Raw genomic sequence first — 136,885 nt, 5'->3', positions numbered from 1 at the left:
GAATGACAAATGCGTCTATTCAACCTGGACTCCAGCTTGGAATACGAGAATACCTATAAAGAGGGAATGCTCTATCATTTGCTGAGATCACTTTTTCCAAAGTGTGACAGATGTTACGTGGACTGTCTGGGCTCTAATTGGATAGCATTCAATCACTTGCAGAAGAGGTTATTCCTTTTGAGATTAAAAACTAAAGTTTCTTAAGAAAATCAACAACCTTATTTTGGTTTAAAATGCCTGAAACACAGACTAAACTTTTAAATGAACTCTTGGATGAGCAACTCCTTTCCACACCCCCCCCCCATGTAGCGTATTTTTTTTTGTCTTTTGTATTCTCCTTTTCATTGGCACTAGGGTTTCATATATGGTCACTTTTAAGGATGTTTAAAGATGAGTTTCTGGAAAGATATTAAAGTAATATGAAGGGGTCTGACATGGGTATGACAGAATGTTCCCCCAGGGTAGTATTCTGCGTGTTTCAAGGATCCTCAAAAAACAAAAAACACTGCAACCTTAAGCCATCAGTCAATGGGCAAAGGGAACTTTTGAACACAGAATGGACAAGGGGTGAACATGAGTAATTGATGTGATGGGCAAACACCTGGGTCAGTGTGCAGAAATCTCAGAAGTTCCTGTAAAATTAAAACAGAATGCACATGACATTCTTCCAGAATGTTTATTTTCCTTTAAAACCATCTTCAGACACCCTGATAGACCCCTAGCATTCAGAATGAAGAGGTTGTGGCTTGCTCTTGTTGACCTTCCCCGCAGGCATTTTATTAAAACCCCAGGAAGCTCAGTGTGTGCTGTGCAGTTCAGACAGCGGCTGACAAGTGTGTGCAGACCAGATGTGAGCAGCGGTTGGGATGTGAAGGGAGAGGCGTGGTCGATGTATGTCTGTTGGGAAGGAGGTGTAAAAACTGAGTTCAAATGGAAAGTATTTGCTGTGTTCCAGGCTATTTTTTTCACCAGCTCGGTCACTCTCTTTAGCCACAGGAAACTGAGACATTGAGGTTTTGAGACTTCTGAGCTTCTCATGGCAAAGAAAGAACCCATGTAAGCTCAGCTCTGTAGACCTCAAAATGACTGCTGGGCTTTCTTCTGAGCGTTGTACCCTTCCAGTTTTGAGTTATAACTTCCTCATGGAAGTCACTACAGTGAAACAGGACACTGTTTCTCCTGTGACTTAGTACCCAGCAAATTAGCCTTTCCCTCCTCTTCTATCCTCTCATTTCTTTTCCTCTCCTCAGCACTCACAGGGATTTGTATTGTATAATGGAGGATGGGTCCAGAGGATATATGGAAGTAATCAGGACATTATTGGTGCTGACAGCTTTCTTTTTCCTTTTGAGTTTTCATACCAACACCAAACAGGATTCAGGCCACCTGGGCCCAGCCCTTCAGGCTCCTAGGTGTATTCTTGAACATTCCACAGGTTTGTGAAATGTGACCGAGAACAGCAGATGGCAGCATGTGCCCAGAGATGCTCCCACCAGCCTTGACTGCCTCCTGTCATATGCAGAGTGAACAGCAGGGGGTGCTGAGGCTCCACCCCTGCATGGAGAAAGGATCTGGTTCTAAGACTCCCTGTCGGGGAACATCTTCATGCCTGGACATGCTTTACACTTCCATGCAGGTGCATACTGTCCCTCATAAGACTTCCAAGCTGAGACAAAGCTTCTGAGCCACCGAAGTTCAGCCATCAGAGACAGTTGTCAGTTTCTTTTTTTTTTGCCTTCCCTTTTACATTTCAGCCATCACAGGAAGTATCCCACATTAAATACAGATTTCGATGGCAGGATTCATTAGACCTCAAGATCATCCAGGGTAAAAATAAATAAAAAGGACAAGAGTTAGCTGCACTCAATAGAAAAAGATAAAGAGCTAAGACACTGCGCATGCTCCTCTGTGCGTGTGATGGTGAGCGCAGCTCTGCATGTGAGCCCATCACTCTCTCTCAATATGTGGTTTAATCCACTCATTTCATCTGCCCATGCCTTACACTTCACTGACTCTTTGATGTCACTTTCTAATGCGGGTGTTTAGGAGGGAAGTTCAAGCAAGGTCTGGGAGGGCACTTAAGAGTTAACGTACCCAGCTAGTAGCTAGTATGCACCAAGGCTCTGGTTGGATTCCCAGCAACAGAGACGCTGTGGGGGGGGAGGAGACATCCCAAATTTATCTGAGATTCCAAACTCTTTTCTATAGCCCCAGCTTCTCCTCCCACCTAGGAACAGCAAGAGAATATTCATTCACCTGAGAGGAATTTTGCATCACTGATAATTGTCTTTCTTTTTTTTCCCCCCAAATGGAATACCATTGGATTACTTAATACTGCCAGGTGCTGAATAGAAACCTTTCTACTAAAGGCAACTTCGAGTGAAGTGGAATGCAGTGTAGACTTCTGACTTGAATGTCAATTCCCAGGAGCATTGCATAACAGCCCCCCTTTTTTTGGTAGTCACAGAGTTGAATAAATACAATTATATAAATTTTAAGACAAGGATAAATAAAAATCATCCCGCTTGTTGCCTACGATGGTAGTAAGATCAAATGTGTGTTCTCAGGTTGAGGTGAAATGGGACCCAATGCTGGCCCAATGGGGTACTCCAGGCTGCAGAAGCACTGTGAATCAATATGAGCTCCAAGTGGCGTTAATGAAAGAATACAATTCCAAGTCAAGTTTTGGATGCAATCATGTTTCTCTGCTTTGCCTTGGTCAGATTGCACCTGGTGGTGCTGGTTTGTTGTTGTTTATCAACATTTTGCAGGTATATCTTGGAACCTGGAGAATTCTTAGAAAAGAAACTGGATAAACTGTTACTATGCTGACCATCTTAGTGAGACCATTGGCTGATGGCTTACACTGGTTCTATACCATAGGTTAAAGAAGTAGAGGTTAAAGGGAACATTGCACCTGTCTTTGCCTATGCAGGGAGCAGGTTTTGATCCAATGGAAGCTTATTAACAGAGTCAGAGCCTCTGAACCAGACCCATTCGTTACACAGCAGAGTATACCTCATTTCAGAACAAACGTCCATAGCATGATCCCTTCATTGAATATGTGTCCCGGTGGGAGGACTGATAAACTCCCTGACAAGCAGAAATTCTTTCCACATAGTCCACACTACTAGACAGGTTCTATTCTACCTTACTGAGCTAGGGCATGTAACTCAATCAGTGAAAAGGGAAAGAGCAGGGTGCCAAGGAGCCCCCCTAAAAGGAATTACTTCCTTTCCAGGAGAGTAAACTTCCTTACATAAGAAGGTTGTCCAGCTAGAGACCCGAGTAAGTATTAGTACATGAAAATTCCCTTCGTAGAGTTTACTCGAGCACAGAAAAACAAAAAGTAGTCCATGAAATGTTGGTCCCAGAACTGGGAGATAATTCTTACCACCAATGTGATCCGACGATATTATACTAGAACACAGACGTGAACTACCTAGAGGCACCCTAACTGGGAACCGCTTAAATCAGCCAAGTTGGTTTCAGAGCTGCCTGTGACTTGCTACAGCTTAGCTGCCATCACTCAACTCTGCTGCACTGGTCTGTTGAAGCCAGTGCAGGAGTCTTGTCCACTCCAGTAGCCTCTTACACGTTTTGTTTAACAATACCAAGTAGGACTTGGTTGCATGAGGAGGAGGGAACAAAGAGGATTTCCCCATGGGAACAATTCACCGTCCCCAACACAAAAGTTGCTGTGGCTTCCAATACCCCTAAGGAAAATACCTTCACTGTTCAGTGTGGCTGCCATACAAGCGACCCTACTACATCCCTTCAAACCATGAATGTTCAACTGAGCTCAGCCACATGATTCTGCTGCTGCTCTGTCTGTCACTATTGGGGGCCACTCATGGGCTCAACCGAGGGGTGTGATCCAGATGGACTCTGATTTCTGGAAGACAATGATCCTTCTCTACCTGGACTCCTCCTCTGGCAGGATAGAGAGGGCTCTTTACATCATGGTTTCAAGAGTACATTTCAAGAGGGGAACAGGCTGTTTGGAAGCTTCTACTAGTTGCGGAACGCATGGTCACTTGCATTGCACAAGTTCTGTTAATCAAGGCAAGATGAAGACCGGCCCACATGTGGATGATAAGGAAACAAAACCCTACCTTTTGGATGAAGAATTGTGGCCATCTCTTTCAATCTACCACAACTATGCTAGAAGACCATAGAGTCCACTCAAGGCCACTTCAGAGATGTGCACTCTTGAAGAATAATATTAAGGTGAGCCATTGTGTCAGACTAGCAGAATATTCTAGATGGTTCAGAGAAGTCAGAGAAAAGACTGTAGAATAGAGACACAGCAGGGAAGGCGCATTGCCATACCTAGCAAGGTCCCATTCAGCTACCAAGGAGGTGAGCAATAATGAACTGATCTTATCCTGATGGGCTCCGGATCATGAAGGCCTTTATACACCAAGGGATCCAGACAAGGAAGGCTCTTTTGTTGTTGTTTGTGTCTGAAATTTCATGTCAGAGGCCTTCCCATAGGTTGCCTTGAAATTGCTTCATTCCTATGCATTTCGTCAGAACCTTCATGATTGGTATGCACTGGGTCCCTGGTTGTACTATGAGTCCTGCTTCCTATGTAGGTCATATTGTTTCAGTTGTTCGTTTAGAAGCCTGTAAAGACCCTATCAGGACCCCTTCATCATGGACCTGGAAATTAGTGACTCTGAGGACCATTATGAAAGCACTGGGAATTCATAATATGAAAAAAAAGGTCATAGAATTCAGCATGCACGCGCACACATGTATACCCTGCCACAGGATTTTAATAAAAGCTATTTATCTCCTATCAGTAGACAAAGAGGTTTTACTGCCGAATGGCAAAATGGAAGAAGAATTTAAATAGCAGTTGACTGTTGTTTTTTTTTAGGGGGGGGGTTACTGGTCCTGGTGTTTGAACTCAAGACCTGAGCACTGTCCCTGAGCTTCGTGCCCAAGGCTAGTGCTCTACCTCTTTGAGCCACAGCTATACTTCCAGCTTTTTGGTAATTAATTAGAGATAAGGGTTTCATGGACTTCCTTGCCCAGGCTGGCTTTGAACCACGATCCTCAGACCTCAGCCTCCTGAGTAGCTAAGATCGACAGATGGGAATCACTGGCGCCCAGCCAGTGATTTTTGGCACAGCCTAAATGGAGGTCCTTTAGATTGCCCAAGGTTACTTAATGGCCAGGTTATCTAAGCCAGTGGATGGATCATAACAGTTCCTCCGTGGGCAGGAACAAAGCGTGATTTCAGATGTGAAGTGTAAACTCCTTTGAGCAAATCTTTCTGTCATTTTGGAGCTGAGCTGGCAGCCACCTAGCCTTTCTGTTCACAAAATCTTTTGGGAGTCAAGTGGAGGCATGTTCATGGAGCAACAACTAGCGTAACAAGTGTCTGCCATCCCCTAAGGAAATCCATCCCTTTGTGTCTTCACACCAATGCAGCAAGGGTCCGAAGCACAGCTCAGGAATCCCGCCATTCTGAAAAGCGATTTGTTGGGATTTGCAATTTCAGTCAGCCTCTCGATGCTGGTGCCCACTACCCTCAGTTTGTTCTGAGCAGAAGTAGAGACTCTGGGAAGCAGCAGGACCCTCGCCCCCCTTACTGATTGGAGCCCTCTGTGGGTAGAGTAGCATGACACTTTAGAATGACAACCTCTCCTCCCCATGTCTCAGGTTGCCTGTGTTTTGCTAAGATAGGACGGGTCCTCTCCCGGAAAGACTAGACAGGCCTGGGGCTAATTAGGCTACAGATTGAATTCATCACTAGATCTCCCACTAACAAAGACAAATGACCTCATACCTTTAACAAGGCCCTAAAAAATTAGGTGAGTGAATCCAAGGTCCAGCCAGTCAGCAGCTGGCCCCCTGCCAGACTTCTTCACTGTAGGTTTGTTAAAAGATAGAAATAGGCAACTCTGATCAGGGCAGAGGGTTTATGGGATCTTTCCCAGACCCTGATCTCCTTTGGTCCTTGCAGCTTTTGAGAGGGGGCATACCTATTCCCTGCTTCTGTGAACAAGTAAATGGCGACCTGGGAGCTGAAATCATAGCAGGAGAAGACAGCACAGCAGGGCAGACAGCCCTTCGCTCCGGTTCCATCTCTATCCACACGTTTGCCAATGGGTCACTCAGCAGGATTTTTAAAAGATCTCTGCATTTCTGACTCTTCCTGTGAGGATGGAGATGATAGGAAGTGGATTCTGAATCAGGGCTACCCGTGGTCTAACACTGTGGAAAGCCACACATGGAAGGAGCTGGTTTATCTTTGTGGAGCTATGTTTTCTTCGTTACAAAATGTAGGTGGTCATTGCAAGTCCCCTCCTGTGTGGCGGTGGAGCTGATCAGGGTCGAGAGATCCAGGCGTCATGGGAATGAGGAGGACAGTCTTGCTTCTCGTAGCGGGAGTGAGGGCAGGCCATGTCCATGGGCACACAACACATTCAGTCCAGAGACGAAGTTCAGTCCTGCCTCTTCTCACTTGTAATCCGTTACCGTGCAACTCAGGCCAAGGAAGGCAACACAACATGAAATCCATTGTGAGTGTCTGGGCTGGCAGGAGAGACTCGAGCCATTTACAAGACACATGGGGGAGGCCTGAGCTGGTATTTCCACACAGCCAGGATGGCATCTCTCCAGCTTTGATCAGGGAGTCTCAGGAAGAGAGGATGTGTTTCTCATTTCTCGTCTGTGCACAAGTTGTGCTGGCCACATCATGGGGAACAAGGGTATGTAACTGTAGGATCTGAGGCATTGATGGCAGAGCTTACAATATCCCCACACACATCCCTTTCCCTGATGGCTATCTCTGTCCTTTATGGAGGTAGTTGTATCTATAGTACAAAGTGTCCTCTACTACTATTGCATTCATTCAACTACTTTATGTTCTCAGCACTACCATTGACCAGTATCACACAGTTGGGATATGTTCTTATCTGTCTAGTAGATGATAAGTATCCCCTTAGGATTTTAATGAAGACCACAGAAGATAATATATATATGAAAAACTTAGCTATTTTTTTTTTGTTGTTGTTGGTCGTGGGGCTTGAACTCTGGGCCTGAGCGCTGTCCCTGTGCTCTTCAGCTCAAGGCGGGTGCTCTACCACTTGAGCCACTGCGCCACTTCCAGTTTTCTAGTGCTTTATTGGAGATAAGAATCTCACGGACTTTCCTGCCCAGGCTGGCTTTGAACCTTGATCCTCAGATCTCAGCCTCCTGAGTAGCTAGGATTACAGGCGTGAGCCACCAGCGCCCAGCTGAACTTAGCTATTCTTTACTAGTCACTGGTTAGCATTTCTTGCTAAGTCTAGGGATAAGGCGGTAAGAAAGGAATTGCCTGAAGATCTGGCTGTCATTTCTCCTCTCAGACCTTCTTTTCCTTTGTCAGTTTGGGAAAAGAACACCATTTCACAACTGTATTGCAGGCAACACTAGTCTTTGGAATGCAAAGGAGTTCAGTCTGGGAAAGTTCGTGTCTTGCGCTCCTGGAAACATCAATATGCGTTTGTCTAGTAAAGACCATGAGACCTTAAGTATCATGGTCAAGAATCGCTTTGATTTGGATGACTCTCAGGTTTTCTATTTGACCACAGTATCCTTTTCCAACAGCAAAATCTCTTTCCCATGGATTATTCTCTTTAAAAAAAAAGTAAAAAATGATCTCCAGGTAGTTGTACTAAGATATTTCAGTCCAACGAATCAGTTTATAAGTACAGTGCACACTGGTCATGGCCACCCCTTCCACCCTCCTGTCCCTACCCTGTGGACTGTCCTTTAGGACATGTGAGGTAAGGCGAGTCCCAAGAGTTTTTGCAACATAGATATTCTTTTTTTGTTGTTGTTTTTCTTTTTGTTGGTCGTGGGGCTTGAACTCTGGGCCTGGGCACTGTCCCTGAGCTCTTTCACTCAAGGCAAGCATTTGAGTCACAGCACCATTTCCGGTTTTCTGGTGGTTCATTGGAGGTAAGAGTTTCACAGACTTGGCTGTCCAGGCTGGCGTTTGAACCATGATCCTCAGCCTCCTGAATAGCTAGGATGACAGGCAGATGTGAGTCACCAGCGCTCCACTGACATTCTTTTTTTCTCTCTACTCTGTTACTTTATGTAATTTCAGCATGAGGTGCAAGAGAGGGTGGATACTAAACCACGTGGCATAAGTGGCTGATGGGTCTACCATTACTCAGAGCCAGGTGAGCAAAATGCACTCCATCAACACTGTGCAAAGACAATGAGAATGTGCAAAATCAAAGCGTCAGCCTTGCAACATTCTTACAGTGCCACTACCTCCTCCCCCCTCCCCACCTCCCGGCTCCTTGGCCAGCCTTTTCTTTGAAAGAAATTGCATCCTACTTTTCTCACCAGTGTGGAAAGAAAAACACTTGGAACTTTTCATTGCCTTCTGAGTCACTGAGCCAGACAAACAACAGCAATGGGCTGGAAAGCAGAGAGCTTGGATTCTAATTCCGCCTGGGCTGTGAAGTTGACCTTGATTTGGAGCAAGTCCATCCCTACCATCAAACCTGGAATTTCCCCATCCAGAAATGAAGGGACTTGAGCTGGGTAGGTCTGTGTTCTTGCTCAGCGTGAGATGTGGTTTCTTTCTAGATGGATGCTTACCCGAGGCCTGCTATGGTCTGGCAGTCCCACGGTTCGTCGCCGTAGCCTCCTGTAGACGCTGCCTGCTCCTGTGTGGTCTCCTTGAACTAAGAAATGGGAGCAGAGGGTGAGGGGATAATTGGAGTCCATGTGGCTCTAGAAAAAGGGGCTGAAGATCACCACTCATGTGTGAATGCACACACTGATATCACCCTCATCCTTAAAAAAATAAAAAGCTGTTTCAGCTAGTCAGACAGCCTGTATGCAGTAGATCAATGACCTAGATTATAGGCATTTGGATACTTCCTTCCTTTTTGAAGTATTTTATTAAAAGAAACATCATCGACACAAATCCTAATGGAAGGTATGCAAAGGTTTGACTTCAATCCACAAAAGGAATGCAGACCAGACGCGAGCCCGAAAACAGGGCCAGATACCATGGCTGAAGAGGAAGGCACAAGGACCAGCTTCAGTTTTGGAGGCTAAAGTTTTTTTCTTTCCTTTGGAGGCCCTGTCAGGTTCTTAGCATCACTTCAGCATAATTGATAATATGGTGTGTGGGGGGAGGTAAGGAGGAATAGACTAACCGCTGGGAATGTGTACATTGGCTTCTGTTTCTTCCAAAGTGTGCTCAACATCTCTAAGCTACTGAGCACAAAGAATATGTCCTAGAAAACCCCTCCTGTGCTGGTGTTTAGATTGTTTCCTCCTCTCTCCCATAGGGGATCGGTTAATTACAGTCTGCTCAGGCTTCTCTGAATGACCTTGGTGCTGTCCTTGTGAACATGGCCTGAGCAGACTTGCAGAATAGGCTGTGTCTCTCTGTGTGTAACAAGGACTTTCCACATGGTGACTTGGGGCTAGGTGTTCTATGCTACTGTGGGTCTTACTTGGTTTCCTTTTCTTTAAAACAGAGCAAGAAACATCTCTAGCAAGGCTTCTTGATCTGTCTACACTGCCGTTGGTGTTATACTGTTCGCTGTTTAACATCTGAACACTCTTGCTTTTTTCTTTTTTAAAAAAATTAAGAACTATAGTTTTTGAAATCGTGGTTATAAAGGTGATGTTTAGAAAACAATCTTGGTTTTTGACTCCACCTAGTTCTCTGTTGTTCTTGAGACTTGCTTCTGACGCAAACCTCCTGTTAAAAATGTGTTTCTTGAGACAGAGTCTGGCTCTGTAGCCCAGGCTGGGTTTGAACTCATGATCCTGCTACCTTGTTCTCCTGAGTGTGAGGGTGCTTTACAAGGCTGAGTACTAGTTTTTGCCTGGTGCACATGTGCTCTCTCCCAGACTCAAACCATGTGACTTCTCTCCTTGCCATTTCAGGCTAAATGCCCCCGCTCCGTCCTCTGACATTTACATTTCATATATTTACACTCACAAGACCCAGAATGCCTGCCCTTGAGGAAATCCAGGATGACTTCACTCCCCATACGATGGCTTGCTTGGCTCTAGGTGTCTCATAATGATGAATGAATGAAGAAATACAAAAACTTTTATGATCTACTATCAGCCAATACACTTTGGGTATTTTACCTCATTTAACCCCTCCAAATTCTGATCCTATACATATAAATATATATATATATATATACACATATATATTTATATATGTGTGTATATATATATATATATATATATATATATATATATATATATATATATATATATATGGCAGCCATTTGAAAGAAGAAGTTGAATCTTAGAGGCTTTAAGTAACTTTCAGTGTCAGTTGGATCCTTGGAGAGGCACTACCCAGAGGAAGTTGGTGCTAAGGGTCCATTGTGTGTGGGAAGTGGAGCGGAAATGCCCTGGAGAGATAAAAAGAGGAGGAACCAAACTTCAGCAGGGAAATCCTGCAACATGCATTGGGATTTGGCAGGGAAAGTCCATGATGTAGAAAGGATAATGTGTCAGCCAACTCACTAAGGAGCTCAGGAACAAAGGTTACTCATTCGAGATGTATTCCCCCCCCCATAAAAAATTGGGCTGCATGGTAGGCCTCTAGGTACCCTAATGTTCAGGAGCAGAGTTGAGGACTGAAGGCCTTGGAGCTACATGGCCTCAGGTGACTATCTTCATCACATCGAATGAAGATGTCCCAACAAAGCCATGATTTGAAAGTGGGGCAGGGTAACTTTTAAGTCCATTAAAAATAAAATGAAAGTGTATTTCTGAATACCTTGTACTGTGTAACACAGTACAAAGAAAGATCAACTGCATGAACAAGATCAACATAACACCAGCATACACAGGATCTTCAATTTTAGTGTCCTACGAAAAACAAGTCACAAGGTGACCTTCTGTTTCACAATCTTGCTTCATTACCCAGTTTCTGCTCTCTCTTGAAATTGGCTTGGCAGGATCTGCGGGGATCATATCGTACACTAAATGATTAAAAGTTGTTAAAACCCCAGATGATTGAACCTACCGATTAAGCAACTGTGAAGACATCCAAATCACTTAACGGGCACTAATGCTTGCCAAGTGTTGTAACCCCGGCTGGAAAGGCGAAGGATTTACACAAACCCAATTGCTTCTTATGCTTTCTCTATTAGGGCTTGTACCAAGCCAAATCTTGATTAAATATGAGCTCATCTTTATTTTAGACATCCTGGATCTTCAACAGTGAACCCCCATCTCCAGCACTGAAAGGCAGGCCAGAAAAGCAGGCTGGCAGAGGAGTTACCACAGTCTGCACATTTCTGGAATATTCATGGGACTTGACTACAAAAACATCTTCTCAATCCGATGCTGTTTCAGATCTCTCTCTTTTTTTTTTTTTTTTGTAATCTGGTACAAATAACTGGCAGATTGAGGTGAGTTTAGCTTCTCTTAGAATAATTTTTTATAAAGCCAGCTTGAGACATAGCACTAGGCATGAAGTCTCTCTCATTCTATTTCTTTTTCTAAAAAAAGAATTTATTGTAAAGGTGATATACATAGGGGTTACAGTTACGCAAGTCAGCTAATGAGTACTTTTCCTTCTGAATGGTGTCATCCTCTCCCTCATTCCCAGGTTTTCCCTCCAGACTTCCCTCCCCTCCCCAAGTGATATAGTTCATTTCCAACATGGTATCTAGTCAGCCTTTGTTCCATTGTTTCTGTGCTTTCCCTTCCCCTCCCCAAATCAGATAAACACATATACAAGATGAAGGGCACAGAAATTAAAAAAAAAACAGAGGCTCAACTACAGTTAGTGTCTCTGGAGTTAGAGATTAGAAAATTTTATTACGGATATATTGATTAACATGGTGCTCATCTCAAGAGAATGAGCAGATTGGTGACAGGGAACAGACTTTCCTAGTCTATACGGGTCCTAAAAATTCTGCACATGAAGCTACCAGGTCTTAAGTGGGAGTCAGAATTATGTCAGTAGCCTGTTAGCATCAGGAAGTCCTATGACTCTAAATTAGCAAGCTGGTGGCTGGCTTCCCATCACTGAAGCTGCTAAAGCAGAAGCAGAAGTCATCCACCAGTGGGGAATGAGAGCTGTCTAGAAAGGGGAGAGGGTCACCCTTCATCAGACTCTAATAAAGGTGGGTGCAGACAAATCCAGCAGGAAATAAATCGCTACAATCCACACTGAAACCATTTCTGCCAATACCTTGCTTTTGATCACATGCTTCTGTCTATACACTTACAAATTCCTAATTATAATCATGTCACTTAATTGTAAGAAGTGACCTAGTCCCCTTTAATGTTTCTCTGTGGCCTCTCTGAGCTCACCTAGCTGATGGTTCATATCACCATTGCCTGGTTTTCCAGTTGCCATCTTGCTGGAGAGAGGAGGACCAAACTACACTAAGTGAAAACACCAAAAATCCACTGTTCCTATGAACACTTATTTTTGTTAAGTGAATGCATTCCCTGCCCCATCCTGTCCAGATAGATGGTCATCTCTGGCTAATTTCTAGTCATGATTTTTATGGCAGTGAGTTTTGGAAGTCTTTATTTCTACCTTCATCACAGCTTCCTACTTTTATTCAATGATCTTCAAACAATCTGTCTCCAAGTTGGGTATTTTCCGTTATCTGTCTTGAAGTTCATCACTTCTTCTCTTTATCCTATCCATCCTTCTGTTTAGCTTGGGAAAACATTATTTATTGCCAATATCATAGTTTTTCAATTTGGTTCTTTTTTTTCTTTTTCTTTTTTATTGTGGTCGGTCGTGGGGCTTGAACTCTGGGCTTGGACACTGTCCCTGCACTCTTCAGCTCAAGGCGAACGCTCTACCATTTGAGCCACAGCGCCACTTCTGGTTTTCTAGTGGTTTATGGGAGATAAGAGTCTCACGGACTTTCCTGCCCAGGCTGGCTTTGAACCGAGATCCTCAGATCTTAACCTCCTGAGTAGCTAGGATTACAGGCGTGAGCCACCGGCGCCCAGCTTGGTTCTTTTTTTTTTTTATAATCTACATTTCCCTGATAATTTCCTATCTCATCTTTTGAGTATGAAAGGATCATCATTAGTTTCTCCTCTAGCTTTAAACATTTAGGTTCTTCCAACATTTTGGATCGTGTGTGTGTGTGTGTGTGTGTGTGTGTGTGTGTGTGTGTGTGTGTGTGTGTGTGTGTGTGTGTGTGTGTGTGTGTGTGTGTGTGTGTGTGTGTGTGTGTGTGTGTCTAAGCATAACTTGACCATCTTTTCCCATAGAAATATGTCCTTATTTTTTAATGGTTTGTTAAGTAAGTTTAGGTTATGTTCTAGCTGCAATCAGGATTATATTGTCAGGGCTCTGCATTCTATTACATCCTCTGAAAAATAGTTTTTAGTTTAACAGGGCATTCATGACATCAGATTCAAAAATGTGCATTCTGTCTCACCTCCCATGGTTGTTAGTTGAAGTCTCAGGTCAGTACTTCAGGCATTTCCTGTGATGTATTGGACTGAGTCTTTTTCATCTAACATGTGGTGTAGTTGGGGCCAGAGATTTATAGTGAACCATCCCTAGGATTAGGAGATGCTCCTGTCTAGCTATCTCCCTAACGGAGTCTGCTCTCTCTGTGTTAGCCGTTAATGATGTCTGGGGACATCATTCCCATCCGGGAACTCGGGATTCTAGCTCCCATGCCGCGACTGTTCCGTTTCCATGGCACATCCAGGACAAAGCCATCAATAAAGGAAGAAGGGGGAAGAAGAGAAGGAAAAGGAAGGAGGAAAGGAAACAAGTTTGCTTCTTTGTTTCTCTGTGTGGGACTTCCCTCCACAATATCCCTGCTTGTGTTTACTTCCCAGACTCTTTAAGCAGTTGGTATCTATTTATACCACTCTAAATGGATGACCCAGGGCATGATCTAAACATACCTTATTATTCATTTATATTAAAAAAAAATGAGTTCCCCTCCCTAAGTAGATTTGTTTATTTACTTCTTGCCTGAAATAGACCTGTGTTCTAACCCCAGTTAAATCTTTTTTTTTTCTGTGTGATAATAAGGGATCTCACATGTGACTTAAAAAGAAAAAGTGTATCCCAAGTGCCTCAGACACCGTTTGCGTGTCTGGAGCTGAGTAAATGCCAGCCTGCTTTTGTCTGGGACTAGCTCGTGATTATTTGACTCTGGCTGCTTTAAAGGCAATAAAACCGAAGTCTGAATTATCTGGGTTGATAAGATTATCTAGATTGCTGCTCAATCTCCCTGCCACTTTGTACTGGGGGCTTCAGAATACACCTCCACCCTAAAACATAATCTTTTTTTTTTCTCTCTCTCTCAAAAGCAATCCTTCACACAGGGTAACTCTGAAAGCCTCTTTGTGCCAGGAGACAATACCCAGAGTGTGCCTTCCAGAGAGAAGCAGCAAGGAAATCTTGCCTCAAATCCTATTTCATATCTTCCGGACCTGGCAGAAGCGGGGAGGGGGTGGGGGTGCAAACAAAAGATCTATTGAAAGCCCCAGGCTGACCTCCGGCCGAGACCACTACCTGGGTGAATAGGTCTGGAGAGAGAACAAGTCCTTAGCCCCAGCCAAAGGTGGTTTCCCATTTCCTAAGAGAGGCTGGGCCGCAGTTCAGCAGCGAGCTCTGCCAGCAAGATGGTGACACTGGAAAAGAGGTGAAAGCGTGTACCTAGCCAGGAGTTAATTAACTGTCACACGGGAAACAACTCCTTCCCACTCTGGGGAAGGGAGGCAGCTGGCAGCTGGTGTCCAGTCGGGCTGCCGGCTGGGTCCTTTGAGGCCCTCAGACGCACACCTGTGCCAAGAAGCTGGCAGCTGAGCTTCCAACAAGCCAGGGCCTCAGGAACTCGAGGCCATGAATGACGCTGTTTATCAGCTTATTTCCTGGAAAGCTAGAGAACCATACAACCTCCTCCCTGCCCCCTCTTTTTTTTCCCCCAGCTATACCGAACTATAACGGACAGAGGAATTGTATGTAGTTAAGGTATGGGACTACGTATTTTGGTATGTGGTGGCCACACTCAAGATAATGAATATACTTATCTCAGTTACCATTTTCCCCTCTTCTCTCCCCTTTGTAAACCTTCCTTCCTGACTCCTCTTCCCTCTTCCTCTCCCTCCCTTGTGATGAAAATATTTGCAATCTAACCTCTTAGTGAATTCCAGTTTTATCGTATTGTTAACTCTGGTCACCAGGCTGGACTTTAAGTCTTGAGAACTCTTTCTTCTTCTATCTGAAACATGGACCAATATCTTCTCGCTCCCTCCTCCCAGCTATCGCTAGAAAATGGCTATTCTCTTCTCCTTTGTGTCTGAGCATTGTAAATCATCAAGTGTTTCTTTTCCTTGGTTTGGCTTATTCCACTTTAACCCATAATGTCCTGTGGATTCTTTCAAGTTGTTGCTTATGTCAGGATTTAGGGCTAAATAAGATTCCCTAGTGTGTGAGTAGATCATATTTCCATGTCTGTTTACTTTGCAGCAGCCGCTAAGTCTAATTCTGTTTCCTTACTGTTGTAAATACTGCTACCATGACACGTGAGGGCGAATAACTTTTAACAAAGTAGTTTCATTCCATTTGGACGTATACCCAGAAGTAGAGTAGCTGGATCCTATGATGGTTCTATTTTATTTTTTAAATATTTTCAATAGCTATTCAGTACTGTTTTTCTATAGTGTCTTCATTCATTTACATGCCCACTAACAGTATACAAAGGATTCCTTTTCTATGTTTGGCCTTTTTGGTATTAACTATTCTTACAATGGGAAGTATGCTGACCCTTTTGGTTGTAGTGGCTATTTCTGTGGTGATCTAGTAATGTTGGATATCTTTTAATTTATCTGTTGGCCTTTTGTATATCATCTATTGGGAAATACCTATTTGTTCCTTTCCTGGTTTATTAAGTTCTCATCCAATATATGGTTTGAAATTTCCTCCCTTTCAAGAATGCAGTCAAGAATTCATGGTATATACTACAATATTAAGAAAAGTAAGGGAAAGGGTGGGTGGGAGACAGAGTGAGAAGGTTGAAAACGAGTTCTCTTCAACCTTGCATAGTCCAATGCAATTGCTGTTGAATAAATGATTAAATGCCTATTCGTGGGTGGAGAAATTAGGGTCCCAAAGAAATCATGTCAGCTAGGTTTTTGAAGGGAACTTGGGATACAGACTTCAAGTTTGTGTGGATGCAAATGCCTTGATCTCTGTCTATGTGAATTGAGTGTGAGTCTGGTTCATGTGAAAAATCTGACAAGTTAGCGATTTTCTCCCAGACTGTTTGAAGGTTGACATAGTTACAGAGTCTGGATGATTAACATCAGACATTAGCATGGTGTATCATCCTTAACCCTCCCTACCCTGCCCTCTCCTACTGCCAGTCCCAGGGGAGGGGACATTACCATGTCATTACCTTGTTATTCTTGGTTTTCTAAGTAGGCCCTAGAAACATTTTATAAGCAAAGTATTAAAATTTCATCAGATGACTCAAAGCAGAGTTTAAAAAAATGTTTCATAAAATCCACAAGAACACTATCCAAAATTCCACACCCAAGATACCTCCCCTTTTTCTCTTTCAAAGTGTAGGGTATAAAAAAGGGTAATACCAAAGGAGATTTTCCTACACTCTACCCTCTCCAACCACAGTCTGATCAGATATATATTTAACCACTTCCCTCACCGCCCGCCCCCCACCAATGAAGATGGCTATAAACACATTTGTGGCTACTCTTAGCAAATTCACTTGGGAGGCTGAGATAGGAGGATCATGAGTTCTAGGTCAACCTGGGTTACTCAGTGAAACCCTATCTCCAAAAATTAGAAAGGAAAAAGGGAAAGGCAGGCCAAACTCTCCCAGAATGAATGAGAACTCAGAGAAACAAATACAATCCCTCAGGAAATGGGACACGGCCTGCTCTCCAGCCTGCCAGGCAGCAAGTGATCAAAAATGGGTAAATACAGGGGTCATAACAAGACATTTGCTGAAAGAGAACACAATTGAGAAATCAAAGCACACACAGGGTCTCCTGTCGTGTGTGTGTGTGTGTGTGTGTGTGTGTGTGTGTGTGTGTGTGTGTGTGTTCATAAATAAAATAACCTGGGTAGAGCACTGGGTGGCTTACGCCTGTAATCCTAGCTAGATCCAACTTTGGGGAGAAGGGAGGGCTACCAAAGGACAGAGAAGGAGTGGAGGAAGTAGCCGAAAGAGGATCCCCCCCCCATTTTTTTCCCAAGATAAAAGAGACACTCAGTCCCTAATGCATGGACTGAGAAAGTGCAGAAGCGCAGGTGCTCCGTGAGCACCAGTGCGGACACTGGTCTCTCCTGCGCACAAGCTGCAGGAGCCAAGGTTGTCAAAGGGCAAGTGAGCCTGCATCTGTTCCTGTGGGTAGGAACAACCCGTGGGAATGGCCACCTTCAAAGGTGATCTCTGCAGAGGCCCTCCCACCAACGGCCCACTCTTCACACCCTACACCAGCTTTCCTATGCATCACCTACAAGGATGGAGGTGAGGAGGAAGTGGGGGAACATGGCGTCCAGTGCCTCCAGTTCATAGGCATCCCATAATTCTTTTCCATTCCATTCCATTCTTTTCTTTTCCCCAGAGGCCCAGCTCTGGGGAATCTCCAAATGTCAGCAAGCCAAAATAAAGGGAGCGGGGGAGGATGGAGTTATCTGGGAAAAGACAAAGGGGAGTCCCCTTGAGCTTTGGTCTTCAATACAGGGAGAATTGGGGTAAGGAGCCAGAGCTGTGTATGATTATTAAACTGTCCTGGTCTCCAGTGTGGGGTGGTTGACCAGCACCCCAGGGTGGTCAGGGAACCCGGTAGCCATAAGAAAGACATTGCTGTCTGGGGCAGGAGGTGGGAGTGGGGGTGGGGGCAGCTCCAACTCTTTTCTCCTCAGTTTCCAAGGTGACAGCAGAAGGAAAAGACAGATACAGAATGGAGGTAGATGTGACGGCTTTTCTTCCGCTTTTAGTTACCCTTCGGAATTGTGCAGGTTTGGTTTTGGCATTGGTGCTTTATTCAGCAAATGTAGTTTCTGAGGGTCTGTTGCTTTCAAATGCTAAGGAACAACCCTTGAACTTCAATGATTCTATAAAATGGTTTTCAACCTTATTGAATGGCTGAATACGAACCCCAGTGGTGTCCCTCATTAGCTTACGTTATGAAAACGCTAGGGGCATCTTGCAAATGTCTTGGTGATGATAAGGCAGAAATGGGAAAGGTAATTTGTCACCAGGCAGAAACTAACAACTGGACACATTTGGGGAAATGCATTCTGGGTATGTCTATAAATGCCCTTTCCTACACAAAAATGATGAGTTAAACCAAAGTCACATGGCAATTCTATCAGCCTAGGACAGATACATGGATATAATTTGCCCTTCCACGGAGGAAATAGGAACTGGGATTCAAGATTCTCTTGTTGTACATGTGGCTCTTTCTTCAAGATTATATTATAGACAGAAAGTTCCAACTGTATTACAAATTTTGTGATGCTGAATTGAATGGTTTTAATTGTAGGGGAGGGGGCTAGAAACCCCTCAGTAATTCTCATTGAGGAATTCTGTTCTTCCGATAGGAATTTTATAAACCAATCATGACTCCCTTTTTAACATTTAAATGAAAAATCTTCATGTTAATATTTACCAGGCTTACTTTCACGCCAGCTTCGTCTATTTATGCTAGACATGACGGAGTCATAAAAAGTGTGTGCTTTCAACAAGGTTTTCTGGATAGCAAATGGTGTTTTACTCAAATGGATACAGTAAGAAGTGAATAGAAGAAGGCGATGTGTGCTTAAGGTCAACTTAGGGGGATGGTAAATCAGTGAGAAGTTTGCAGAGCAGGAAGACAATACCACTCCATCACTTGGACAGGCACCAGCACCAGGATCCCAGCAATGACAGACCCCAGCTTTAGGTATTCAAGGGAGTAAGCTCTTAGGAGAAAGATATGGCAAGGCAGACAAAACTTGAGGTCCTTATCCCTATTTCTATATTTTATCAGCTAAAACCAGCACGTAACTTCTTGCCTATGATCTTTGGCAATCATGGGTTCTAAATTTCAAAGTCCTTGCCTCCTAATGGACTTGCAGTTAGCAGCTCCGGGGGAAAGGACTATCATCCCAGGGAGAAGCAGTTATTGGAGACTGAAGCATGCAACAAGTATTCTCTGTTGAAAAGTGGGACTTAGTGGGAATTTATTATCTCCAAGTCCCCATTTCCCATCTTACAATTCCCAGCTCTGCCCATAATTCATCATTGCTAAATCCCTTATTGCCCACGTCCATTCACATCTCAAGGACTGTAGAATTCTAAGCTCCGCACATATTATTTCTCTTTCTGACTCCCAAGGTAACCTAGCACAGTGACAGGTTGAATGCCCCCCTGACTCCCAACAATGGGGTCCAGATTTGAGCCTTTATATTACCACAAGTTGACCATTTGCCCAAATATGTAATTTCTCTTTCACAGAGTCGTCCCCTGCAAACTAAGGGAAATGATACCTCCCTGACACTGTGTGGACTCAACATATATAAAGCATTCATGTAAGTCCCTGGTACCCCTTTAATCTTAATGGAGGTGCTTCTAATATTTTATTACTTCCCCCAAAAGATACCCTTACCTGCCATCTGTTCCATTCTTAACCATAATTTATTTTCTGTAGAGCAGTCATTTATATAAAATCAGTATGTACATACACATATGAACTCTGTGTGTGCGTGTGCGTGTATGTAGTCATAGATGCATAGACAATACATTCAGATTTACTCTAGAAAACTTGACAGAAATTGCTGGGACTTTTTTCTTCCCTTCAATCTACCTCTTCTGACCCCCCCTCTCTGTCTCTGTCTCTCTCTCTCTTCACTCTGCTATTGCAAAAAATCTGACCAGAATTCAAGTAGGAAAAGAGAAAGGATGGAAGCTTTATCTTAGATGATTTCCATAAATGTTTCATGTTGGATGGTAGAAAACAATATTGCAAGATGAATTTCAACATGTCATTCATTTCCTCTCAGCACTTGAAAGGTTCAGATTTCATCAGAAGCCAAGAGGAGGAAAAAAATCAATGATTGAATATTTTTCTCTTTCCAATGAAATCCTTGTGGTTCTTGATCAAATACAATTCAATTATCTTGGAAATAACTAGCTTCTCATTAACTTGTTCAAGAACTTAACCAGTTTGAAAGATAAAGAAACAGAATACTTTATTATAAAACTTATAAAATAATTAAATATTACACATATATTTTGACTTTTCTCTATAATCCATGGTTTTAGTCAACATTTTTCCTCAGAATTAATAGCACTTACTTAGAGAAGCAAGTAAGAACACATAATAGGCTATTAATAAATTAATTTTTCCATAAAATAATAAAATGATAATTATATATAAAGACACAAGTTACTTGTCATTCCAGAGGGCAAAGAGGTGGTGATGTGGGACATTAGATTTTATTTTTCTCATGCTATAATGGCCACAAAAGGCCCAGCCAAGTAGGTTAAGAGAAGTTCTACATCAGCCTCTGGGTTTGAAAAACTCATGATTTCAATAAGTAGAGGAACAAAGGAGTTTGCTAAATTTAACAAGCCACTGTCTAGTTGGTCGTGCTGAGTTGGCTAATCCTTATTTGAATTGAGACTTTTTTTAAAGTAGTGAAATTGAGTTACATTCATCAAAGGAGCTGGGGGGGGGATGGTTCTGGAGTAGCACTATATAAATACACCCTTTATAAACCACTTCTCAAAAAATGACAGGAGGACATAGTCTTGTACATTACTTTGGTTCTGGCAAAATAGTGTGTGGTGAGTTTTTCCAATTGAGAACAATTTTAAGCTTGTTAATGTCTATCAACAGCTGGCTGCGGGTGGTGACCCAAAACACTGGAAAACACTCTTAATTCATTGGAAGGTCTTGGCATATTTTGATTTATTCATATTAATGTTGCACACAGACAGTGGGTTTTTCTCTCGACATTTTTTTCTTTTTTTTCCTTGTTCACTAAATCCTAGAGCAAATTTAAACTTGTCAGCTGGTAAGAAAAAGCCACAAGCAGCCTTTAATTTTCCAAGCACTCTGATAATACCCAGGGACCATTAGAAATGATGGCTTTCCTTTCCTTCAAACACAGCTATTTTGCCATTTAGTACCTCCTAGATTTATTTTTTAACAGAGATGAGCAGCAGGCCAATTCCCAGAGACACCCCCCCACACGTGTTCTTCTCCAGTAGGAGTAAAAGTTTTTGGGGGGGGTTGCTATCATGTGGAGGGCATCCGTGTTTGTCTTGTATGAATATTTGCTTTCCAAGTGTGAATTTCAGCTACACAGAGATCCTAAATGGTTCGTGACGTCCTGTTTCAGACTATTTCCTTGGAACACTTTTCAAGTTGTTAAATTTTAGTCTTGGAGACTTTCTGTAAGCAGATTATACTTTACACAAAATAATAAAACAACACACGCACATACACACATGAGCACGTGTGCAGCACTCACACACACACACACACACACACACACACTAAATAAACAATGTGAAACTTGCCAGTCCAGCAGCAAGCATCATTGTGAGCACCATTTGGCTTCTGATAGAACTCCTGGTTTTGGTGTTCATAGTTTTTGTTGTTGTTTTGGTCAAACTGTGAACTCCAAGTAATGGTTCAACAAGGAATCCCATCCCACTTGTGATGGATCCAAGTCTTAAGTCTTTGCCCTGAAGTCTTACAGGACCTGTGGGTCGTGTCTTTGCCATGAAATCACTTGAAGTTCAAGGGTGGGAGACCTGTCCCTCACTTGGTCAAAATGCAAACTTGACTTCTTAGCTCAGTGCGACTCATCGCTTCTTTCATAGAGCAGTGCAAATCCATCCATTATTTCTTTGATTTCTATTTTATAAAGTCAGATTTGTCATCGCCTCCTACTGTCAAGTGCTTCACAGAGTACCATGTGCTTATTGAGATCAAATAAGGAACCTCTCTCTCTCCCCCCCCCTCCCTTCCTCCCTCTCTCCAACTCTGCAGCATCTGGTTTACAGTGCTTTGCTTCCATTGGGAAGGTGGCTGATCTCCCTGGAGACTGACAGGCAGTAAGTGTCTCTGTTCCTAGGCAGGAGAGGAGGCCGTCAACATCAAGGTCAGCTCTTTCTTGTGCAGGACTTGCAGCACTGTTTACCATAAAACTTGTGGTTGCAGACACCATGCTGAGGAACCAGGTGACACCAGCTGAAGAAATCCACGCAGGATGGATCATCTGAAAAGACAAGACACATTGACCACGTGAGCTCCGATGTTCTCGGGACATTTAAGATGGTGGCCTATAGACCAAACACCGACTTAACCTTATGCCTCTGTGGTGTGTGTGTGTGTGTGTGTGTGTGTGTGTGTGTGTGTGTGTGTGTGTGTGTGTGTGTGTGTGTGTGTGTGTGTGTGTGTGTGTGTGTGTGTGTGTGTGTGTGTGTGTGTGTGTTTGGGGGGGGTTGGTTGTGGGGTTTGAACCCTGGGCTTGTGCACTGTTCCTCAGCTCTTCAGCTCAAGGCTAGCACTCTACCACTTGAACCACAGAGCCACTTCTGATTTTCTGGTGGTTTATTGGAAATACCTGGCCAGGCTGGCTTTGAACCATGATCCTTAGATCTCAGAATCTTGAGTAGCTAGGAATTCAGGCGTGAGCCACTGGTGCTCAGCTCTCTGTGGTGGTTTTTACAGAGTCTGGATGAAGATTGAGGTGGGGACAGGATGAACAGTACAGAAAGGGCATGTGACCGTTCACAAATTTAAATAGCAAGAGAATAAAACAGGTGATAGGAAAGGAATCCCATATAGTAGGAGATCAATGTCTGATCAACCATCCATAACCTGGGAACTGACTTGAGTGCCCAAGAGATTGAAGACGAGACTCTCAGCAGCGCATGAAGAGGCCCCTGTTAAACAAAGGCTTTCGGGTGGCTGGAGGTTGAGTCTGCAGGCCCAGGAGCTCTGGTTCTCTTGGACCTATTGGGAATCTGCACGTCCGGTTTGGAGGCTCAATTTCAACACTGTGTGCATGTTTAAATACACACTGTATTCTGCAGATAGGTGAGTTATCACCTGTCCTTTCTAGTTTTGTTAGCTGCAAGTTAAGATGGTTTAAGTCTTCTTAGAAGACCGTCAGATGATTCTAGAAGTCCCATATATGTGAAAATTGGATGTTTAATGTAAACATAAGTGGATGATTGAAGGAGAGCCTAGTAATTTTGTTGTATTCTTTAGGTAGAACGTGGAGGTGTCAGACGCTGGGAGAACAAGAAACTGAGTTGGCGGTCTTCCTGGGTCTCATGAGCTTCTCAGGTGTCCTCTCACGCCTGTCTAGGAGGCACTTTCAGGACTGGCCCCTCTGCTTGGCCCTTCCTAGTAGTGCCCAGAGGGGCGGGGCTGCAATTTCCTCTTAACCCTAGCCTTTGTGCATGAGGGTTTAGAATTTTTTTTTTGGGGGGTGGTGGTGGTAAATACTGGGTTTTGAACTCAGCCTCAAACTTGCGAGGCAAGTGGGTCACACCTTGAGGATTTCTTGCTCTACCTTAGGGTGACAGCCATGAGTCACTATGTCGAACACAGATAATTTAAGTTTAAAGGGGAAAGGTTTTTAAATGGCAATTTCCCATTTCCAAAGTCAGAATTCCTGGCTTTAAGAGTCATGTTGCCCTTGGACCATGCAAATGAACTGACTTTAACCATGACTATCCCAGAGTTTATACCTTATACAGGTACAGGGAGCATGGATCAGAGAGACTCTAACGCCACGGAGTCCATCTGCATGTGCAATCTCCCCTCACCCTTCCCCCCCACCAAATAACTAAGATGACTGGTGGCAGCTGGGGTTCTCTACCTCTCTTCTCAGGAGCTGGACAGAAGTTTGTGTTACAGGCACGGAGTCCCGGAGGCTTCTGGTGGAGCAGACAACTGGAGGAGGGCCGGCCCTGCAGCACACAGTGGACGGATCGGGTCTGCATTCCACCCCCACAGGTTACCGTGCACTGTGGGAGGAAGACAGCGTCAGAAACACGGCGGGATGGTGTTCTTCCTGAGGCCGGCAGCATCAAATGGAAGGACTGCCCACGTCCCTGACATTCTCAGGAAGCCTGCTGGTTAAATGGATTGTCTGGAGTGGACTGTGGCGCTGAGGGTCTGCCCTGGAGCAGGTGATGAGGAAGTCTATGGGGAAATGTGTCTCCCAGTTAGGTGACTCAAAAAGAAGAAAGATTCAAGCCGGATACTCGTGGCTCAGGCTACCAGTATGTAATCCGAGCTACTCAGGAGGCTGAGATCTGAGGATCATGATTCAAAGGCAGCCTGGGCAGGAAAGTCCATGAGACTCTCATCACCACTAAATTACCAAAAAATAAAAAATTAAGATAAAAAGCTGGAAGTGGAGCTGTGGCTCTTGGTAAAGCACTAGCCTTGAGCAAAAGAAGCTCAGGGACAGCACCCAGGCCCTAAGTTCAAGCCCCAGGAGCAGAATAAAAAAGAAGGAGGAGGAGGAGGAATGAGGAGAAGGAGAAGGGAAAAAGGAGGAGAAAGAGGAGAAAGGAGGAAGAAGAGAAAAGAGAAGGAGGAGGAGGAGAATAAACACTAGGGAATAAGGCTATCTCTGCTGTTTTGGAATTATTTAAACAACCAAATTGGTCAGATTGACAATTTTATGTCATGATATATCAAGGTAAAGGACAGCCTATAAATGGATAGTTGTTTTGCTTTTGAAATCCAGTCAATCAATTATTGGTTACATTAGTTACAATAGTTTATTCCGGACAGATGAAGTCTTCATTTTGTTGAACAAACACCACAGAGAACAGAGAAGCCCTCAGAGGACAGAGGGCCTAGAAATGTTCTACAGACGTAAGCATGCCCATCAATCAGCAGCCTTTCTGAATTGGTGACTTTTTGAGCAGAACGTGCTTGCTACGAGATGCTTGCTTTATACAGTACCTCTTTTACCCCCCCCCCCCAAAAAAAGAATTATTCACATGAAAAGCAAAAACAAAAATAGTCATCCACCAGGGGTTATTATCTCAATGCTGTAGACGTGAAAACTTAAGGCTAACAGATCCCACAGCCTGCCTACAGTCACACGGGCAGTACGACTGGCTGAAGAAGTTATTCCTGTTCCTTACGTTTGGAGAATCACCGAGGAGCCAAGAGCAAGGTCTGGCAGACTGCCTCCATCTTTTCCCCCACCTCTCCTCAACGTTAACCTCAATCTGCAGGTGCCTACTTGTTGCCATGGTGATGAATACCAGGCCGCGGCCACGCTGTACACTGGGCAGGCCCGTCGGTTGCAGGCTTCTTCCATGTCCAGGTTTGGTTTCTTCATATGCCGGCATCTCCTCTCTGGGAACACGACCAGTTTCCCCTGCAAGGTCTTCTCGCTGCATTTCAGATCTCTCTTCCTCACACCCAAACCACAGGTGGTGGAACACTGGGAGCGGAGAAAACAGGTGTCAGGAGCACACGGCTCCACGGTACATCTGCCAAACAGGTGTGCTTCAAGATGTCAACCACACACACAGATGACCATTGGCCGCTCCCTTGTAAAGATGGGAGCCAGGCTCCCCTAAAGTCAATACCTACAGCAAATACAGATTTCAAACACAGTAAGTCTGCCTAGGTAGTCCGTTGCCTTTTAAAGAAAATGAATGAGAGAGAGACATGGCCAGGTGCCAACCACCCCCTGGCCCTGTGTGTCTCATTGAGGGCCATGATGGAATAGATCTGTGCTGGCCAGAGAGAAGTTCCTCCTCCTTTGTCCCTCACCTGTTCCCCTATTGTTTCTTGGTAAATTTTTTTTTTCTCAGCATCTCAGTTCCTCAATTGCAGAGACCTGGCTGGTCACTGTGTACACCTGGCCGTCGTGAATTCCAGCCAGCCGTGGATGTGAAGGCCTCTTCCCTCTCTCCTAGCCTCCTGGACACCGGAAGCTACACAGATACCGCTTTAAGAACTCAAAGGGCTTCTCCGCACTCCTGAAACACTCCCGTCTGCATTCCTGCACCACGCACCTTAGGACCTGCCCTGGCCTGCGTCATCCAGTTCCCTGGCTCTTAAAGTGAAAGACTGGCCGGCCCGGCCAGTGCTACTTCTCATTGACAGTGTGCATGCTTCCTCAGTGCTGCCAGAACCCTTTTCTAGCCCCCTCTCCTAATAGCTTGTGATGTAACTCGAGGGTCACGTCCCAGTTTTCTCAGAGCACACAGCCCTGTGCCAGGACCACCTTCTCCCAGCCCCGCTGTGTGTGAGGCTGCTGCAGCTCAAGGCTCAGGCTTGCTGGAGAACCCCTCCTGCCCATGATTCTCCCTGTAATCTGTTTCTGGCCAGCCAGGAACTCTCTTATAAGAGAGTTCTCATCACTCTGCGTGTCTCGTTTGGGGAGGGAAGGAAGCGCAGTGGGTAGGGCCTCGTGTGTGCAGAAGAACGGAGCCCCGTGAGTCTGAAGGGAGACGGGTTAAGCAAAGCCCAGCAGTGTCCCCACAGCGTGTACCTCGCTCCACGAAGAGGCCACCCACTGGAGCCGGTTGTTTTTGGGGCACCGTCCCAGCACGCAGCCCTCCTGCGCCTCGGGCCTGGGGCTGCCGGAGCACAGGCCCTCAGGGAGTGACTCCGCAGAAGAGCCTTTGCACAAGAGCTCACGCCTCCTCACGCCTCGCCCGCAGGTCTTGGAACACTTGAGAAGAGGGAGAGGAAAGGAAAGACAAAGCAAAACATGCAAATTCAGATGAATAGCATCTGGGCCAATGCTGGAGGCCATTATTAAGGAATTGTTTGCAGAATTATTGTTCATCACTTGAGCAAAATTGCCAATAATTGCACCAGGAGACCCGCCTAGAGGACCGGATCCACGGTCAGCCCTCACGGCAGCCTTCTGATGGTTGTAACAAGCTGTGTCACCCTAAGGCTGGTGCACCCTAACTCTCCAGCTGTGCTCATGGGGGCGGGGCAGAGGATTTCTCAGCATAGCATCCATCATAAAGACTGGGAGGCTGAGTGCTGAGTGGCAGGTGGTTCTATGCCTCTTCTAATTACAGGGCAATACGCCTTACCAGGAACTTGTCAGAGATGCTAATTTGCCATTTGGCTCTCCACTTTGTTTCTTTTTTGACCAGGCCCGGCCACGGAAACAACAGTCAAATATCCCTTTTCTGCTTCATTCTTTGCATTTTTATTTTTATTTTTTGGAGAATTCGGGAGCCAGAGCTATGTACCAGTTCCTTGCCCAGCTATACTTCCCTAGACACGCCCTATTCACGTCTGAACCACCGAGAACGATTCTAAAGGATCCCTAGCCCTTGAGGTGCACAAGAACCACAAGAACTGCGGCCAGGCCAACAACTCATTCTCAGGAAGCTGATGCCAACGCTCTGCACGTTACCTGCGACCAGGGCCCCGGGCTCCATTCTGGAGGGCAGGCGTGGCTATTGCAGACTTGGACCTGCGTGGGTGTGCTCACTGGGCAGAGGGAGTGTAGCACCGCCTCCTCCTCCTCCTGGAAAGGCCGCTTCTGCACACATCGGATCTTCCTGCTCTGCTGGCCCCCCGCACATGACTTGCTGCACACGCTCCATTCTCCTGGCATCCAACTTTCAGGGGAAAACAGCAGGGCTTTTCAAATGAAGGCAAGACTTCCGGGTGGTCACTTCTAAAGCAGTTGCTATGGGACGTGAGCCCTCTGATGGAAACGTTGGGTCTATTTTATAACCAGAGAGGGCCATGTGTGCTCACTGTTGTTCTATAGGCCAATGTGGCCCAGATACATGGAAGTGTAGTTCACCACAGTGCAGTTCTAGGACGAACAAACACGTTCCTGCCTCCTCTGGGGGGAGGAGACTCATTTCATTCAGCCAAATGTACTGAGAACCTCACTGTGGGACCAGCATGTCCCTGCACCCCAGGGTTAGAATAATGAATGGGGCCACGTTCTTTCCCCAGACTTGCCAACCAAACAGTGGAGAGTTGGATGCATGGACTATGAAAGACAGTGTTTTTTGACCAGTGCTGCAACTGGGATGAACACATAGTAAACAGGACAATCATGAGGTGAATGGAAGAGGCTGGGTGTGGAGAAGGGGTGGGTGGTTATAGGAGAGTGGAGTCCGTCTGCAGAAAGTCTCACAGACAGCATTTCTAGAAGTAGTTGGGCAGTTCTCAACTGGTTTTCTGGAGAGTCTGACAATTTGCTGATGGAATTAGAGATCTAATCCCAGGTTATTTATTTAAAGATTGCCCTACCAATTTTTTTTCATTACCATCTGAGTCATGGAAGATACTTGAATGCTCATCAATGGAAACCATTAAAGTTATTCAACTACTTTTTTTTCTCTCTGGGTCCTGGGGCTTGAATTCTGGGCCTGGGCGCTGTCCCTGAGCCTCTTTGTGCTCAAGCCTAGTGCTCTACCACTTGAGTCACAGCACCAGTTCTGGCTTTTTCTGGGTGTTTTCTGTGAGATAAAGAGTCTCATGGACTTTTTTGTCCTGGTTGTCCTTGAACTATGATCCTCAGATCTCAGCCACCTGAGTAGCTAGGATCTTAGATGTCAGCCACAGCTTCAGTAACCACTTTTGATTAACTGAAGTTGTATAGTAGGTAAAACACAGCATAAAGAGATACATTAGAAGAGACACGTATGAATCCTAGTAACAATGTCTAAGAATGATTTTTGATTATTTTCTTCTGGTACTGGGGCTTGAACTCTGGGATGTCCCTTAGTTTTTCTACTCAAGCTGATACTCTACCACTTGATAGCTCTACTTCCAGGGTGTGTGTGTGTGTGTGTGTGTGTGTGTGTGTGTGTGTGTGTGTGTGTGTGTGTGTGTGTGTGTGTGTGTGTGTGTGTGTGTGTGTGTGTGTGTGTGTGTGTGTGTGTGTTAATTAGAGATAATATTATCATTTGGGAAAATAAAGCCAAATCAGTAAATGTGTTTAGTCACACCGTTTTAAGTCTGTCACCTCCCTAGTCTTATACTTTTTTTCTTCTATTTCCCCCACATGCCTGATATGTAAAAGTTAAAAACCTTTAATGTAGAGAATTGAGCACATGAGTTCTAGAATTATGTGTGTTCTCTTAAAAAATACATGATCCATACTATTGAACAAAACCCTCAATATCACAGACTAATTCCTTATGGTTTTATAATTATTTTTATCTCATAACAAGATGTAAAGAAGATATACTACAAAATTACTAGCATCAATACTTTTCTATAAAAATGGTACCTTTTGCTGGGTACCAGTGGCTCACACCTGTAATCCTAGCTACTCAGGAGGCTTTGATCTGAGGACTGCAGTTCAAAGCCAGCCCCAGAAGGAAAGTCCATGAGTCTTACTCCAATTAACTACTAAAAAGCCAGAAGTGGAGTTGGGGCTCAAGTGATAGAAATGCCAGCCTTGAGCAAAAAAGCTCAGGGACAGCATCCAGGCCCTGAATTCCATCACCAGGACCAGCACACACACACAAAGAGACAGGGAGTTTTTGACTTTTGTAGGATCATCTCATCTCTTCTTTAAATGAAGACTGTGTAATAAGATCACATTGTCATAAACAAAATACTACTTATTAAGATGATCTGAAACACTCATGGATGCATGGATGTCTAGTTATAGAAATATATTTGGCAGAAGATAAATCACTCAAGTGAATCAAGTTGGCTGGGAAGATACTTCAAGTTAGTATTCAAACAATGGAGTGGCTAAAATCGATCCAAGAACAAACCCACTGAGCTCCCCACAGGGACCATCAGCAGTGGGGCGTCTCCACTCAGCTTTCACCTCTTTTTATTTTGTGTCTTGCTACTGTGTAATTTGCATTTGGGGTTTCATGGTCTGCACAGTATTATGATTTTTAAATTCTTGGACAACTGACATGAAAGTTAAGCATATAACCACATGCAAATTAAACTAATATGAGATTGTGTTATTTCAATAGCTCTTTGGTTCAATTCCAGGAAGAGGAGTCTCTGTTGAGAGTTGGATAAAAGAAGTCTTGACAGTGACTGCACATTACTCTCCACCACCATTACCAGGACATTTGGGTAAAAACACAAAAAGAAAGACATTTCCAGATGACTTACTAGGCCGGGCAGGAGAAAGCATTACATATTTTGGGCTCAGTTGCTGGTTTGGTTCTTCCATTGCAGAATGAGGAATTGACGTGAGTACTTTGATCACGTAGGCAAATGGCCTTCACACTTACGTAACCTAGAAAGATGGCAGGAGTGACAAAGTGAACATTATTAGGTAATTCAATCTTCTTTTCAATTTTTGCTTTGGATTTACCAGTGTTCTGATACTCCACTTGACAGATGGAATCTATATATTTTGTAAAGATACTTCCTTCTGATCCAGCTGCAACTAATTTGAGTACTAGTTATCCCTGAGATAATAGAGTTTATATTTTAATAATACTAATGTATAGATTCTTAGAGTTCAAGTGGATTCTAACAACATAGGGATAACTATAACTTTCTTAAAGAAAACCAAGGCAACCATAGTTTTGTCCATTAGTTTGGGCACCTATAGATGGACCTTAGAGACATAAGAATTTCTTCATCGTCTTTGATTTGTTTCTGATCCTGATTCTCTTAGAATCTTAGATCTCATTTTGCTTTGTGGGATAGGCTAAGTAGGAAGACCCACTACCAATAGGTGGTCTAAGTAACAGGAAACAAAGGGCCAGTCTCCAGTCTATCCATTCATCCATGCATGCATCCACCCATCCATCCACCTATCCACCCACCCATCCATTCACCTATCCATCTGTTGATCCATCCATCTACCTACCCATCCATCTACTCACTCATCCACCCATCCATGTATCCACCCATTCATCCACATATCCATCCACTCACCCACCCATCCATTCATCCACCCACCCACTCATATATCAATCCATCCATTCATCCAGTCTATGTATATGAGCTCGGTATAGAGACATAAAAAGAGAATAAACTCACAGAACTTATATTGTCATAAATAAATGTATTTTATATTGCTTCCCTAAGTTCCAGGTGTGAACCTTGGAGCCTTGGTTGTGGTTGACTTGATCCTTTTAGGATCCCTTTCTTTCTACATAGGAAAATTCTCAAGTAGTATAATATTTGCTTTTTATGGAAATAGGTCTTATGAAGGGCCATCCTTACGTGGCTTTTTAACCTTGTTTTGCTTTGTTTAACCTACAGTATTAAAGAGACCTGGGGTAGAAGAAGAGATAGCCTCCGAAGAGGAACCCGGGCATCACCCACCTCCACCGCAGGAGACAGAGCACTCAGAGAGCACAGTGCTCCAGGCATGATGGGGTTTCTTTGTCGCTGGCGGAGTTCCATTCAGGGCCTTGGGAAGGGCATACTTCCAGGCTATCCCTGGATTTTTGCCTTGCATCAGTATCTGGAAAGTGAGAGATAACCATGAGAGATCATCCCTCAGGTCAGACAGACCCTGGAATCACAGAAATCTCGCTAAACATTTTGAAGATATTTGCATGTCATTTTGACCTTCAAGTCAGTTCACTTATTGCTCCCAAGTTTGTTTTATGGTGACTTAAAGTGTTGCCACATCTTTTAAATCATGTCAAGAAACGTACTCATTGCCTTACTCATGTAACTGTAATCCATCTGTACAGCATCTTTACAATAAAATAAAATTAAAAAAATAATCATCAGAAATAAATCAAAAAAGTGTACCTCCATAGCGTAAAAATTGTGATGTAGAAAAATGCTAAAAACCAAAATCCAATTTGATATTTGCATAGGATCTCAATGCTGGGTATTAATAAAGAAAATGTTTAAATTAACATGGAGGAAATTATTATTTTCAGTTCTCAACTTAGATTTGAGAGCCTTGCATCACACACACACACACACACACACACACACACGTGCGCGCGTGCACAAACCCACACGCATACTCCCGAGCGTGCATACACACACATACAGGCACTGCAACTGGTGAATCCACATGGATCTATTTCGTGGTGTGTACTGAACCACAACTTTTTAAATGTAGCACACAGGTAGCACTCATTACCACTACTGCCCCCTCCAAAAAACAAAACAAAACAAAACCACGGGACACTTATTGAGAGTTACCTCGCATCAACTCCAGAATCAAAATGGGTTTCCAATAGAATTTCCAGAGAAAATTAGTCTAAAAGGAATGCGTGCATTATCAATGGCCTTATCTGATCGCATAAGAAAAAAACATGTAGCTGATTCTTCAAAATACAAGGGTTCTAGAAAACTCCAATATCAAAAGGTCTAATGATTGAGGTAAGATAATCATTTTATTGGACACTTTCCAGTGTCATACACTCTGCTGGCTTTTTCTGTCCTTTTCTCAAAATATTCCTCCAACAACTTTTGAAGCAGCTGACTACTCATTGAAATAAAATGAGAGAGAAGATCATACAAAGAAGGTCATGCCTGTAATCCTAGCTATTCATGAGGCTGAGATCTGAAGATCGTGGTTGGAAGCTAATCTGGGCAGGAAAGTTCTTGAGGCTAAAGTAGAACTGTGGCTTAAGTCACAGAGCATCAGCCTTGAGCAAAAAAGCTAAAAGTGAGATATTGAAACCCATAGTTCAAGCCCCAGCATACACACACACACACACACACACACACACACACAATCATGCTTACATGAAACTTCTAACACCTCTACACTTCTGTTACCTTTTTTTATATGTGTGCAGACATTCTCTTCTAAATTTCCTCTTTTCTTAATTCCTCATTTTATGTACTTTTAAGCTCAATATAAATAACATGAATATAAATAACTTGTCTTCTCCTACCCCATGATTCCTGTGGAAACTCTTTACCACCAGAACTTGGCATCTGTGCTCCAATGAAAGGCTACTGCTGGTTAAAAATAGAGAAGGCCTGGCCATATCTCTGTCTGGGAGATCCCACCTCAATTAGTGTTGGAGAGTGGCAGCTGTCCACAGACCTTCTCCAGGTCAGACTGCGCTTTAGGGTGTCACCAAATGGTTTCCACTTTGCTATTAGTTTAAACATATCCAGAAATATTCTAAGTCTTTAAAACAATTTTTGGTAGGTCTGGGGTCTGCACTCATGGCTCATCCTAGACAGGCAGTCTACCACTAAGACACAACCCAGGCTCACTTTTAAAAATCTTGTAAAATCTATCTTAAAGGATGCTGGTGACTCATGCCTAAAATCCTAGCTACTTAGGAGGCTAGGATCTGAGGATTGTGGTTCAAAGCCAGCCTGGACAGGAAAGTCTGTGAGGGTCTCATGCCCATTAACCACCAAAAAAAGAAAAAAAGCCAGAAGTAGAGCTGTGGATTGAATGGTAGAGAATTAGCCTTGAGTATAAAAGCCCAGGGACAGTGCCCAGGCCCTGAGTACTAGCCCCAGTACTGCCACAAAAATATTTATTTATTTATTTTGTCAATCATGGGGCTTGAACTCAGGACCCAGGCACTGTCCCTGAGCCCTTTGGCTCCAGGCTAGTGCTCTACCACTTTGAGCTACAGTGCCACTTCCAGTTTCCTGGCAGTTAGATGGAGATAAGAGTCTCACAGACTTTCCTTCCCAGGCTGGCTTCTAACCCGATCCTCAGATCTCGGCCTCCTGAGTACCTAGAATTACAGTCATGAGCCACTGGTGCTTCGCTTAAAAATGTTTGTTTGTTTTTGGTATACTTAGGCTGGGTCTGAGCCACATCCACCCTCCTGCCCAGGCTTCTTGTCTGGGATTAGAGGAACCAGACACTGCACGCAGCTTGACTGAGGTGGAGTCAAGCCTCAGCCTGTGATCCTCCTCATTCACTGCCTCCTAAGTAGCTGGGATTATAGGCATGAGCCATCACACCAAGCTTCATCTACCTCTTAACATTCCATGGTACAGACGTCACTTTGCAACAATACATACTTTGCTAACTCCCTGAACAAAAATGTGGATAGGTAGACCTCTATTCTCCCCATATCCTTTACAGCAATCCAAATCCAATCTTACAGGAAAAAAACCATTACAAATGAATAAATGTCATGTTCTCATCAGTTGCCAAAGGTAAACCTTTCCTAAAACTGAAGTCCCAGGTGTCTTTGAAGTCTGAGGGTCTCTCTAGTCTTTGTTTCTCCTACTTCTGTGGCTAAGCCATACAGCCATTCTGGGAATCCTGTAACAAAGCTTGCATGGGTTTTTTAAAAGAAGTTTTATGCTTTCCTCATTTGGCATTGCTGAAGCCTTTCTTTTAATGTCTTCACACGGTCTGAAATAAATACAGATACTTTAGAGTTGCATCCACAATCCAAACAGAATGGTGAGGGCAGTTTTGCACAGAAGAGAGGGGACTCTGACTCGATTTCTCCTGCACTCCGAGCAGCATCTGCAATGCAGTACTTTGGGTTGCTGTCTTCTCAGTTGAATAGAAATGCAGACGGCTTCCAGGGGAAGTAATCAAGCAGGGTACAACGCTGATGTGGGAGAAATGGACTAGAGATGGAGTGAGTGGCGGCAACAGCCCTGGAGGGGACATGAGGCTATGCTGTCAGGACCCGCATCCCACATCTGCCAGATTTAGACAGAGACGATCAAAGGAGACACTTCCTCGTGTCTCTCTGCTTCCCAGCACCATTCCATTCTCACCATGCAAACCCCAGCCTGACTTCCTCTGCCACAGAAGAATAGACTTTTAAGGCAAATGTAGAGGAAATACCAAAGGATGTTAGTTGTTGGCCTTCGAGCTCCACAGGCTCATGTTCTGGTGGCTTCAGGCTGGTGTAGCAGACCTTTGGGTGGGCGCTCACTATATTCTGCTTTCATTTCTCACATCTATTTCAGACCTGACAGTGCACATGGCTGGTGTTTAACTGCACAGCATGGAAAAATATTACTATGAAGACCAAGATGGGTTTAAGAGAAATGTCCATTACTACTAATTAAAAAGAATCAAGATGTCATTCTCCCCAGTCTTCTATTCAAACCAACCATTAGAAAAATGATTGATGCTATCAACAAGAAGAGTCTTAAATAATATTCCAGGGCCAAACCTACCTGTGAGCCTATATCCATAGATTCCTTTTTGCCCCATTCCTCTTCTGTCCCTTCCTATCCCCTCCCTTCCTTTCCTGGATATCCTGACCTGGCCTCTAAGACCACCTCCCTCATCCTGTGCCAAATTCCACCTTCCCTCAGATGCTTGACTACATCACTGCTCTAGTTGTCTCCTCTCTCCTGACCTGACTGAGATTTCTCTATGTAGGGGATCAGATGGTATTAGATCTCTCAAGATTTATCTCAGTTCCACACGGCCCTCCAACTCATGTGCCATTTCTCCATTGCCCTTCACAGCAACCACCGCAGCAGCAACAAATCCGTGGAAAGTTTCTCTGTTCCCCTTTCTCCTCACTCACTTGTGGTCCTCTGCCAGTCAGATGTCCTCCCTGGGAACACCTTCCCCATCACCGAAACAAAAGTGAAACATCCTCAGAAACGCAAAGATCTGACCAGCATGGCATGGAATCTGTACAAGCAATGAGGGGGTTGACTGGTGGTGGTGCCTCACACCTATAACCCCAGCAACTTGGAAGGCAGAGATTGGGAGGATTAATGTTTGAGGTCAGCCCAGGCACACATATCACCACCCCTGAAGATGGGGGAAAAAGTCCTAAGACCCCATCCAATGAACAAACAAACAAAAAGCGAGGTATGGGGGTTCATGCAATCATCTCTTATTACACAGGGGGATCACAGTCCAAGCCAACCTGAGGAATAATCCTGAGACCCTATCTGAAAAAATGACAGGAGCAAAAATGACTAAGGGTATGACACAGAGGTAGACTACCTGCCCATCAAGTGCAAGGTCCTGAATTCATACCCTCATGACCACACACACAAAAAAGCAAAAGTGAAACCAATCTCTTCCCTATTTGTAAGGCAATTAGTAATTTATGTATCCAGCAAGAAGCAAAATGACACTCTTTACTGTAAGTGTTCGCAGAAATATAAAATCTTACATTAGTAAGTCATAAAACCCAGAGCAACTGCACGTGTGTGTTCTATTATGGTTTTATAAGCCAGGGATCTAGAGAGCCTAGTGTTATTTATGTCTTGAACATGCCAGTAGTTCCAGGCAAGGCACAAGTGAATAAAGGCACCCCGACTTTACAAAACCAAATGACTCAAGGCTTGACTCGAATGTCTGCACAGCTATAAATCCACGTGCAACATTGTAAGTAGAATCCTGGAGGCTGAGAGTTCTTGTCCGTATCACACAGCAGTAGGCTGACAAGAAAATTATGGGCTAAAAAGATGAAAGGTGAGTGTATGCTCATTCTAATTACTATAGGTTATAATACCTGTTTTCTACTTCTCCAAAACAAATGAGTGCTCTCTCTGCCCTTGCTTTTACTCTGCATTGAGGAAGATGATAAAGGAGCATAGAACACTAACTAGCATTACCTTGTTTTTTGCTATAGTGTGCTTAACAAACAGTCATTCTTAATAGTGGATAGTGGATGCAGCAAAGGAAATCACTATGGCTCTCTCTTGTTTTGAAGGGGGAAAAAAAAGAAAGAAAAGAGAAAACAAGGAAGACTGAATTCTGGCAAGGAAATCAATTTCTATCTCCAGGAAATGGCCACATGATTTGTGGTCCCCATACAAAATGAAAACTCAAGGTTACTTGTTTAAAGGGGGAAAAATTATTAAGAATTTAGCACAGCACTGAAACAAACATCGACTCTTCTGAGCCCAGGGTCCACGTGAACTCTGGAGGTCCCACGGTCCTGAAACCAGATCTGCCCAAACCACCACCTAGGATTTTCCCACTTAGGTCAGTTTGAAGACCCAACTTGAACATTGTCCAAGTCTAAATGACACTTTGGTGTAACAGAGACTTTGCCCTGTCCTTCGATATGGGTGGAAATGATCACTCCCAATTTGACAGGCTCATGTATATCCAAATAGAAGAAGGAAGATATGGCCATCACCATCCTCTTCCTTGCAGACAACACCTGGGCCTTGGAGAGATGTACAAACAACCACATAGCTAAGACTTCTTTCAACAAAGGAGAATATATCTCGGACAATCCATAATTTCAAAACAATAATACCTATCATTGGCATCTATTTGTGAGTATGAGTGTGAGAGTGTGTGTGTGTGTGTGTGTGTGTGTGTGTATGTGTGCGTGTCAGTACTGGGCTTAAACTTGGGACTTGGGCATGGGACATTAGCTTTTTCTCTCAAGGCTAGTGGTCTACCACTTGCACCCCAGTTCCATTTCCAACTTCTGTCTGGTTAGCTGGAGAGAAGAGTCTCACCAACTTTTCTGCCTGGGCTCGCTTCAAACTGAGATCCTCAAATCTCAGCCTCCTGAGTAGCTAGGATTATAGGCATGAGCCATCCAGCGCCCAACATCACATCCACCTTGAAGCCTTTTCAGTGACCTTGTCAAGAGCCCTCTGTTGCTTTTCTCAGCCCTGGTGGGGAACACTAACACCCCCACATGCCCAGTCATGGCGGGCCACACCTTGATGCCACTTCTGAGCCACCCCATGCAGCCCACTAGGCTGTGGAACCAAGCTGCTCAACGCACAAAGTTGGAAAGCTCGCCAGTGTTTCTGTCTACTTAACTGGATTGAGTCCAGGGAGCTTTCCAGCCAACTGGCACCAGGTCTTTCCTTTACAGCTGGCAAGCAAAGCCCTAAAGTACTTCCAGACCCTCAGAACTCCTTCATGTCCACCTTTAACACACGAGCCACCTGAGTGCAGACACCACACTCGGAAGCCCAGAGCGTTGGGTGGGGGGAGGGCTCACAGAATAAAATTTACAGCTTCTTAAATGGGGAAGCCACAGTGGGAATCTACCACGTGCACTCTGAAGCAGGGGAGAGGCTGTTTCTGCCCGGGGACTCCAAAGTAAAAGCAAAGAACACGTGGAGTGACTGAGGGAAAATCTTTTTTTTTCTTTTACTTCTACTTTTGTTATGGTCAACCTTTTAAATGCTTCCCACTGGCTTTGGTTTATTATTAGTACTGTTGCTGTCATTGTTATTATTGGTTATTTTTTAAAATACATTTTTTATTGTGAAAATAGCATACAGAGGGGTTACAATCACAGGAGCATGGTAATGAGTACATTTCTTATCAAGCACTGTTGCCTCTTCCTTTGTTTTTCCCCTCCCCTCCCTTCCCTCCCATTTCCACAACTACAATCCCTCCTCTCCGCCTCGCCTAAATTGTAGTTTGTTTTTCGACATAGCATCTTGTACATTTCATTGTTGCAATGGGTCAACCTGTATCCCTATTTTATTGGTTATTATTGAAGGTCCTTTTTGACAAACAAAAATTAAAGAAGTTGTCCTCATTTTCTCATGGAAATCTGCTATAGTTTCAAAAGACTGGCTTTCTATTTACTGAACTTGGTTCTTATCTATAATGTATTTGCTTGCTTAAAAAAAGAAGAGCATTCTGGGCCAGGCACAGAGGCCCATATCCTAGTTACTTGGGAGGCAGAGATTGGGGGATTATAGTTAGAGGCCAGCCTCGACATAAAAGTATCCCAGACTCCCTCCTACAGGTGGGAGGCACAATAGCATTATGCTTGCTATCCTGGGTTATGGGGGAGCACAAAGGGGTGGGGGTTGGGCACTGGGGTGGTGGTGATGTCACTGCGTTTAAATGCATGATCGCATTTAAAATTGGTAGTAACATTATGCGAAGGTGCTACTAATATTCAAAAATGCAGAAGAGTCACCCAGTACCCAGGTGACACGGATGGTGAGAGGTGAACTCAGCTCTGTGATATTGACTGACTGTAAATCTGAACACTATGTCTCTCAGTTCACAGTCTCGAATGCTCTAAAATGAGGTCTAGGATTACGATCTAACATGTGAAAAAAACAGGGCAGAAGAGATAGCTCAGCAGTAGAGAACCTGCTTATTAGCAAGTACAAGACCCTGAGTTCAAATCCCAGACTACCAAAGAGGAAAAACAACAGTATTAACTGCTGAAAATATTCTACACTGGGATCAGCAGCACATTCAAATATTTATTTTGTGACATGGGGTCGGAACTGAGAACTCTCCTGTCTTGACCTTATGGGCTAATATCTAACTTAAGCCTCTATGATTCTTAAATCATGTTGGTCCATTTTCCTATACATATTCCTAATGCTTTCTTTCCTTGCTCTTTGAGCAACAGGGATGCAATAGCCTTCTTTGGTGGATCCCTGCTTGCTGAATCTCCAATGGCAACACACGTGCCGTAAGCTTCAGAGGAGCAGGGCCTTGGCAGTTTCCTGGGGCAGTTTCCTCTCCCTTCTCCTTTGCTTCCAAGCTTGATGAACAGTGCTAGCTCCCCTCATGGCTGACGTGAGTGCAAGAGTCCGATGTGCAAGTGATGCTCACAAGGAGATGATGCTCACAAGGAGACAATGCTCACATGGAGACAATGCTTACAAGGAGACGATGATCACATGGAGACAATGCTCACAAGGAGACGATGATCACAAGGAAACAATGCTCACATGGAGACAAATCTCACAAGGAGACGATGCTCACAAGGAGACGATGATCACAAGGAAATGATGATCACAAGGAGACGATGATCACATGGAGACGATGATCACATGGAGACGATGCTCACATGGAGATGATGCTCACATGGAGACGATGCTCACATGGAGAAAATGCTCACATGGAGACAATGCTCACAAGGAGACAATGCTCACAAGGAGACAATGCTCACAAGGAGACGATGCTCACATGGAGATGATGCTCACAAGGAGACAATGCTCACATGGAGACGATGCTCACATGGAGATGATGCTCACAAGGAGACAATGCTCACATGGAGACAATGCTCACATGGAGATGATGCTCACATGGAGACAAATCTCACAAGGAGATGATGATCACAAGGAGACAATGCTCACAAGGAGACGATGATCACAAGGAGGCAATGCTCACAAGGAGACGATGCTCACAAGGAGACAATGCTCACATGGAGACAAATCTCACAAGGAGATGATGATCACAAGGAGACAATGATCACAAGGAGACGATGCTCACATGGAGACGATGCTCACATGGAGACAATGCTCACAAGGAGACAATGCTCACAAGGAGACGATGCTCACAAGGAGACGATGATCACAAGGAGACAATGCTCACAAGGAGACAATGCTCACAAGGAGACAATGCTCACATGAAGACAATGCTTACATGGAGACAATGATCACAAGGAGATGATGCTCACAAGGAGACCAGGAGAGGCAAAAGTTCAAAGGCAAGCTTCCAAGGTGTGGGCTGAGGCACCGAATCTCCCCCGTGGCACTCACTCAACTCCTCTACATTCTTCCGAGTTGAGGGGAAGAGAAATAAATAGTGCTCCCCAAAGCGATCCCAGAAGTATTTGCTCTGAATTCACCAGAGGCCTCTGCTTCAAACAGCACATGGTGACTTCCAGAAAAATGATGTGCCATTGGGCAAAGTGCCGGGGAACCAGCCTCTTCAGGCTGAGTTTGAGGTCATCTGTTCCAAATTAATTCTCCACCTCTTCCTGGCCTTTTGTATTTCATGTCTTTGCTTAGTCCCCTCCCCGACACTCCGATTTTATCTCGAGGAATATCTTCTCCCATTCCAGACCTGTTACCCAGGGGAGGACTCTGCCGGCGGGGCCCAGGGAAGCAGCTGAGCGGGAGGTAATTAATAGTCGCTCATGTCACTCACTCGCTGTCATCTCATTGATCACCATGCCTGGTCCACCTGGCCTGTCCCCCCCACCAACCCCATCATCTCCTCTTGCCAAAAGAGTGCAGGAAGTTGTTTATTATAGTAATTTTCTTTAGATGTCTTTTCCTGTCTTGGAACTAGCCTGGGGTTAATCTATTTCTCACTTACTGTCATGACTAAAGCAACAGTGAGTTTCCAACCGCAAGATTAGCCTACGTGTGCTGTGCCTGAGGGATGGACACTCAAATACCCTCCCTTGCCCCTCAAAGACAAGAAAAAAAACAGAGATACGTATATCCTTAACATAAAAAAGAGTTGTTCATGTGTTTGAAAGACTTTGTTAAGTTAAAAAAAAGCAGTGCTGTAATAATACAGAAGATCATATTTCAATGACAGAAGAGTCGTCTGTGTTATCATGCTCTGTGTATCAGACGGCGCTGAAGTCACCTGGAACTCTCACCACAAATTGCTTTGCTTCTCTTCCAAGTACTACACGGTTTGATAGACTATGACTCACTCTTTGTTGTAGTGTGTGTGTGTGTGTGTGTGTGTGTGTGTGTGTGTATGTGTGACAGAAAGACAGACAAAGAAAACTGAGTACAGAAGAAAGTAAAGGGCTAGGGATGGATGCCAACACTATGCAAGGCCTTGGGTTCAACTGATGGGAGAGAGAGGAGAGGAAAGAAAGAAGGGAAGGAGGGAAGAAAGAGGAAGAACTGAACTAATCACAAAGTAAAGGAATTTGTGTTGTGATGTTTTATTGCCAAGGCTTCCTAAAATTGTATGTGGAATAAGACTTTTCCATGTTGCTTAAACAATGAAGCCAGTGACACCGAATCACCTGTATCCAGAGCTGGAGGTGTAGCCCAAGTAGTAGAGTGCCTACCTAGCCAGTGCAAACCTCAGTCATGAAAAAAACCTGCCTACATCTAGCCAAATGCCGGTGCTTCACACCTACAGGCACAGTCACTTGGGAGATGGAGACCAAGAGGATCATGGTTCAGTGCTAGCACAGGTGAAAATGGAGAACTTGTCTCAACTATTAGCTGGCCACAGTGGTATACCTCTGTCATCCCAATGCACAGGAAGTGTGGATAGATGACAGTGGTCCAAACCTATCCAAGTATATTTATGGGACCCTATAAGAAGAAAAACAGAATCAAAAAGGGCAGAGGACGTAGCTTAAGACGTTGAGTAGTGCCCGCCTGGCAAGTGCAAGGCCCAAATTAAAACTCCAGTATCACCTAAATTACCTACATCTAAATGTTAAAAAAAAAAAGAAAAAGAAAAACATATTCCCAAAGGCCAGCACAAATGTCTGCATCAGATGAAGAAGGCCATGTGCAAATTCCAATTCTGATTCTCCATTTTCACATTTCTACCACTTCACAATTTAATTCTTCTACCACCACCCCCTCCTCATACATAAACAGACTAAATGTAGCTATTTCAGGGGTACAGATGAACACAGATTTAAGCTATTCTTTTAATTCCCCAAACCTAACCAGATAATGCCCCATCCCCTAGACACTATCGAAATATAAGCTCACTTTAACAATCCGTCAGATGACTAATAAGTTCATGAGTTCAATGAGCAATGTTTTAGTCTTTATGCCAGACCCGTGTTGTAGAGAATGCATTGAAATAAATGGAAATTATCTACTTATATAAAACCCATATCTGTTATGATCTCAGAAAACCTATGACTGCCAAAATAGCCTTTCTTTCCTTGGGGGCTGTGCATATGACTACTTATCTCCTTTGGGGGTAATGCAGAAACATTAGTCATTTGAATGTGTATCGTTTTCAAAACAGAAATGTGATTGATGGACTTAAATACGGCCTACACACTTACGGCCGAAGATGATCATACAAATGCTTCATTACCCTTAGGAATCTTTCTGGACCATTGAGGAAATCAACCAGCCAGCACTGTTTAAGTGGACATCCACCTGCTGCAAAATGTGGAAACAGCCAGAGAAAAAAGTTCCAAAGAGAATACTGCCTGTAGTAAGAGTCTGCACTGTAGAACTGGATTGGCTCATGACTTAGTGATAAAAGGGAACGTCTGTTTCCCATTTACTTTCAACTCTGAGCTCCCCACGAAGATGTCGTGTAAAATCTCTGACATATAAAAATAACCAGAAGCAGAAGATACTTTTGTTTGGTGTCAGTCCAGGCACTTATTTCTTGGGGTTAATGGACAAAAGTCAATTACTCCCAAGGTTGTATTACTCTGCCTTGTACTACAAAATTCCAGAAATCAATGGAAAGATCTAGTAAGCCTGCTATCCATGGGAAACAGTTCCCTTTTTTGGATTTCGATGAGTCTTTGGCAACTTCCCAAGTGTAAGTGATTCACACCCTGGGCCCAGGAACCTCCTCAGGAAGCACACAGATCCCTCAAATACCTCTGGGGAAATGAAATCCCACAAGGTTTTCTCCTAGAAAGAAGACCAGACTCGTTAAATGAACAAAGGAATTTTATCATTGGCTTTCATTCACACTATAATTCTACTAATTAATTAGTTTATTTAGTGCTCAATGTACAATGTTCTAGATATCATGCCAGCTGTACAAACCGTGAGGAACTGTGTAGAAACTGTCATTTGATGACACACAGTTTCTGGTGCTCTGACAGTGTTTGGGGACAGGGCTCTAGGACACAGTGGAAGTCACTAATTCACCCTGAAGAAATTTTTTCCAAATGGAGAAGTCAAGGTGAGGGCAATTTAAGCAATTTGTTCAAAGTCACATAGTAAGGATTAACTGGCATCACCAGCTAGCTCTCTGTCTAACCCATTATGACACTAAGGAGAATGGGATCCATGCACCCAAACTCATTCTTTACATTCTTAAAACACCCGAGAGCACAAATTTCTGGTGTCCTGATTTCTATCTATAAAGAGATCACTGGCAATTCCTCTAGCACAAGACTTATATCAAACAGATACCTAGCCAATGTTTAATTTGTTGTCATCAGACACTGATAGCCAATGAAGAGAAGAAAAAAATTACTTTGATCACAGCCTACTATGTACCACAAGTTCATATATGAAGATGGGAATTAGCTGAGATATTAAGAGGAGAAAAATGGAATACATCACGGAATGACCCTGAGGTGTGTTGACACCATAGCCTTGCTCTGGAATTTTACACAATCATAAGAATTTAGGAACATGCAGCAATTTTCAACAGCCAAAAGGGAAAATGCTTTTGTTGAGAGATGATACTTCCAGGGGAAAGAGCTGCATGCTTCATTTTGGTAGGCTCACACACTCTACTCCAGCATCCCACAGGATTATAAAATACATTCAACATTTTTATATTGGAGTGAACATATTTCTGGCTCCCAAAGTATTCATTTTCATTCAGTTCATACTTGTTGTGTAGAGAGGCATATGAACTTTATTTAACTTCCTATAAAGACTTAAACTATGGATCACTTGGAGATTAAGATATACTCTAGTTTTGGAAAAAATGTAATTTATTATTTATTGTAATTTCAAGGTTTTTTTTTTAAGTAACGGTGTACTATCAATTTTGGAAAGATATAAGCATGTGATTAAAACCGACCAGAAATCTGATGTTGTTCTCTTGAAAACAGTAATTTAAATACTAAACTCACATTCTTTAAAAAAAAATAAAATAGGCATAATAGTAGGTTGCTGGATTTGACTATTTTTTAACCTTGGAACACAGCTGTGATTTTCTTTGTGGTACTGGGGCTTGGATTCAGAGCCAGGACTCCAGCCAGTACTTTTGCTTTTAGTTTTTCATCTAGGACCTCATAGTAACTTTGCCCTAGCTAGCCTTGAACCATGATTCTTCCGTTTCTGCCTCTCTGGTAGCTGGGATTTTAGGCATGTTCTACCACCACACACAATGATTTACAACTTTTTTGGGGGGGGGGGCTCCGGTCGTGGGGCCTGAACTCTGGGCCTGGGCGCTGTCTCTCAGCTCTTCAGCTCAAGGCTAGCACTCTACCACTTGAGCCACAGCACCACTTCCAGCTTTTTTCTTTTTGCTTATGTGGTGCTGAGGAATCGAACCCAGGGCCTCATGCATGCAAGGCAAGCGCTCTACCACTAAGCCACCTTCCCAGCCCCGATTTGCAACTTTTGAGTGAACTCTTAACTTCATCCAGAAAGCATGTCCAACGCTGAGCATGGTGGTCCATGTCTCCCACCCCATTCCCAACTGCAAAGGGAAGCTTAAGTAGAAGGATGGACGTCCATCCTTACAGAAAATAAGACTGACTTCACTCTACCAGGATGAAACCATCATTTTGTATTGCTGTAGATACTGCTATAGTTCTGCTCTCCTTATATATAGTTAAAAACCTATTTTTAAAGCAAGCTATGAATGTCCAAATAGCACATTTCTCCTAACCGATTCACTGTTTTTCCTCAAGGAACCGTCTGCATTTACAAAGGGACAGATCGAGGTCCCAGGTCTATTTTAGAGACTCCACCCTGAACCAAGGTCAAGCTTTCATTTCTCAAAACTTGCTGCTAAAAAATTAAGAAATCATTAATTAATTAATTAAACTAGTTTATGCTTGGGTTAAACGGATGATTAAATCCATTCATTCATGTCAGGGCTAAATTATGCAGCTGAACAAGACACATTGTTGCACTTCGCTGAACCAAAGCACAAGGCTATGTTGGTGCAAGGCTGGAATGACACCCTTGTCTGCCAGAACAATGTTTGTTGACCACAAGTCTGGTCAGTGCAGACAACAAGGGGAACTTTCTGGTTTTCACTTCTGCTTTGCATCTGCCTCCTGAGTAGCTAGGACTGTAGGCATGGGCCACCCGTGCCTGGCTGAAAATTGCTTAAAAAAAAATTACACATCTGAACCAAAACACCTTGCAAAAAAAGACAGAGGACATGGCACACTGTAAGCATCCCAGGGGAAAACAGTATGTCCCTCCCTCAGCACCAAGAAGGGCACCAAGAAGGACCAAGAATCTGAGATCGGTTAGTCGATATACCTAAGACAGAAAGGAGACAAAGACCACCCAACGAGCTTCAGGTGTGATTTTGAGATCGGCCTCCTGCTTCCACAGACTTATGCTGGTGTTGATCAAAACAGGTGGACAGGTTCTGTCTACATGAATTCCTACCCGGAAGTGACGTCGCCAGCGTTGACTGTCCTCACGGCTCTTTGTTCCCCTCTCCTGTGCTTATTTCTGTCCTTCCTACAGAATAGCACAGCCGCTCCATGCCCAGAAACACTGTGCTGTCCCTCCTCAGGGGCTGAGTTTCCAGCGTCTTCAGTGTTAGGTAATATCATGGGCAACAAGGGAAGGATTCGAGTGTAAACCTCAATCCTGCCACTTATAGCTGACACCCCTTTAAGGCTCAACGTTTTTTGTCATCTGGAGCATCGAACTTAGGAACATAATCCCTGCACAGAGGGACCTCCTGGTCTCAGCACAGCGCAGTCTCAATCACGATGCTAACAGCGGCTGTGTCACTCATACATTTGCTTGACCAGGGCAGAGAAGAGCAGTGTGACTGGGCTGAATGCAGACTTCCTGGTTCTGGAGGGAGAAGATTTGGACTCTAGGTCTCCTTGGCTTGTTCTTGACTGTATACATTAGGGAAGTCTTTTAACTTTCCTTGTAATTCCCTACTTTTCTGGCCAGACAGTGAGGTAAGTGCTGGGAAGGCCATCAGATTAAAGGCTTGGTCCTTGGCCTAGGTGGCTATTAGGAGATGGTAGATGTGGAGCCCAGTGGGAGGAAAGGAGTCACTGCAGCTATGTTGGGATCCTGGCCCCTCCTTGTCCTTCCTCTTTCCCCGACTTTCACTTCCTAGCTTCCATGAGGTGAGCAGCTCCCTCTACTGTGCGACCCTGCCAGGACCTGCTGCCTCAGCCCTGCCAGAACCTGCTCAACCCTGCCAGGACCTGCTGCCTCAGCCCTGCCAGGGCCTGCTGCCTCGGCCCTGTCAGGACCTGCTCAACCCTGCCAGGACCTGCTGCCTCAGCCCTGCCAGGGCCTGCTGCCTCAGCCCTGCCAGGGCCTGCTGCCTCACCACCGGCCCCAGAGCCCCAGAGTCAACAAACCCGCATCCGAACCTCCAAAACCAAGTTCAACAAAAAATAAAAACTTGCTTCTCTATATAAGTGGCTTGTCTCAGGCTCTGTTTATTTTTGTTCTGGCAGCACCGGGAATTGAACTCAGGAACCTGCACTTCCAGACAAGTGCTCTTCCACATGAACTGCATTCCCCAAGTCCTGGCGCTCTGTTACAGTCATGGAGGAGTGATGGACAGGATGACTTTTCCACTGCTCACTTCACAGGTAAGAAACCAAAGTTCAAAGTGAGTAAGTGCAAGCCTTGCTTTGTACGCTTTTGGGGAACACGGTCATTGTCCCCTCAGAAAACACTGGAGCACATCACTGGCCCATGACTGCAAAGCCATTAAACTCAAGGAAGAGAGAGTTCTGAGGCACAACATGAAGGAGATGCACATCTGATAGCAATCTTACACAGCCATTTGGAGATGTGTGCAGCTGTGTTTATTTCTGACATTATTATCCATTCATGTGTATTTTCCTTTTGTGTCTCTTCTTACCTCTGGGGAACCTATAGCCTATAAAATTATCGTGGTTTTGCAAGACTATCACTCTGCTGATATTCAAGCAAGCATTTCCTCTAGGATATAATTCTGCCTCCTGGGCCAGCTATGACAGGAGTAGTTGGCTCCTCAAATGAGACAGAGACAAACTGGAATAATCGAATAAGCATCCTTTCTTCACACAAGCCGAGCATAATGGAGAAGAATCAATGTGAAAATCAATGTGAGATCAATGCACACTCTTGGAGGCCTTCTGTCCTCTTCCTAAAAACGGAGCTGCCTTCTCCCTGAGGGATGGAAGTGTAGCTCAACTGAGTGAGCAATTGCCTCACAAGTGCAAAGTACTGAGTTAAACCTCCGTAATTATCCAGGCACTAGTGGCTCACACCTATAATCCTAGTAGTAAGGAGACTGAGATCTGAGAATCATAGTTCAAAGCCAGCTCAATCAATAAGGCCTGTGAGACTCTTCTACCCAGTAACCAGCAAAGTGGAGCTGTGGTTCAAGCCCTACAACACCAGCCATGCACACAAAGAAAGCTAAAGGATAAGCACTTCGGCCTTAAGTTTAAGCCTCAGTATTGGCACAAAGAAACCACTGTAATGCCAGAAGAAAGAAAAAAGTTAGCTTAATCAGGAACAAATTGAACTAAAAGGAGTGGAGTCCTCTGAACCAGCTCAAATAGCACACACCAGTAAGAAGGATTGAAAAGTGAGTCAAGCTTACTTCAAACACCAGCGTCTCGTTGGTGGGTCCCGCTGCGTAAAGTCTCTCTGGGCGGGTGGCGGAGCGCTGATATTCAAACGTGGTCCCTGCAAACGGGAACTCCCCGGGCCAGTCAATGCGCCAGCTCCCAGTCAGGTAATACTTTTGACTGAGGCTGCGAACGGCCAGATAACTGGAGGAAACCTGGAGCTCCTGGATTTCAATGCTTTGGGCCCCCGCTGGAATGATGACCACTGGGTAATACTCTGTATGGAAACAGTAATTTTACACTGAACATTGGGGGACAGTGGCTAGGAAGGGATGGAGATGGACGGTGTCCATTTGTACACTTTTGGAATCATTAACTGCCATCCACTCCTATCCTACGAGGCAAAAGTGAGCCATTGTTTCATTTTCTAATTGGTAGAAACACCAGAGAAAGAAAAGGCGGCATTTCCAGTGTCCTAACCACACACGCACCTATGGTCATGGGCTCACGTCTTTTCTAGATCAACAAACACCTCAAATACACACACACACACACACACACACACACACACACACACACACACACAAATGTACATATATGAAAATGGAACTTGGCAACTTGAGGGGCCGGATGCAGTTGGGAAAGATGGGGGAGAATGAAAGGGTAAAATGCACTATACTCATACACTGATGGGCTGAACAGAACCCCACTTTGTTCAAACTCTTAAAGATAATAAATCCGGAGCATTAAAAACAAAGGAAGGAAGGAAGGAAGGAAGGAAGGAAGGAAGGAAGGAAGGAAGGAAGGAAGGAAGGAAGGAAGGAAGGAAGGAAGGAAGGAAGGAAGGAAGGAAGGAGAAACAAAGAGAGAAAGAAAGAGAGAAAGAAAAAGAGAAAGAAAAAAGAGAGAGAGAAAGAGAAAGGGAAGGAGGGAGGGAAGAAAGAAGGAAGGAAGGAAGGAAAAAAAATCTGCTCATTTTACCTAAATACAGCCATTTCTCCAGGTTTAGCATTCTTAAAAGAGGATCTGAGGGTTTAATTTTACTTGAAATGTTTAGGGGACCACGTTCAGATATTCATGTTCCACTGTGTGCCTGGACTCTCTGTATTTCAGAGTAAGATTTTTGTTGACTGGGTGGAGGGGGAGGGGGAGAGTATAAGAGTCTGAAGGGTGCATTTTTTTTTGTCCGTCATGGGGCCTGAACTCTGGGCCCTGGCGATGTCCCTCAGCTCTTCAGTTCAAAGCTAGCACTCTGTACCACTGAGCCACCTTCCCAGCCCTGACGGGTGCATTTAAACTGCAAAGTAGGGAGGAATTCATGCAACATCCTTGGGAGGTACGCAGTGCTTTGAAGAACTTCCTCAAAGACACCCGGCTCCCTTGTTCACAAACAAGAAATGCAAGCTGTCCTCCGCGCAGCAGGCATGCTTGTGTGCCATCTTGGTGTGACTCACACTCATCCAGCCACGTGACAGCGGTATCGCTTACCATTCGCTTTATACTGATTGCGGTACAGGCCCTTGTAAAACTTGCAAGTCGAATTATCACCTTTGCAAACGCCACAGGCATCGGCAACTGCTTTAGAGCCAAGTTCATGATCACATCCCACAGGCTGTAACAGAAAAAAATAAAGTGAGAAAATCAAAGGTAAGAGAAGCCAGTGGCTCTCTCTACCTGCTGACACACAGCTTTCTGTATTCATGGAATTTAAAGAAGGCAGCCAGCTTATGGGTAAAAGCACAGCCTCAAGATTGACTGGCTCCAGGCTTCTTGATGCCTGGCTGCACATGTTACATTCATACATCTAAGGCCTGGACTCCACATCTGTAAAACTGGAATATACAATCGCCTGCCAATGCCAGGTGAGATTCTCAGGCCAGCTTCAGCCTGGGACATAAAAACGTTGGACGATACACACTCAACCCCTAACACCCTGCCTCGAAAAGGACCTCACAAGGAAATTCAAGTGAACGAGAAACGAGTTTCCAAAGAGAAAGAAAAAAACAACTGGGAAAAAGTGTTGTATTTCAAAATATGTTTTTGAGAGTCCTATAATACAGTGAGTATGGCCTTAGTAAAAAAAATGCAAGAAATTAGTCATTATTTATAGTGTGTGTGTGTATGTGTTTGTGTGCGTGCGTGTGTGTGTGTGTGTGTGTGTGTGGTGTGTGTGTGTGTGTGTGTGTGTGTATGTGTGTACTCAGGGCCTTGCATTCTCCTTTGGCTTTTTTTTTTTAAACTCTACTACTTGAACCACACTTGCACTTCTGGATTTTGCTGGTTAACTGGAGATTAGACTTCATCTCCCAGACTTTGCTGCACAGGTTGGTCCTAAATTGTGATTCTCAGATACCAGCCAACTCAGTAGCTAGGAGCCCCTGGCATATGACATGCATTCTTAAATCTTCTATATGGAGTAGGAAATGCCATCATTTCTGCTCTATGCATTGGGAAGCAGAAATTGCACTGCTTGGACAGGAACTGTGTAAAAGGTGACACATTTAGAGATGTCTGTTCAAGTTGAATAATTTGCTCCTTTTCTCCACACCACCCTGGCAGACTCTTTGCACACTCCTGTGGTACACACTTAACCTAAGAATGTGCACACATGACCCTATACCCCAAGGCAAAAAAAAATGTTCTCTTACTTCACAAATCCCATCGATACAGACATCGTTTTTGTGTGAGGAGCAGGGAGTCCCATCTTTCACCTTGCCAGACATTGCAAAAAAGAATTCAAAATTCTCAGCCTTGCAGTAGAGTTTACACCGGTCTTCCTCTAGAAGCAAAGAGATCAAGAGAGGCCATGGGCAAGAGGAAACTGTAAGGACAAAAGCTATCGTGATCATTTGGGGCTGGGAAGGTGGCTCAGTGGTAGAGCACTTGCCTTGCATGCATGAGGCCCTGGGTTCGATTCCTCAGCACCACATAAGCAGAAAAAAAAGCCGGAAGTGGTGCTGTGGCTCAAGTGGTAGAGCGCTAGCCTTGAGCTGAAGAGCTGAGGGATAGAGCCCAGGCCCAGAGTTCAGGCCCCACGACCGGACCCAAAAAAACCCAACAACTATCATGATCAAAGCAACCAAGGTTACACACAATTTTGTACATACATGTGCACACATGGGTGTGCACATAAAGAACATTAAAATATGAATTCCTTCAGGTGTAGTGGCTTAAGCCTATAATCCTAGCTATTTGGGGATTGAGGCCAGACAGGGCATTAAAGTTTTCAAGACTCCATCTCAACCAATAGCTGAGTACAGAGGCACATGTCTGTCATGCCCAGCAACACGGTGAAGCACAGAGAGGAGGATCACAGTTCTGGCTGGTTGTAGCATAAAATAAAACCCTACTTTGAAAATTATCAAAGCAAAGAAGCTTTTAAAGGCATAGTTCAAGGGGTAGAGTAGCTACCTAGCAAGCAGCAGGCGAGGTTCAATTCCCAGTGCCACCAAGAAAATAAAATCTAAAAAAAAACTAATAATAACAAAGAATACCATTTGACAATGCATATAAAGCTGACTGAATGTTAATACAAAAGAATGTTATTTTTCCCAATCCTTAGCAATATTCACTATTTACATGATGGCTGGGTTGTGGGACCTTGTGCCTTCAAGGTTTCATGTGTCATTAACATTACGTAAATATAGGGATGCCATTGTGTTCTACTGACATTTTACTTTCCATGGTACTGAGGTTTGCATTGGGATTACCTATATGCACTTCCACTCCCAGACTGAAACTTTAGATGCTGTAGTCAGGTATGTGGAGTGGTGAAGTTTGAGATACTTCAGGAAAAGAAAAACGTATGAGATCAATAATACTTCTAAAACATATGGGGAAGGCTGGGAAGTTGGCTCAGTGGTAGAGCGCTTACCTTGCATGCATAAGGCCCTGGGTTCGATTCCTCAGCACCATGTAAGCAGAAAAAAGCTGGAAGTGGTGCTGTGGCTCAAGTGGTAGAGCACTAGCCTTGAGCTGAAGGGCTGAGGGACAGTGCCCAGGCCCAGAGTTCAGCCCCCATGACAGACAAAAAAAAAAAAAAAAACAGATGGGGAAAAATCTCTATCAGGCTCAAAAAGAAAGAGCAAATAAAATGACTCCTAAAATCTAAAAACACATTTTTTTTTACCATTAACACCCTGAGAAGTTTCTGGTATCACAGAAAAAGAAGAGGAAAAAATGTATTTATAGAGCTCTTGTTATCAGAAAGAAGTTACAGGGCCAATTTCTCCAATAGAAAGCGTTCTCCTCAGCCAGGAATTCCAGATGACAATTCTCACATGAGACCTTATGTAGGCGACATTGAGCTATATCCCTGACAACAGTTTTATAGCAAATGTGTAAACAGTTTGCAAACAGTTATGCTTCATAAAAATCCCTCCATAGAAGATAGAATAAGTATGAAGGAAATTAAATTGTTATGGTTGAAATATGTAGATGTGCGTGTGGGTGGATTGAACGTCTCTCTGTCAACTACAATTTTTTTTAAATAGCTTTATTGAATACCTCCTAATTTTTGCAAATGAAATTAGGGAGCTGGAAGACACATGCATCCTCTTTTCCATCATTTCCAGGAACTAACAAGTCTTTGCGAAGCTTTGGTTTCCCCCACGCCCCCTCCCCACAGATTCCTAGACAAATTAATAAACTTGCCCATAAGAAACGGGAAGGAAAAAAAAAAGTTTACCACCCTAGGACAGATGATCTGTATCTATGAATAAAGTCTTCCTTTGCTTGTTTACTTTTTCAGAAAGGGTCTTGCTAGGTAGCCCAGGATGACTTCAAACTCACCATCTGCCTGCCTCAACCTTCCAGTGATGGAACTACAGGTATATGCCACTACGCACACACACCTTCCCCTATTCTTAAAATGCAGGAATGTCACAGGCCTTCAAGCCATGATGTGACGGTTCTGATGTGTCAGAAAGAGGGAGAGACCCAAAGTCCATAACTCTGCTCAACTATGTGTAAGTTAGTCCTTAACTGTGTTTGTATGAAGACAAGGTATGTCTTGTAGAAAAGGAAACAAAATCTGCAGGGTTTGGCAAGTATCTAACTCAGGATGACTGTGGGGAATGGATGGCATTGATCTCCCCGGTTCTACACACTGACAGAGGCAGTTACCTTCCACTTTCGTGTAGGGTTTCCACTGGTAGAACCATCCACGGAAAGGTTTGTTGTTGTATTCTGCACACTGCTGGGCTCGAAAATCCAAGCTGTTTTCGTGACAAGGGTTAATGTTGCACAGTTTATAAATACGGTTAGATCCAGGGCAGAACTTGCCACCATACTGAGGCCTAAAAATAAAATTCGTGAACTTTAATGCTAGCCAACAGAAGCCTCTCCTTATCAATCACTTACATTAATAACAAAGAGAGAGAGGGTCAACACTGCATGAATAGAAATGGGTAGCCTAAGATTTGCTTATCTCTTCTTGCTTCCGAGGCAGACATAATGAATCAATCAGGAAATCCCTTTATCTTTTGGCCAAAGCTTCACATGGCTTTCATGGAATACATAATTGATCAACCAAGAAATCTTTTCCTCTTGGCAAAAGCTTCACATTGCTTCTAAATCTTTCTCAACATACCCTTCTGCCATCACTACTGTTGCTCAATCATTGGATTGGCACGTTAAATCAATCTCTGGTGTTTTTAAAATATTAAACACTCTTACATGTCCACAGTGAACCACAGGTACACTTCTGTACCATCTGTTCTACCCTACGATTTGGCATCAACACCCATCCTACATCTCTCTGGTTTTTCTTCCATTTCCTGACATCCCAGCTATCTCTTTCTACCTTTCCTCACACTTGCCATTGTTAAAGGTCAGCTCAGAGAGGAGAAGCCACATTCTCAACCCTAGCTGTGTCAGTCCTGGAGCTAATACTGATGATCGGCTGCCCCTGGTGAGTTTTACTGTCATTGGTTCAAGACTCCAAGGGAAAACACGCCCTACATGACCACGTGTTACCTCTACAAGTGGCCTCCTGCTTCCCTGCCCAGAAGAAGAAATCTCATCAGAACGCCAAGAACTATGAACTCGTGGCAAGCTTCTTCAGATCCGAGCTGGCTGACTCCAAGCTGCCAACACCAGAAAGCCAAGTACAGAACAACAATCACCAAAAGATCCCAGCCATACTGAAAACAACCTCTCACTACTCAAGACAGCCTGCTCTAGTCAGAAAGCAATTGCTTCTTTTCATTCCTGCCTTTGTGTAGCTTTTTCCAACTGTTGAAATGAGGCAACAGGATCAATCTTAGCACCGACACAACCCGTGCCAACATGCATCATGAAAGGAGACTGAGGGGTTAATGCATGTGTGTGATTAAAATTCCTTGTCTATGTAGGAAACACAAGTCTTCTGTAAAACAGCCCTGAGTCATCTTCAGCGTACTTCGAATCCTCTTCTCTGATGACTTCCACAGAAAAGGAATCATGCTGCCAGAAGATTTTTATGCTATTTCAAAATAGGCTGGAGCAACTCCTCCAACACGCATCAGCTATGGTGTGAGATCAAACCCCTGAAGACATCTTAAATGACCATCTGAGAAGCACAGAGCAAACCTAGACCAGGGCTAGTCATCTTTACAAGGCATGTTTAAAACCAACTCCCAGTTTAAGACTTTCTGCTTATGAGTCAAGAAATAACCCCTCATCTGAACTCAACTTCTTTAAGGAAGTGAAATGGGTTCTTTTTTGGAATGAATTCTTCATGGACACAGCCTTCCCCTTATTTTGTGGATTAAGGACAAAGCAGCAAGAAGGAGCTCAGGAAACTGTGAATGAAAGTCATAGGACTGACAGACAGAACAGAGCCCAAACTCAGACCCTGGGACTCTGGAGTTCCTTACTTGCTCAACCACCCTAGATTTAAGTGAGGAAGGCTGCAGGGACTTGCTTGGGAAGAGGAAGAGTCAAGAAGTGGCTCTGTGGCTCAAGTGGTAGAGCGCTAGCCTTGAGCTTAAGAGCTGAGGGACAGGGCCCAGGCCCAGAGTTCAAATCCCATGACCAACACCACCAACAACAAAAAGAGTCAGTAAGCATCATGGCTATGATTCTAGGGGTTGACAGCTCTGGATTTGAAGATTGTCTGTCTTTCCCCAGCTGGAATCTCTCATGTATAAAATCAGGGCAGTCTGGACAACTAGCTTATGCATGGCTGGGGAAGAAGATAGAGCCATAGCTAGGTCATAGCCATTGTTGATAGACAGGAAGTTCTTAATATTTCTGTGTTACATATCCACATTGTGCTGATTAGCATGCTATGTGTGCTTTTTTTGGGGGGGGGAGGTCCAGTCGTGGGGCCTGAACTCTGGGCCAGAGCGCTGTCCCTCAGCTCTTCAGCTCAAGGCTAGTGCTCTACCACTTGAGCCACAGCGCCACTTCTGGCTTTTTTTCTTTTTGCTTATGTGGTGCTGAGGAATCGAACCCAGGGCCTCAGGCATGCAAGGCAAGCGCTCTACCACTGAGCCACCTTCCCAGCCCTGCTATGTGTGCTTTTATGAACTTGCAGAATTTGTTCTCTGCTATGGGATGAAGTCAACTCATCCAAAATAATGACTGACAGTTATTTGAGCTTTGTTGTTGTTTTGCTTGTTTTCTTTCCTTCTTCCCTTCCTTCCCTTCCTTTCTTTTCCTATTTTTTCTTTCCTTCCTTTCCTCTTTCCTTCCTTCCTTTCTTCCTTCCTTCCATCCTTCCTTTTGACAGTACTGGGACTCATGCTTACTAGGGAAATACTCTACAATTTGAGCCATGCTCAGCCCATATTTGGACTTTTCCATCCAGTTTTACAACTCAGATCCATTTTTCCATAGCTTGAAGCATGACTATTAATATGAATTAACATTTAAAACATTCCCAACATATCACTTAGTATAGTAAAATATGATGAAACACAAAAAGTAGAGACGGAAAAGCCTAAGCACATGCCTTCGTCTTTACTTGAGCTCTATGAGGTGTCCACATATTTGCATCTGTATGATTCATCCTGACGACACAGGATTGGTTGGGTCCTGGTCATTAGGACCACGCAGAGAGCTATGGAAAAAATGCATGTATATATGCACACACTTGCACACTGGCTGGAAAATGGGCCACAGATTCAGCTCAATTACTGTTTTGGAGACACAGGATTTCCTTTGAACTCCATTTGATAAGTGGCATTAGACTACTTAGTGAATAACTCTCAAACAGGCATGTGGTTTAGGAAAGTTCTAGAATGCTTTAGTGCATCACTATTGATTTTCTTGAACAGAGTTTATTTTTTAAAAATCCTGTCCTGCCAGGCACTGGTGGCTCATGCCAGCTACTCAGGAGGCTGAGATCTGAGGATCATGTTTCAAAGCCAGCCTGGGCAAGAAAGACCATGAGACTCTTATTTCTAACTACCTACCAAAAAGCTGGAAGTAGAGCCATGACTCAAGTGATAGAGCACCAATTTTTAGGGAAAATGCTCAGGGACAGTGCCCAGGTCTTGAGTTCAAGCTCCAGGACCAGCACACACACACGCACGCACACACACACACACACACACACACACACACACACACACACACACACACACACACAAATGCCCTTGGGGGAATAAAGTAAAGGAAATACATGAATGTCTGTCCCTGGCACTCAAGAAACCAATTATCTCTAAACCGTTTTGAACTCAAAAATTCAATAAGTCAGCCTGGTCCTGGTGAAACACATCTGTAATCAATGCTAGCAGCTGAGTGGGCTGAAATCTAAGGATCTCAGTTTAAAGCCAGTCTGGGTAGAAAAATCCATGAGCCTCTGATCTTCAATTGACCAGCAAAAGGCTGGAAATTAGACTGTGGTCCAAGTGGTAGAGCACCAGCCTTGAGTGGTACAAGCCAAACTGAGAGCATAAGGCCCTGAGTTCAAGCCCTAATACTGAGAACAGCAACAACAAATGGGGAAGGTGAGGAAGAGCACAACCAAGCCCCTGAAATGCCCCTTCCTTTGCACAGAGTGTAGAATGCCTTGACCGGAGCGCACCACCCGCAGCTGACCCAGGCGGATTGGAACCACACTGTGGTTCTTTTTTGTTTTGTTTTGTCTGGGAAGAAACTCAAATTGGTTTGTCAATACTGCAAAGAAGGAGAAAATTTCGCTCTCCATTCGGCACCCTTCATCGAGATCACGTGTTTGAGAGATGCACATTTGGGGCCAATCACATTTCTTAGACCTGCAACAGCTTGGGCATTTATTGGCACATCTGCCCGCAGAGGAGGTCGTGAGTGGATACCTTGGTCATCCTATTCGCTCACAGAGAAACTCTTCTGAGGTGTTTCAGCTCTGCCCACCATGCCCCCTCCGGCACCCAGACATGCTTATATCCACAGTATAAAAAAAAAAAGAAACAAACCTCCGTGACCGCCTCTAATCAAAGGGAAGAAAACCACGTGTGAAACACAAAGTCACAGAGGCCATGAAGGTCTTACTTGGGGTTATTGCAGTGCCTCTCCTGATACTTGACTCCGCCACCACAAGTTCGAGAACATTCTGACCACTTCGACCAGGTGGACCACTGGCCGTGCACCGGTCGGGGCCCCAGCTCCCCAAGCTTCACGCATTCACCTTGCCGGCACCACTGCGGAAAGAACATGGGACATGCTTCCATCAGACCAGCTGGGAAAACACAGGCAGAGGCAAACATCTGCACAGTAAAAGGAGAAATGGGTTGGGTTGGGTGACAGGAAGCCCTCAAAGATCCCCACTGACGCCTGGATAGACAGGAGTCTGTCTTTGCAGGGTCTTAGGAACATAAGGTCCTCCTCATTATTCTCCTGCAAGTACAGGCTGCTGTCTACGGAGGGGTGGATTTTTCCCACCAGCAGTCTGAAGACTGCACACTCTGTGAGCTGGCTAGGTGTGTAAAATTTTCAGTGAAGACGCCAGCCACCAGCCAAGGGATCACACCCACCAACAGAGAAGCCTGCGGTGCCTTAGAAATGACGTTATTTAAGAAATCACTCAGATTCTTCACTCCAGGAAAAGAAAATGGTTCGGAAGAAACTGAAGTATCAATCATCATGAATGATGGTCTTGACATCAAATAAAGAGATACTAATTGTGCTTTTGTCAACTGGTGGCTTAGGGTCTGTAGTGCTAAACTACTCAGGAGGCTGAGAGCTAAGGACTGTGGTTCTAAACCAGCCTGGGCAGGAAAGTCTGTGAGATTATTATCTCTAATTAACCACCTAAAACTGGAAGTGGAGCTGTAGGTCAAGTGGTAGAGACTTGAGTGCAAAAGCTAAAGGAGATCAGGTCCTAGAATCAGTACACATGCACGTTATCAGTACACACACACACACACACACACACACACACACACATACACACACACACACATTATGCATTATGCTTTTGTCTTATGAAATGGAGTAATTTTTAAGTCTGAAAAAAACATTCTCATTCAGTAACACAGATTTCCCTTTTGTTGAGATTAAAGGTCTCTATGTCTGACCCTTTGATGATAATCAACTCCTGTGGTGTCTTTAATGGATTATCTCTGTACATGATATTTATTTGCCCACCATTTGCATGAGGAGGGTGAGATTTATTCTAACTTTCCTGGGTTAGTTCTCCCGTGTAACAGACACCAAGCTTTACTGGTCTTCTCTTCTTGGAGGCTACATTGTCTCCCATAGACCCCAGCTGCCCCCAGTGGTGTTTTTATTGTACGGAAGTTCTGTGTGGCTTCAGAACTGCAGAGTTTCCTAGAACCCTCTGCAATTCAACGCAAAGGGGTGGGTTTGGACCATGCCAGGGTTGTTTTTGTTTTTGGTTTGCTGAGAAGTTAGGAGTTCAATTACAAAATTAAGGAGAGATTGTTTGACTTTTATATCTTCACTCTATCCTGTGACACATTTGGCTTTATGGCTATTTTTTGCATAGTCTTGTTGCTAGTGCACTTCCTCAAGGTTAAGATATTGCTGCCTTTCTTCAAATTCTTGCCAGGTACTGATCCATTCTTCCGTTTTTTAATTTTTCCCCTTCTTGGATTAATCACCAGATTCAGCATTTGCATGAAATCATAAAACATTGTTGATAACTTTGAGGGGAAAAGCAGTCAGTTATTTGAGGATTTTTTTTTTGTCTATCATGAGCATACATCTTCCCCATCAGGATTCACTGGCTCTCTCTACTGGGCTGAGACAAAACAAAAACAAGAGCCAGCAAATAGCCAGTGTTATCACCAGCTACAGCCCAAGAAGTGGCTTCTGTGTCCTTAAAATGGGGGGCAGAATCTCATCTAGCCCAAAAGCATTTTGGAGATAAAGCATTTTATAGATGAGAGCAAGTAGTAAATACTAACTTGCTTAGAGTCACATAGCTACCCAAATAACCACATAAGTAGCTGAGACTGAATTTCACTCAGTAGCCAAAGCTCCTCACTAGGATTCATTCTATCTGCAAGCCTGAGGCAAATTGTTGGCCAACAGATCTTAATTTTTAATATCATTTCCTTGCTTGAAAATGTGTTTATTATTATATAATATTCTACATGTCGGATTAAATATACAATATATACATACTTAACATGTATATTTTGTATGTTTTGGTTCTAATGGTAAAACCAATATATGTGCCTGCTTTGTTGGCACAAAGGGATAGAACCAACCACCATCTATCCATAACTCTTAGGCTACTTCTAATATTCAGTACCATTGAATGGCTATGACTTATACCAATATCTTTTTTATTTTTTGATCCTGGAACTTGAACTCAGGGCCTGGGTGCTGTCCCTAAGCAATTTCACTCAAGGCTAGCACTCTACCACTTTGGACCCCAGCTCCACTTCCAGTTTTCTGGTGGTAAATTGGAGATAAGAGTCCCAAAGACTTTCTTGCAGGGCTAGCTTTGAACCACAATCCTCATATTTCAGCCTTCTAAGTAGTTAGGATTACAGGCGTGAGCTACCAGCACCTGGCTATGCCAACAGTGTTCAATGAGAGTATATACAAACACCTCTTTCCTTGCACATGTATTTTGGGATCAAAGTACATGGTTTTCACCCATTTCTTCTTGTGTGTCTGTGATTTGCCTTTATTTTTGGCCTCTCCCTAAAAATTTCTTCTTTCTCTTATCCAGCTGAGGAACTTCAACTCAAACTTGCAATGTCCACCTTGGCATATCCCCACATTGTAAACTCTAAGTTCATACTCAGTCCCTAGCAGGATTCATTTTTTTATTCATTGGAGCCTGGATAGCAATTAGTGCTTAAGGAAGATGAATCTTAAAAAGAGAGAGTGTTAGCTTCTGCATAGTTTCATCACTGAATTGTGGTTTCCTGGAGTTTGAGTTTTCTTCGTCTCTGTATCTCTACTGTCTCCTGTCCCTCCCTGCAAGGACTCCAAAGACTTACTTCTATACAGATTCATGCTGCTTTCCAATAGCCAACAGTAAAGATCGGCAAACTTTCAACTCAACTCCTCATTGATGGACGCTGTGGTGTGTGTGTGTGTGTGTGTGTGTGTGTGTGTGTGTGTGTGTGTGTGTGTGTGTGTGTGTGTGTGTGTGTGTGAGCACACGCACGCACATGCATGCCAGTATTGGAGCTTGAACTCAAGACCTCATAGTCTTCCTTAGTTTTTCTCTCCCAGGGCTGAAACTCCACCACTTGACCCACACCTCCATTTCTGGAATTTTGCTGCTTAACTGCTGATAAGAGTCCCTTGAATTTGTCTTTCCCCAGACTGGCTTCAAATTGCAATTCTCAGATCTCAGCCCCCTGAGTAGTTAGGAGTACAGGTGTGAGACACCGGTGCCTGGCAATGTTGGTTAACTTTCCAGAGAAGACAGAAAACACATGCAGCCAAGGCATTCCATGCTAAGTCACAACACAAGTCATTTGGATCCTATGCCCTGTCACCTCCCCAGAGACTGAAAAACCAAAACAAGCAAGTATGCAGTTTACCATACTCAAGCCACACACGGTCCCTTCGGCTGCAGGCATAAATTTGGTCTCACACCTGTGGCCCACCCGGTGACACCACAGTGATTTGCAAATGTCCTGAAAGAAAAGCAGACACTCGTAAGGGTGATAACATAAGCAAAAATGAAAACATTTAAAGCTTTTGTATGCAGTTCTATATTCTGGGGTGGATGGAATAAGACAAATTATTTGGGGAGGCAAATGAAGTCAGCAGTAGCAAGGCAATGCACTCTAATGACTGTGGAAGGCTAAAGTTTCTCTAGAAACTACATGCTTAATTACTGAACATGAATTCAGCAGTAGCTGGGCTGTGGCAATTATCAGCAGATACTTGGTTGTGATCTAAGGGATATTGTTTCTAATGATTATTGTAACCAGTGTGTAGCAGAATAGACCAAAACTAAATTAAGGCAATCCTGATTGAAATCCATGTCATGGACATATTATAGAATTCCTTGAATTGCTATTCATGGCTGATTTCTTAGTTTTCATGGTAAAAAAAAGTGATAAAATTAGCATTTCAGGAGTGGTGCTCAAGGATGTTGTGATGCATGTAAATTATACGTAATATCTGTAAATTCACTTGCATAGTTCACACAATTCTCTCCCCACCAAATCACCTATCATGGTCATCATTACTGTCTTCACCTTCACTGCCACTTTTAATCCTTTAGGAAATGTGGTTCTGACAGTAGTCCTGTGAAAGAAGTTTAACTATCATGAGACAGCATCTCCACAAATGGAATCAGCAGTAGCATTGCTTGTCCTTCCATAAGGAGTCACTTTTGTCTGGAAGAGAACCAACTGGTGTGGAAAAAGGAACCATCCAGGTCCAACGGAAGGAATGAGAAGCAGCCATTGAAGCAATTCAACCTTTGCACGGAGAAGCGTTCAGAATTAAATAATATTCCTTCCTACAGCCAGGGGAGAGTCATAACCCATACCATGCGGCCACCATGACTGTAAAACAGACCAAAGAACAGGAGAGCTTAGTCTTCTTTTCTAAATTTTATTCAAAACAGAATGTCAGCACACAGTGCTCAGAGAGGACCAGGAAAAATCAAGCAAAACCAAACCGAACAACAACAACAACAACAAAAAAGCACACAAATTCCAGAGTGAAATAAGACAGACTGGATGAACGTATTATTTCTTCTGTGGTGAGGTACAGAAGTCAAACGTAATTATAGCCAGCTACATGTTTTGGCGACCATGAAAGCCCTCTGAGAAGGCTTCCTTTCAAAGTAAACAGAGAGGGGAGCTTGTCCTTTTTTTTTTTTCCTTTCCTCCAAGCGTATTCAACCAACTTTTCCTTATCTATAATTACTTGGCCTGAAGTCGTCATTTAAGAGAAAAAGAGAAATAACCACAGAGGCCCCTAAAGTCTCATGTTGCCTGGCTATGATTTTTTTCCCCCAACAAGACCATATTTTTAAGGAAAGATGCTTGAAGCTGTCAGTATTTGGTTGTGTCATCGCTGCATGTTCTCTGGTTATATTCACTATATCCTAAGAAGTAAAACTTGACATGTTGGAGGAGTTAACGACTTGCAAAAATCAAACTAGATACCATCCAAACACAATCCTCCTTGCTCTCCCCAGAGACTGTCCCACATTCTTATTTCCCCAATCTTACTTTGTGACACCTCCATCCTTCCTTCCAGCCATTCAGGCTCCAAATCTTGCAGCCATCTTTGATTCCTGTCTTCCTCTCACATTCCATCAGTAAATCTGTCACCTGATCACCCTTACCCTGTTTATTCTCAACACAGTGATCTCCAATATGGCAGCCTGTCATTACATGTGACTTGTTAAATGGGAATTTAGATGACCTAAAACTAAATAAAAATTCACTTTCCCTGTCACCATAGTCATTGTTCATGTTCTTAAAGTAAGTAAATATGCTGGGTGGTATGTAAGTATAGAGAAATATATTAAGTGAAATAAGGTAGATCTATGGGAGAACTTAAGTAGTAAAATGCCTTGGAAAGGCAAAGTCAGAGTTCAAGAAAATAAACACCAAGAAGCGGGTACTGGAAAGGGGTGGGGTGAGGTCAGTGGGAAAGGGGGATGAATAAATGAGGTGGAGAAAATGTAGTCAAGAATTCCATGTAGATCAATCATTCAAAATTAAGAACAGGGAAGGGGTGAGTGGGAAGGGATGGGTGAGAATGTTGAAAGAGGTGATATTGATCAACTGCTTTGTTAAACAGCAACTCCCCTGTACAAGTACTTGAAGACAATAAAAGAAAGAGAAAGAGACAGTCATGTCTACCATATTGGATGGCAGGGAAGAAAAGTTCTACAGACAAATCCTCCCACATCAGGTCAACCAGCTCTTCCTCTGCCTGGACCCATGCAACTCCTCTGCACAACCCCCCCCCCAACAACTTCACTCACAGAAAATGCACCTCCAAGCCATATGTCATCAAGTCCCTTTTATCTCTAATTTGGTCTTATATGAGCTCACTCTGCTCTGCTCTCCCTGGTTATATGCTAATCTGCCAACACTTCCAGTTTGCTCCAAACCAGGGCCTGTCTCTGCTTGTTCTAATTCTCCACCTATCTGAACTCCTAACACTTCTTTGCCTTCACCAGCTCTTTGCCTAAATTCCACCCCTACCTCCATGGCTGCACTAGTAGCAGCTGCCAGGCACTAGGAGCTCACATCTGAAATCCTAAGCCACTCAGAAAGCTGTGACCTGAGGATCCAGGTTTGAAGCCAGCCCTGGCAGACAAATCCAATGAAACAGCAAAAAGCTGGAAATGGAGTACCAGCCCTGACTATAAAAACTGAATCAGGACCATGAGATCCTGAGTTCAAGTCTCAGTACCAGCTCGCGCATGCGTGTGCACACACGCGCGCACACACACACACACACACACACACAAACTTTAACACCTCAACTTCAATACCTAATCAGCCTTCTCATTATTTTATCCTATGCCATTACTAGTGACTTCATTTACAGCTTCAGTTACAATGTTTTCTGCTCCTGGCCTTCATTCCCTTCATCATGGCATGATGCAGGATGGGGGTGAGGGAGGGGGGATGTCCATGGGTTCACTTTATCTCTGATGCATCCCAAGAGCTTAGAATAGAAATGCCTAGTACAATCAATATTTCCTGTAAGCCAAGTGCATGATTAATTCTATAAGGAGAAAACTCATCTACATCAATAATTTTTTGAAGTCTCTGGAATCCTTCAGAAGAGCCTGCAATTTAAGAATTAGAAATGAAACATGTGACCCCCCCCACAAAAAATAAGCATAGATCCTATTTCCCCAGGCTCCCCTTGGTTATTTTCCTGGCTCCTCACAATGACCCCATGGGGAAGACAGAGTATTATCTCCTGTGTACTCATGGGAAAACTGACAATCAAGATAAAGAAACCCTTCCCTGCCTTATGCAGGTGAGCTTTTGCTCAGCCTGGGTTTCAATCCCCTTATGCTTAACCTCACTACCCAAGATTATAAGCTAAGCAATAATTAAGATGTAACCATCAACAAGAATCGTGACTGCTATCATTTTTAAATCAAGTTTACAGGGGGTATAATTTACTACAATAATGGGCACCCATTTGAAGCACATGGTTATAGAAGTTGGGACAAAATATATACACCACTGAAGACACCACCATAATCTTAGACAGAACACTCATCTCACCCCACAAAAAATAACCTTCACAGAGGCAATCACTGTTCTGATGCCTGTAACTAGAAATCAGGGATGCTTTTTCTTAAATTTCATAGAAATGGAATTATACCAAGTGGACTTCCTTTGGTATTCTGCTCAATGTGGGTTTTATTATCTATGTTTTTGTGTATGTCAATAGCTGTTCTTCTCTTATTGATATATAGAGTTTCACAGAATAAATACAATGAAATTTTCTTCACTTTCTCTTTCTGAAGGACATTTTAGTTTGCTTCCTGCTTTTGGTTCTTCTGAATCAAGCAGTAACTAAGAACATTCCTGAACAAGTCTTTTTTGTGGACATAATTTTATTCTGTCAGATTAAGACAGAGGATAAAGGTACATTTAATTTCATATGCTTAAACAAAACATAGGCTGAGTGTGGTAGCACACATCTGTAATCTCAGCTAGTCCAGAGAGTAGGAAGATCGTGGTCTGTGATCAGTCTAGACAAACGTTCAAGTACCTTGTCTGGAAAAACAACAAAGGACTAAGGGTATAGGTCAATTGGTAGAGCACTTGCTCAGAAATGCAATTCCCTATTTTCCAGTGCTTAGCAGTAAGCAGGAGTTCCAGTGGTTTCATTTTTATCATTGATAAGATTTGGTAATGCCACTAGGCAACATATTCTATATATTTCTGACAGATGAGAATGAATAACACTTCCGTGTATTTATTGACTCTCTGCTGTTCATCTTTTGCAATGAGCTGTTTATATATCAGATCCCCTTCTTTCCTTTATTTTTGTGTATGTTTGTCATTAAGGGATTGGCACTGGGCTGATTTTATATTCTCAATGATAACCTAAGAGGTAGGGCTATAATGGTCAAGAATCTACTCTACCAAAACCCCAGGATTACCTCTGCTACCCTCCTACTTACTAGTTGTATAAATGTGAGCAAAACATTTATTTCAGAAAATCTGGAAAGAAACACATATCCCAAAAGTATCAACAACACACACACTCATACACACACACAACATGCTTGAAGAATACAAACTAAATAGATATAGCTATTTTTATACACAAGAATGACTATCTTTCCTCCATTTTCTAAGAGCGGCATTCAAAACGTATCAGCAAGATTTTGCTACAACTTTGCCTCTAAAGCCTATTCAGGTTCTTTCTTCTTTCTTTCTTTCTTTCTTTCTTTCTTTCTTTCTTTCTTTCTTTCTTTCTTTCTTTCTTTCTTTCTTTCTTTCTTTCTCTCTCTTTCTTTCTTTTTCTTGCTTGCTTGCTTGCTTTCTCTATTATCTTTCCCCTGATCTTGGGCAGATTGTTGAACTTCCATTTCCTTACTTCAAGGGGAACAATAATTAATGTCCCCTGTCTGTTCTACAGTAGATAAAATAAGACACTGGAGTCAAACAAATGGAGATCAAGATCTTATCCTTATCACAGATAAAGAAACATTGGAGAATGGTTGTGATCTGTGGCCAAATAGGTCTGGCACGGTCTCCCAGGGTTAACTTTCTCCTTCCTGTGTGTAGGCAGAAGGGTGCTGGCATAGATAGTTCTCCTTCTGAGGTGTTCTACCTAGAGGTCATGGGCAAGAAGTGTGGGGGCTGAATCCAAGTAGCACAAAACCAGCAGATCCAGCTGTGCGCATGCTCAGAGGTACCCTTTATTGGGGAAGTCTCTCTGGATTCTTGAATGAACAGGGATGAATGAAAAGCGCCCCTCCCCCTCCCACTGTGAGCTCCAACCAGCAGTGTAAACTTAGTGACTGGTTGAGGATGAGTAGCAGCTCTTATGTCACATCCCTGCGAAGCCCTGCGTTGGTCAGGCAAGGGATTGGCACACAGACCGTGACAATGCAGCATCACCAGTTCCTGGTTGTGACACCTTAAGGTGAGAGGGAGCCCAGAGAAAGGTGTTTTAAAGGAGGGAGCCCTCATGCATGGCTGACTCACTACCTGGGATGCACAATGATTACTCATTCACAGGAGAGGACACACAGATCACTGTTTATACCCCTGAGCAAGGAAATATCTGAAACCCATATGTGGCCATCAATATCCGGTGAGTGCAAGGGTAAGAAGAAAGTTAATAGAAGATGAAGAACGATATAATACGTTGGTGGATTGCAGTGGAGAGTGTGTGATTAGATGGTAGGAGGTTTCTATTTACTCCCAAAGAGGAAAGACATACACAGTCTATGCTTTTTTAAAACAAATTTTAAATGGTTACTATAAAGGTGATGTACAGAGGAGCTATGGTTCCATAAGTGTTCTACTCTTGTTCAAGGGAAATGATGGGTTCCAGACACTCACTGGAATTGAAACGTCTTCATGGAAGTACCATTCTCTTTGGCTTCAAACTTTCGCAGTGAGCCTCTAAGCCAAGGTGACTGAGCATCTGCTCTAGGACAGTACCTGTGCTGAGTCCCCTGCTCTATGAGAGTACCTGCGCTAGCTACTGAGTCACAGGACCAACTAAAAAGATGTCCCTTGGTCCAGCTGGTCTTTCCCAGTGCAAGAAAACCACCAGCAGGGAAGTACTGTTAACACTCTCTCCATGTCTAGGGCCGTCGGAAAGACAATACAATTTCACCACTGAGCCAGGAGTACTCACTCCAAATGCTACAGGACCCTTGGCCTGATGGTCTTGGTCTTACTTTGACAATGATGGGAATGGAGCCTCAGGAGAAGGTATTAGGAAACATAAGACATGTCCTGGAAGGTATAATACTTCTCTTAGGTCTTTGTTGGTTCTCAAAGGATGACAGTAATAGAACTTGAATCTGGCCCTCTCAGTCTCTCTACCGGATGATGGTCAATGCTCCAACCATTGCCACCTGCTCTCTTGTGACACAACCAAGGAGACTATCATCAAAGGCCAGAACCAGGGCCGTGAACCTCCATGACTACCAGCTACAGAAGCTTTCTTTCTTCACAAGGACCCCAACTCAAGTATTTTGTGGCAGCCACGAAACACTGAATAATACAAATACTTCAGAAGAGAACCAAGATGGCACTTGGTGTACCAAACACATAGAAAATTTGAGGCTGAGAGAGGAAAGATGAGGGATAAAATAGGGGCAGCCTCAGACACACTCTCCCCAGCCCCAACACTGACAAGGTAGCCAGTGTGAATAGCCAGACGGGCGAAAAGACAGCCATGATGCTGTCTGAACAAGAAGAAAGCCTTCTCATTTGTTGAATGGTGCAACTGTACCAAATTAAGCCCTGCAGTACTATGATTATCTTCTTGTTAGCAGTTACCTATGTAGACACTAATTAGCACTGAGGGAGGCTGAGTCATTTGCCAAAGGCCTCTCAGGAGTGGTAGAAAAAGATCCTTAAACCCAGGTCTATATAATTCTAAAGTGTGTGTGTGTGTGTGTGTGTGTGTGTGTGTGTGTGTGTGTGACAATGAAGATTGTCTAGCTCAGTGGTTCTCAACCACTGTTCAAAGTTTCCCATTCCATAGGTGCAGATAGAACCAGCGTATTTGTGTTTCTAGCAAGTTCCCTGTGATACTGACAATGCTGCATCGTTAGCTGGGTAGGGTACTTGGGGAATTTGTTTTGAGTTTGTTTGGTGCTCTAACCCTTCCTTTCTAGGAATCATGGTCTCGGGGAGGGGCAGGAATAAAACAAACTGAGGAATGAAAGACAGGAAGAGGAAGTAGTGACAGGCTGGTGAAGACGTGGAAGAAGTACTTCCTGTGTCACCAAATTGAGCTCAGTACTCTCAGTGCTAAGCTGGACATGCAGGAGGTTCCATCGCTTCAGAAGTCCCCCCCCCCCCAGCCTCACAAGGGCACTGTGCATGATCTTGGAGTAGAGCCTCTGGTGAAAGGTACAAGCAGTAGAATTATGAGCATGCCAAAAGCCAGGCTGTGGGGGAATAATCCACATTCAGGATCCATGCACCAATGCTTCCTTCCTTCTCCACCTCACCTCCTTGCCATCTTAAACACACCTTTCCTTTTTGGTTTTTTGGTTTCTTGAAGACAGTGTCAATAGAGCCCCACACGCTCAGTGCTGTGGGATTGCAGGCATGCACCGTCATGCCCAGCTAAACATCTCTTTCTGAAGCTATCCTCCCCATCCTCCAGATATTCTCCTCTCTGTGCCTTTCATCATTTTAGTCCCCATCTAGTGTGGAATCTTCATTGCCCTGGGCTCCTTTTCTCTACAAAGACCCTCTCCAAGACAGAGATACTATCTTTTCAAAGTATAGTGTGGTTCTTGAAAATGACGTATAACTTCAGCATGGTTATTTATGCCCTGTACACGGACTGACACACAACAGGCACCCCCAAAATGTCTGTACCTTTGTGTGATTCTGCAGGAATGAGGGTCATTTGAGAAACTTCCTTTGCATTTCTAAAGAGAGTAACTCCATTACCAGTGCTTCACTCGCTGCAGAGTAAGCGAATAATAAATACCTGATTGATGACTGAGGACACTAATAAATCTTCTAGAACAAAGTGATGAAGAGGCCATGTTAGGACTCAACTCTCTTCCAGCAAAGTGAATGGCTATTTGCTTCTGCCTAAGAGCCTCAACTTCACAGGCAAGTTAGAGTCAGCCCTGAATCTGTTCATTTTCACATATTACACATTAACATTAGCCAGAGGGAAGCCCATGTGTCACGGAAGGTATGCCAAGAAATGTGACTGGATACACTTTTTCTTTCAGCATTTAACATATATCCCCTTATCATACTTATGATTGACAGATACTATTTCTCAGGATTTGTATTTTGAAAGTGAGTAGAGTAATACAAAAACAATTAGGTAGGAAAAAAAGGCAGAGATACTGCACAATGAATGAAGATTGCTACTAATGACTGAGTATTAGTTCAAGAAAAGCTGGTCTTCAATGGAGAAGCAGCAGCTCCTCATCATTGCAGAATAAACTTTTTTGTTTGGATTCTGTCCTTTAAAATAGTTTTGTGGCCTTGGGAAAACTGAATACTTTCTCTAAGATCCAAGTGAAAAGGGGCAAGAACTTCTCAGGGATTTTTTTAAAAGTTTGAGGTCAAGTCAAACAAATCTTAAATAAATCCCTTACTGCTGGAAATGACGGGTGGAGATGGTGATGGTAATGGTGGTAGAGGATGGTGGTGGTGGTGGTGGTGGTGGTGGTGGTAATTATGATGGCGCTGATATGACCTACGCATGTTTCTATAGTTGATATTGATAACGTGGGAGCTGGTGGTGCGTAATGGTAAAAAAGAGGAATAGGGAGAGACAGAGGAAGAGGAAGAGGAGAAAGAAGAAGTGGTGAAGGAGAGAAAGAGGAGGAAGAAAAAGAGGAGGTAGTAAAGGAGGACGCCAAGTAATAAGACACTGGCAGATAGGAAGTTCAAACCTCCCTAATTGCGTGTCTGGTACCCATAGACTTCATCTGCTAGTAGTAAATCTGGGAAGAATAGTTTATACTTATCACTGGTTTTATATCCTTCATGTTTATTTACCTTCATGTTTATAGACCTGTTCAGGTACCCAGGACTTCTCACTGGATATGGAGAATATGCCAACTTAACAATGGTCCTAATTTTTGGTAATACTGACAATGATAACGATCCTTGACGAAGTGCAGTGAGAGAGCTCTCCTTTCTACAGGGTGAATTCTTGCATTTTCCCATTTTTCTTGTTCATGTCTTGAATGAAAAAGGACTCAACAGAAAAATCATACTCCAGAACACTCAAGATACACCTTGAATTTCTACAAAAATATTGGTTACCAATGACAATTTTAAATAAAAGGCACATGGAGGCATTTAGTGATGAAGTTTCTATAAACGTGAAGACTATAGAATCAGTGATGAGAAGTAAGTAAAAGCTATTCTTCCCAGATTTACTGCTAGCGGATGAAGTCTATGTGTAGACGGGAGGAATTTCCTTCTAAGGGTGCTATTTAACCTGGGTCTGGATAACACATCGACAGTAAAATTGCCACTGAATCATCATGCCAAACAACTGACATTTTAGAGATAACCCAGACTCTCACCTTTGACCTCGGCAAAGCAAATGTTTATCCTTCCTGTAGGTACACAGACAGGCTGTAGAATCTTAATGCAAGCTGGACATCACGAGCAAACATACCTTCGCAAAACCAAGGCTGCATAACTTGGCTTTGGCTCCGAATTGCCACTTGCACTGAGTGTCGGCATCATAAATCTGTCCTGGGAGTTTGTCCGGATATTTATATTGCCCTGTTTGCTTGGGTTCATCCACTAGACATCCAGCCTGAGGTGTGCTAGAGTGGATAACACATCCCTATTAATTACCAGGTCATCTGTGATCTCTCCACTTAAAGTAAACTGCCCCCCTCTGAATACAGTGATACAAAGAAAACTAGAACATAGTTAAAGAAAACAAGTAGAAATTTAAAGTTCTAATACTTATTTATTCCCAAAAGTGAGTCTTATCTGAAAGAATAATATAAGCCACAGTCCCAGGGCACTGGGTGGCCCAGACATTCAAGGGACCTGTCTTGCGATTGGACAGGAGATGGGAACAGTAAACTATGAAATTTCCTTCAACAATCTCCTATGACATTTGACCACTTTTTATTGCATGTCTACTCTGGGGAAAGGATGAAGCACTAAAGCTATACAACAACCCAGACAGAGACAATGAGCACCTTCACTTTAAATCCTGATGTGTTTTGTTTTGTTTTTACAGGTGAGGAGGCACAGGTCAAGGATGTGCTTTGCCTCAAATAAGCGTCACCAACTTTAAGGTACTCAGAAGGCTGAGATCTGAGGATCACAGTTCACAGCCAGCCCAGGCAGGGAAGTCTGTAAGACTCTTATCTCCAATGAACCACCAGAAAACAGGAAGTACAGCTGTGGCTCAAAGTAGCAGTGTGCTAACCTTGAGCAAAGAAGCTCAGGGACAGTGCCCAGGCCCTGAGTTCGAGCCTCATGACCAACTACAACAAAAACTTCATTAAGGTTATTGAAAGAATCTGGAGGAGGGATACACTGATGGGTGAGGTATGTTTATGACATGATGAGATGAAAATCAGTCTTGACAGACTCACTTCTTAGAAAAAAAAAACTTTATCTCCACTTATTTAAATAATTAAACTACGGTATTACTAAGAGGTTAAGTATCAAGGTGGTTACACATAATTTTCGGAGGTCAGATAAATAGAGGGCCTATTGATCATACATCCAAGACTTTCATTTTTGTCAGTGACTTTGATAAGGGTTGTTTCACAGATCAAACGAGAATGTAATACATTTATCACAGCACAGTAATCAAAGTTAGCTGCTGTTACCATTATTGTTGCCCTAAAGCAGTTAACTATAATATATGCATGGTGGAGATTTTTTTCTACATCAAGATGATCTTGATTTATCATATTTATTGAATACATTGCACATGAGTTAGAAAAGAAAAATTTATGCCCTCAAAGCATGAACTTAAAACTAACAAGAATATCTGACTGGTAATGCTTACTATATAGCAAAAGTGTTTTTTTCAATGTTTTTAATCACCCTTTGGGCATCGTTGGGTTAGACATTCTTATACTGAATTGGCCTTGCCCACACATCTAGCTGATCCTGTTAATATTTACAAATAATATGTAGTGGTATAAATGCATCGAGAATATAAATTCCCGAAGAAATGCCACTAATGTCTGCTGAAAGGCACGTGTAGCAACACAGATTACAAATGCTCTATCTACGCGTGTCTGCAAGGATACATCTTCATTCATAATTAAACTTGATGGTCATTGTTTAGTATGAATCAAGTAGTACTTAACTTCTTATACAAGTCTCAGAGTTCTGACTTATCAAAATGACTATCTATAGCTACATCTCCTTTGGATGATTTCTAGACACTGAGCTGGCCTGTCACCATTTCTAAGCAAAATGACCCATCAAGAACGTGTTTTTTATTACTAAAAAAAAACGATATGCACTATTAGAGTATCTTTAATATTCTTAGGACCTATGGATTGATGAGATTAAAATAGGTTCAGTAAATCAATAACCTCAGTGCTCTCTCTCTCTCTCTCTCCCTCTATCCCTCCTTCCCTCCATCCCTCCCCCTTTCTCTCTCTCTCCACCCATAGTAGAAAGGCAATATGTGCAGCAACCTTTGGAAGACAAAGAAGAGAGATGGAGTTATGAAGGCAAATCTTAGGGTCAGCATGAACTTAAATGTGAATCTGCAACTTACCAGCTCTCATGCCTTAAGCAATGCAATTAGTCTAAGACCCAACTTCCTAAGTTTTAGAATGAAGAGAATAATAGCATTGCTGGGGGAATGAAACAGGGCTAAATATATGGAGAGGCTTTGACTCCATAGAAGGCCTTTGATTTTTCAGCAATAACAATAATACCATCTGATCATCATTGCATTCATTCAGGATGTTTTTGTTGTTGTTATTAAATTTTATTATTTTTGTTTTATTGCGAGGTCAAAAGAAACTTTATTCTTTTCTTTTTTTACATCCATTAAACACTATTCCCTGTTACTGCTACCAGATCTGGGCACACACCTGCTCTCATCTGTCTTACCTGAGGAATTTCTTGAGGTACTGGCGGCTACAGGAAGACCACGCAAACACTCCATTGTTTCCAGTCAACGTAGGAGACATGATGTTGCCTTCTGCCTTCCTGCAGGGGTTGCCCTCGCCATCATGAATCATGCCAAAGCTGGGCAGAGGGGAGAGATCACCCTTCTGTGAACCCATTCGCCAAGGGGTAACCAGGGGGCAGGGAAGGGGGAGATGCACTGAGAATCAATAAACCCAGGTGAGAGATAGTTATTAACACTGTAAGAAAGAGACAGACAAAAACGAGTTGCTATCAACTGCTGTTCAATGTGTGATCTTTGCTTTTAAGTCAGAATTGGATACTCTGAATATGTAATAGAAGTCATGTTGAATAAAATATACCTGCATGTGCATATTATATATACACTACATGCACCTGTGTGCACGCACGTGCACACGCCCATGAGTGAGTGGGTGCGCGTGCATGCATGTGTGCACACACACACACACTTCTAAACTGGTATATCCAATGAGTCACTGTGTAAAGTGGTGTGCTTCCTCAAATGCTACAGCTATTACTCAAATAATGCTGGAAAGTTCTATGTGTCATTGTCTCCACACAAAATTACATGCCTACCAAAATGAATATATCTTATTACTCTCAACTTTTCTCATTGCTAACTCTAGTATCATTTCTAACTTTAGTCTCATGAAAGCGAGATTTATGAATACCCATTACAAGAATATTCATGTACATGTCACTGACTAAAAGAATACCCAGGATGTACAACAACAAAAGTTTAACCACATGTAATTGTATTCAGGGGATTTATATGTCTCTGTTATTGATTGTTTCCTTGGTGTAAAGGATGAGCTGAGAGGTAGCTTCACTGAAGTAGTAGGAAGGGAAATAAGTATGGGGAAGACCTGAGAGTTGTTTAAACAACAGGCAGTCCACTTGTGCAGACAAGAAATGCTGTAACACAGAGACACTGACGAGATGGCCTTGACAGAGCCTTTCTTACAGCCAGACATTATTCTAAGAATTTTATCCCATGTATCCCACCTGAATCAATAATAATCTTGAGAGGAATGCTGGTGAATCACTTGGCCAGTTTTCAGATAAGGCTGTGAACCAAGGAGCCACTTACTTGTGCCCTGACTCGTGAGCAATGGTGAAAGCCAGGCCAAGTCCCGTATCTTCATTGATGGTACAACTTCGATACTTACTGCACATTCCGCTGATGGGTGCAAACCCTGTAGAGAGATCGGGTTCAAATGTCAACCGGAGGGGGGAGCACAGATGAAATCCACTCTGTTGTCCTCGAAATTTTCCACACAGTTTTAGTTTAATGGATTTGTTGTTGTTTTGCAGGAAAACACTAATGGTATATGGTTCTCTGCTTGTCCTGGATGACAGACAGACAGACAGACAGACGACAGACAGACAGCTAGCTAGCTATTCCAACTATTCTAACTATTCCAATGCACCATGTTAGCTGAACCATGGTGATACTGTCCTAACACCGGATACATTTTCCAAGAGAAAACACACATCTTGGTCTTTCTCTAGAGCAGAGAATGTGAAATGCTCATTTTTCTCCCAGCTACTACAATGTGATAAGTGTTCCCAAAGTCGCCTCCTTCCAGAAGCAGTTATAAAAGCAGTACAGCCGACTCTGGATTCCATGTCAATCTATATTATAGGGTGTGGATGTCTTTCTTCTCAGTTTTGTGTCTTTACAACCAGTAGAGCAGTACAATGTAGCCATTGAACTTTAAGTACATGCTTATGAATTGACCACACCCATCCCATGTGAAAATCTTCAGGGAAACAGAATATGAAGACCCTTATCCTGGGTGACTGCAGCCTCAGATGCTAGCCAAACACCACGCCCTGCTCTATCTCTATGTCTAGTATGCGTTTGTGTTCCTGTAGAGAGTTACAGATAAGGAAACTGGGGCCCAGAAAGGGAAAATCAATGCATTTCAGGTGGCACAGTCAATAACCCCAACTTCAGGAATCATGCATCGTTCATTTGCCTGCATTAGAACATGCTGCTAAAAGTCTGAGCAGTTTGTGGGTTTCCTGATGATGTTTTTGTCTTTCAAAGTCTTTCCTTATACTTTGGTCTCTGGTTGGCTCTTTCTCAGAAGATCATTTCGAAACATTAACAATGCATTGGTAACCAGATATTACCTTATGCAGCTCAAACTCAGAATAGGAATTTCAAAGTTCACTTTTAAAAGCCCTTCTCACGAAGCAATTCCCAAAGCAGTTGTGCTTATTCAAGACTGTGATTAATAGTGAATTAAAAGAGGCTTGTCTTCCAAGGTATAACATGAGACATTAGAGAGAATTTTTAAAGCATTAAAAAATGTTACATAAAGCCCAATCTACTTTTATCACTAATAAACCATAGGGGATTAGAAAGTACGTTGGAGAAGAAATGATTGGTGAAGGGAAACCACGTAAACTTTCTCAGCTCCTTGTCTTACCTATCCATCTGCACCACGGTTGCTAGTTTCTGCTTTCTGGTTTTGTCAGTGCATTGCAGTAGAATACAACCATGCTCGTTTGTTTATGCATTGCCTGTGGCTGCTTTTGCACGAATGCAATTGATGAGTAATTACCACAGAGTGATGGTCTGCAGAATATAACATACTTACTCTCTGGCTCTTTACAGAGCCCTAAGTAATCACCAATTCATCAAAAAAGGTGGAGGAGAGGCTAAATTCCAGTTATATGCAATGGAATATAGAAAATGCAACACAGGTATAATATAAAAACATATATAGTCATTACTCTCAGTATCCTGTGCAACTTTGGATGAAGTGAGTCCTTCAAAACCAAATACCTTGAGGAAGCCCTGGTACCTAGTGGGACAGCAAAGCACCACGAAAATCAAGCAACTTGTCTCCAGTATCCCAGTTCTATAGTAATGATGCTTATGAAACAACTTGTTTAGTTACACAATGATGCGTCATCTTACACCTCAATGAAAACCGAAGAGATCAGAATACGTAGCTCCCCATTCCACACTGCGCTCACCAGGGTACCATGAGGGTACTCCATAGTCAGACATGGTTGTCATGTACTAGTGTATATAATGTACATTAATGATGTTTCAATCAACAGTGGGTTGCTTGTCCATATGACAGTGATCTCATGAGAGTATAGCATCTAGGAATGTTGCATCCATCTCTGTAATCTTCTCCAAATGTGTCCCTGTTATTAAGTAGGGTGTGACTCTATGTTTTCAATGAGCTTCACAGGCACTATGCATTTAATACAAAATTTCCATACTGTGCTTTTTACCAAGTAGGTGTGCATGAAGGATCTAGTCATACCATACCTAGAGTGTCGCATGGCTCATTCTTCCAGGAGCAGATATCAAAGCCTGTGAGCAGGATGGCATGATCGTGCCTCTTGCCATTCTTTCCCACGAGGGCAGACTGCCATTGACAAAAGCTATTCAGAGACTGGTCTGCATGGTGGTTGATCAACAATCCTCCCTATTGGAAACCCACGCAAATCAGAGTGTAATTTTTGTCAGAGCCATAAACACGAAATGGTAAACGCTCATAATTGTTCAAGCAAATACAATGTTTCAGTAATATGGTTTTACAAATCAATTCTATTTCTACCAGCAATAACCCTCTATCCATTAAAGGTACCTTTCTTCACACCACCAGGTACCACCTTTATAAAATCTTAGAAGATAATAAATGAATGTGTGATGATGTCTTCAACAGAGTATGTAACCAAGGCAGTAGCCACAACTTATTTGCCTCTCCTGAGAGATTTCCAGCCAATGGTTTGGTACATCCTACACTACAATCCATCAACCAACCATCAATACAATGTCCACTGAGTGAATGAAGTCATAAGACTCTAAAAGGCAAGAGAGGGATTACCCTTACAACAATAATTTTTCAAAATGTTTGCTCAGTCAAAATGATTGAGTCGGGGGGAAGGGGAAGGTTTTAAGATAAGATCTTTGATCATCACTGAATTGGGGAGCTGTAGGCTTCAACGGCCTTGTGCAGTGCATATATGGAGAGACGAGAGGCAAAAATGTCACCTAACTGATGCATGTCCTCCCTTTCTAAAAATCCCAGGGATAATTTGATAAGTCATTAACCTTTGGAGCTGTCCACACCTGGGCAATTGGATCATTTTCTCTGTTATCTCTGTCTCCCTGCTTTTTGAATTCTTTATCAGGGTTATAGGTGAAGAGAGAAAGCCCCATCGGGTATAAAAACAGTCCCTCAGACTGGTGATCTCTGTTGTCAAAAAATACAACTTAAACATCAAAGCACTACAAAACAGTGAGGGGCATGCAATTTGACACGTTATTCTATGTTCTGGTTTTGTCATTTGCCCCATGCCAATGTCTTATACCTCTCAGGAACTGATTCAAGGGTGATTAAGCATTCCTTGCATAGTCTCCATAGCACAGAAGAATTACAAGCACATTCTACTGCTTTTTCCCCCCATCTATTGTCAACCTACTCTTCTGCATCTACCAAGGATGGCCTGGTATACCAAGCTTGCAAATTCCAACTACCCCTTTCCTCTATGACCTTGTGAGTCCTACCTAGTATTTATATCTTTCATCTTTTCTTTATATTATGTAGGCATTTCATAGGTGTGGGCCACTGTCTTGGCATGCATGAATGCATATATTAGTATTGCCTATGTTAATGTGAAAACAATGATTTCTGTGGTGCTGTAGGTTAATTTTCTTGGTTTCACAGTCCAACTAGACAGCTCTTGCCTTGAGGAAAGGGATCCACATAATTTCAGATTTTCAACTATCATGACTATTCCATGGCGTGGCTGGAAGACAGCAGAATGAATGGAGAAATAAACAAAAGATTCCCACTCACAGGTTCCTGCTCCAGAAGAATGAGGCTCACCACAACGATGTTGATGTCACTGCCAATAGTCCCATCTTTAAACAAACTGGAAACCTGGTACAAGGAGGAAAATCAAGTCTCAAAGAAATGGAAAAATGTATGGTGAGAATCAACCAGACATTGACAAGTGTGTCGGCTTTAATTTGACAAACCAGGTACAACCTTACGAATCCATTTCTTAGGATTCATTGTCAGCCTCCATAAAACCAGGTGGCTGCATCTCAGAGTCCATCAACCCTGTTGTATGATTTAGAGGGACCAGAAGGCCCCTTCCTTAGGGGGCCCGGAAGGGCTCAAGCCCACCTCGCTTACCATGTTCATGACTGTGAGAATGTACGTGGTCACGTTTCCCTTGCCATGCTTCTCCACCATCTTCTTGTCTGCCACCACGAGGGTTTCCACATTGAGGCCCCTCTGCGACTTTCCAGCTGACCTTCTGGGCCGCCCTGAGCTCCCATATTCATCAAACCTCAGGTAGGTGTCCTCTGAAGGAGGCTTGGGGGCATCTATGAGGACCATAAGAACATTTGGAAGGAATGTCAGTAGAGGGTAACTAGGTGAGCTCAGTAGACCAAAAGAGGTGAAGGAAGAAGGGAAGGAGGAAGACAAGGCAATGTCTACACAAGGGTAGAAAAACGATGCCACCCTCACTTCACTAATAATGCCATCACCAACACCTGCCTTGATGTTTTGTACCTAATAAGCGATTAACAAAGACCTATTTCATAGATGTGTATTCATGCATGGCTGGATGGACCAGGGGATGGGTGGACCAGTGTATGGGTGGAATTATGGCTGAGTTGACTAATGGATGGATGGACTTGTAGGTGGGTGGAAGTGTAGATCAGTGGATCTATGGATGGGTAGATGGTGGGTAGATTTATTTAGTCACTGAAAAATACTCTGAAGAGAAAAAATAGAAAAAAGAAAAAGACAAAAACAGTAAAAGAAAAAAGAAAAAACTGCAATTCTACTTGGTACAGAAGGCAATCAACAAAAATCAGTAGAGGTCTTTGAAGGAGGTAATGCTTATTACCCTAAAATTATGAAAATATACATTACTAGTCAGAGCTGACTTGATAATATTTTATATGTTATTTCATGAATAAAATACAAAACTCTTATGAAATACTACCTGTGCCTTCTATTTTTGTTTCATCAACGTAAACTTAAATGCAACACACAAGAAATGGTCAAAGGGTGGGTGAATGCAGGCAAAATATTCGAAGTGTATAAGGAAAAATGGCCCGAGGTCAGCTGAGGGGATGGGTGAGGTTGGGGGAGATTGCTCAAGATGCATCGTACTCACAGCTCAAATGAAACCCCTTTGTCCAACTAAAGGATCATAAAAAATAATTTTTAAAAGAAGTGGCTAAATAAAGGACTTTTTAAGCTGATATTGACTTCATTATTGGGGGAAACAAGTCAGGTGTGGGATTTCAAAAACGTGTCATAAAGGGTTTAAAACTTAACAGCGTAATTATACTGGCCTTACTCTGATTAGAGACCTACAGGTGTTTGCTGGGACCGGCACAACACCTGGCGTGAGCGAATAGTGATAAGTCTGGTGAGCCCTGGAGAGATAAAGACAATGGCATTTGGAAAACAGAGGACAGTGATGTTGGACTGAAGTCATAAAGGAAGATTGTAATACTACAACAACTAGTGAAAATCAGCCTTCCACAGAAGGAGAACACAGGATCGAACCTCATGTAGTGTTAGATTTAAAACAAAGTCTACTAAAGTTCACCATTCATTAGCCCTATCGTCTTGGGTCTCTGTTGCTTCTTTCTTGAAAAGGACAGGATAACCGTGCATAAGGTAATCCTACACATTAGCTTTGATGTCTCATATTACATACACAGCAGTACCACCATAACACCACAGTATCATGGATTCCAGTATTACTGGGAGATGCTAGCGGGATGGTCCTTAAAGAGGAGCTAACCACCAACAAAAGCCTGTTGAAATGGTAGAACATTTTCTGTATGATAACTCGCAATGAATGTCCTGTCATGCTCGCTCCTCTCATCCCTAAGAGCCCTCATTGGTCCTTCATTCAGTGCAGTATCACTTACCACGTGTGGCTTCAGAGCCGCTGAAATGTGGCTGGTGAACAGATAAATCCAATTCTTTATTTAATATAATTTACATTTGTAATACTTCTCTCAGCAACTGGAAAGCTTGTACCTTTGAGACAACTGGACTATAGAAATCGACTTTTTCAACTTGAAAACTTGTGGAAATCAAAATACAGATAACTTCTCATGAAAACTGATCATCTGAATTGAAATTGAGCCATAAAAATACACTAAAAAGTGGGGTGCTGGTGGCTCCTGCCTGTATTACTAGCTATTCAGGAGGCTGAGATTGGAGGATCAGTTTGAAGCCAGCTGAAGCAGAAAAGTCTCTGTGACTCCCAGAAGTGGCTTGCAGCTCAAGTGGTAGAATGCTAGCCTTGAGCACAAAGAGGCTCAGGGACAGTGCCCGAGCCCTGAGTATAAGCTCCACAATTGACAAAAAACAAAAACACAAACAAAACAAAAAACCTAAAAAACTGGGAGAGAGTGAGGGAGGGAAGTGACACTGTTCAAAAGAAATGTACTCTTTATTTGCCGTATGTAACTTTAACCCGTAACTTAACAACACCTTCATAATAACAGTAATTTTTTTTTGTCAGTCATGGGGCTTGAACTCAAGGCCCTAAGCTTTTTTGCTCAAGGCCAGCACGCTACCACTTTGAGCCACATCTCCAATTCTGGTTTTCTGGTGGTTGATTAAAGAGTCTCACAGACATTTCCTGCCTGGGCTGGCTTTGAACCATGATCCTCAGATTTCAGCCTCCTGAGTAGTTCAGACTACAGACCTAAGCCACCAGCGCCTGGCTAATAGAATTAAAAAGTGAACACTCTAAACACTAGATGTCCCAAATATAATGTGAAAAGACAATGCATAATATTTCATTAGAAATTCTTCTATATGTTGCAATGATGATATTATCTGTTTTGGGGGTTAGAGGGCATGTTTCTAAAATTAATTTGACCTTCCACATATTTAAAATGACTGTTATAAATTTTTAATTTTAATATCTGGGGCTTGCATGATATTTCTATTGTACAATATTGATCAAGAACATTCCAGAGCTCTTACTGGCTCACAAAGTATTCCCAAGAGTCACCAGGCGTGTGGCACTCTCCCCTCCCTTTAGAGCCCATGTTCTTGTTTTCTGGACGATCTCTTCTTCCTGTCCCCAGAAGGAACACCCAACCACACCTACAGATTCACCTCCAATTTGGTTCATCAAGGGGTCATCTCAAAGTCTTTCCCAAGAACCAAAGTTGAGACCTGCAGCTAACCCTTAAACCCACATCTCAGTATTTCTGAATTTAACCCAGACAGATGGGCCGTCGGGATGATTACCCGTGCTTCCTTGACCCACCATCATCCAGGGCAGTGGGGAAGCTGCCTAGCCCAGATCCTAACCTGCAGTGGGCAGCCCCACCCACTCCCAAGACAACCTGTGGAGCGAGTCCCTCCTAAGCACAGAACAAGAAAAAACTTTCCTTACATACATTTCTTGCGTCGTCCACAAAAATGTTGCCTTTGCCACCTTCGATGGGGGTAGTGCTCTGTCTCTTGACTCTGGGGTGCCGGGGGGCTCTGGCCTGGGGAGTGACCGGGAGAAGTCTGGTGAGAGCTGGGGTAGCCGTGGTACTGCTGGATCTTCTGCTCAGCTGTTCTTTTATACAGTACATGAGGCTGGTGGCCTGCCGGGGAACTGTAGTTATGTACCTGGGCCAGCAGCTGAGGTAACGGTGAGATGAGGAATTCGTTTTTTCGCGTCTTTATCAGACCTGACTAAAGAGCCAAACACAAGAGAACACATTTGTGATGCCATGCATCCATCCCACATGCGCCCCCTTTCTCCTGGGCCGTTCCCAGCATCTGTGTAGTGACAACTTCCTGTGGAGAGACAGGAAATGGCTCCACATCTACCATCCCAATTTTATCTGCATCATTACATACCTTGTTGCCATGGCTACTAGTAAGGCGGATGGTCCTCCATCTCCTGAACTAATGCTCACTGCTACTATGCTGTCAAGTTTATGTGTGTGTGTGTGTGTGTGTATGTGTGTGTGTGTGTGAGAGAGAGAGGTGGGGGAGGGAGGTGATAGAGATCGAGGTCTTTACACACTCTAGGCATGTACATGTACTCTACCACTGAGCTGCCAGCTAGGCCGCTGATTCTGATGTGTATGTGGGTTTGCAGGACTTAACTCTGGGGCATCTTGTTTGCCTTTGCCTGGCAGATGCTAGTAAACATGGGAGAGGGTGATGAAGATATAAATGCCCACACTAATGTGTTGGTAATGTATTCTATCGTGATTTCATAAGCTCCCATTAGAATGTAGGTGTGGCCCTTAGTGTCCCAGTACCTCAAGTATCTACTGCCTTCGGAGAACTTATCTTATGGGCCCACACGGCTAGAACCTGGATGTCCAGATGGATGATTTGGCTCACCCAGTACATGCTGGGTATTTTTTAAAGCTTCACAAAATAGTTCCTAGTCATATCCTCACAGAGATGATGGGAGAAGATCGACAGGCAGAATGAAAGGTTAAAATGAGCCCCACGATTCCAGAAATCGCCTGCATTACGTTCCCAGGTGCCCACCCATCCACCTCTCACCTGGGCCATGGCCTCTAGCAGCTTCTAGTCCACATTCTGAACTATTTACCTACTAGCCCCAAACCTCACCTGTCCTCTCCAACCTGGAGTTCTAACCCAACGGACATCCACTGCTACCCTGGACTCGGTTAGGAATCTCTCTTTGGGGCTCACAGATTCCTGTACATGCTGCTCCCTGTAGGCCTTTGTCCCCTGTCCCTCAGTGTCACGCCATTCCAAACATCTACTCAGTCCTTCACACTCAGCGGTCTTTGTGCACACGTGTGTTCCTTCTCCAGATCGGTCCTGGACTTCTTGGATTGTCTCCAGTGTCCTGGCTTTGACGCCATCTCCTCAGAGCAGCGGTGCTTCCAAAAACTCTCCACTCCCACTGGCAAATAATCTTCAGGCCACAGTCTGCTGGTGGGCTTCTCAACGAAGGACATCTGTGTCCTGACTTTGGCCAGTCCTCACTCCACGCCCCTCCTTACTTTCTACACAGCCTCTATCATAGATACCACTGGCACATGCTCCCTATGTTGGGCAACAAACAGTGATGTTTATCACCACATGCCAGAGCAGCGGGGATGCAGAGGTCACATCAAGTTGGGGGTATGTAACTAGGAGGTGGGGGACGAGTTCCATTAGAAAAGGAAGATAGGTAGACGTGAGCAGGAATGGGGAGACACCCTGGGCTACAAAGATTCCTTTTTTCACACCTGGTAGTCCACACTCAGCATCAGCGAATAAGATAATGGTCTATACCCTTATGGAACCCACTCCCTGTGTCAAGATTAAACCAGGAAGAGCAAAGAGGACAGGAAGTCTCTGCTCAGTGGCTAAGTCATATGGGGAGGGTCTTATTCTGCACCACCTAGCAACCCTGCCATCTTGGATAAAACCCCAGCCTCCAAGAACTTCTACACAGTGAGGCTTTAGCTGGATTGCTTACCTCACCTCTAAGGCATAATTCCCCCTTCTTTCCTTTTTCTTTTTCTTTTTTAAATATTTCATTGTTGGTGTAGAGGTGATGTACAGAAGCGTTACAAAAGTCAGGTCATGAATACATTTCTGTTTTTGAACCACGTCACCCCTTCCCTCGCTCTCTCCCAGTTTTCCCCTGCCATTCTCACCCACAAGATGTATAGCAATTCCTCTTTCTTAATAACCACTCTTTACTATCTTCCTATCCTGTGTGGTTCCTTTGCTGTACAGCGGTTGGGGGGGTACCCTAATATTAGGCTTTGTACCCAAGAACTGAACGATGTCAGGGTACCATCAGCAGCAGTTAAGATCATGAAACAAACTCTTTGTATAGCCCCAGAGTGAGGCCAGGAGCAGGCTGTGCAATGTCTTCTTTAACCCTACAGCTAGGAAATCCTAGCAGGAAGCAACAGGTAGAATTCAGGTTCCCCATTCCCCCTGAGCAAGAGCCCCTCATCCAAACCATGCCCTCCCTTCTTCCCTTCCTGGCTGTAACAAGACAAAAGGCCCCATTTATAGTCCCCTAAAGACAGAGTGATTGAAGAGGGAGGGAATTTGAAAAAAAAAAAAAAAACAGTGAATTATCCTGAAAGCCCTCCAGCTTTACTCACTTCCTTACTTGGTTGAACTAATATCAAAGGCTTAAGCTACTTAAGTGCCTGGACTAGACCAACCGGTTTAGAAGCTTTCTATTTTCCCTCTTATTCCATGAAGTCAGTGGGCTACTCAATTGTTTAATAGAAATTTCTATATTGAGAAAGTGATTTTTTTTAAATATAGCCATCTTCTATTGAGACAACTATCTTGGCTCCACACACTGCAGTTCAGAGTGTCAAGAGTAAAAATCTAAACTAATTCTTTGTAGCAAAACAAGAAAAGTCATCAGGCACCAGTGGCTCAGGAGGCTGAGATCTTAAGAATCAAAGTTTAGAGCCAGCTCAGGCAGACAAATCCATGAAACTCTTATCTCTAACTAGGAAAAATCCGCAATGGTAGACATGCCTCAAGTGGTAGAGCACAAAGACAAAAGCCAAGCAAGAACACAAGGCCCTGTGTTCAACCCCCACCAGTACCAGCAGGAGGAGAAGGGAGAATGCTAGCAAATATCAACCTAAGAGTAGATCTCTAGAGCTTATACCCTAGGCCAGTTTGTCATGTGTCACCTCTCAATAAACCAACAGAATGACCTTCTAGCTCACTCCCCTGTTGCCAAACTCTAGTCTTTCTTGCTCCATAGTTACTTTTCCCAAAGCATGGCATTGAACGGTCACCGACCAAGAGTAGGGATATTACGCCCAGGATATTATCCCACCAGGTAGCCTTTCTGGTATTGTCTATCTCTTGTTCCTTTTAGCTGAGCTAGAGCTGCACTGGTTCTACTGCTGTTTGAGAAACAGGAAGGCCAAGCTCCCATCCCAGAATCTTCTGTGGTGGCTACTTTCTGTGCCTTGCCCTAGAGATCTTCTTTCTTTTAGTACCCTCTCCCCATCACAGTCTATCAAGACACAACTAACTCCTGTCATTTTCAACATCAGTCAGTTTGGTTTACCTGTAACATGCCTTATCAATACTTGCTGGTCCCACAGGGAGCTGCTCCCCTCTGTGCTTTCTGTCCTTTGCTCACAATGAGTGCCACAAAGGCTGTGACGTGTGTCTGTATTGCTGACTTTGCATGCCCAGTGTCTCACGCATGGTAGATGCTTTGTAAATATTTGTGGACTAATTCCACCCATCACATAACATGCTCAGTGCTGAGGAAGACCTAAAAATGAAGCAAGACATGGATGCCTAGAATTTAAGGATTCCCCTGACCGCCCCCCCCCCTACTATGGAAGAGGAACACAACCGATGAATTAGATCTGTCTCTCTCCCAAGTCCTCATTCTGATTTACAGACCTATCCCACAGGCCCCGGCCCATCCTGCACTTGGTCACAGCACACTCTGAAGACCCCTTTGAAGGGACTATTATTTCTCTAGGTTCTGCTTAGTCCTGGTGATCTAAATCCTCCCACAAAGCAGAGATAATGTCGTACCTAATTCTGTGCCCTGAGGACACAGATGGCTTTGGTGTGGCATTGAGATTATGCCAAAGACCTAAAGGGACATCCTGGACTCTGTGGGAAGGATGAAATTAGGGCGGGCCATCTCTGAGGATAATACTTCAACAGTGGAAAGGAGCCAAAGGTTCGGAAGGGAAAAGCCCTAAGAACCAAGCAATGTGATAGAAAACTCCAGCAGTGCATCCCTGTAGGGATTTTCTGACTCTTATAGCCGTGAAAGAATTGTGAAATATGGTAAGAAGTTAGACAGGAGGAACTGACATCACACGCACACGTTACCTATCATCTATAGTGTATCAAGTCTCATTAATACACCATCTTTGCTCTAGATTTCCTTTTTAAAAGAAATATCTAAGCATTAGAAATATAGGTTACCCACACATCAAAGTCTAGACCTTCTATATCATATCTGAACAGGTGCCTATTTTGCTATAAGTTTAGTATCCCTTGCTAGGAAAAACTCTTAACTCCTAGCAATCTGACCATCAGATTGTTGTTATCTCTTGCTATTTAAGTTCCGTTTATTTGGTTGCTAAGTTTGGGGAGTGAGGAATTCATGTGGTCAACTCTCAATACATGTTGGCTGAAAACAATGTCTTTCCAAGAAGGAACAACTGACAGGCATGCTATATTCCAGCTAGAAATGCACAAATAGGATATTATGTTTGCAAGCTAGTGGAACAATCTTTTGGTGTTTTTTTTTTCTTTTTCTTTTGGAATAAATGATGCTTCTCCATCCCCAAGGCTGCTGCCGGCTGATGCGCCACCAGGAAGACATATGGTTCTACTTGTTTCTGCAGTGGTGATGGGTTATGTCAAGCTCTCCGCCCTGCCCTGCCCTGCCTCTCTTGGAACTGACAGCCTTCATTTGTTAACCAGACAGCTGGAACAGGAAGCCATGCCAGGAACCAGCTGTTAAACATGCAGTGAAATACATGCCACGTGGCACCAGCCCATTGGGTGGCCACAGAGAGGGAGGGGCTGGAATGACAAGCTGGGATTCATAAGCTCTCCCAAGGGTGACCGCCATGCTGGAGACGGCTGGTCCCAATTTTCTGCAGTTATTTATCTTCTGCTTCCCCTTGCTCCCTGCCTTATTGTAAATCCCAGGAAAATAATCATAGGATTAGGCGATGTTTGCAATTTCCCTTCCGTTTACAGAGGAAGGAAACGGGATCTGGGAAGATCAAAGAATTGCTGGATACTCATAGGAGCGGATCACCAAGGCTCAACAGCTATGCACCTGTGATCCTATCAAATACTACGTCAGGAAATGAACTCCAAGAAATTGAAATGAGAGATGTTTGTTGTTGCTATGGCTGTTTTGTTGTCTTTACATTTGACTTGTGTCTTAAGTCTGTTTGTCTCTGGGAAGGTAAGGGGCAGGGTACCAGACACCATGTGGAACAGGAACTACACAACTTGTGGGTGGGGACAGAAGGGAAAAACTGGGAGGGAGCGAAGGAAGAGGGTGACGCTGTTCAAAAAGAAATGCACTTTTTAAAAATCTGACTTATGTAACTGTCACCCACTGTGTAACTGTCCATCACTTTTATAATATCAATAAATACATATTTTTAAAAAAAGGTCAAAACCAACTACTGGCAGGTTATTTGTCACCTAGCATTCAGGCTTTTTTTCTGTCTTCTAAGTAGAAAGATTGGACTCGATGGGTCCTGAAAGTTAGTCTGTTCAGTTTTTCACCTGGGAAGATCAGCGGGTAACTCTGTGATACGGAAGCCATTTCTGCCGAAGGCAGCAGCTCCCAGTTCTAAGTCCCCGCTCCCTACCCTCCTCTGAACTAACAGCTGGTGTCTGCACACCGCTGACTTTGTGACCTTTGCAGGCATTTCTTTTGGCTGCACTGGGATTAGAACTCAGGGCTTCATGCTTGCTTGGCTAGGACTCTACCCCTTGAGGTATTCCTCCAGCCTGGATTTTTGCTGTTTTTTTTTTCTCTCGAGCTAGAGTACCATGGAATTAATTTCTGCCCAGGCTGTCTTTAAACTGTGATCCTTCAGCTCTAAGTCTCTTGAGTAAACAAGTTGTAAGGGGTGAGCTACCAGCCCCTGGCTGTTGTATTTCTGATGTATTAAGACATGTCTCGTGAACTGAGGAATTTCATTTATCTTTTCTTTCTTTTGTGTCTGCCAGATCATCCAGCAGAAAGTCAATTCCACAAATGTGTCACTTGTACATCTAGTCATTAAAGAGGTAATACCTTGGAGTATTTATAATCGGCCGCTAGTGAAGTAAAGGGAAAAGAACATGCATTCTGAGTCAACTTAGATTCAGGTTCTGACTTCACACTTTAAATTCTTTGCCACACTGGACCCCTTGCAGAATCTCCTTTGGCCTGAGTTCCCTCATCCATAAAATGAGACTAACATAAAATTCGTTTTAGCATTGCTTAGCAGTAAATATGCATGCACGCAGAGTACACTGCTAGGGGAAGGGCATGCCTCAAGAGCTCAATGAATGGTTCACCTTGTGAACAGGAGCCTGGCAGATAAACACAGCCTTCTTAGAAGGCTGGGACAGAAGCATAGTTTATTTAACCTCGCAGGGCCCGTGAGTTTGCAAATTCTTGGTGCCTTCATGCAGAAACAAACTACAGAAGACTGCCCGTGAGTCAAGAGCTCTGTTCAGGGAGCTATCCTCTGGTGCACCCAAATTGCCATTCCCAACAGAAGTGGGGGAAGGGGAGTGAAGGAGGGAGCCTGGGAGCAAAAAAAAAATTGCCAAGAGCTAATTACATTCCACTAAACTAACACCCTCTGTCCAGATTCAGCCTTATTAAGCCATGGATTGGAAAACGTGGGAGACAGAGCGTAAGTTGTTAACTCACCACCACACGACCGAGGGGACGCATGACTGAGTTTCCCTCATGCTCCCCTAGATCCTTAGTTCACTCAGCCATCATGCGGGTCTTGTTCCAGTCACGAGCACACTGTGACAGGAAGCCACCACACTGTGGCCCTTTGGCCGCTCTTTGGTTCATTGGTTATAGATCAGGCTGTGTGGGATCCCTTTCCATCTATTCAAAATGTGAGGGGGCTCAGGCCCCCCGCACGGTGAGATGAACTGCACTGCAACAAGCCAAGGACATAAACAATGGTACCAATTGCAAAACGCACACCTTTCAAAGACACGCATGTAGCGGCAGCTCGGCCATCCTCCTGGCGGCCCAGCCACAAACTCCATGCACACTTCTGGCATGGTAAAACAAAGTATTTTAAAAGAGAATTCTGTCTGTCTGCTCCTTTGTCTTTTCCTCGAAAGGGGCAATTACAGAGCACATTATCCATGGCTTCCCAAGATGACATGAAGAAAACCAACGTCAGGATGCTCAGAGTTTTTTTAACTTCTGCCAAGAGAGTTTTATTTGACTCTCCAACCATGGCTAAGATCCTAGGTGACTGGAGATGACAGTCAATATCTACCATTAGTCCATCCACAACAAACAAGGCCGGGGAAAATTGGGCCTTTTCTCTCCAGGGGTTTATTTAAGCGCTGACGACTGCTCTCATGTGCAGCTACAGATACATCCACGTCCATGCAGCCCAGAACAAGACATCTTTGCCTGCGTTTATGTTCTCTCTAGCCTCTCATCTCTCACCAGGATCTCCTACCCACCCCTCCCCCAGCCTTTCCTACTTTCCTGCCTGTTCTTTTTAAACTTGCTAAACCTGTTTCTGGCTTTCTCTAGCAGGAGCACAATGATGATGATGATAAACACCATCTTCCTAAAAAGTCCCATTCCTCTTTTGGGAAAGCTCTTCTCCATCTGCTCAACTTAAACAGGTCCTCCGAGAGTCCGAATTTCATATAGCCACAGACTGAACTCCATGTTTGGGTTGGAAGTTTGGCTCTACTGCTCAGAAGACCCGTGACCCTGTATGCCTCGGTTTCCTCATCATACAGAGAGGACACGTTTAGGACGCAAGCTCGCTCTGGGCATTGAAAACACAAATGTGTTACGTATACAGTAAGTGGTTTACTTGACCACTTCGACTAGTACCTTGGACTCAGCCAGCACTGAGCGAGCCCACTGCATTCCCAGCTCCTCTCTGGAAGCACTGTGCTCCCTGATCCTCTTTCCCTACCAGCAGTCAGGTCAGCAGACCTTGCTATTTCTAGTTTTCTCAGAACCAATAGCTAGAGACTGATGCATAACAGATTCTCAGTAAGTATGTGTTGATTCAATGAATAATGTCCAAATGCACTGGGATTTTTTTAACCTTTTTTTCAGGGGGGAGTGTAGTAATGGGGTTTGTACTCAGGACCTGCTGCTTGCTAGGTGAGTGCTCTGCCACTTGAGCCACAGCCTAAGCCCTGCTTGCTTTATTTAGGTGGTTTCAGATAGGATCTTGTGTTTTTGCCGGGTGCTAGCCGTAGATTATGATCCTTCTATCTCTGCCTCCCAAGAACCTGGGGTTATGACCCAAAAGATGCTTTTGCAACAAGAGAGCAGCTTCTAATGAAACTGACATTCATTAACTAAATGAAGACATCTTTAAGGGGGGAGAATCAGGGATGTGATTCAACAGCAAATAAAAACCAAGAGTAGCCCCAGCTTGGGGGTCATCTAGATCCACAAAAGGGAGATAAGATCATAAGATCACATATTACTTTTTCCTTCCTTCCTTCCTTCCTTCCTTCCTTCCTTCCTTCCTTTCTTCCTTCCTTCCTTCCTTCTTTCCTTCTGTCCTTCCTCTCTCCCTCACTCCCTTCCTCCTTCCCTTCTTCTCTCCCTCCCTTCCTCCCTCTTCCTCTCTCTCCCTCTCTCTCTCTTTCTCTTCCTTCTTTCTTTCCTTCCTTTCTTCCTTCCTTCTTTTCTTTCTTTCCTTCTTTCTTTCTTTCTTTCTTTCTTTCTTTCTTTCTTTCTTTCTTACTTTCTTTCTTTCTTTCTTTCTTCCTTCCTTCCTTCCTTCCTTCCTTCCTTCCTTCCTTCCTTTCTTTCCACAGGGAACAGTAATCTGGGAAAGTCTTTTAGTGACGGATGGTGGCTATCCAATTAAGTCATTCAGCAACTATTGAACATTTAGAATGGGCTAAGCAGTGCCCTAGGCCTCAAGCCTTAGGCTGGTTATGGCCCTAAGAAGCTCAAGTTCTGACCAGGGACACCCCCCCCCACCAGCCTGATCCCTCACCCCCGTTAACCTAGCCCCATCTCCACCCAAGAACTAGGAAGATAAGTAAGAGGATTTGAATGCATTCTTGGGGTGATTTCTTACAACAAGGGATATAGGGGCAGAGGTGAATGAAAAAGCAGGGTCCAGTGGCCTGTGGCTATTTGATTGGTGAAGCGTAGAAGGTCCATGTGTATTTGCATGCATCCACTACTGACAATGGAAGGGACAGATACTTCAGCAGAAAAAGTTCATATGCAGTCAGATTATTAGCAAGACTTCCCTTTGGTAGACGTGAAACAGGCAGAACTACACAACTGGGAATAAACCCACAAATGCTGCTGGGTTCATTAGAAGACTTTAAACTCTAGCCTGAGAAAAATGTCAATTCCGAAAAGATTTTCAAGAAAGGGCTGGGTTGCGATGGGGAGGAAGTCAAGAAGAGCTGAGGAGGGAAAGCCATTAGTAGCTACTGCTTGGAATAGAAGAGTAATAAAAACAACTAATGGATTGAGGGATATACAAATGGAAGAGAAGGACGCAGATTCACAGGGATTTAACTAGGAATAATGATCAGAGAGAAGGACTAAGGAGGGAACTTGGGCCTCGTGTAAGCAACTGGGTAGTTGAAAGAAGCAAAGAACCTTAGGTCTCATCTTTCTTTTAAAAAAAGGTATCTTTAAGTAGTTGTACAAAGGAGTTTCCATTTAAAAAGGCAGTTGATGAATGCAATGCCTCTTGATCAATGTCACCCCTTTCAATGTTCTCACCCGTCTCTCCCCTACAGACCCCTTCCCTCACACCTCTGAATTTTGTAGGATATATACATTGGACTCTTGCCTGCACTCTCCCCTTTTTCATTTCTTCATTCTTCTACCCCTTTCCTCTTGGTTCCCCCCCCTATCTTTTGGAGTACCTGGGGTATTTTATTTTGCTCAACTTTGATTCTGCTTTTCTAAGGAATTATGATCTCCCTTGAATCTACTATATTTTAGCTAATACATTTGCATACACTTGCATACCACCCAACGTATTCACTTACCAGTGTATAAGTTAAATCCAGCTGCCCCATGGAAGAGGACACATGGACCCCTTTTGTCTGTCTGGGTGATCTCATCTTTTATCACCCCTCAGGAATTGCCAGGCCTGCTGCATTCCTATGGATAACCAAGAGGTCATTGCTGTCTAGCACACTAGTCATCAAAATAGGCTGCTTACTTCACGATTCTTGGCGCTCTTGGTAGGCAGAGATCAGGAGGATGGTAGTTCAAAGCCATCCCAGGCAAAGAGTACAAGACCCTATCTATCTAGAACATTTTCTCCTTGTATGTGATACTCTCAGAACTTCCCTAAATGGTCAGCATACAATTCCTCATGCCTGGCCCTGGCATGGTTTTCCTTTATAACGCTTTGACACAGACTTTGAATGCCTATGTTTCTGGCCCATTTTCCCCTCATTGGAGCAGGTTCCTGTGCAAAAGTGTGATGTACAAAAATCATACCTTTTGGCTAGAATAAGAAGAATGGATTTTGTTTCCTAGTAAGTGAATAAGTCATTAAAGCAGGAGATTATTAATGCAAGAACCCAGTCCTTTTCTATACTGACATGATGAATGGACTGGCAGAGGGTTATAGCCAGTGCAAAGTTCACAGTATCTACAAGAAGAGGGGAAGGTAAGCATTCACAGAAGGAAAGAACGCAGAATCAGCCAGCCCCAACAACGGGATAACATGCCAATCACAATTCACCCAAAGTCGGCCATGTCTCTACAAATAACATTTAAAGCATTCAAAGGGCTCCCCTTGCTTGTTGTGGAGGTAAAACTGGATATCCTAGGCAGAATAGGACTTCTTCAAGGTCACGTGGTAGCCACACTGACCAGGCCACGTAACATTCTCCTGTGAGTGTCCTTCAATTCCCTGGCGTGTTACCCTATCACATGCCTCATTTGAAGGTCTCCATACCAAAGGCTGCCGGAGTGCATGGACTCATGGGAAAGGGTTGCCCAGCAGGTGTGAGCTATCAGGAAGCATTTTGTTTGGGCTGAGATAATCAACCCTAATGAACAGTACTCTGAACGCTGCGTCGGTGTTTAAGTCAGCAGAGACAATTTTCCCTCAAAAAATAGTCCACACATGGTGGTCTTAGGATTCAGGGCCCTGGGGTATGTGGTTTAGGTTCTGAAAGCACGTGAAGGGATTAGTGCCTTTAGAGATGGGGCCCAGACAGCAGGAAGCTGGCAGCTGCAACCCAAAACAGGGCCCTCGCCAGATCCTGAATATGCTACTATTGGATCTCTGATTTCAGCCTCCAGAACTCTGAGAAATAAAGTTCTGCTGTTTATAAGTCACACTTCATGGTATTTTGTTACAGCAGCTCAAAAGACTAAGATACCGGCCAACCACATACTTCTTCTGTGCCTGGTTGGGTATTGTTCCACCACCCCTCGGAGGAAACACCATTTTTATTTATTCAGAGCTGCCTCCGCCTCCACAGGGCCTTCACAGCACCATGCACCTTCATTTTGAAGCCAAGCCTCAAGCTGTATGTGTTACTGATTGAATAAGGGAACTGCCACCCTGAGAAGGCTGAACTGCACGTCTCAGAAAGGCAAGGATCATACTTTTCGTACTCAGCAATCAGCTACCAAAGGCTGGAACTCTGAGTAGGAGTTAACAACGGCCAAAATATAGTAATAGCCAAAGGAGGGGATGGATGACAGCCACAGAGTTCTGGAGAAACCAGATCTAGAGAAGCCTTTCAACAGTCCTGTCTACTCTAAAGAGAGTGATGTGCAAGGTTATTATTATTTTTAACCACTATTGCTGCAAGTACTCACCGTGATAGTGGTACTTTTTCGTATTTGTGAAGCACTTCCCCTAATGAGCTGGGCACCATGTTGCTTCATCTCAGTTCTCCTAAGAGCCCTTGAGGGCAGGGAAAATACCACACTGATATTTTGTAGATGAGGAAACCGTTCCTCAAAAAGAAAAATTAAGTCATGAGCCAATGGCCACCCAGCTAGTACAGCATCAAGATTTTCACTAGCCACTGACTACCTACTCCATCAGCAACCACAGCACTCTATAGTTCTCAAGCTTTTGTTTCCCACTTAGAATTAAGAATTTTTAATCTGTAGACATCCACTTGGGCAAATAAAGTTATTTCCACTTGACAGTGAAGCCAAGAGGTTAATCAACTGTCGGTGTTTGCCATGAAGGGAAATTTGAAATATCAGCAGAAAAAAAAATCAATACAACTTCAAACTGCTGTAAATTAAAAACAGATCACAGCCTTTCTACAAAAATATGACTACACTTCAGCATAAAGTCATTTAAAAGTAACTATTTCCAGACACCACATGGGTTATGAACCAGTTTCACATGATTAGTATAAATTTTGAAGGAAGTTATTATCAGACCCACAAGGCTGAAAAATCATTTTAGACCGAAACCACAGGAAAATTTCAAAGGTTAAAAGGAAAAAAAAAGAAAGCTTAATCAAAAAACAAATGTGGGGAGGAGGGAGAAACCCAAACAAATGTGGAAGGTAAAAGAATTGGTCAGGGAGGAAAAAAACCTGCAAAGAGGAAATTCTAAATTCCAGTACACAAGGGAAACCAAGATTCCAAGAACACGTGTCAGAAATGAGGATTGGTTTATTTTGTAAACCCAAGTCAGCAACCAGGTGAATTCCAACCCCATTACTGAAGGCTCCCCCGCTCCGTTCACGAAACATGCCAATCTCTGTTGCTTTGTTAAAATACGATATTGGTCCAAATCTAATGCTATTATTTCTACATGGCGAGCAAGAAAGAAAAATAGCTTGAGAATCTGATTTAGACATGGGAAAGAAGAAAACTCCATGGTGTGAAAAGGAAATAGTACCTGGCATGTTTATTTACTGGGACAGAAATGAGGTACATTGGAAAGAGAAGAATGATTCTTCCCATTTGCCTAAGTCCAATCATGAGAAGATGTCAGATTCCTCAAAGACCGTGTCTAAAGAATCAATACTCGTGAACTTTCCATTAACGTCTCCCAGCCAACATTGTCATTGTTGTAATTATTCCTGTGGACCAGCAGCAACAGCAACTCTTGGGGAGTTGTGGCTATCACCCTTCCTTCATTCCATGTATGCAGGTGGTGGCTGGATGTACAATTCACAATTCACTTTTATTCTGGTTAAGAAATGAGCTCGTCTCCGTCATCTGGCTATGTTAGTCTGTCATGTTAGTCTGAAACTGCTCCCTGGAGGGACAAAGGACAAGAACTACTCATGGCCACTCTTGCCACCGCTCAGGAGGTGCTGAGAACCAAGTCAACCAAGAGGAGCAGCAGAGACTCAGCGAGATCAGCTCCCAACAACACTGTTGAGAACTTGCCTTCCTCCCAAGTCACATGCACATCCTCCATCCACCACACTGTTACCCCTGGAAACAAGAGCTTCAGAGATGCTGGAGGTGTTCTAAAAGATTCATGGGTTTTATTTTCCCTAAGACACAATAAAACTAACTGATGTCTGGTTGTTTGCTCTGAAAGACTCTTATTGGTATCAAGATCCAAACACACACACACACACACACACACACACACACACACACACACACACACACACACACACACACACACACACACCCCATAGAGATGCCTTGGCTACAAGCAGGGCACTGTGAAGCATCAAGTCAAGTGCTGGGTTAGGTCCTGCACTGGGCACATTTCATGCAATGTGGGTGTGTGATTGGTTACCACTAGTGTAGCTGCTGTTATTAATACCAACTGTGGTAATTACTGCACGATCGCTGCAAGACCCCTGAATAACTGTCGCAGGCATCCTTACAGGCAGCTTTGTTGACTACCATCTGGAATCCTACGTGGATCTTTAAGAAGAGAGGTGCAGGTTGGAATACCTGGTCATTTACCCTAAAAAATGTTTTGGTAGCAAGAAATAGATGGTATGGTAGCATTTAGAATTAATTGGTGTCCCCAGTCCAGACCTTTCCAGTAAGACAATAAAATTGAAAAGTGGAATCTTCCATCTTGAACAGTTGAAAATCTTCCTTCCAATTCAGGGACCCCAGGAAGAATTTCCTGGTGGCTTTGACCTAGGCTCCTCTCTGATTCCAGCTCCAGCTGCAGCTGACAGTCAGAGTGAGTGGCATCCTCCAACGTGCCAGCATCCTGTGTCTTTGCACACATCCCCCCTGTGGTTTCTTTGTCATTAATGGGGCTTGAACTCAGGGTCTGGGCATTTTTTTTAACTCAAGGCTAGCACTCCATTATGTTTTGATCAAGACGAGTGCTGTAATACTGTAGCCACAGCTTCACATCCAGTTTTGGGGTTTTTTTGGTGATCAATTGGAGATAAGTGTCTCATGGACTTTCTTGCCCGGGCTGGTTTTGAACTGTGATCCTAAGATCTCACCTCCCTGAATAGCTAGGATTCCAGGAGTGAGGCACCTGTACCCAGTAGAAAATATCTTTTTACAAAACAAAGAAAAACATGGCTAGATTTTGCTAACCACCACCCCCCAAACAACAACAACAACATCAAGCTAATGTCTTAACTTTCCAGTTCTTAGTCTAACAAAACTACCCCAATTCTCTGTAGTTTTATGAGAGGCTTGGCTCAATACCAAGAACTCTAGCCATGATTGAGTGCTTTACCTCCGAATCCCATTTCCTCATGAGACATGCTCTCCCACTGATGTAGAAATACAACATCTATCAAGTACAGATGAAGCAATTAGTAGGTAACAGTTACACAGTGATACATGATCAGGCTGTAATCATTTTTATCATCCTTATTATCATAAACTCTAACATATAATAGCCTCGATATGAACTGCTTATTAGGTGCTGTCTTTTAGATGAACCACAGACATCACTTTGTTTTTGTCATCTTTGGTGGAGGTGGGAAATAAAACTTCTAGAAGGTTCTGCTGACCCCTCTGTTAACTTCATCTTTACTTCAGTGACATGGAAAGTGAAGCACAGAGTGTCACTTGCCCCTAACCCACAGGCACTGAATGGACAAAAGCATGATTTGAATCCACTCTGGCTCCAGATGCCTAGTCATTATGCTACCCAGAGATCTAGAACTTTAGTTACATGAGAAGATACTCCACTTTCTTAAGTTCCCTGTCACAAACACAAAATCTGACCCACCATATGCTTTTTACCCACAGAGAGGAAGATTCCAGCCATTTCCAGGACATGATTAATGACAGTTAATCTAATAATGAGGAAAAATATAATAAAATCATGGAAAGTACAGTCTGTGTGCTTACACTGTTCAAAAGAAGACTGGGAATGAGAGTAAACATCCCTTGGCTCTTACATACATGGTAGCTGGGGGTTGTGAATAAAGAACGGCTCTCGCTTCCCAAAGGCCCATCCAGGGCCCTGGGTCCATTGCCTTTCCTAATGTATCTCATAGACAGCCCGCTCTTGGCATGGGATGTGACCGATTCAGTGCCAGGTTCCAAGGATGCTGACATGGTCAGGATGGGTATCTTCCTCGGCTACATCCGGTCTAGCAGGCAGAGGACCCACTCCCTGAAGGGGGAATCGCAATGCATCATGATGACATGGGAAAACCCTGAGAAACCAGGGCAGAAGCGCTTAACTCAGTCTGAGAGTATCGAAGATGTTGTTTTTCTTTCTGAAAATGATGTTTGAACAGTGTCTTAATGAAAGGAAAAAAAAAAGAACCCTTGGGGGAAGAAATGTTTTAAGGCTGCTGTTAATTGCCTTTGCCACTGGTGAGGAAAAAAACAATTCAGAGTGATTGCAGGCACATCAGCCTTCGACGGAAAGTGACATTCACCTCCAGACAAAGGGGGAAGTGTTTGTCTTGAAACAGCATTTACTTGGCCACCCCTGTGCTGGGCTCAGAGAGAAAATTCTGGACTCCTCAATGGCATGTTGACAGCTAAAGTGGATTGGGGTTTATGTCCAGACAAGCAGCCCCTGGTCAAATACATCCAAAATGGTTCCCGTCCTGAATGAAAAAATTCACACCAAAAATGATGGAATTCTTTTGACACACTGGAATTCTTTTTGGGGTCTGGCGTGCCTCCCCCAATCTTCTTGGCAGAGCAGGTCACACGGTCCACTCGAGGGGCCAGCAGAGAGCCCATTTCAGTCGTCAATGCAACAGATCTGTCATAACGCTCTAAGTGAACACAGAGACTGTAGCCAAGCTTTGATTCCACGTGATAATGAATAAATTCTGCTTAAGAAGTGAATCCTTCCATTGCACTCTTACATATAAGAGAAAAGTATTCTACCTCCACAGGTTGCTCGGTAATGAACCTCCGGCACCACTGTGGCAAGATTGTCACAGCAAGATGCCACACACACTGGGAGGCATGAACAGAAACAAGAGTTCCTTCTCACAGCTATAGAAGTTACAAGTCCAAGACAAAGACTTGTTGGTTTCTTTCTAGTTCACAGATGACTACCTTCGCCTTGATCCTTCACAAAGTAGAGAAGAAATCTCTGGTCCCTCTCTGTCTGTCTGTCTGTCTGTCTGTCTGCCTGCCTGCCCGCCCGCCTGCCCGCCCGCCTGCCTGCCTGCCTGCCTGCCTGCCTGCCTCTCTCTCTGTCTCTGTCTCTGTCTCTGTCTCTGTCTCTGTCTCTGTCTCTGTCTCTGTCTCTGTCTCTGTCTCTCTCTCTCTCTCTGTCTCTCTCTCTGTCTCTGTCTCTGTCTCTGTCTCTGTCTCTGTCTCTCTCTGTCTCTCTCTCTCTCTCTCTCTCTCTCTCTCTCTCTCTCTCTCTCTCTCTCTCTCTCTAATGCACTCACTCTCACTGGCATTAGGGCTTAAGAACAAGGCCTCACATGCTTGAACAGCTTTCTTGCTTACTGTTAGTGCTCTACCACTAGAGCCGTGCTCCTTGTCTGGCTTTCTGTTGGTTGATTGGAGACTTTCCTTCCCACCTACCTTCAAACTGAGATCCTCCTGAATAGCTGCAGTCTCCAGAATAGCTTGGATTACATGCATGAGCCACCAGACTCTGGCTCTGTATTTCTTCTTATATGGGAAGCCATCTTTATCAGAATTGGGACCCTCTTTTATGCCCCTGTCTATCTTCACTACCTTTATTGCCTAGCCATTAGCCTAGAGGATCTCAGTTCAAAGCCAGCCAGGGCACAAAAGTCTGAGAGACCCTTAACCTCCAATTAACTAGTAAAATGCCGCATTGGAGGTGTGGCTCAATGGCACAAGGCATGAGGAAAAAAGCCAAGCCAGAGCATGAAGCTCTGGGTTGAAGCCTCAGTACACACACACACACACACACACACACACACACACACACACACAACACACACACACACACACACACACACACACACACACACACACACAGGTTAAGATTTAAGATTTCAGAGAAAAAGGAAATAAAATGAGGTGATCTGATCATCAGATGTCATTTTTCCCCTGAAAGCATTCAATGATATGGCCTGAAAAGACAAGGTTAAATCAAGAGAAAGACTCTCAAGCAAAATCTTGTTCAAAAAAAATAGACTATAGGGATTTGTGTTTGGGGATATCAGCGTATCCAGAACACAAAGTGTCAAAATGGCACAGCAATAACTAAAATGAATAATATATTTTACTAAATAAGGCCTACTTTAAGTTGGCTCAATCTATTTAGTAAAGGCAGAAGAAATCATATAATCACAACAGGTGTTAACAAACAGATAAAAATGATCAGAAAACTAGCAACATAAGATCATACCAACAATAATCTGATTGACTGTACATACAAGAAACTCACAGAAAATTCAAGAGTCCATAAATAAACTTTCAAAATTGATGACAGGTTTCTAGATAAGAATCTATATACAAAAATCAGTTTCTTTTCTACATACTAATGCTCCCCAAAAATGAAATCAATATGACTATTTCATGTTTATTAGCATCAAAAATATCAGTCAAAATAATTCAGCAAGGCAGCTGTAGAGTGGTACCTGTAAAATATTACTGCTGGCCATTTGAGTTGATTACTGCAAAGTGGCCAACTCACAAAAATTCATTGAGCTATAGACTTTTGTGTATGCCTTTCCATCTAGATGCTATTTCAGTTCATTTTTTAAAGACAGACCCTGAAACTTTCTAAAAACGGGAAGGAAAATGCCATGAAGGATTTCAGAAGCACCTTGTAAATTGAGTGGTAGGTACCTTTTAGTACAAAACCTGAGAGTAAAACTACATTTTTTTCTTGTAGCTTTGTCCTAGGAAAGCAGACACTGAAGCAGATAGAGATAAGAAACTGCATTAGAATCAAAAGTAGCATTCAGTCAGGACAGGCTTATTCCACAGAGAGCCACAAAAAAAAAAAAAAAAAAAAAAAAAAAAAAAAACTGTTCTCCTAAGCTGATATGACAGGATAAATAGTGTCACAGACATTCTGTTCACGGTAGCTGACTCAACAGCCAAGGCTGACAGATTTACAATGGAGAACTGAATCCTCAGATAAAAAAGAAAAAAGAGAAACCCATGTGCTATGTTTGGGTCTTGATGACCTGCAGTATACACTGAAACCCTTAAATCAACAAGTTGATGGCATTTATGGGGAAGCACTCTGACGAGTCTGCTTCATCAAACAAGCCTTGTCTTGAGTCTGGCTTCAGCTAAAAGCTGGACTATCAAAGGCAAGCCTCTGCTGACAAGGGAGGGAAATGTGCTCCTTTTCTGTTCAAATAATGGAAATCTTTCTTGTGCTTTGGGGTTAGAGAAAAATGGCACAGATGTACAGAGATCCATATAGTCTTTAAGACCCATCAATGCGAGAAAAGATTTATTTACCCAATGACTCCATACCTCCTGCCATTATTAGCACAGTTTGGTCTTTGGGATTTAGCTGCCTGGCTCTCAGCAACTCATGCAATGTCACTATCTCGACGGACATTTGCGTGGACTATGCAATACATCCATTAAATATGGATGTTTTACAATAGCACGTCTGAAACTATTTTGAGTAAAAGCTGTGGCTTAAAAAAAAGCACACACACTCATTTGAACTATAAGCTACCTCCAATCACATTGCTCAGTGAACCTACTCGAACTCATACTGCCAAATGTCATGAAATACTTGCCCTTTTTGCTATCACATAATCAATACCTGTTTTATTCTATTTTGTTAGGATCTGCCAAATGGTTGCAATCCAAAATTTTTTTAAAGAAAGAAGGAAAGTGGTTTTAAGTGCATGATCCAGGATCCTTTTTAAAAATTTCACTGACACTCAAAATGGTCTAAGAATCCTCCAAGGTATTTAATGAAAGTACAGACTGCATAGGCCCAGGGATTATGATTCAATAGATCTGGGATAGGTTTAGGAACCAATTTTTTTTAATCATGAAGCATTCCAAACAGGGAGTGTGCAGGTGCACCGAAGATGACATCTAGGTAAATGTATCTCCCACCCATCCCTTTGTTTCAGATGAGACAAGAGAAAGGATTTGTTCACAGACACACATTTGCAAAGAGTTGGGAAGTAAAGCCAAGTCTCACATTTCCCACTCCTGTGCCATCTTAGAATTTTAAGCCTTGTGAGAAAATGCTGCAAATGAGAAGAGGCAATACCACCAAACATGAAAAAGAAGGAAAACAATGAAAAACACTGGAGGTGACTTTGCAGAAAGGGGCTGGAACCAAACCCACGACTGAGAACAGGTGGTTGAGAAATCCCCCTTCCTTTGCTCCACATGGCAACCTCACATTCAAGCATGCTCAATCTTTTCAAAAGATTTCTTTTAACCACTGAATCATATAGTGTAACACATGGTATGATATGCTAGCCTGGCAATTTTATAAGACCACCACATCATTTTAAACTGGTTCATTTGTCACATTAGAAGGCATCTCTTGTTTTCTGCAAAAAATGCCCGTGGAGCCTAATATAAACTGACTACTCATTTCAGATGATGAGCAGAAGTGAGTGGTATGACCGCAATGCTTTAATGTGGTGATTCATGTCCACTGTACTACACCAACCATTGGCACTCACCGGCGGAATGCCACTCCCAGCCTCCCTGCTTCTCCAGTATACAGCACTGGCTGTCTTACATCTATCCTTGATCTTTGCACAACCTTCAGTTCACTAGTCAAATCAAGCCAGTAAGGAAGGATACAATGAAGCATCTCTCAAGTGAATGTTTTCTTGAGGATGACTGGGCCCTACTGCTTCCTGGAGATCATTCGAGTTCATCATATTCAATGTACATTTGATGAATGAGGAGTTTCTCTGGATCATTTATATTTAAAACATTTGGGTACAAGAATGTATTGTTACAATAACGCTCATTTCCTCCTGACACAAGCCACCTCTGGGCAGGAGAGAGAGAAATCGTTCAAATAATCATATTATTAGTTGTAAGAGCACAGAGGGAACCATGTCAGGAAAAGGGGAAGTGTAAAAGCCAACTTTGCAAAGAATGGTCAAAAGACCTTGTGATGGTTAATGAACTTGACGGGGCTACAGGATGCCCAGATAGCTAAACATTATCCTACGTGTGCCTGTGAAGGTGTTTCTGAATGAAACTAGCATCAGAATTGGCAGACCCGTATAGCTTTCCCCAATGTGAGTGGATTTCACCCACATATATTGAAGGACTAAATAAATAGAGCAAAAAGTCTGAATGATGTGGCATCCATGACCACTGCCTGTCTTTTGAGCTGAAACACCTGTCATTTATTGCCTTCTGAGATAGATAAATATATAGTATTGGCTCTCTAGGTCTACAGCTTGCTAACAACAGATCTTTCGCCTTTTCAGTATCCAAAATGCACAAGCTAATTCCTTATAATAAATCTCTCCTTCCTCTCTCTTTCTGTCTGTCTGTCTGTCTCTCTCTTCCTCTCCCTCTCCCTTTCCCTTTCCTTTCCCTAGCACAGATATATAAAACAGAACTACTGGTTTGGTTTCTCTGGGGAATGTGGGTTAATGCAGGCCTAACCACACTCAGTCTACCAGTCAGATTAGAGAAAGGAAGCATCCACTGCCATTTTTACTGGTATTGCGAATCTTTTCCATAGAATAAACACTACCTACTCTTCTTTCCAGGAAACGACACCCCCCTAAACACTTTTTGGGGCCTGAGAAACCAGGAATCAACACATGGATGTGTTATTAGAACTATAGTCAGGGTCTAACTCTCCATCAGTGAAGAAGACATTCTGGGATGCAGTAAGAAGAAGATCTTTTACTTGGCTGATTTCTCCTGTCTTTCCGTGGAAATGCCTGCTTTGGCCAGCGTTTCTTCTAGCAAGGGAAATCCACTCAAATATCCATATGAGCAGAAACACAAGAAAAGCTAAGATTCTAATACATTAAATATGACATTGCGTCAGATAACAATAGACCTTTGAATGTATCCATTGACCTGGGTTATTCTTGCTATTCTTGTTGCTGTTATTGTTGTTATATGGGGGGATTGGTAATAATGTGGCATTAGCTTTTAAATTTCCTGATCAGGGATCTTGGTAAAACTATATTCTCTTTTACTTCCCATATGTGTTATTTAATGTACCTAGGAAAGTTACTATGAAAACAAACCATACATCTGAAACTTAATAAAGAGGTTTTTATTTGAAGGGAAACAAATGAGCAAAGCTAATTCAGCTAGCAAGTTTTAACCGGATATAATTAGAAGAAAATATGCATATGTAACTTCTGAAAATTTTCAAAGCATAATCTCTTTCATTTCTCTTCAAGGGAAATATTTAATTCAACATCTTTAAATCTGGCTTTCATCAACAGAATTGTGCAAATGTCTATATAATTGTATAATAACTAAGTGTCTGCAAACCAGAATACCACCCTGTCCACACCACAGCATCCAACTGAAAACTGCATGGACTCTGAAAGCACTCTGGGGAAGACAATGTCAGCAAACAACTCAAGGAAAAGAGAATCATATTGGCTTGCTTCATTGTCCCATTAGTAAAACTCAGAATACTAGAGACTATACTTGTTCTTTGCAGTGTGGTAGACATTAGGAGGTTCTTACATGGTAGTTGCTCAAGTTAGAAGATACACCCTGGACTTAAATGTCTGATATGAAAAATAAAAGCATCTCATTAATAGTTTCTGCATTATATATATATATGTCATGGGGCTGGAACTCAGGGCCCAGGTGCTGTCCCTGAACTCTTTTACTCAAGGCTAGCACTTTACCACTTTGAGACAGAGCTCTACTTTGGGTTTTTGAGTGGAGATAAGAGTCTCACCAGGCTAGCTTCAAACCACGATTTTCAGATCTCAGCTTTCTGAGTAGCTAGGATTATAGGCGTGAGCCACTGGCACCCATTGATTATATTTTTTTGGAATAATTACATGTTTAGCATATTAGGTTTAATACAATACAATCTAATACCAACATAAATTATATCCATTTCTTTCTTCCTGTCTTTCTTTTTTAGTGTGGATCTTAGAGAACTTAAAATTGTGTGTGTGTGTGTGTGTGTGCGTGCGTGCGTGCATGTGTGTGTGTGTGTGTGTGTGTCTTGGCTTCCATTATATTCTCAATGAATAAGGGTGTGCTAGAGCAAACAGGAGGTAATGTTCCATGCAACACAAAAGAATAAATACAAGATTTCATGGAGTAAAGACAACCCCTTCCAAAAAAAAACCCACCTCACTTATGTTGTCATTCGTTAAAAATAAAAGTCTACCACACACTAAAATTAGACTCATTGAACTAGACATCTTCAAAGGCACAAATGAACTGCATATGAGTTTGGGGCAATGTAATCCACCGGTAAGTATTCTTGGTCTCCAACATTAACCCGCTTGTCATCATCTGAACTATTCAAAGAAATCAATTAACAGTGGTTGCAGAGTGTGAAGTCATCCTCCAAGCCAACCATGAAGTCTCTGCCTCCTTCCAGCCGCCTGCTGACAGGCGTATGATGTACTCACTGGTATTTTCCTGCTTTCATGCCATCTGCCCTTATTGTCAGCAGACAAGGGGAGAGGTATGTCCCAATGAGACAACTGACATAAGAAGTAGTGAGTCAACAAGGCAGATAATGTATCCAAGATGTCCTAGTAAGACCACATATTGACAGTACAAGATGCTGTGATATTCTTGCTGTGGGCACTGTACTCAATAATATTGATTCATGATGTGTGTGGGCAAATGGCCACTGCACTTAACCTGCCAGCTACCCTTGATGCTGTGCAATGTTGCTTATGCTTGCCTAGTTCCTCTATGAGCCCATGAGCTCTTCGTGGAAAGAATCCACAGTTCAATCATTTTTATCATAGTTTGGATTTTCATTTCAAATGAACTAGATTAATAAGGTAGAGGAGGGGGGAAGAGGGAAGAGAGGGGAGGAGGTGGAAGAGGGAAGTTGAGAGGGGGAAAGAAGGGGGAGAAAAGGGGATGAGGGAGGAGGAGAAAGGGAGGGGGAGGAGCAGGAGGAGGGAGAACATGGGAGAAGAAGGAAAGGGACAAAGAAGGGGAAGGGAAGCGGGGAGAAGAAAGGAAAGGGGAGAAGAGAAAGGGAAGGGAAGAGAAGACTAGTATATGGTTCAAGTGCTTCAAAAGCCCATAGAACTTTCATGTCAGGAATATATGGACATCGGGGCCGTGTGACCCTGTTCTCAGGTAACAAGAATGGCTGCCAGCAACTTCATCTTTGCTACCCCAGGTGGCCCAGAACTTGATCCCGGGAAATGTTTGTCTCCAGTCACTACAGTGAACCAATCCATGCAATCAATATTATCTGACCTTCTGACCAGGGACTGAGGAAGACATGTCACCTTCATCTAAATCCCACTAGGTAGGGGCAAGGAAGACAGAGCGCAGCCTGTCATCCTGGCTGCCCAGGAGGCTGAGATCTGAGGATCAAAGTTCAAAGCCAGTCTCAGCAAGAAAAATCCATGACATTCTTATCCCCAGTTAACCAGCAAAAAGCTGGAAGTGGAGGTGTGGCTTCAGTGGTAAAGCACCAACCTTGAGCAGAAATCACAAAGTGAGTGTCCAAAGCCCTCACAGGGAGGAAGTCCGTGAGCAGTGACCTCTTCCTGGTGTTTATATGTTTTCTCCGACGAATGGAATCACTCTCTCTTCCCCTTTCCTCTGCTCTTCTCCTCACAGCTCCTTTCCTCTCCTCTCCCCTCATTCATCTAGTTCAACTTTAGGGTCTAGCACCTATGGTGATTTAAACATTTCTCAACTGTAATGTTCATTTTGTCACACTATCCATGTGCATTTATATTCATGACGTCATTACTCTCTGCCTTCACGCTGGAATGTCAGAGAACTCAGGAACCATATTACTCTCATCTGCCCAGAGGCTCTCATAATTCTGTAGCACAGAATAAGCCTAGGATAAATGTTTGGAGTTGGGAGGATGGGGAGATGGAAGGATGGGGTAGAGGAAGAAGTAGAGGAAAAGAAAAAGAATCTACACTCCAGTGTGACTTTGACTGTGCCCACTTGGTATATTCATCAAAGATTGAGCAATTTAGAGGATATTGTGAATTACAGAAATAGTGTACCGGTCATGTAGGCAAATTAGTCTTCAAAGGAAAGGATGAAACAAGACAGATGAATGCTTGGGTCTTGCGCTAACACTATTCATAATAGAGAACTAAGCTGTACACCTTGCATCCCAGTGAAATACCCCCCCAACACAATTACTATTTCAAAAAGATATGTATGTGTAAAGTGTCCAATTATATGCACTAGATAGGAACAAGGGAAAACATCTTTTCAAGAGTCGTGGGCAATGGCATACTTAGAAAACACAGAGGACATTCCTGATTTCATTCCCAGAACTGCCCATGGCCCCTGCGTATATACAGGTCAAGAGAGCAGAGACAACATTCTATGCTTCTCTTAGGTCAACTCCAAACCCAGAAACAGTATCCATATCTGTACCCCACATCAATATAGTTAGACCTCTTTCCTCCTGAGAAAGTAAGGGCACATTTCATTATAAATATCCTCTCTGTTTCTTCAGTGGTCCAGTTATTTTCAGTAGTCTGGGTTGGCATGTTGTAAAATGCAAAAGCAAATACACATCTTCTAAAACATTCCCAGATGGTTTGACTGCTGCAGTCCCACCACCCCCAGACTCCTGCCTGGTTCATGAGATGGCTGAAGCCCCTGAAGACAGGTGTGCTGCAGACTGTGTAGCTACATCCGAGAGTCAGAAAATGCTCTGGCATCTGAAACCTTCTGAGCATCAATGTGACACTAACTCTCAGATCTCAGAGCCTTTCTGGATTTGGGATTTGTGGGTTAGATACATTCGATCAGTAAAGTCTATGCAAATATCCCAACATGTAAAAACAAAACAAAACTCCAAAATCTGAAACACGTTGGGTGTCAAGCATTTTTGGATAAGGGATATTCAAAGCTCTACCTGACGTCACCAGGCTTAATGTCAAGTATACTCTGAAAATAAAGAATAAATTTGTGGAAATGTGTTTTGTAAATAAAGTCAGTTTGTGGTTGGGCTCTCGACACACGCTCTCAGCTGAGGACAACCGTGCCCTCCAACCCCGCCAGGACACATGGCAGCAGGGTTGCCGTTGTTTTTATGCCTCCTTGATCCAAGAGCCATTCTTCTAGAATTATGTTTTAATTGTAAAGGACTGTGCTTAACATGTAATAACTTAACAGCAATTAATATTTCTTTATACCTTTGGCAAGAATCGAATTCATCCTACTATCACGCATTTTACTGAAAAATCCTGTTATTAAGATAAGAATACATATATGGGTAGTAGCAATGCATTTAAATAATATATTTTACTCATCTCTGATACACATAAAACAGACTCAGCCTCATCTATCTGTTTTTTAAAAAAGTGTGTTCATAGACAGGCACGAGTGGCTCATGCCTATAATCCTGGCTACTCATAAGGCTGAGATCTGGCGATCTTGGTTTGAAGCCAGCTCGGGCAGGAGAGTCTATAAGACTCTTGCTTCCAATGAACCACCAAAAGCTAGAAGTAGAGCTGTGGCTCAAGTAGTAGAGCACTAACCTTGAACTCTAAGAAATAGTGCACAGGCCCTGTGTTCAGGACACAGTACTAGCACATATGTGCGCACATACACACACACACACACACACACGCACACACGCACACACACACACACACACACACACACACACACACACACACACACACACACACATGTTCATTAGCCCCAGAGAAATTGATTTGGAGTAAATCTTCATCTGTCTCCTGGCAGTGGTCAATTAAAATAAAAAAGGGAATATGGAAATTGCAAAATCACAGGGAGAACACATAGAGGCTGAAACACACCCTATTAGAGAACTTGGTAAATCAGCTGATATAATCTTCTTTATAAGCTTATCTCAATCTCTTTCAAGTGCCGTCTCTCAAATAGGGGTGTGCACATAGCCAACTTCTCTCAAATTAATGATGGGCACTATATCATTTATATTACAAAGCATGCTTCCCCTTTGACTTGTGGTGGTAATAAAGGGCAGATAAATTATTCCAAAGCTCCATGGCATGAATAAGCAATCAAAAGAAGTCTACTGAAAATGAAAGCCTTAGCTCCATCAAAGGCATCCATCCCTTCAGGAGAGGTGAGCTTGCTGTCTAGACAGAAAGCTCAGCAGACTTGCACTTTGCTATTTGAATGTATTCTGTCCTGTAATTGGATAAAAAAAAAGAACCCGTGGGAACAAGCTTTCATGAGAATAACTTAGTGTAACTAAAGAGGAACTCTTAGGCTTGTGGACAGAGATGTGTATGAAGTCCAAGCAAATAGTTTTGGTCACGAGAGCCTTCCTGTGCAGTGCTATCATTAAGCCTGTTTAGATTCGGACTTCAGGAATTAATCAGTACCATTTTCTCCCCAAATTGTTTATTGCTAATGGTGGGAAACCATGCAATTTTACCGACACATATGTTCTGCTGGAGGGGACTACTCAAAGGCACTGTCTGGCTCATGGAAAACCAGGATGAAATGAGTTCTCAGTAGCTTTGTCTGTCACGCATCCAAGTTAAGACTGACAGTGATGTTGAATGCTCATGTTAATAGAAGCAAATATATCTCTTCCCACAATCAGAGTCCTGAATTCATTTCACATTTCAGCTCTTCGCCAAGAAGAAATGACTGTCTCTCTGACAAAGTATAGGATTTCATGCAACTAACAATCTACCATTCAAGCCATAACTCCAGTCCTGATTTTCGCTGGTTATTTCAGAGAAGGGAGGGTAGTGAACTTTCTTGCCTCAAACCACGAGAGACCAGATCTGAGTAGCTAGGATTACAGGCTTAAGCCACCAGCAACTACGAGCTCCAGTTTTAATCTCTCTAAGTGCTTATTTTTATCTAGGATAAACCTCTCTCCTTCCTGTGGGTGATAAGTATTGGTACTAGCTGACTTTGGAAAACTTCTCTAGGGAAGAAGGTCTATAATAGTTGTAATTATTACCAAATCTTTACTACAACAGGTTAAGTATTTCTCATTGAAAATGTTTAGGATATAATGTTATGGATTTGGGGTAGGGGAGAATCTGAGAATATTTTTCTCATATATAATGATATATCTTGCTGATGGGACCCAAGTCTAAACATGAAATTTATTTATGTTGCGCACACACACATACATATAATCATGAAGTCATTTATACATTATTTTTAGCGTGTCTTTATGTTGAACCCATTCTGATGTCAGTGGAATTTCCTAATTGTTGTCACTTCAAAAGTTTCAGCTTTGGGAACATTTCAGATTTTCAGATTAGATAAGTTCATGCTACACCAATATTCTTTCTGCATGCCAGGTATTGTCTTAAATGTTCACCAGTATCATATTTCAATCAAACATCTACAGATCCCATGAGAAGGAATACTATCATTACCCTTATCATATCAAGGAAGAAATTAAATGCAAAAAGGATGAACAATATGGCTGACTCATGTAACCTGTAAGGGTTTGGAGCTGGTACTTGAGACAGAACCAAAGCCATGACATGCAATGCTCCCTCACATGGGATGGGTACAAGTTGTGTGTCCTTTTGCTTATCTTATTTCTTCTTAGTGGATAAAGTAATGATTCTTTTTTTGTTGTTGTTATGGGGCTTGAACTCCACCACTTTGACTCATATCCCCACTTCCGGTTTTCTGGTGGTTAACTGGAGATAAGAGTCTCATGGACTTTCCTGCCTAGGCTGGCCTTGAACCTCAATCCTCAGATCTCAGCCTCCTGAGTAGCTAGGGTTGCAGGCATGAGCCACCAGCACCCAGCTGTAATGATTCTTTTTTTCTCTAAACCTCGGTGTCTCCACCAACATGGTGGCCCAAACCCAAAGCACTCTTTTCTTGACTGACTGGCTTTAAAACCCTTCAGGACAGGGGATGGGGAGAAGAGAGGGTCAATGGCTATTTCCTGCCTAAGACTTATAACCTAGCTGAAAGCCAAGAATAATCAAGGCTGTGCCCAGCTGAGTACTCGACACAAAGCCTCCCAACCTTACATGAGAGAATCACCATTCCCACTGTGCAGATGAGAAAGATGGAGGCAGCGGCAAGCTCAGGACTCACAAGCCCAGAGCTCAGGGAGCTGGGAAATGGATTCTTCAGTGGCTGTCTCTGGTGGACAAACAGAAAACCCAGGGAGGAAGCATGGGTGCCGTGCACTCTACTGTGAGATCCTCAGCCTGGGCTTAGCTACTCCGCAGCGCAACACTCTGGCAAGAAACTTGGCTTTGGGTTTCTGTTTTTTTAAAGAGTTTTTGGTCTGATGTGTTGCTAAAAGTGTTGTTATAAGCAAATAATTAAGTGTTTCCACAAATCGTGTGTGAAGAGGGTAGAGTGAAGTGAAGCCAAAAAAACTTTAAAAAGTCTTTTCTTTTCTTTTTCTTACCCTTGACAAATTGAGTAATGGCCTAAGAAAACGCCTTTGATTTGGGGTCAGCCTGTATTAGAAAATTGGTTAATACGATCCAGCCTAATCCTTAATTTCACGTGATCCTCTCCAGAGAGTCCACGAAGTTGCAATGGGGTATATGTAATTCAACAATCCCTAGAGTTCAGGAGGCCTCCAGCCAGCAGAGCCAAGGATAAGTCATTCAACTTCAGCCCTTTGTTGAATGGAAATGAGCTTTCTAAAGACTGCTTGGCAGGCAGTGACCAGCAAGAGACAAGTCAATGACTGAGCTCCCTGAGTGTTAAAAACGAGTGTTTGAAAAGGAGAGATCAAGGCATCCCCACCGCTGGTGCCTTTTGAAAGCCAATGGCTTCCCAAGTTTCTTGCAAGGACCCAGGCTCTCCTGAGAATGGAACACTGAAGTCCTAGTCTGAAAAAGCTACCACTAAAGAAAGACACAATGGGGACATTAGAGTAGCCAGCCATGGAGGTTGAAAAAAAAATGCCACATAATTGTTGGGGACAAAAGAAAAGAGAAAGGAAGGGAAACCAAGTGACAAAAATAAGTAGTGTATTGGGAACCCAGACCACAAGGGTTGCTGGGGAAACTCTTACTATGGGATGCATTCCACTGGGAACCTCTGGTGGGGTACTGAGCCCAGGGAATAATCAGACATTGAACACAGGGTCTGACAGAAACAGCAAAGCAGCCTAACCATTCTGACAAGCTTGGTGTTTGCTGAGGTTCTCAAAGGTAAACAAGTCCATGTACTACAGGCCTAGGCAGAAACACAAGGTAAAGTCTTCTCGTGGGATCCTCATATAAAGACTGGAGCTAGGTTTAGAGTTTCTGAAGTCATATCTATTTCCTCAGCCAGAAATCAGGACCATCAGTCATATCGGGTACCAATGAAGAACAAGTAAGCTGAGGACTAGAAAATGCTTGTTTTATAAGGAAACACAGAATCCTGGTAAAGGAGGCTGACAGATCTATAAGCTTAAGGAGAAGGGGAATGGTCAAATTGGTCTCAGTGCCATTTCTTGGAGATCCACAATGTATAATATTGAAAAGCATGAGAGGTATGAAAGGCATCTAACTTCCTTTAAACCTACAGTTTCCTTAACTTACATGACCACAAAACTTATTCATGGAGTATCTCTGCAGAGTTAGAAAGCAATATAGATTATTATAGTACCTCTGTAGGGAGAAATCATTGCTTTGGTGTTTTTCTGTCAGCACCAAACCAAAGTGAGTTCCTTAAAAAGAAAAGAACTAGCTGGGTGCAGGTGGCTCATGCCTGTAACCCTAGCCCCTCAGGAGGGTAGATCTGAGGATGGCAGTTTGAAGCCAGACCGGGCAGAAAAGTTCCTGTGAGACTCTTATCTCCAATTAACCACTCAAAAACTGGCAGTGGCACTGTGACTCAAGTGGTAGAGCGCTAGCCTTGAGCACAAAGAGGCTTAGGGACAGTGCCCAGGCCCTGAGTTCAAGCGCCTCCCCCCCCCAAACCCCTCCCACAGTGTTGGCACAACAACAAAAATCTCTTCCCCAAAATCTATGAATGAGATGACTGATCAGATTTCCTATCCCTCGTAGACAATGGAATCCCAAGGGAAGCTAAGTTTTGTAGAGAGAGAAGAGCTGGAGAGCCAGGGGCTGCTGGCCTGCTTTCCATGTAACTCACTTCTTCACAGCCTCGTCAGGGGCGCGGTCTGTCCCATGATTCCCATTTTAGAGATGAAGAAATGAAGGTGCATAGAGCTTAAATAATGACATGCCTTGGGCCCTCTTGGTAGGTGTGGGTATGATTGTCAAATTCAAGCTGAAAGCTCTTAACCACCAGTGTCGTGAAACAAGGTTCAGGGAGACATCTAAAGGCTCTGAATTCTGAGTAGACAGAGAGCCATCCAGGCGAATGACCGAATGCTGAGACACAGCAAGAGACTCGCCACCACAAAACAAACAGAAAGCCAAGATCTAGTTGGGCATTGTACATGTGCAACACGTGGCTGTAACCAGGTTACAATACACAGGTCATTAGTGAGCTGGAGTCATTGCTTAAATGGATCCAGCTTCGTTGGGAATTGCTCTTTGCTTTACTTTATAATTTAAATAGATGGAAGAATATTGTGACTGTACAGATGAGGAAAGATTTTAGCCGCAATTCAGGCCACACCATGAAATTTAAAATTAAACAAAAAGAAGTCACATCCCATCTTAACTGAAAATGTCAACTGGCAGAGAACACGGGAGCCCTCCTCCACCCCCAAATATGCAGTTCCTCTTGCTTACGACACACTGTGCCCCATGCATTCCCAATGACACCCCCAAAGGGCCTTCTATCATGTTCCTTCTGGACAGGCCACAGCATGGTCACTCTGTCTCGCAGGCACAAACACTTCTGTCAATCCAAGACATTTCTCAATCGCATTTCTTGATCGCAACACAACGTCAAAGCCTACATGCCTTTCTTGCCTTGTCTAGTTGATTCGACCTTGTATACAATAGCGTTCACAACACAATTCTTGGCTGGCATTCCAAGAGAGGAAATAACACTTGTCCTAGATGCTTTTAAATCTTCTGCCTTCTTGGATATCAAACTTCATCCTGCCAAGCCGGGAACACCACCAAGCCATGTTCTACAAGGATATTTGCATGTATGTGTGCCCATACTGGGGTTTGAACCCAGGACCTGGACGCTGTCTCTTAGTTTTGCTCAAGGTGCTTGAGCCACAGCTTCCTTTCCAACTTTTTCGCAGGTTAACTGGAGATAAGAGTCTGACAGACTTTCCTGCCCAAGCTGGCTTTGAACTGTGATCCTTAGATCTCAGTCTACTGAATAGCTAGGATTATAGGCATGAGCCACCAGCACCCAGTCTAAAAGGATTCTTTATGTTTTCAAGACAACATCAACAGATTACTTAAAAGAGACCAAAAGGCTTTCCTTGTACAAAGTTGAAGGTGGACTGACCAAGACTGCTGAATGCAATTTTGCATTGAAATATAGTTTCATATTTCAGAGTCACATAGATACATGCAGCTGGTTAGATTTATAGAAGGCTGAGCTCCCAAGACTTCACAAAGCGAATAGCATCCATCAAATTTATTTCCTTGGGGAATCCTCTCAAACATGGAGAACGTGAAGGCCCAGACCATTAAACATCAAAAGAATGTCCTAAATGGTCATTAAAATTCTATTATATGTTCTTTCTTTTTTCTTCAGAGAGCAGATTACATTAATTCAATTGAGAATATTATAAGTATCAAAAGCTGACCGCTGGGGGCGGGCAGTTAGCTACAAATTAGCTCTTAATATTTGCAGACATCTGCTCAATGACACCTATGCAAACCAGGAACAGTGAACTCAACCGGACAGGGGGGTGGGACACAGACTTACCAAGCCAGCGCAGGTAGACACAGCAACAGAGGAGAAGCTGTCATTTCTGATAAATCCCTGATAGAAACATCGCTGCCCCGTAGGTTCCCAAGTCTCTGTAGCACCGTCTTTTCCAAGTACCTGAACAATAAAGTGACTGCTCAAAATCGCCGAGGGTTTCAGTTCTAAGTGTAGTTCCTGTCCAAATGCTGAAAACCGGTAGTGCAGAGAGCTCCTGGCACCCTGAGCCGATCTCTTTTTCCTGCCGTTGTGCAAAATGTCATGCGAAATGTAAGACCCGCCCGAGTCCACTTCTACCGGCGTGACAAAGACGTAATCTGCAATGGGAAAAGTTGAGCTGTCAGAACCCACAGTGCCAAATGGTCACTTCGTGACAGGCTGGCCAAGAAAATAGGGACAGCCCAGTGATCTTCCATCCTATTGCTATGTACCTAGAGAGAACAAGACTTCCGAATAGCCCAGCCAGACAAGCACCTGGCAGCATCTGCAATTAGCTCTAGGACCTAAAGTCCAAGCCCAAGTATGATGCATTTTTCTAGAACACTTACAGAAAATACACAGTCTGTTAGAAGAGAGGTTGGCACTTCCTACTTATCCACCATAGATCCGTATGTACAATTATACTATGCTCATCGGGGGAGATAAATTTAATATAAAATCACAAAGGTAAACTGATTTTTACTTCAAGGGGATCAACAGCTTGGTGTTTAAAATGAATTGGGAGCCAATGTCGATTATTTGGATAGGATTTAATTCACCAAGGGTAACTCATTCGCAAGCAACAGCCATTTCTAGGTTGCCGATACTATTTACACAGCAGGAACAAACTTTCAGTGCATCTTGCCATTTGTATTTTCCTACCAGCTCTTCCAGGGAAAATCTGGTTCTATCACAAGCCTAAAACCACGGCCTCATGCATAAAAACACTCCAGAATTTTCAGAACCAGGCTGGAGAGTCTGATGTTGAACCTTGCTCAGACATGTCCAAGGGGGCGTGGCTGAGCTCGGGACACCTGGAAAGACATGTTGAAAGCCACCTTCCCCGCTGCTCCCCAGAGCACCCCCAATTGCTGCATGTTCTAAAGGGGGAGGTGGGGAGCTGAACAACAAGTCTGAGAGAGCCACACCAGCACATTCTCTTTCTTTTACTAAACATTGAATTTGGAGAACATCTTCCTCCCCGCCTCCCCTGGTAATGATTTAGAATGTGTCCTAGTCACACTTAACCAACGCTCTGCATTTCGCTTCTCCAAGCACAGAACTGGAAAGTAATTTGGAAAGTGTTTATAAAGATTCTGAACAAATAAGAGGCACGTTTGAGTCACTTCAGTTCTTGGTTACTGAGAAGAGGGAGGGAGGGAAAAAAAGAAGAAGAAAAAGCAGGAGGAATTTCCATGTTTTCCAAAACAGTCAACAACAATCAAAAACAAAATAAAAAGCTACAGGGTACAGAAACTCTGTGCTAGCAGAGATCAATGTTATTGATATCAATGATATAGATCAATGTCAATGATATTCTAATTAGACTAAGGTTGGGGGTGTGGAATATGGTGACAATCATATTCCATGGGTGTCTTCTGTCTCTGCCCCATCTGTGATTTCTATTGATTGGACAATGCTCATCCTTGCATCCTTTATTCCTGTCTCAATTGTTCTCCTGTTTCTCTCCTTCAGGTGGTTATCTTATATAACTGGCATCCATATTTTTTTCAATAATTGAGAAAGGAAAAAAATTTAAAAAGCTTTTCCCTTCTCTCAACCTGAGGGGAAAAAACACCTGAGCAGGGTGTATTTTACATCTCTTAAACAAATGTTCTCCAATATATTACTTTGCAGAGATGTAGCTTTTGATTAAATACAAGGTTTTTTTTTTCTTAATAGAAAGCCTACCTCCTCCCTCTACCAAAGTAAAACCTAACTGACTACAAAAGCCATGTCTGACATACGGTCCAGACAAGAGTTTCCACCGTATGCTGTTTCTTACAGCTTTGTCCCAAATCCTCTGAAATTCTGCCTGCTCTTAGTTGGGAGGCCTTGTGGAAGCCTCAGCCACACGCCCCGCACACCTGCTATGTACAAGTTTGCTTCCAAGGGAAGAGTAAGTCAGCAGGCTGTTGGGAAGCGCAGTGAGGGGTATCCTGTCAAAAGTCATCCCATTCACTACTCCAGGAACTGCCCCAAGAGGAGGACTTCAGAGATGGAGGCTGGAATGGAAGCATTCTTCAGGCCTGATGTGGTGGTGTGTGTGTGGGGGGGGAAGGTGATTGAGAAACCTCAGCCTCTGATTGGACAAAAATGATCATTTTGACCCGCGGATAATATCCGGGCTTCTCTTGCCCTCTCTGTCACCCAGAGTTGAGCAACCTTTTTCTACAATTCCACCTGGGGAAGGGGGAGAGGAGAGGGAGAGGGAGGGGAAATCCCAGTAGTTGGCTTCTGTCCCCATCAAGAGTAATCTTGCAAAGATCAGAAAGGAAGAACCAAAGAATCCAGGTTGGAATAATAAGGGTTTGGGGTTTTTTTTTTTGCTAGACAGGATGAGTGAGGCAGGCATCGGCTGGTGGAAACGTACATACATACACATAAACACACATGCATACATGCATACATACATACATACATACACACACACACAGTGCAAATCGAGGGATCCCCTTCTCCATGGGGGAGTTGATAAGCAGAAGTGTGCGGCAGCAGATGCAGCCTGCCAAGCCCCCAAGCTCCCGCTGCACTGCCGTTTAGGAGAAGGCCACCTGTGGGCATCAGGTGATTCCCCCCAGAGTTGCCAGGAGGAGAGAGTGAGGAGGAAGAGGAGGTTGGGTGGGGGAGCGGAGTCTCCCAGTTCCCACCCCACCCGCAGTGGTTAGGGTCGGCGGACCTTTCCAAAGGGAGGGAAGAAATGGGACTAGGAAGTCCTCTTCCTAACTTCTCACCGCCCTTAGGGGTCTGTCTGTCTGTCTGTCTGTCTGTCTGTCTGTCTGTGAACAGAGCTAGCCATCTGGGAAACAGGGAGAGGATTTCTTTTTCGGTGGTGGATGGTTTCCCCGCTGCGTTCTGGGACCCGCAGCCTGAGGCCCCGATCCATCCGCGTGCTGCGTTCTCAGTCCTGGCCCCACGGGCGCGCCGGGGGCCCGCGCGGACGGCGCACACCTGCTGCCCGCGCGCCTCCACCTTCAGCCGGAGAGAGGGGCAGACAAAGGGGGGCGGGGCGGGGGCGGAGGGCGGGAGGGGGCGCAGAGCAGATACGAACCCGCGTTGAAGCCGCCGTGGCCGCCGCCGCTGCTGTCACCGGCCCCGGCCGCGGCGACCCAGGCACCGCCCAGGCAGCCCAGCTGCAGCGCCTGCGAGGGGGAAAAGTGACATCGCGCGCGCGCGCGGGTCAGCGGCGCGGCGGGGTTGGCACCGGGCGGGCGTCCCCCCGACCCCGCTCCCCGGGACTCCCCGCATGGGGGGGGGCGTCCGCCTCCCCCTCCCCCGGGACCCCCGCCTCCTCCTCCCCTCCTCCCCCCCCCCCGGGGTGGCACCTGCCTGGGCCAAACGCCCCAGTCCCGCGGGGCCGCAGGGCGGGCCGGAGCCCGCGGCGGCGGCGAGGGCGCCGGCGAGCAGGAGGGCGCACGCCATGGTCAGGTGCGGGCGGCGGGGCGCGGCGGGCGCGGCGGGCGCGGCGCGCGGGCGGCGGCGGCGGCGGCGCGCATTCTCCCCGGCGGGGGCCCCGGGAGCGCGGCGCCCCAGGTGCGGCGCCAGGTGGGAGCCGCCGCCGCCGCAGCCGCCCGCCGCAGCCGGGCCGGGCGGGCGGGCGCGCGCCGTGCGGGTGTGGGGTGTGGGGGGCGGCTGCGGCGGCTCCAAACAGGGGACCGCACGCGGGGTTGGTGGGGGGAGCGCTTCCCACCCCCCCCCCCCGCCACCCCACCCCGCCCCGGGCTGCGGCGAGATCGTCCGGCAGCGGCGGGGAGACCCTCCCGACGCCCGCCCGTCCGTGCGTCCGCCCGGGTCGGTGTCTGAGGCCGGGGGTGGGTGGCGGGTGGGTAGGGGGTAGGGGGTCCCCTCCCTCCCCAGCGCGCCGGGCTCAGCGCCCGCCTCTGCTCCGCGCCCTGATTGGCGACCGGGCTCGTCTGAGCTCCCGTGCTGCGGCGAGGGCGTGGGGTTCCGAGCTGAGGGAGGGGGAGGGAGGCACCGCGGAGAGAGAGAAGGGGGGGCCTGGGTCAGGCCTGGGATGAGCGCCCCCCTCCCCGGGGAGGGGGTGGCGGGACGGGGCGGGCTCAGGTAGAGGACGCCGCCACGTTTCCTCCGGCCCCTGCGGACTTCAGAGTCCCGGCGGGACCGAGAGTGGGGAGAATCTAAAGTTCAGCTCCTAAGCGCCAGGGGTGGCCCGGCCAGGGTAGCCTCCACACACACACACACCCATGACAAAGTAGGGCTTGCGAGCACGCACCGTCACCCACCCACCCACCCACCCAGGATCCTGTCCAGGGCGGCTAGAGGGCTACAGAGTTGGCGCCAGGAGCCAGCACCCCCCCGCCCCCCATGCACACCCCGGTCCTTCTCCTGGGTGCGGGGCGGGGGGGAACCATGCTGCCAGTTCTGCACGATTGAATCTTAAGCCCTGGACACCCAGATCCACCACCATCAGCCATAACACACAGAGCCTGTCAGCGCCCTCCTGTACAATCAATGGCGCTGTGCCGGCCGTCCATTCAATTCGTGTATTTGATTCATTTATCCACACTTTCTCCCAAGGCAGTGCCGGGGGCGCAAATAACTTCCGTGGATAACTCAAAAACAGTAATGGAATGAATGAAAAGGATCCCAAACCCCATCACGGGAGAGCATCGTAAGGCTCCTAGCAAGGTCATTACTGAATGTAATATACATGCTCAGGCAGATGAGAAGGGGGGAGAGGCGGCTGAGCGAGGGAAGAGAACAAATGTGCACGCAAAGCATCTCTTAGGAGCTGACATGGAAAAAGAAAACAAAAAGACTAGGTCAGCTTTGTTAAGGAAGAGGACTCAGCGTTTGCCTTGATGGGCGAATGACCAGCTGAGCAAGAGGCAGCCACTGCAGGCGGTTGGATGGAAGGATTTGCAAGGCTGTCGAGGAACTCAGATTTCAGCCAATGTATGGTCGTGTGTGTGTGTGTGTGTGTGTGTGTGTGTGTGTGTGTGTGCAGTACAGCATCATGCTGGAGATGGCCACTGTGGGTCTTAGGGTTCCTATGGAATGCAGGTCCTGAACTCAACAGGGGCCAGACTGGAGCACAGTAGGCCACTGTCCCCTGCTAGCATCAAGGAGAACAATAATAAAGACCTTGGACCGCATGATGCCAGTGAAGGTAGACATACTGCCCTGCTCAGTTCTACAAGGTCTGTGCCAAGCATAGAATGAATGATAGATTGGCCTATGGATCAACCTAAGTAGTCTGTTTGAGTGCAACAGGGAACAGGTAAAGAAAGCTAGGGCTGTAGAGTCAGAACGTGACACCTCCTCCTGGTGAGAAGTCACCCACAATGCTAGTTTGAAATGCAGATTCCCTGGGTCACATCCATCGCAATTCTGATGTGTAGCGTTGGTGTAGGCCCACGTCTGCATTTGTAGGAGGCATCTACGTGCAGGGGACCCAGGTCAGTATTTAATGTGACATCAGGGAAGAGCTGGACATGAAGGGAAACAACATCAAAAACCCTAACTGTGCTTGAAATTCTGTCACCAAGCAGCATACTGGAAAAAAAGAAGGGGGTGAGGGGTGGGGCTGGAGACAACAGTCCAGCCATCAGGAAACGTGAAAGCAAATCAGAGGGGTGGGTGCTTTGTCCAAGCTCATCTGAGAGTAACCTTGTGCCCTCCCTAATTCGTGTGTGTGTGTATGCACGCTCCAGTGCCGGGGCTTGAACTCAGGGACTCAGGACTTTCCATTTTTCTTGGTGGATCACACTGAGCTATGACCTGCCCCCTCCCCCACCCTATTCCCTATTCCTTTCCCCTATCTCTACTACTAAAGGCTTGTTTGCCAGACCATGAAAACTAGGCTACTTATTTGCACACACAAACTGAAGACAAGTTCTAAAGCATTCTGAATCCGGGAAGAGTCTAAAGGGCTGGAAGATGCCAGGAAGGGTAAGTGACTTCCGTTTTCAGTGATCATTTTCCCCTGCTCCCCTCCCCATTATGATCCTATGGAGTACAGGATTGTACATCAGTGCTCGGTAAGTATCGGGCTCGGAGGAGGCGAGCGGTGGAGACTGGGAACCCCTGCTAATCAGAAGCACCTGGAAGGTTGTTAGCCATACTCATTCTTGGCATCCCCAGGAATATTCCAATTAAGTCGGTCTGGATTCTGGTGTAACTAAATATATTATCAAACAATCATTGTGACCCACTCTCCTTCTATTTCCACTTGGGTGCCAATACTGCTTTCTTCAAGCCAATAGGATTTAAAGTTCCAGCGGTGTTTCTCTCTCCTTCCTTCTTCATGGAGGAAGCCAAGTATAGCACAAAGGATACAGGGTAGACCTGGCACCGAAATCCTTGCTATAGTACCAGCGCTGAGTGATAAAGACTTTGGTGTTGATTTGTTGTATCTTTTGTTGCGTTTTTGGCTATATTTATTCATAGTTCGTTTGACTTGAGTTTGGGTGGGAGAGGGTGGTCCGCTTTCTCAACTTTCCCTTTCCCTTCTTCTGAATTCAAAGCATGTCACTTTTATGCTGACAGAAATTATTGGCCCAAGAGGTGGGACCTGGATGCAAATGTGACTGTTACAACCTGGGGTGTGCTGGATTTCATTTCCCATCACCCCCTCTCCCTGACCCCCAGCAGGGCAGAACCATTCCCAGTGCCCAGCCTGGCTTGGTATCTTCTCCTCTCTTAGACCCATTCTTACTTTGGATTGAAGAACTGAGTAAGAGCAAAAAGGTATTCCACTTAGAGCCATAAACTGCATTGCCCTTTCTAATTTCCTGATTTCCTTGTGTCCCTCCATTTCCTCAACATCTTTCCAGGCACTCGTGCTATCTCACAAATTCCGTTACCTGGACAGTGACATGCCAAGGTGAACACATTACACCCATAGTCACTTCCCGCTCACTTCTCACCAACCTACTGCTTGGCTCCTAAGCCCAGCCAGGCAAAAGGGCCTTAAAGTAGAAGTGCAAGGAATGTTGTAAATGAATGAGTGGATATATAGAAACAGAAAGGCAGAGATTCTACTCCATTCACAAAAACAGAATCATTCAAAATGTCAGAGAATGAGCCAACCCTCGCAGTTATCTTCTTTAAAGAATTGCATCATTTGAAATGGTAACTACAGACGCATACTGACACCATCCTGTTGCTTTTTCAGTCAAGGCTTGCACTCTACTACTTGAGCCACACCTCCACTTCTAGCTTTTTACAGTCTGGCTTCGAACTGTAATCCTTAGATCTGAACCTCCTGAGTGGTTAGGATTACAGGTGTGAGCCTGCCCTCTATAAGCCTCCATTTCCTCACCCACAAGATGGTAAAAATGCTAAGATCACCTTACATGGATGCAGGGTGATTTGTCTTACCTAGGTGGAGGTGATCACCCTGTGAGACGGGTCAGTCTCCACTATAATTTGAACCCTAACAGACCGTGAACATCAAGCTCAGTGTCAGTGTAGGTGCTGGTAAGTGGCAGTTTTGTGAACCTTCTCTCCCCATCCTTTCTCTTCCATCCTCCTGTGTGCTATGGTGGGGTATGGGAAGGGTGAGTCTCTGTTCCCAGGGTGCCAGCTGTTGTGATCTGGAGAAACCTCAGCCAATAGGATGTCTACAGATGCAACATTCCCATCTAATTTAGACATTTCTAATTTTAAGCATGCTCCAAGGTCACAGCACCCTTGACTTATGGGCAGAAGCCAAACACCTACCAGGATCTGCCCCTTCCAGACACCCTGCCTTCCCCACTACACAGCCAGTCCCACTAGACGTGTTGTGTGGGGGCTGTGACCCGTCACACAGGCCATTCGTTTCCAGAAGCTGGGGAGCTATTGGGCCCTGGCATTTCCACAACACTTCAGGACCCACATTTTAAGAAGAGGATCATTTAAAACCAATGACTGAAACTCAATCCACTTTTTTATTTTGGTGTAAGGAATGAAAAAGTCTGAGGTACCTGAGAAATAATAGCAAAAGGTATGGGCGAGGAGTGTATTTCTTTGTGGGATCTATGTAGAGGGGTTCTCATCTGGTTGTCAAGACAGCAAACACTTGGTATTGTTCTTTCTCGGGAGTTCTATCTTCCTCTGCCAGTAGATGGGATGTCTTGCATTTCAGATGGTCGGGGAGCCCTTTGGAAATGTGTGAAAAGCTCACAATACATGGCCCGAGGCCATCGGAGCCCACTTGTGCCTGCCCAGCAGTGTGGGATGTTTTTATGTGCACTGCAGTCAAAGCTTCCATCTCACTGGACAAAGCGAGGAAGCGCTTCCATGGTGGGTGGCCCCAATTAAACCCTGGGCCTACAGAGTTTCCGCCCAGGCTGACTGGACGTTCGCCAGGGCTGATTAGAGAGCAGGTACCTCAAATGGCCCGGTGCTGCCATAATGAAAAAGCCCTGGAAACAAAAAACAAAACTGCTAAATGACAGAGAGAAAAATCATTACAATTGAAATGCCCAACCCCCCTCCTTACACACACACACACACACACACACACACACACACACACACACACACACACACTTCTTCAGAATTGCCTAAATATCGCTTTGCTTGGTGTGTTTAACCATATAGTAAATGAAAGAGCTCTTGCAAACACACAATCTTCAGCACATTGCTTTAATTAGGACACGTTTATTTTTGGTTTAAAAGCACACAAAGACAACAAAAACAAAACAACTCTCCCACCCCCCCTGTAAAAGCACATTAATTACCACAGATGCATTTAGAACCAACTGATAGACCTTATATAGAGAATTTATAGGTATTACTGAATTTTAAAATATTTACTTTTGATGATGACCAAAAAAAAAACCCCACCAAAAAACAATAGAAGCTCTTCTTGAAAAGCCTTCAAATATGTTGGAAAATGTGGAGAGACCAAGAATAATTCATCCGGCCCTAGTGGTTGAAGCCTGTAATCCTTGCTACTTGGGGGGCAAAGAACAGATCTGTTCAAGGCCAGCCTGGGTTAAAATTTTTTTTAAGTTCCTGAGACTTCATCTCAACCCACGGCTGGGCACAGTGGTGTGCGCCTGCCATCTCCAGCCACACAGGGAGTCACAAACGGGAGGCTCACAATCCAGTCCAGTGAGTTACCTTGAAAATGACCGATGCAAAAAAGAAAAAGGTTGGGGGCATAGCTCAAGTGGTAGAACACTTGCCAAACAAGCACCAAAAGGCCCTGAGTTCAATCCTTAGTATTACCAAACAGAAAATAAGACAGATCAGTCCATCATCCACTCCCTCAAGAGCCCAATAAATATGAGCTAAGAAGAATTCCTTCTGGAAGCACTCTTTGATGGCGTTGAGATTGGTTTATACACACTCTTATACGCATGTTGTTTGACTAGCATTATATTCAGAGTAATCACAGGTACTATTATTCCCTGAGCCATCATTGTTAATGATGGTGATGTCATCCATTAAAGGAGTATAATGGATGGATTTACTGCAATGCAGAAGGACCCCTGACGAGGGACAGCATAGCTGTAGAACAGCCATCTGTGAGCACCACACAATGGAGAAGGGAGGAAGAGACTGGCATTTCTTGAGTTATTTGAAGCCAAGCATATATTTTTCCCCCAATAAGGTCCTTCATCCTACCCTCCCCCGCTGCAGAACTGAAGGTCGTGTGATGACCAACGCTCTTCAACACATCAGGCAACTGGGATCCCTTGCTGGGTTAGGTCAGAGGTCAAGGCCACGGACCAGGCATAACAAGCTCTGGATCTGTCCTTTTCACTTCATTTTTATTGCTCACCTATGTAGAAGCACTCAAGCTGCACGTTTTAAAAGATAGTTACCTCTGACCTTGCAAATGTTAGGTGACTTGTGTGTGTGTGTGTGTGTGTGTGTGTGCGTGTGTGTGCATGTGTGTGTGTGTGGTCTGTGTGTGCACCAGCACTGAGACTAAAACTCAGGGCCTGGGTGCAGACTGTCTCTTAGCTTTCCAAAGTGGTTAACTATGGAAGGCATAACAGGATGGAAAATAAACCATTTAAAACACGTGAAAGAGGAGAGTGGGCATGGAAAGGGCACATCTGATCCGTGTTGGTATCTTACTCCTTTTAGTCTTGTAACTGCTCTCGGAGACAAGTGATGTATATAGCCATCGAGAAACACCAACCAAGTCTTTTTCAGTCTGTTTTTTTGCTCCTTTCTGTGTCCTCCAGATGGCAGTTGGCATTGTCCCTTTCAATGTGACCACAAATGATGTGATCCCTAAATCCTGCCTACCGTACAAAGCGACTCTGACGTCCTGGCCTGGGATTTGAATAGCTTCACAGGGACCTGCTCCCTCCCGCGTTTGCACACATCCACCAACTCTGCCCGTCCCCTCTTCTTACCTTGCTGGGTTCTCTCAGGTCCTGCATCAACCAGGATGTAGAACAGGACTGTGTTCCCTGCTCCAAACCACGCCAGGAAGGAATCTGCAGGCTTCGCAGTTCCCAATAAAGTTTGGAGATCCAGATTGGCCTTTTTGTTATTGTGCTACAATGCACATCTCCTAAAATTTGCACATTTAGCCATGTGCAAATGTACCAGTGAGTGCCACTAAGTGGACGCACAATAGCGTGCAACCATCACCACCAGACGAGTTTTATATCACACAGGTGGAACCGGATTTACAGTGAATATCAGATATCCCTTCCTCACAAGCTGTTCGGCCACCCACCAGGCAGCTTAAGGTCCCATGTCCCCTAAACTCCCCTTCTCCTTTCCCCTTTATTTTGTACAGAACTATTAGCCGCTCCGCCCCCGCATCACACACTCTAACCCAGGCCCATCTGCACATATCAAGTAACTTGTTAATGTGCCCGGAAGAAATAAATGGTAGTTCTTTTACTTCTCTTATTCTTTGGTGTAGCAGACGCTGTGTCTGCTCATTCATTGCCCATCAGTATAAGGCAATGGGGCAAGACAGGAAGAGGAGGCAAGAGGGAGAGGCAGGCTTCCTCCTCATGGCGACACAGAATACCATTTTGATCTGAAGGCTCACCATGAGCCACTGGTTTAGGCTTCACACAACTACCACAAGATGTTGTCAATTTTTAAACTATAAATGCTACCAAGCCTTCTCTCAGCCATGGAGCTGGGAGGGAAGCCAAGCCTGGGCTTCTCATCACGGGCTTGGACTGACCTAAGGGGTCTATTTATAAATATAATAAATAGGAGGTCAGTCCAGTCGGCCACCACTAGAGGAACGCATCATTTGGTATCAGCTGAGCTCAGATTTCTGCATGGGAACCTTTCAAACCTCCACCATGGGTAGCGTCCCTTCCCCTGTCTCTTCCAACATCTGTCATAGGACCCAGTAAATTAAACAAAACAAAAAAAGACTACCCTGCTGGACTTTGGGACCCTAAAATCCATTTGTGTTTAGTTTATTTCTAATGGTGGCTTCTCCTCTTCTCTCCCCACTACTTTCCTCTCTTCTCCTCCACGCTTTCCTTGAAAAAGTCAACTGGGAATCATTATATCAGAAGGCTGTTGTAGAGATTATCTTATTTTGTGTATTTCATGACTCCACCAGTGTAGAATTCTAAGAGTGATCTTTGCTGTGGTTGATGGTTTGGACAAGATGCTAGATCATCATTTTAAATGAAAAGGAAGACTGGAAGTCTGAAAGGGGCCATGATTGCAGAAATCTAGGGTTCCAGGTTATGTCCTGGGGATGAGAAGCTTTCTGAAGACCTGCTGGTGGGGGGGGGAGGGAGAGGGAAAAGGGGGGCGGGCAGAGAAAGGAAGAGATGTGCTGAAAAACTCAACAAATAGCAGCAAAGAGGAAGAGAGAATTCTAGGAAATGGCACTAATAATAAACTTAGACCAAACCATGAGAGAGAACTTCAAACCATGAGAGAGAACTTCTTGGACTTTCTATCAACTTCTTTCCCATAAACATTTCTATCTCTTCACACAAAGGAAGAATGCTCTCTGGACTTTCATTTTTACCAGGAACTAGGAAGCAAGAATAGTAAGGGGAAATCACCATAGGGAACCTGGGAAGCAGCAAGCCCATCCAGACTGGATGCCTGTGTGATCGCAAGTGAAGGAGCGAGGAAAGGGTGGTTGAGTGGAACCATTGCCTTAGACTCCACTGGGCTTTTAGATAATAGAACTTGGTGCTGGAAACCACTGAAGAGGCCCCCAGTCAAAGCCAGGGCCTACCCCAGGACCGCTCCGGCCCGCTTGGGACCAGACCACCATGCGGGAAGAGAATTCAGCCCAGAGCCACTGGTTCCTCCATCAGCTGCCCTTCTAGGGCTAAATGTTTGTGAGGTGAATTATTTAATGTTTCATAGAACAAACACAAATCTTCTGTCTATTCAATAGGCATGCCTACTCTCAAACACGTCTTTTGGGTAAACAGGATGTCACCTCTCTACCTCTGAGCTTTAACCTGAGCATCCTATCCTAGTATTCTCTTAACCAGTGAACTGGGTGACGTGCGGGCGTGTCAGAAAGGCCCCTCACTGGAACAGTTAATCTCCCACTCCACCCCGCTTCCCTCTCCCAGATGTCCTATTATCTTGTTTGGTTTTATGTGAAACCATGGATCTAAGCTTTTTGATTGTTTGGCCTTCTGTCTTCTTTTTGTAGCCACTAGACCGGGACCATAAGACGTGAGCACTGTCACCCTGTGTGAACAGGACGTCTCTAAGGGGAGCTCAAAGCAGAGAGAGAGCTGGACCTATGGTCTACCCTCACCACGACAAGCCTGCTCTCATCCCCGCAGCAAAGCAGAGGATGTGAAGACTGAGCCTCAGTGCTTGGACCCTAGCCAGACAGTGGGGCATCTTTAGGTAGGACCTGAACTAGTAATCCAGCAGGGCAGACAGAGGTGAGGGGGGAGTTAGGATCCTACCTGAGTGCTCTGTAGGTGGCCAGAGGGCATTTGACTGAGATCCAAGAGAGGCACCTGGCTCTTGGCTGGCATGGTGCCAGCTTCGAGGGTAAGCTTGCCCTGAATGACAGCGTCTGGACTCTGCTCGTGCTTGATTGTTGTGTGACTCCTTAGAATTAATTCCTCAGTGAAAGATGTTTGAAACTTAAACCTCCCCATCCTCCCTCCCTCTTGGATTTTCAGTTGCAGGCACTTGTCCCTGTGGAGAATCAGGAGCGACTCTGCCCCCGGAGCAAATCACTGCTGGAAACAGAATCCCCTGAGCAATGCCACACACGTTTGCTGACATACCAAAGTGTCTCCTGGGGCTTTTAGGAAGAAGCAAGGTTGTCTCCCATAGATTCATTCCATTTCCCATAGATAGATTCATTCCATCTCCCATAGATTCATTCCATCTCCCATAGATTCTTTCCATCTCCCATAGATTCAATGCCATGTCTGCTACAGTAAACGAGGAGGAGCTGGCTCCTCACGACTGTTTAAGAACACAGAGACTCAAAAACTGTCTTCCAAAACTGTGTATCGATTGCAACTGAAGTTCTTCAAGTGCAGAGCCCAGCCGAGCAGTATCATCAGGTAACTCACCAGATGCGCATATTTTATGGGTGTGTATTAATTGCACACACAAGGTGTTTCATCGTTGCCACACAGCACACAAGGTACTTTGATCATATTTGCCTTCCACAATGGATAGCCCATCACCTACAGTGTCAGAAACAACGGAGCCCAGCCCTCTCTCTTAACAACTTGGAGGGTGATTCCAGTCTCCACCAAAACATTTTAGAATCCCTATTCTCAAGACAAAGATTGGGGGGGGGGGTTGTTCCCATAAATGATGGAACACAAAAGAGTTGTAAAAGGATGTAATAACCCTATCGCACTTTGCCACAAAGTATTTGTTCTAATATTTATTGAATTACTATTATGTTTTTGGCTGGATTGTAGGCATAGGATAGGGATAATAATGAGTAAAATGGAATACAGCCAGGTGCCAGGTTCATGCCTATAATCTTGGCTACTCAGGAGGCTGAGATCTGATTGTTAAAGTCTGAAGCCAGTCTGGGCAGAAAAGTCCATAAAACTCTTATCACCTTTTGAACACCAAAAACCCAAAGTGAAGGTACAGCTCAAGTGGTAGAGTGCCTTGCACAAAAACAAAAGCAAAGGGTGAGCTTACACACACACACACACACACACACACACACACACACACACACACACACACACACACACAGAGTAGCTGAAGAAGACGAAATACTTTAGTAAGTAAATATAGAATTGGGGAATTTGAAAGAAAATAAAATATCAAGTATCATTTTGAGTACATTTATTAAAGAACAAGAAAAACAATAGGAATAGCAAAATCAGAAGGATAGAATTCTTGGAAATGGAGTCCAACTACTTACATGTGTGAGTGTGTATGTGTGTATGCACACGTGTGTTGCCAAATCTGTGTACCTCTTGCACTACTTAGTAGTAATACAACTTGACTTCCTTCACACACTAAGTTTGTCTTATGCGGCTATAGGAATGACCTAAGGTGTTAGGCTACTGAAATTTCTGCAGGCTCTGGGTATCCCCGAGAACCTTCTGGAGTGCCTGAAATGGCATGTGTTTCTCACATGGAGGCCTCAAGTTCAAATGGAGGGGTGAGGAGAGAAGGTTAAAGCAATCAAACAATGACTGGGAGACCTTGCGGCTTGACTCCAGCCTGGTCACCTCCAATATCTTGTTTGAGCTTCCCAAAGAATCCCTGTAAGTCAGGACTTGGGCTACCCTGAAACCCTGGTGTCTGCCAGACCCCGTGTCTCTCCGTGACATGTGTGGGGACAACCACTGGGGATCCATCCTATCATGCTTCACGTCTGCACATTGTATGTGCAACTAGCTCTGAAGTTGAACATCAAGCAGGTTCCCATCAGGAAGAGAAGGAGCCGCAAAATAAAACACCCTAAAGCCAACAATGGACTTTAGAACATGTAACACTCTGGTTTTATGTATATATATTAATGAAGCAAAGCCCAACTGTTTAGTTTCATGGAGAAAAAAAGGGAAAGACTGAGTCGGGCCTGTTCCTGTGTCTTCTCTGTGGTCCAATTAATCAAATCAGAATGGATCTCACACTGGTAGCCACTTGCCAAACCTGCAAGGAGTATGTCTGATTTTGATTATTAAATAAACAACTCCTCTAAAAGGAAGCATTATGGGGGGGGAAAGACATGCATTTTCTTCCCCTGAATTGCAGTGTTTTTCACTTCTCCCATAAATTGGTGCTGGGTGCAAATAGCTAGAAATTGAGAATCTATCGAGACAGACTACTCCAACACAAAATACCCAAATGCCCGTATCATCATTTTAATATATGGGGGGTTATTTTCTTGTCTTACATTTTAAAGCCAATAGTTAGGGCACATTGTTGATCTGAGATGTGGCTTACATATTTCTTTATACAGTTTGGTACACATTTTTTCCCCTCTTTTAATGTGAAAGCTTTAGTTGCTAACTGAATTCAACTTCGATGTTAGTCTTTTGTGTTGTTTTTATAATTCTTTCTATCATAATCAGATAAGGTTGGTTCATACAGCCTCAAAGTAGCCTGGTATTAGAAGAACTAATTAATTTAGATTGCAAGGTCAGAGGCCTGTTAGTTTCTTGTTACCTGTGGGAGAGTATGCCCTGCATTTACTCACCTGACTTTTGTATCTATCTCATAGCCAGTAGCAATACTTCCCGTGATTGTTGCCACAGACAGAGAAGTGGTTATTCTCTGTGATTGGAAAATAAATAAAATACCCTGTAAGGATATGTACAACTCTCAACCAAGCTCTCTTCTGGAGAGTATGTGAAAGGGTATGTTGGTAGGATGAGAGAGGACTCCTATTTGGGTATTTTTACATACTTTCCAAATATTTGGATTTGATGCCTTAAAATGTCATAACTGTCCAAAAGTTAAAAGACATTTCAATGATAAAATTGCAACAACAACAACAAAAAAAAAACAAGAAGGGTTCAAGAGAGAAGAATTTTTGGTCTGTGATTTGTATATATTTAACCAAGTAGAACAGAAATAGTCCACTTCTTCTTGAGCTGTTGGCTTTCTACTAGGGACAGCCTGGTGTCTACAATGGGCTGTGGCGTGATGAAATGGGAATAGGCCAGCCTTGGAAATCCTGGCCCAGTGACTCGAGTGGCAGAGTGACAGCCTTGCATAGAACAGCCAAAGAAGAGTGGGAGGCCCGGAGTTCTGCCTCCAGTCCTGGGGTGCGCACGCACACCTGCACGCATGCACGCGTGCGCACGCACACACACACACACGCACACATGCACACACACACACATGCATGCACAAACGCACGCACACACATACACACACACACACACACACACACACACACACACACACACATGCACAAGAGCAGAAAAATACTCAGCAGATCTCATGATTTAAAGAGGACGGATGGAAACACAGGACTGACCGGAAGCTTCTCCACATCCATAGAGCTGCGTGGTGCTGAAACAGGAATTTCTTTTGGATGAAGCTTAGTCAAAAATATGTGTAATATATTCACAAATCGTTCAAATTTTAAGGACCCTCATTGTTCTGGGTTTGAAAAGTCAGATTACTTCTCCCTGATTCTATGCTGTGTCTATATCTCTCATGTTGAAATTCTTGAACTCATTACTAACTTCCAAAGTAGGATGACCTCTCCTTATCAAAGTCTACTTTCCAGTTTCGGTCTGTGCTGCCCAACTGATGATCTTCTTGTATCTTGGCTCTGTCGTGTATGTATTAACAATCTCTCTTCACTTTGTGGCAGCTGAAAATGTGATAGGCATACTTTCAACCCAAGGGACTGAGGAGGTGGGGGGGAGCGCACACCAACAGGACAGGGCCAGAAAGGGATCCCTGTGTCACTTTTCTGTAGACCTCCCACCAAGTTGACAAGGAGCCATTAATCACGCCTGGCTGGAGAGAACGAGTTTGTCCTTGATGTCATCCAGCAGAACTGCCATTCCATTCGCATGTCACCATCAGGGAAACAATGTTATCGAATGCTTCCCTGAAACCAAGGCATCCTGGTCCTTGTGCTACCAACCCCAGAGGAAAACCATCAATAGAGGAAGAAGCACAGAGCACATCAGTACCAGCCATTATTCGTGCAGACGCATCCACGTAATAACCAACTCTTGGCTCTTCAGAGAAGAGCTACTGCGCCACTTCCGGGCTTTTTCTTTTTAAAAGAAAAAATAAGCTACTTGTCTGGTTGTCCAGAGTGGCTTGAAGAACATCTGAATGGTGTTCGTCTGTCAGCATCTTTTCTGTTCTCTAATAAAATTCAGAAGTTATAGAAAATGACTCTAATGAATCCTCAGACTTCAGAATTGTTTTCATAAGCCCTGAAGGAAGGGATCGGCTTTTGAGGCATATGATCCTTATTTTCTTTGCTTTCTAGAAGAGTGGTTTAGGCTCTCCAAAAATCTATTTGATCTCTTTGCTGCTAGAAGAATGGTGTCATGGAGTGTCACTGCCAAATAAGTGAGGAAGAGAAACAAAACAGTAGCTTTTAGCAAACTCGTTTACCAAACATGGCTCAGCTCTTCTTACTCATCTTCCTTGGGCTATTTCTGATTACTCGTTGCATTTTAAGAGCACGGGAGTGATTTTAGACATGTCCCATGTCTCCACCAGCTTCTGGAACACAATCAGTCCTCAGGACAATGTTGAAAAGCAGTCAGCTTTTGTTTAGAAACTTGCACACATCACCAATTTGAAATTGTGGACATTTATAATTTTTTGGGGGGGGGGTCCAGTCATGGGGCCTAAACTCTGGGCCTAGGCTCTGTCCCTCAGCTCTTCAGCTCAAGGCTAGCACTCTACCACTTGAGCTACAGCGCCACTTCCAGGCTTTTTCTTTTTGCTTATGTAGTGCTGAGGAATCGAACCCAGGGCCTCAGGCATGCAAGGCAAGTACTCTACCACTGAGCCACCTTCCCAGCCCCGGACATTTATAATTTTTAAACCAGGGTCAAAATAGGTTGTGCTACGTAGTCTGTGATAAGACTGAAGTCAGACTTCTCATTGATGGTTCCCTAGACTATAATGGAGATACTGAAACTTTGAAAGGCTAGAGACAGTGTAGTCTTTAACTTTGTGTAAATATGAAAAAAGCCTAACCATATTTGGAAATAATTTTTGTCATTTATTTGAATTATTCCATAATGCTATTTCCCTGGAGAGAGGCTAAGGTCACACTGGATGAATATTTTTATTCTTCTTAATGTGAATTGCCAACATTTAAAATAATTTGTGGTGCTACTGATCACCTACAAATGTTGCTGAAAACTACATTTGTATAATATCTACTAAGTTATGTATGTTATATACACATATGTCCTTTCTTGTGCCAGTATTAGGGCTGGAACTCAGGTCCTATGTGCTGTCCCTTAACTTTTTTGCTTAAGGTTGGCATTCTATCATTTGAGCCACACCTCCACTTTTGGCTTTTTGCTGATTAACTGGAGAAGAGAGTCTCGTGTACTTTTCTGCCCCCAACCATGTATGTAATCTTGTGTGTGTTCTTTTTTTAAATAACTTGCTCTTTTATATTCCACCAAGCCTTCCTTTGTAGCTTGCAGGTATTTAGACAGCATATAAACTGTGGCATTTGTAATACCAATTTTTTCAATAGAAAATTTAAAAAATATTCTATAAAGTTTTGTTACTCTCTTTATGTAAGAGTTTGCAAGCTGGCAACCTGAACAGTTTTCCCTTTGTAGTATCCCCCTCATACATTTCCCAAAGAGCTGTTTTTTTTATGTTAACTAGATCACAACTACATATAAGTCAACAATGGCAACTTCAGACTTCATAAAATTGCACACAAAATATGGAACACCTTTAACGACAATCACTAAGTTGAACGCTGGTGGTTTAGATATATAGGCCTGACTACGCAAGAGGCTGAAATCTGAGAATCGAGGTTCAAAGCCAGCCTGGGCAGGTAAGTCTATGAGATGCCTATCTCCAACTAATCACCAAATCGCAGAAGTGGAGCTGTGGCTCAGATGGTAGAATGCCAACTGTGAATGGAAAAAGCTAAGCAAGAGTAGTACAAGGCCCTGAGTTCAAGTCTCAGTGCTTGCTAAACAAAACACCTCAACCATTATTTCTACCACAAAAATTATTTGAGGCCCTCTGTGCAGGACATGAGCACAGACTCCAGGAAGATTCAGCCCTCATAGAGACAGACAGAATCACTGAGAGATCCTAAAGCACACCTCAAAAGAATAAAATAAAATAATTCATAAATAAAAATAAGCCCCACAGAAACAGGAGGCTGAATGTAGAAAATGTCCTTCTCCAAACAAACACTATTGACGTCTAGGTGCTAAGAAGTGAATTTTGGATTTTAATCTCTCTGCTTGGAGCAGACTAGGGTGATAGAGCATATAATCATTACAACTCATCAAAGCCCCAAGCGAGACATCTTCCCTCCATCGCTCAGGCTAGAAAACAGTGCCAAATAAGGCTAATTCCTGGGAAATCAGAAATAAACTCTTCTCCCTAGAGAAGCATCTTCCCTTTGTTTTTCAAAAGTTGAGCTTGTGCTGAGAATTGAAGCTGTTTTGGAGTTGTTTCTGTGGGAGAGTGCCATGTGTTTGGGGTGTGCTTGCTTTTGGGTGGTGTTTTCCCAAGGAAGAGAGTTTGGTCTGGGGGCCAAAGGACTCTGGGAATTTGCGCTTGGTTCGGCCACAGTCTTGCCAGCTCAGAATGTGACTTGTCCAGGGAGCCATCACTGTGTTTTACCATTCAGCACTTGGGACAGTGAAAGACCATTTGTCATTCCAGTATTTATCATACAAGTCCACTGAAACACCATGTGCTTGAAACTTGTTTCTCCTCCAGCCACTGGGAAGTCCTGCTGTAGTGAGTTCTGGGTCTGCAGAATGGAATGCATGTGTCGCAGGCCTTTGCAGGATTGCTGGTCTGGGTGCCTGCTGCGGTGCCCTCTGAGGAACATTGTTTATTGATCTTGAGTAATTCTGGGAGCCTGCATTCCAGGGCAGCTTGTCCAAATACTACTCTAAATAATATGTCCCTTGATTACCCCCGCATGACGGCCGAAGATTCCATACACTGGATGCATAAAGAAGTATAAAGCTGTTCCTTTCACCTTTCCTCCCACTAGAGTTAAGCTGTTACATCGTCCCATTTTCTGATTAATCTGGAATTCCAGAAGACTAATGATTTCAAAAGAGACCATTTCAAAATGGTACCCATAGAAGACCTGGGTGTGTATCTTTGCTCTGCCATTGTAATCAGGACACCTAGAATCAGGTGTGTGACTTCTCAGGCAATGATGCTGTATCTTCTAGATCCTTCCATAACTGATGCCCTGCCATCACTCAGCTCTCAGATGAAATAACTTGTTGTGCAGGATTTCCCTGAATATTCAAATATCTTTGTCTTCCCCCCACTCACGCTATCTGATATAATCTCATACCTATCGTGATTTCATATGTACCTCCAGTCATAGATCCTGTTACCAACTAACATCACCACTCCATCTAGATTGTTTCTTTTCTGTCCCCTTTAACACAAATGTAAGCTCCAGTGCCAACCTTCTGGTAACTTCCTTGCCAACCTTGGGCAAGGGACACTTAGGGTATGATTTCCCCCAAAATACAACAGCAGCAACAGGAAGAAAAGAGACCAACTACATTTCAGTAAAAATCCTTCGTAAATCAATGGAGGGAAATACTAGAAAGGGAAGGAATATTGCAAATCTCATATCTAGTTAAGGGTTTAATACCCAGAATAGATATAAAGTACTGTAACTCAACAAACACAAATGGTCCAATTTTAAAAAGAAAACAATAGGAAAAGGACTTAGGGAGCTATATCTGCAAATAAGACAGTTTAATGGCCAACAGATGTATTGAAAGAGGCTGAGTACCACTAGTCATTAGAGAAATGAGATCAAACCCCAATGAGATGCCACTACTAGGATGGCTATATTCAGAAAAGTAGAGAAGAAGTATTGATGAGGACCTGGAAACTTGAACCTTTGTACATGGCTGTAGAAAGAGGCTATACCCTCACCAAGAAGCTCAATGGAGAATGATCACATGACCCACCAATGCCATGACTACCTACTGAACATGGGGAATAAAACAAACACTTGTGAATCAATGCTGATTGCAACATTATTCACAACAGCCAAAAGGTGGAATCAATTCAAGTGCTTACCAATAGATGAAGAAATAAGCAAAATGATATATAGCCACACAATGGCATATTATTCAGTCACCCAAAGGTAGTTTAGATACAAGCCACAACATGAATGAAAACAGGTGAGCCAGGCACAATGCTGTGTGATCCCACTAATATCACACATCCACCTCTGAGACCCATAGAGACAGGCAGTATATTGAGAGGGATGGGAGCAAGGATTGGTGCTGGGGTAGAGTTCTGTTCCAAATGATGATGGTGTAGGAGACTGTGAATAAAATGTATGCCACTCAAGTCATATGCTTTAAAGAGACTAAATTAGCAGGAAATACATTTTGTATGTATTTTTGTTTGTTTTACTATAGCTTGAATTTAGGACCTTGTACTTGTTCGGCAAATACTCTACCACACCCCCAGTCCTTTTACTTTTAGGGTTTTTGATGGTTTTGCCCTGGGCCACCTTTAGACTGTAATCCTCCTATTTCTGCCTCCTATGTTGAATTGATTACAGGCAAGCATCATAAACTACTATTACCAATACTTGATATAAATGATGTTGTACTCAAGAGACTGTTTTCCTATTTGGATTTTACCTCCAATACGGGTTGGAAACTATCAATAGGATTTTTGTACCAGGTTTGTAATGAATAAATGAAGGAATGAATGCACGACCAAAACATGAATTAATCATTATATAATCTAACAGAGTACTGGTCAGATGAATAACATCAAGAGAATTCACTGACCAAGAGTTTATCCCTAGTAAGAGAAATGATTTATCCCTAAAGGAAACTGCTGCAAAAATCAAAATACTTGTACACTAGGAACTTCTAGCCCTACATCTGGTCATCCTTGGAGGAAAGTTAAAAATGTCATCATTTGGGAAACCTTTCTCAGACCTGGACTCCCTCTACAAAGTTTCCACTTCAGTGTGTGTGTGTGTGTGTGTGTGTGTGTGTGTGTGTGTGTGTGTGTGTGTGTGTGTGTGTGTGTGTGTGTGTGTGTGTGTGTGTGTGTGTGTGTGTGTGTGTGTGTGTGTGTGTGTGTGTGTGTATTCATGATGTTCATTCACACTGATAACACACTAGCACTTAGAAGGCACCTAGGAGGAATCAAAGAAAATGAACTAAAGCAGTTAGTATAGCCAGAGTGACATCCTACAACTCCAGCAAAGCATCATGACAAATTACCGTGATTTAACTTCACACAGGGCCTCAAAGTCCCTCGTTAATTTTTCCAATTAAAGTGAGCTTCTTCCCCATCTTCAAAAGACATCCTCTAGCAAAGATAATTTCTTTAAGCTTGCAATCTTTCAAATGGCACGCATTTCTTTGAATTCTCATGAAGTGGGGAATGGCTCCTATAATTTATTCAAGGCTCCATTAAGGAACTCTAGTAAACACTTTT

General features: G+C 43.9%; 1 protein-coding gene across 1 annotated transcript; it reads right to left on the bottom strand.

Annotated features, from left to right (window-relative positions):
- Window positions 1–20,274: 20,274 nt before the first annotated feature.
- LOC138826679 (A disintegrin and metalloproteinase with thrombospondin motifs 18) lies at window positions 20,275–117,784 on the bottom strand. The gene is made up of 22 exons (XM_070021907.1): window positions 117,688–117,784; window positions 114,164–114,480; window positions 81,618–81,903; window positions 78,358–78,551; window positions 78,016–78,099; window positions 76,479–76,638; window positions 74,274–74,379; window positions 73,145–73,282; window positions 70,713–70,866; window positions 60,941–61,036; window positions 57,462–57,610; window positions 53,127–53,299; window positions 50,651–50,781; window positions 49,491–49,614; window positions 48,035–48,279; window positions 31,264–31,405; window positions 30,094–30,220; window positions 27,398–27,605; window positions 26,510–26,692; window positions 25,247–25,450; window positions 23,861–24,008; window positions 20,275–22,246 (listed from the first exon to the last, which is right to left on the bottom strand). Exons 1-22 carry the CDS (start codon window positions 117,782–117,784, stop codon window positions 22,131–22,133), a joined length of 3,582 nt encoding a protein of 1,193 aa, XP_069878008.1. The 3' UTR covers window positions 20,275–22,130.
- Between the last annotated feature and the right edge of the window lie 19,101 nt (window positions 117,785–136,885).

This window comes from Dipodomys merriami, unplaced genomic scaffold, assembly GCF_024711535.1.
Source record: "Dipodomys merriami isolate MVZ:Mamm:240054 unplaced genomic scaffold, mDipMer1.0.p SCAF_148, whole genome shotgun sequence".
Lineage (NCBI taxonomy): Eukaryota > Metazoa > Chordata > Mammalia > Rodentia > Heteromyidae > Dipodomys > Dipodomys merriami.
This window is presented reverse-complemented; position numbering and strand designations above follow the sequence as displayed.

What these genes read in the sequence shown, in the direction of transcription:
- LOC138826679 (XM_070021907.1), bottom strand. Translation starts at nt 117,784, where the DNA reads ATGGCGTGCGCCCTCCTGCTCGCCGGCGCCCTCGCCGCCGCCGCGGGC. An exon ending in CCGTGTGTGGCTTGAGTATG is followed by an intron (nt 57,611 to 60,940) that starts GTAAACTGCATA and finishes TTCTTTCCGCAG; the next exon opens with TGGTGCCGGCAAGGTGAATG. An exon ending in ACGAGACGCTGGTGTTTGAA is followed by an intron (nt 31,406 to 48,034) that starts GTAAGCTTGACT and finishes CTCACTTTCCAG; the next exon opens with ATACTGATGCAAGGCAAAAA.